General features: G+C 36.7%; 1 pseudogene; it reads left to right on the forward strand.

Annotated features, from left to right (window-relative positions):
• Window positions 1-9,888: 9,888 nt before the first annotated feature.
• LOC124959464 (myotubularin-related protein 13-like) lies at window positions 9,889-69,129 on the forward strand (annotated as a pseudogene).
• The last annotated feature ends 75,050 nt before the right edge of the window (window positions 69,130-144,179 follow it).

Here is a 144,179-nt window from a genome sequence, read left to right on the forward strand (position 1 = left end):
ACAAACAATGCATATGTGCCTTTGAAACAGCTATGCTTTCTCTTGGGTATACTCTGCCCCACATTACTTCCAACTGATCTTTTCCACAGAAAAATCTTACTTGTCTCAGAAAACCAGTTTAAATAACATCTCTCCAGTGGTTCTTATGTCTGCTCTATATCTGAATGCAACTTTTGAGCTTTACTACTGTAATTGTTAGCCCATAAAGATAAATAGATATTTTTCCTCCCCAGGATGCCAAATGTTCTTGAGATCTCTTCACTTTTTTTTGCATAGAATAATACTGGCACAGGGTAGGCATTTATATTTAATTTGGTTAATTTTAAAAGAAAAATTGTACAGATAACACAGTATATTAAAGTTATCTCAAGCATCATTAGATTTATTTTTGTTCTCCTACATATAACTAATTTATATATGCTGATAAACATATGGTAGTTAAATGTAACTAATTCAATGCTTTGGATGTCTTAAAATTAAATACCTAGTTATTTCAACATGTGTGTATGTATCAGTACATAAAAGTTATTATTTTAGCATGGAACTTAAGACATTAAATGTTTATTTTTAAAAACCAAAGGTTATGAATGTATTTTTCTTATTTCAGCCATGATTCTGTATGGTTTATTTACCTTGTGTAGCATGGATACTGAAGAGTATTAACAGCAATAAAGTGAGATTTCCGTATCAGAACATAACTTAAGTGTCTGAAATTGCTTTTTTTCACATACAAGAACTACTTATAACATATTGTCTGTCATTCATAAGCAAGTATCATATCAAGGGAGATATGTTGGTGACATGACCTAGTTATATGTTGGGCTATTTCCTAATGATGAGGATGTTGATCACCAAAGGCCACTGATGTTGAATGTTGTCCTACAGTTTAAAATGGAGTTAATGTAAATTAAGAACCTGTAAGAGAACAACCAGCATATTTAGACTGTATACCTCAGATAGAATTACCTGAATTCAAGATATATACTACTTTCTGTGAAGCAAATAGGGCTTATTTCCTGTCAATTGCTTTAAGAATTCCAGAGAAAATTATTCCACTTGTTATCAGCAGCAAAACTGTAGGATACTAGCTGAAGTGTCCCTGTTCACTCAATAGTCGTTGAGTAGCACTGACCCTGATTCAGCACATTGTCAACTTGAAGGCTACTCAGTGTAGATAACTCCTGCCACTTATTGGTTGATGTAATCACACAGTGTCAATAGGCTGAAGAGAAAAAATTACAGGAAATATTTGGTATTATTCATAGTTGTAGTGACTAATTGAAGAACTGGGTCAAACTAGCAATTCTACTCCACAAAGTCATGATTAGATAGTATTTTCTTCATATTCACTTATTCAAACTCAGAAAAACAAAGGGGCTATCATATCTTCAAAGTGTCCATTCATTTCAGCAACAGCTGTGACATTCTGTCTCTTGTGTTTTCTCATATTTTTTGGAAGACTTCAGATCCAAACAAATTTATCACAGACAGCACCTATTTCTTTAAAGTTTCCATTTTGAATACAATTGTTTTATGTACTGAGTAGGGACTACTCATTACTTTTATGGTACTTTTACTTGGTCCTATTTAGGTTATTTTTACACTCAGAATCATGTGAACATACAGTATATATTTATCCCTATTAACTACTTTATAAGTTCATCTTGTATTGTAGCCATTAGGATTGTGGACACCATAAACAGAATACATCAGTTTTAATTCTGGTTTTATCATTTGTTAACTGCGATTAGGTTAATAGATGCTGAGAAAAATATTTGACCATATTCAAAATTGCTGATAAAAGCTATACATACTATACAAATAAAGTAGGACTTCCTCAACTTGGTAAATAGCATTAAAAATGTCTATAGTGAATATACATTACAGTGTAAGAAAATGGTGTCCTTTAATTTTGGAAAGAAGGAAAGAATGTGTATGGAACATTGCTGAAGTGAACCAAACAACTCCCATTTTGCTTTCTGACCCCATTTTGTGAAACTTATGAAAAACATGTTGTTTGCTGTGATAGATCAAAACAAAACAAAATGTGTGTGTAGCATTAAGATAAGTAAAGTCACGAGCAGTGACGCACATGGTGACTATGCAGTCACTGAGAAAAACATTTGGCAGTTTGTTTACACCAAATTTACATTAGTTTTAATGGTAAAACTGGTAAAAATATTTACTAGATGAATTTGCAGAATTCAGGACTTGAAAAACAAATGAGGTAATGTGTGAACTTGTTTTGATGTGACTATATAAACTGCAGACTGATCAGGAGCGAGCGGGCACTACTCCACCGACAGAGTCTGTCACTATGTCCCGCTGACAAGTGACAAGATAGTGCTCCCCAGCTCGAGGCCCCTGGTCGCTGCATGCTGTTACTCCGATGACTGATTGCCGTTTGCTCTGAACCAAGCATCAATAAAACCCCATCTGAGGACCAACGACCGGCTACGTGAGTGTTATCTTATTCTTACCCGGTTCCCGATCCAGTACAGGCCACAAGTGTTACGACGTGCTCGTGACAGAATGTCTGCTCTATCTAATTCTATTAATACTACAGGATTATAGACCTAATGTAAGAGCTAAACTATGCAGACTTTTGAAAAAAAATCACTGGAGAATGTCTTCATAAGTAAATATTTAAAGAAAACAAAAATACTAAGATAAAATGCTTTGGCAAAGATAAGTAATAATTAAGTTGGACTTTTGAAAAAGTAAAGCATTTTCTCATGAAGGGCTACTACCCAGAAAATAAATAGGCAAGCAAAAGAATGGGAGAAAACATTCACATACATTTTTCTAAGAAAGTGTCTGCCTGTGCTACCCAATAATGATATGGTGAACAAGCCAATAAAATGGGAAACAAATTTGAACGGATACTTTCAAAAGGAATATGTGTGATTGGCAAATCATAGTCAACATCATTAATTATTAGTTAAAAACAAATTAACTATTTGCATGACTAAAACAATAAAAATTTGATGACTACAAATGTTAATGATGATGTAGGGAAGGAGTGACTAAATTTAACCCATTAATTAAATCGGTATGTTCAGTTCTTTTAAATAAGATCTTATTAGGACACAGCAATTCCCATTCATTTATGTATTACAGATGCTTTCACAATACAGCAGCAAAATTAAATAATTGCTACAGAGTCTATGGCCTACAAAGACTAAAATAATACTATCTAGCCCTTTAAAACAATGTTTACGGATCCCTGATGTATTTCTATCATTATTCTAATACATTATAGCTTCACAGGTACAATGGTACTAGAACTTTGAAAAATCATTCAGTAATTTCTTAAAGTTATATCTACACTAAAACTCAGCAATTCTTCTAGTTATGTATTCAAGAAAAATGAAACTACATATCCTTATTAAATCTTACACAAAGATGTTTACTTTATTTTATTGATAGTATAAAAAGTCTATAAATAACCTAGGTGTCCATCATTAGGAGATTGGGTAAGCAACTCTTTAATATTCATAAAAAGGAATATCTACTGCTCAGCAAAGAAAAGAGTAAACAACCAAAATATATGGTAATCTCAAAAACATAATGCTGTATAGAAGGAAGCATAGATACAGGAGGATGCACATTTTTATATATTCTAGAAAAGCAAATTAAATATGGGTATAAAAGTCGTATCACTGATTGTTTTGATATGGGGAAAGACAATGAAGGGTGGAAGGTAGCTTTCTGGGATGATGGAAATAGTCTGTTTTACTAGTGGTGCAGATTACATAAGTTTAAGTATTTGTGAAAACTGAATTGCAAAACTTCAATCCTGATCTTTTTACTTTATATTTTATATCTAAAATAAATATTAGATACTTGACTACTTTAGGTGCACTGGAAATAATGTTTTATCTGGATATCGGAAAGCCTAGTTCAAATTCTATTATCATAAGAAGGAGAGAATTGATTTAGGAAGAGAGATAGCAGTTCATGCTACAATAATACTTATCTGTCAAAAGGAATCCAGATACTGGTATGACAGGGAAACATGAGAAATTCAGATTGTTGATAGACACTGGTTTAAAGAATGGGTAGATAGGAATTTGGCAGAATATAAATGAAAACACAAGATGAATAATTTACAAAAGGGTTAAAAAAGTGTAAATTAAACAGATTGAGGAAATAAATCACATAAATATATCCATAGCATATTAAAATTTTAAATCAATTAAAAATGATGAAATCTAAGTAAAACATAAAGTTGGACAAAGTGCTATTTCTTATCTTTCATATTAATAATTAAGAAGCTGACAATGTTCAGTATTAAGAGCCATGAAGAGATGCATAAGCCGACCCCTTTCATTATGAAACATTAGTCTTGTCTCTTCTCAACAGGGACCTGCTGGAATGGGTCCTGAACCTGTGACTTTCTATATAAGTTGCAAATTACTTCTTTTGCCCTTGGGTTGTGCTTCTCTTTGATTATTTCGAAACCTCTGGTTCATTTTCATCACAATTTACCATCTGGTTTCAACTGTTCTTGTGGGTAATTAAAATAAAGGGCTGTGGCTACACTTGGAACAAAGCAATGAAGTGGAGGACAGTGGTAGCCTGGGGCAAGATGCTGCCAGGAACTTCAGGAGGCAATTGCACTGAGGAGAGCCCGTGCCTGTGGAGGGAGTGGACAGAGGTCATTTGGAACATAGCAGCCCATACCCGGAACAGGTTTGTGATGGTTGGGAGCATCTTCATGTTCAACTAAGATACACTTAGCAGGTGACTATGTAAGCAAAGCAGTAAACAGAAAACAAGACCTCCACAGTAAGGCAGAAAGAAAACACTGAATAGTTCGATATCTATTGTCTTTGAAAGTGCCATTTGGGACATCCAGGTTCAAATTACTAAAGGAATAATTCATTTACAAGTCATATCATTTTGAAATTATCATCCAAATGCCAAAAAAGAGTTGAGAAACAAAAACACAAGCAAAAGAATTAATATTTATCTTTCTAAATTAATTTCCTATTTTGTGAGAAAAGAAATAGCAAAAAAGTTTCTATTAAATGCCAGCAAATGAGCAGTGATTTTTAATGAATAAGATATATTAGTGCATCTAAGTCAATTTGTTTGTTTTTTCACTCTCTTGGTGAGTGGACTTAGGGATCTAATTAAAGTGCCCAGCATTAGTTCTAGAAGAGGGACAAGAACCCACTGATGACTGAATGCTCATCTGAAACTGTTGGGTACACAGAACGTTGAGAGCAATGAGGTGTCACATCCTGAGTGTGTGCTTTAAATAACTATGAACTGGTTTCTTGTCGTTTTTTTTCTGACAAATCAAATGTTTAGATTTGATCTTCTATCAGCAGTTGAGTGAGCTTTTTGAAAATAACTTATAGAAACTCCTTTATATATTCATCAAGATAACTGTTATGAAAACTCTCCTTTACTTGCTCACCAAAGTATTAAGTATTTACTGCACACTTATCTTGAAGATGTCAAAAAAAATTGGTCCTTTTTTTTTTTTTCCAATTTCTTCAGAAGCAGCATAGGTGTCTTTTTAAAATAGCAAGAATGTTGAATGACAGGCACACCTCTACTTCTTGTCCTGACACTCAGAGCAGAAATCTCTAATATAGATAAATACTTCCCTCCTTTCTAGAGCTCTGCCACAGACTGTCACTCTCTGTCTGAGTTTTTGTAAGGGAAGAAGACAACTTCCATGCTCTTCTAATTGATTTTTGTGGCATGACTGAAAAGAATGTCGCAAGCATTACTGTAGTGTTTGTTTGGTTTTTAATAAAGTATTTGAAATATTCTAGAATTCAGAACATACTATTCCAACAAATCTATGAATCTAACTTTGGAGAAGTGAAGCAAGGACTCCTATCTTTCTTTGTTTCAGCTAAAAAGTAGGAAAATGGTATTTGTGTGACTATGTGTGTATTGAACATATACAACTATAAATGTGTACGTGTGTGTGTGTATACATCAGTATTGTAACTTTCCAAGTGCTTTTATGCTTGTAATTGATACTGCCGTTTACAGGTGATAAGTTCTGCTTCCTCAGGTGTTGAAGTACAACATCAGAGAAGCACCATGCCAAGTCAAGCATACTAAGCAGGTTTTATTTAAAGGTAATAATACAGACTTCTCCCGGGAGAGAGAAGGAGGCCATGGCTGATGTTCTAGAGTCCCCAGCAGTTAGTACATCCTATATCTTTTATAGATTAGGGTCTTTTTTGTTCTCCTGTTCTCTCCCCGCTTATCTCTCTCCTTTCTGCCTATGTGACTAGGCCCAGGAGATGCCACGACAATGGCAAAATAGGTGAGAAGCAGATGGCAGGGGTAAGGACACAGGGAGGATTCAGGTAGGTCGGGGTCCAGGGGGCATTAATGAGCAATTCCCTGCCTGCAGCTTCTTGAGAGGGTAGTTAGCAAGTAACTCTGGTGATCAAAAGGGCTCTGGAGACATTGACATTCTAATCTTCCAGGGGCAGTCTCCAACTTCCAGATGCAGATGGCTTTCGTGGCCTCCATTTCCTCGATTTGACCTGATTCCCTATTTCTACACTAACTACCTGTCCTCGATTCCAGCTCCATCATTACTGTAAGCTTGGGGGCACGGTTAGTGGCCAAATAAAATTGGACAGAAAGCCAGAAAGTGGCAGAAGCAAGCTTTATTGGAATTTGGTTTTCGGGCGAAATTCCCAGCCCCCCAGGGTACAGGTCAGGTAGGGAGCCAGAGGAAATTGCACGTGGCCCTGGCTGCCCAGGGTCTTTATAGGCCAGAATGGGCGGGGGTCCTGCTGAGTGAAAGGTGGAGTGAAGGGTCAACAGGTGGAGTTAAGGGTCAGTGGAGTTTTCTTGTCCATTTGATTGATCACCGTTTGGTGCGCTGCCCTTTGTCTCAGTTGCTCTGCTCTCCCTCCTACAGTTGCCCAAATTCCAACCTAACATCCCAATCTTTTTGGTGATATAGGGCGCTGAAGTCCATCTGGCTACTTCCTGCATGTTAGGAGGCATGGTGGGGAGAAAAATGTTCGGGTTCTAGGTTGGTGGGGAGGCGGCTATAAGAGTGTAGGAGCATCTGGTTGTATGTCACCCTGGCAACCTCACCCATGTGGTTCCAGGCAAACCTGAGAAGACAGGGAGCAATCATTAGCAGAAATCCTATCACAAATAGGGGAGTAAGGGTAGGGGTCAGTCAGGTGACAAGAGTGGAGTTCAGTCATCCTGGCCAGGGGTCATTTGATTGATGTTGCTTCAGTTTTTCACTCAGATGTCTAAGAGTTTTGACATTCTTTTCGACCAGTCCAGTTTCCTTGATGTAATAGCAGCATTCTTCCCTTAAGAATAGACATGTTCCCTCTTTGTCTGCTGCCAGAAGATCTAGCACTCAATGGTTCTGTAAAGAGACTTGAGCAATAGATGTTATTTATCTTTGTAAGGATGCCAGGGAGGCAGCAGATGCCTCTAGTGCCTCTTGGAGTTCCTGTTCTAGCTTTTGGGTGGCACTGACTGCATAACCAAGTCCTCCTCCAAGCTCCCAACCCAGAGGCCACAAGTGAGGAGGCTAGGGAGAGTCCAACCACTACCAGTAGAAAAATGTCCTGTTTTACCCTAGGAATGGGATTTTGAGAAAGTCAGATTAATTCAGCTTCACTATATAGAGTCAATTGAGGAACTAAAATAGAGGGCACACAGAAAGCAAAGGGCATATTGGAACCTAATTCTTTCGTCAGAGTGCCATTACACCAGAAAAAGAATCCTGGAGGAATAAATATTGGAGAACAGACTTGTATAGTTCGGTACAAGGCACTGAGTTAGAGGAACCCTAACAGTAAGCAAAGTTTTCTGAGGAATTGTGATAAAGTGGAACTCCCTCCAAAGGTGAAGAGGGAGTTCCTTGAGGATTTGAGGAAGTATTAAGGAGGGTACTCATAGGAATGGCTGTTATGGGGGTCTGCTCCAAACTTGCACAGAGAAAGCAATCTGAAATGTTATTGACTGGAGAAATTGAGAAGTTGAAGACCTTGACGTATCCAAGTAAGCCATGAGAAAGGGTTAGCATGAGGCTGTGTAGCTGCGTTGAGCTGGCATTGGATCTCCTTTTCCTGTTCCTCAATGGTTAGATGAACCTGAGGAATTACCTGAGTATAAGCACTTCGGATTCTAAGTGAAGCCACGGGACCAGTGACTGTTGGCCCTGTGTAAACTTTACCGTCAACCACTGAGGCCCATCTTGGGGCCCAGGGGTCTTTGATGTTGATTCTTATTGCATTCCCCCAGCTGGGCTCTGGGAAATGTCTTTTACAGGCATTGTAGGGGCACTCTCCATATATGGCGGGCTCCATCTTGCAGTATGGCTGGTGTTGGTCAAATAGGAAGCAAACTATGCAGACATAGCAAGAAGAGACAGATATAGTTTTAAAATCCTTGAGCTCGAGGGTGATTTCCCCATCACATCTGTGGGGGAACAGTCCTTTTCCGCCACGATCTTGGAGAAGGAGCCTCCAAACATCTGCCCCATTTCCTGGGCATAGAAATACCACCTGTAGGCTGGGACAGAGGCTTGAGAGAGATTTATGAGTAAAATAATAGTAATAGGGGGCTGGCAAGAGATTTTAAGTTTGGTGGGTCCCAGCGCAGTGGAAGTCTGGAACTGGGTATCCCGGAAGGGCACTCTTTTAAGGAGGGAGACATGGTACCAAGAGGAGTGGCCCAGAAGTTTGCTCACTGTTGGGGTGGTAAGTATAACTGTGTGAGGTCCAGTCAAGCGAGATTGAGGATGTAATTGCAGAGATTGAGGATGTAATTCTTGCAGCAAAACTGTGTTGCCCAGCTGGAGAGGAATGAAGGCCGATTCGGTTTGCGGTCCAGCTGGAGAGGAGGCTGTGGATGGAGCTGGAAGGTAGCAGTCTGCGTGCTCCCTTAGGAGTTTGTGCAAGAGCATGAGCTAGGGTAGATAAGATGCTAAAGGAGGAGGGGTGATTGGGAAGTTCTGGTTAATTAAGAAAGGGTGCCCATAAAGTAACTCAAAGGGGCTGAGGCCTGAGGGGGCTCTAGGGGCTGCCCGGATTCGGGTAAGGGTCAGTGGAAGGAGATTGGGCCAAGAAAGTCTCTAAGTTCAACAGCAAGTTTAGTGAGATGGTCCTTGAGAATGCTGTTAGCCCTTTCCACCTTACCCGAGGATTGGGGTCGGTAGGGAATGTGGAGTCTCCAGGTGATGTTGAGGCTTTTGGAAACTAGTTGAACAACCCAAGAGGTGAAGGCTGGACCATTGTCTGAGTGGAGGGATGCAGGAAGTCCAAATCTGGGAATAATCTGCTCAATGAGGATGGAGGCAACGATGTCTGCAGTTTCCTTGAGCGTGAGGAAGGCTTCTATCCAGCCTGAAAAAGTATCAACCAGGGTAAGTAAATAATGGAGCTTTTTGTGTCTGAGCATGTGGGTGAAGTCAATTTGCCAGTCCTTGCTGGCTGATGACCTCTCAACTGATGTGTTGGGAGTTTGGGTTTGATGCCTCCTTGTGAGGGTACTGTGGAGCAAGTGGAGTGGATCTGCTCCAGAATGGCTCTCATTCCTGGATGGTAAAAAAGGGGCTGGAGAAACCACAGAAGAGACTTGGGGCCAATATGAAGAGAGTTATGAATGTCCACCAATAAGCTGTAAGCTTGTTGCTTGGGAAGGGCAATCTGGTCGCCCAGGAAAATCCAGCCATCATTCCGGAAATGACTGCCCCGGGTCATTAGATCCTCCTGTTCCTGTGGAAAATATTTAGGTTTAATTGTAGTGAAGAGAAATAAAATGGGAACTGTTGAGGATTTTGTTGCTAATTCCCGTGCTACAGAGTCCACCTTGTTATTACCCATGGTTATAGGGTCTGAAGATCTTTGATGTCCTCTGCAGTGTATGATGGCAACTTGTCTGGGCAGCTCAAGTGCCTCCAAGAGTTTAGAAATTAAGGAGTCGTTGACCACTGGTGACCCCTTTGTGGTGAGAAATCCAAGCTCCTTCCAAATAGCCAAATGTGAGTGTGCAATCAAGAAGGTATATTTGGAATCTGTGTAGATGTTGACCTGTTTACCTTTGGATAAAATTAGAGCCCTGATCAGAGCAAAGAGTTCGGCCTTTTGGGAAGTGGTCCCTTCTGGAAGGCAATTGGCTTCTAGAACTGAGGTGTTGGTGACAACTGCGTAAGTGGCTCTACAGTGTCCTTCTGTACCCAGCACAGAACTGCCAACTACAAAAATGTTTAGATCAGGTGAGGGGAGTGGGTAATCAAAGAGGTCTTCATGAGGTGAACGTAGGACTTCCAGTACCTGTGGACAAGAATGACTGATGGTTGAGGGAGGAGGGAACAATGGGAGAAGTGTAGCAGGGTTGAAAGGAGAAGAACAGAAAGTAATGGTGGGGTTTTCTATAAAAAGGAGATGAAATTCTTCAATCCATGATGGGCTCAGGAGTGGAAGGGATTTATGGCTTAAGAAGTCCCACAGTCGATGAGTTGAAAACACAGTTACTGGTTAGAGTAGGGTGAGTTTTAGAGCTTCCTTAGTTAATTCAGCTGCTACCACCAGTGCTCGTAGACATGGTAGCCACCCACAAACTGTGGAATCAAGCTGCTTGGAGAGATATGCCACCAGTCTGTAAGAAGGTCCAGTTGGCTGTGCAAGGAGGCCAGTGTCAACACCCTGTTTTTCATCCATGAAGAGGTGGAAAGGACAGTTACGGTTGGAGAGAGAGAAAGCAGGGGAAGACTTGAAAGCATCCCTGAGCTTGTAAAAAGAGTTAGCTATCTTGGGGGAGGTATGGGGCCCATGTGGAGTCTTCTTTGCTGCCTGATATAGGGGTTTGGCAAGAAGTGCAAAATTAGTGACCCAGTGTCTGAAAAAAAACAGCCAAACCCAGGAAAGAGAGAATGTAATCTGCCGTTTCTGGCAACTGTAAGTCACGCAGGGCTTGGATTCTATCTGTTATGAGACTCTTAGAGGTAGGAGTGAGGAATATGCCCAAATATGAGACTGAAGGGGTGATGAGTTGGGCTTTGGCTAGAGAGACTTGATATCCTCAAGACCCCAGGAAGTTAAGGAGTTGGGCAGTGTGAGTCTGGGAGGCCTTGAGGGATGGGCTGCATAGGAGGAGGTCATCCACATATTGTAGGAGTGTGCTATCTCCCAAGTCACAAGTAGCTAAATCCTGAGCTAAGGCTTACCCAAAAAGGTGAGGACTGTCCTGGAAGCCTTGGGGTAAAACTGTCCATGTCAGCTGTTGAGACCTAAAGGATGTAGGATCCTCCCATGTGAAGGCAAAGAGGTAATAGGAGTCAGGGTGAAGGGGAACTGTAAAGATCCAGGACTTCGAGATCCAGGACTGTGAAGTGGGTGGCAGAAGGGGGGATGTGGGAAAGAAGGGTGTAAGGGTTAGGAACCACGGGGTGGATGGGAATAACTGCCTCATTAATTAAACAGAGATCCTGGACCAAGCGATAGGTTCCTGAGGGTTTATGTATGGGGGTGTTACCAGGGGAGTCAGTAAGGATAAGGAGTCCCTGAGTAAGCAACCAGACTATAATGGGTTTAAGTCCCTCCCTGTGAGTATGGGAAATTGGAAACTGGGGACGTGAAGAAAACTTAGCTTGAGGTTTCAGTGGGATAAGGACTGACTTGTGGTGGGAGACTATGACTGGCTTGGAAGTGTCCCAGACTTGGGGGCCGGCCAGGTCTGGGGGCAACAGTAGGGTAGGTGGTGTGGGGGGTGCTAGAGAATGTATGAAACAGAGGTAGAAGAAGGTGAGCACTAGCAGTGTGCCTAGGAAGAAACTGTAGGGTGGATCCTAGGAGTTGGAGAACATCTCTTCCTAGGAGGGGGATTGGACCAGAGGGAATAACTAGGAACAAGCGTGTAAAAGGATGTCCCTCCAGGGCACAGGCTAATCTAGCTGTTCTGCTTGGGAAGGAGGGTTTTCCATCAATTCCCATAATCGAAATCTGGGAAGGAAATAAAGGCCCAGAGTGGGCAGGCAAGACAGAATAGGTAGCCCCCATGTCCACAAGGAAAGTTATGGACTTACCTGCTACCTGGAGTTTTACCCTGGGCTCGGCGAGGGTGATGAGAGTCCTTGAGTCCAGGCTTCTTCAGTCTTCTGCAAATCCCAAAAGCTCAAGGGAAGGGACCGCCTGACTGGCCACAACCCTGCATAAAGGCACTAGGGAGGGACTGGCCATAGGGCAGACACTCTTCCAGTGTCCTGCTTGTTTGCAGGCAGGACTCGGCCTGATGGGGCCACGGGTTTGGACATTGACAAGCCCAGTGACTTTCACATCTGCACTTGAAGCAAGCCCCTGGCGGAGAGGATTGCTGGTCCCCCTTTGAAGCTCTTGCTGGAGTTGCAGGCCGCAGGGCAGCTACCAAGGCTTGGGATTGGAGTGTCACCTTTTTCTGTAAACAAACTTGCCTGGCCAATTCAGCTGATTCCTCTCGGGCATTATAGACTTTAAAGACCATTTTCACCAGATCTCGGATAGGGGTTTAAGGGCCCTCCTCAACTCGTTTGAGCTTTTTTCTTATATCAGGGGCTGATTGAGAAATGAAGGGGGTTGCTAGCACTGTAGCCCCAGAGGGAGATTCAGGGTCCAGTTTGGTATATCTAGTAAGGGCCTCTGTAAGGTGGTTAAGAAACAGAGCTGGATTCTCATCTGGATTCTGGGTAATTTCCCTCAGTTTATCAAAGTTTACCACCTTATTGGAGACTGCTTGCATGCCTGCTATGAGATATTGGACTATGTGAGCACAATAACGGTGGCCTTGCTAGCCTTCCTGATAGTTCCAATTTAGTTTGGTTATTGGAACTGCTGCTGCTCCTGTGGGTAAAGTTATGTCCATTAAATGGGCTTGGTCAGCGTGGTCCAGTGCTGCCTGTTGGATACGGCTCATTCCTCTGGAGTGAGAGTGGAAGAAAGAATAACATGAACATCATGCCAGGTGAGACTGTAAGTTTGGGAAAGATATTTAAATTCCTTGATATAAGTAGAGGAATCAGCAGAGAAAGACCCTAAACAAATGTTTCTCAATCTGGGAAAGTTCCTGGAGTGAGAATGGAACGTGAACTCTCCAAGGCCTTCTGCACCAGCTGCTTCCCAGAGAGGACAAAGAAGCTTTGGGTTAGGTGGTGAGAGGGTCTGATGAGATCACGTGTCAGCACTAACAGGGGAGGAGGGAATGGAGTGGGTGGAGAAACATTCTGCAGGAGGAGGAAGAGGGGAGGTGGGAGGGCTCTGAGGAATAGGAGGAACTGCTTCCACAGGAGGAAGGGGTGGGCTTTCAGCTGGAGGAGGAAGAGGAGGGGGAGGAAGGAGTTTGGCCAGAGTATGGAGGAGGAAGGCAAGTGGGTGGAGCTGAAAGAATTTCAGGTGGAGACAAAAATGTGGATGCAGAATCAGGAGAACAATGAGGGGGAGACTTAGGACCCTCCCTGGTGAGAAAGACCTGGGTGGTAGAACAGGAGGAAAGAAGATTGGGGTGAGTGCGCAAAGTCCATTAAGCTTGCAAATAAACAAGATCTTGCCATTTTTCTGCCTTACTACAATGGTTGCTCAAGTCAGTGAGAATTTGAAAGTTAAGAGTGCCCTCTGGTGGCCATTTTGAGCCATTATCTACTATATACTGAGGCCAAGCCACGGTGGAATAAAAACTAGCCGCTTGCGGCTTAAGTCTTGGGGAAGTCCCAGTTTAGTTAAATTACGGCAGAGACAGCCCAAAGGAGTTTTAGGGTCCAATGAGTTACTGGTATTTCCCATTAGCCATCCAACTTTACCCAGATAGGTATGCAGAAGCAAAAAAAGCATCCCAATTTCAACTTGGCGGATGGGCCAAAAGCCAAAATGTCTTTTAACATTTTGGGGTCCGAAATGGAATATATGGGGGGCTAACTGGAGGCTGGGATGTCTCCGCAGCGACCAGAGCCCAAATGGAATGGGTGGGGGGGTCTGTGGTGCGTGCACAGACAGAACCCTTTGCATAACAGAGGGTAAAAATTGGAACAGCAAATGGGAAAAACCTTAGGGAACTTATCCCATTTGATGCCAGATAAAGAGAAACCGGATGGAGCAGAATGGAGCAGAGCTGAGCAGAACAGAATGGAATTTCCTGGTTCTTCTGAGGGAGGGGGTGGGCCTCAACCCCTGTCGGGAAGACTGAAAACCCTCCAGGGTTTCAGCACCAAATGTAAGCTCGGGGGCTCGGTTAGCGGCCAAATAAAATCAGACAGAAAGCAGCAGAAGCAAGCTTTATTGGAATTTGGCTCTTGGGCAAAATTCCCAGCACCCCACGGTACAGGTCAGGTAGGGAGCCAGAGAAAATCGCATGTGGCCCTGGCTGCCCAGGGTCTTTATAGGCCGGAATGGGCGGGGGTCCTGCTGAGTGACAGGTGGAGTTAAGGGTCAGCAGGTGGAATTAAGGGTCAGTAGAGTTAAAGGTCAACAGGTGGAGTTAAGGGTCAGTAGAATTAAGAGTCAACAGGTGGAGTTAAGAGTCAGTGGAGTTTTCTTGTCCATTTGATTGATCACCATTTGGCGCGCTGCCCTTTGTCTCAGTTGCTCCACTCTCCCTCCTACAGTTGCCCAAATTCCAACCTAACAACTACATTTGTTATCATTTTGGTACCGTTGAGTATGCCCCCCAGGGCATATGTTTGGAAACTCAGTGCAGGGAGGTGGTATGGACCCTTCAGGACGTGGGGTCTAGCAGGAAGTAACTAGGTCATTGAGGGAACTGCCCTTGGAAGGAGTTGATGTAATTCTCCTGGACCCTGGCTAGGTCTTACAAAATATGTTACTTAGCTGTAAGCTCGAGGACAAGGGTTGGTGGGCAAACAAAAGCAGACAGAAATGGCGGAAGCAAGCTTTATTGGAATTTGGCTCTCAGGTAAAATTCCCAGCCCCCCAGGAATCAGGGTGGAGAGCGGGAGAAAATCACACAAGCCCTGGTTGCACAGGGTCTTTATAGGTCAGAATAGGCTGGGGGCAGTGGGGTGTCCTGCTGAGTGATAGGCCGATGTAAGGGTCTGACGCGTACCTGTCCGTGTTTGATTGGTTGCTCTTTGACGGCGCTGCTGCTGCCTCAGCCGTTCTGCTCTCTCTCACATAGCTGCTTATGTCCCGAGCTAACATTAGCTTTCTGTCAGTTTAAAAAATACTTGAGATAATAAACTTAAAATGAGTAAATATATTTTTTGACTCACAGTTTCAGAGATTTCAGTGTATGGACAGTTGTGTTGTTCCTGTGACAGGGCAGAACATCATGGTAGGAAATAAGTGTGGAAGCAAAGCTGCTCACCTCATGGCAGCCAGGAAGGAAGGAGAAGAGAGGTGTGTGGGTGCTGGGGTTCCAACATCACTTTCAAGGGCATGCTCACTACATCCTATTTATTCCAAAAGACCCAATCCCCTAAGGGATGGCACCACAGGCTATCAACCAAGCCTTCAACACAAGGCTTTTACAGAATGTTTCAGAGGTTGGATAAAAGAGTAAGACTGACCTCTCCCTGCATCCTGGGTTCCTGTCTCACCATGTGAGGCCTCCCTCTTACGTGCATTCCTGCCGTTGTGAGGCCATGCAGAATTTGCCATGCCGTGGGTTCTTTACGGGAGCTGAGCTAATCCTGGAACCAGTCTTTGAACTTTAAGAGTTGTGAGGTAAATAAACTTCTTTATAATGTGCCCAGACACGCACAATTCATTCTAATAACAGAAAACAAACTAATACATCATTCCACTTAACTGTGTTAACAAACTGCTCAGGTGTCACTTGTTCAAAGAGGCCTTTCCTCATCTCCTTAAGTGAAAGGACACTGGGTTCATTGCCCTGCTCTAATTTCTTCATAGTGCATATCCTTGTTTGCATTCATTCATACATTTTATCCTCTGTCTTATCCAATAAAATGGGCTCTTTCTGAGGGTGAATATTTTTCTTTGTGTTTTTCACCATTATATTCCCACTACCTAAGATCACACTTGATGGAGCTTCAACATTCAATGATCATTTGTGAAAATTATCATGGACAGTTTGGCTATTGTAATTTTGCTTGACATGGTTTCTTTCTAATTTGGTCTTGATGTCTCTGTCATGAGTGGCCATTAGCCACTATCTAGGAGGATCCTGATCAGGGAGTAAGTTGGCTTCATTGGAGACAATGAGGAGGTGAAATTGAAATGAAAGAAGCAGAGGAAATAAATTGCTCACAGATCCCAGAGAGCCTGGAGTGCAACCAGAAGTGTGGAGACAGTAGACCTCTATCAGCGTATTGGGGAATACATGGGAGAGAGGGCCTACTCACCATGCCTTAAGAAGGCCTATGGGTTTTGTCCTGTAGACTTCCCCATGGACTCAGGACTGGTTAGTGTAAAGAAAACATGTGAGAAATGATGGATTTATTTATATGGCCCTGATGTTAGTCAATAGATTTCATCATGGTCAACAGCTGTGGGTGGGTTGGGCTTTTCTTCTCCGAGATGAAGAACAAGAAGTCTGTGTTGCAGACAATCACAGAGGGAAGGAAAAATTTAATAAGACCAAAAAAAAAAAAAAAAAAAAAGCAAATTCAAAACTTGACTTGCTTAAGGTACATAGTGTGGAAGTGGGGAAGGAGTATGATTTCTTAACTCTTGCTGCTTCTCTTTTGGCACCTCTCAAGCTTACCACTGTTTCATTGTTGAAGGTTGACTTTACTCATGCAAATAAGATAGGTATAAAATCAAGGTCAAAAGATTTATTAAAATGTATTATTGAGAAATAATGTTAAATATATAATGAAAGTGAAAAACAATTCAGGGGTGTTTCCCTGAAAAGAAGACTAACATTTTAACCATGATCTAGAATATAAGTGATACAGATACCTTAAGGACCTATCCTAGAATCATTCTTTATAAGAAAACTTAATAGCTTAGGATTATAATAGAGCAGAATTTTTTGAAGCTTTCCTCCATGCCTCTCTGCAAAACACCTGTCATGTTCCATTTACAAGTCATTTGAGTTTGTGGTTTAATTGCCCAGCACCTGCCATCATCACAATCCATTTAATTGTCACTGTAATTAATTTGCCCTTAATAGGTATAAGTAAAAAATAGATATCTTCTCTAACTTTTTACCACCTTCTTCTGTCTCTCTGACTTTGGCACATTTCCTCCTTTATAATTGTAGATCCTATTTAAAAGGAAGTTCCCAAATGTCAATATTAGGTCTGCTGCTTTCTGTAATCACAGATTGATAGAGGAATGACAGGAGATATATTTAGGATCTATGTAGAATGACATATTGATATTTATAGTTAAGTAGAATTTATGAGACTGTCATACGTCTTTCTAATTGACTGAAATGTATTTGAAAATATGTGAACAGTGTCCTTGACTGAGTTTTAATTTTCTGTACTATAACTTTCAATGATTTAAGCAGATGAAATTGCTAGTTAATATTTTCTTAGATAGCATTTCAAAGCAGCACAGAGAGATGGTTAACATGCTTTGGTAGAAATGGATATAGATTTGAGTTCGAAAAGGGCAGGCTTCGAGGAAAGCAGAGAATGGAGTCAAGTTACAGGTGTGTAGGTAACGTCTCTATAGGAAGAAGAGAATCAGGGGCTCTTAAAAACGTGGATTGCTAAAACTAAATTTGATTTATCTTTGTGGCGTATGATATTATATTTCTGCTATTGATTCAAACTCTCGACATAGCCTTTTAAAATCTCACAAACTTGGAATATAAAAGAGACAGGTATTTAAGAAGTCAAACACAATTCAATACTCAAAACTTTATCAAAGTTTAAAAATTAATGGAAAATACACACTCCTTCAAAATGTCCATATATACTAGAAACCTTGTTTAGTTTCACATTATTTAAGAGAAGACAAAACTTGAGAATGAACTTAAGATTAAAAAATAAAATAGTGAGCAACTCTAACAGTCAGAAGGAATTGAGGACATGGGAATAAGTGTTTTTGATACTTATAGGATAGAATCTTCTCCTTAACTAATTTCTATTTCTCCTTTTCTCACTCTTTCTAAATGAATGAGTTTCTGTGCATGATTTTCATGTGGCTTCTTTGGTGAATGGTTTGCACTTAATCTAGTAGACAACTGGAAACCAAGGAAGACCTTTGAAACATATAGAATCACTTATAATATTTGCATTCAAGTTACTAGAGTTTACAGGATAAGTGGGAAAAATGCCTTTATGAATATTTGGATAATAGAAAAACATGAATTAACAAGTGAGGTGTTCAAGATTCTACTTCATTTTTCATCACTTTCCAGGAGAGTGGGAAGACATGCCACAATTCTTTCAACAAATGTAAAAACATTATTTTGTATTGAATATGACAACATGATCATAAAGAAAGCCCACCATTTCTTTGGCATAAGGGGAAGTTTTTAGAATTCTTGTCCCCATGCTGGTGAATTTCTACTGGAGTTAGGGCAGTGGTGAGGAGAATTAGCCCTGGTCTTCCTTCTAGACAGTGGGGTAGAAGCCAGTTATTCTTAATCTTTCTTGAGTAATGCTCTGTATAAAAGAGAGCAGGGAGAAGAAATTTGATAAGGGAATTAGTGATTGAGCAATTAGTTGTACTTCTATACATTAATATATTAATTTCCCTCCTTTAATCCTTCATCAATGTACAATTATATAGACTTGATTGACATTTTTTGATATTTGATTTTTAAGGGGAAAAAAAAAACAAAAGAACAAGAAATGCTACTTCACATGTGAGTACAATAACAGGTTTGAAGAAGAACTAAGCCACTCATAGTGGCACACACATGCAGTCCCACCTACTTAAGAGTCTGAGGCAGAAGGACAAGTTGAGTGAAGGACTTTAAGAGCAGCTTGGACAACACAATGTGAACTTGTTTCCAAAAAACAAAACAAAAACAATAAGAATTTACCACTAGATCAGATTATGAGTTGAATTTTTTTCTAGATCAGAGTTTTAGATTAGTGACAAATTTCATAGCGTAAAACCAAGCAAATGACTTCCAAACACATTAGGGATTAAATCATGTTTGAAACATATTTCTTTCATATGGTTATGGCAAACTGCTACTAAGCAGTCTCTTATTACATTTTTCACTTAGTGAAAAATATCACTTCTAATCTATAATCACACAACTCTGCTGTTTGATCTTAGTTTTACCTTCAAAAAAACTAAGTAGTCAAAACTTACTCCATCTCTTTTCCTTTGATAATGCACACCCCCATCCCAATTCCAGATTATCCTGAATATATGTCTTTAAAATACATTTTGCTGAGAAATATTAAAGTTTATTTTGTGTTCAGGATGTAATTTTTTCATGTACATGAATATATATGCCTTCTTAAAAAAACTTTTTTGATATGGCAGTTGAACCCCCAGCTACTTTAAAACTGAACTACATCTCCAGCCATTTTTTATTTTTTATTTTGAGGCAGTATCTTGTTGAGCAGCCCAGATGAGCCTTGAACTTGAAATCCTCTTGCCTCAGCTCACTGTGTTGCTGGGATTACAGGTGTATGTCAATGCATATATTGATACACACACACACACACACACACACACACACATATATATCTTAGTTATTCCACCAGAATAAAATAAAATCTATCAGCTGAAAAATTAGTGAAAATGTGTAATCATCTTAAGGCATTCCCTCTGGTCCCCCTGCCCAAAAAGTATATCCACATTCCTTTTGTTTTAAATTATTCTATCCCGAACATATCCTAACAATATAGCAGATATCCAGATAGATTTTCTGGGGTAATGAAACATCACACACATAAACATGGAGATATAGTTTTAATGATAGAAATTATATGCACCTGTAAGTGATAGGTAGATAATATAATTTCTTATTCCATGCAGTAGTTCTGAAGGAGAGCCATAACATGACAAGGTGACATTATGTGATAGTTGAATACTATGTATCCTTATGAGAATGAACATTTTGTGATGTACTGTAGTTTTCTTTCAGATTCTTAAAAACTCATTCAAAAGTTAGAGTGGTGGAATATTTAAGACAAAGAAGATAAAAAGTAAAAATACAGTCCTATTTAAATATCTAAATTTTTATCTTCAGACTAATAGCTCTACATCATGAAATAGCTCGACCTTTAGAAAACAGTAGGAGTATTATTCAAGGCAGTAATTTCACTTAAAATACCAGCAATATGCAGGATTATTGCCAATTACCACAGCAGTGGTCATGGAAACCTTTCACTTCAAAATTACATCACCACTCTCTGCAGAACCTGTGAGTATAATTTCTTGCTTCACTTGCTCAAGTCCTCTCACTCCTTAAGCCCTTCCTATCTGCCTCCCACCTGACCCCTCTGCACAAGTGCCCATCTTGAATGTTACTGCCAGCCTTGCCAAATTCAGTTGACTTTTCAACAATCTGTTGAGCATGTCACTTACGCTAAGGGCTCTGACTACATAAATCCACGGTGTTAGGTTGGATTTAAGCAGTTGCATGGGAGGGAGGACAACTAGTTACCCACTGCAAGTGCGGAGAGCAGGGCATCAGGCAGCCGGGGGACCCCAAAGAACAACCAATCAGACCCTGGCAGATAAACCTTAGTGGCTTGCAACGGACTATCAATCAACAGAGTCGCCAGCCAACCCCAGCAGGACACTAAATCCTCAAGCCTCCCCCCATCAATTCCAGACTGTAAAGGCCCCGGCTACCTGGGGCCACTGCGATTTTCTCCAGATCTCCACCCTGACCTGTACCCCTGAGAGCTGGGAATTTTGTTCCAGAGCCACATTCCCATAAAGCTTGCTTCAGCGGCTTTTGTCCAACTTCTGTTTGGCCATCTGCCCTTCGAGCTTACACACAGGGCAAAGATTCATATCTTCAAAAGACTGCTATAAAACAGTGATGATGATCAGAACACATAATCATATAGAGCCATGGAAGAATAACCAGAATTACACACCTGATCAAGTTGTGTATGTCCTTGATGAGCAAGATGGGGAGAAAAGTGGAGGAATGAAAAGTAACAACAAATGGCAAATGAAAATAGCAATGTATTTACTTTAATTTTTTATTTGTTCTTTTTAATTATACATGACAGTTGAATATATTTTGACATATTTATACAGACCTGGAGTACATCTTATTCTAATTAGGGTCCAAGTCTTGTGATTGCACGTGATGTGGAAATTTACTGTGATTTATTTATCAACATACATAGGAAAGTAAATCAGATTAATTTCACTGTCTTACCTATCATATTCCCTCTCCCTTCATTCCCCTTTGTCTAAGCTACTGAACTTCTATTTTCCACCCCTTTTGTTTTGTGTTAGCATCCAAATATCAGAGAGAGCATTCACTCTTTGTTTTTGGGGGATGGCTTATTTCACTTAGCATAATAGTCTCCAGATCCATACGTTTTCCAGCGAATATCATAAGTCAGTATTTTTCATATATAATTAATATTCCATTGTGTATATACACACCATTTTCTTTCTCCATTCATCTGTTAAAGGGTACCTAGGTAGGTACCATAGCTTAGCTATTGTGAATTGAGCTACTATGAACATTGATCACTGTAGTGTGCTGTTTTTAAGTCCTTTGGCTATATCCTGAGGAGTGGGATAACAGGGTTGAATGATGGTTCCATTCAAAATTTTCTGAGGAATCTCCATAATGTTTTCAGAGTGGTTGAACCAATTTGCAGTCCTACCAACAATGTATGAATATACCCTTTTCCCCACATCCTCACCAACATTTATTGTTACTTGTATTCTTTATTGTTGCCATTCTGACTGGAATGAAATGAAATCTCAGTTTTCTTTTATCTTACATTTCTCTAATTTGGAAAAATAAGAGGCCCAGAATAGCCAGAGCAATCCTTAGTGAGAAAAATGAAGCAGGAAGCATCAAAATACCAGACCTTAAATTATACTAGAGAGCTATAGTAATAAAAACAGCATATTGGTACCAAAACATAAATGAAGACCAATGGAACAAAATATATCACACAGAGACAAACCCACATAAATACAGTTATCTCATATTAGACAAAGGTGTCATAAACATACATTGGAGAAATATATTCATCAAACCACAAATATCACATAATACAAAAAAATTTAATGCTTCAATGCCTCACATACCTCTATAATATATTTATGTACATTATTCAATTGTGTTTTTGATTACTTCCTTAGTGACAAAATTTATAAAATACTGTTTTCTCCTATATCTTATAGAAAAATAATCCAGCCTTTTCTCACAGGTTTATTGAAATAGAATTGATTTTACCATTGATTGTAAATGTATTAAAGCTTAAATTTGGAAATATTAAGTGTCAGATTGTTTTGAAATTTGTAAATATTTCTTTCTATCAATTCTTTTCATATATGAGCTACAAATTTAAGTCAGTTTTCCAAAGAATACATTCTGATAATCTATGTTTTAAACCTCATCTCTAGAATACTCTTCACTTACTTTCAGTGATTACCCCTATGGAACATGTTAATACTAAAACATGATCTTTGGTCCCACATCTTTCTTGTTGATGTGCCAAGTGAATGACAAGTGAAGAAAAGAGAAAACCTGAGAAGCCATTTCTATACCAAAATGAGAAATAAAAACTCATTGATATGCAGGTATTGCCACAGTCACTGAGTTATATACCCTACAGTGAATATAGGTTATTATCTACCTTTAATGACAAATAACAATAAGACTGAGAAAAATTAAATGCTTTGCTCAAATTCTCAGTGAATAGCAAGTGAAGCTGAGCAGTTATATTCATGATCATCCATCCTGCCATTAATGAATCTTATGTATAGCCAGTGTCTGATAAGAAATTTCTACTAGCACTAAAGATAGATGCCTTCTCATTGTGCCTTTACATGGCCTTTCCTCTGTACTTGAACATGCACACACACACACATACACACACACACAGAAAGAGATCATTCTAGTGTCTCACTTTCTTATTGGGGAGCTTGACCCATCATGAGATGTCCACCACTATGACCTCATCAAAACCTAACAATCTCTTTAATGTCCCATTTCAAATAGCGCCACATTGGTGGCTAAGACTTCTACAAATAAATTATGGAGGGGATACAATTCAGTCCATAACAAACAATTAAATTCATTATGTTCTCAAACCTGTACTAAATATATTTTTTCAAAGGTTGCTAAGGAACAGACTTATAACTGTAATTATTTTTTACTAACAATCTCTTTATTGTTTAAAATTGCATTCTTTTACTTGGAAAGCCACCAATTATTAATGGTGAGGAAGATGAATTCTACAAGAGGACATGTTTATTTTCATTTAAATCTTAAAACCTTTAAATCATAGTCTGAAATAAATAAGACATTTCACTTGGAGAGAATATGTGCAAGGTGAAAACAGAGGACAGAAAATTTAGTAGGGAGAAATGAAGAGAATTGACAACTAATAAAGAGGGACAGTATGGTACTCAGAGTATAGGCAAAAAGGAAAATACAAAAGATGAATGAAAAGTGCTCTATAAAATGTTGGTAACTCTCACATATATTTGAAAAGGAATAACCTAAAACTTACAAGACATACAACATATTGACAAAAAATTATGGATGTACTCAAATATTTTTTTTCTTTCAGACTGAGAATAGTAACTAGAAGGGGGATGAAAAGAAAGAAGCATACATTTCCCAAGAGTAAGTGGATGATGAACATAAAATAAAGATCACACTAGCATTCCTGATCAAAGAGACAGGTGAAGTCAAGGAATGCCAAACTCTGCTTCTATGTGCAGTGTTTGCTGAATTTACACTCACAGAACTTTCACTCTTGGAAGTAAAGGGCCTGGTCCCTAACTAACTGGATCATTATAATATCACTCAAGAAACTGAGGCCCTATATTCTCCCTTTCCATTCATTGTATGTGTAGTATTTTAATTGTATTCAAATGATCTTGCTTTTGGTCTAAAATAACATAAAACTTATAAACACAGACACACAAACTCACACATCCCTTTTAGGAACAATGAGAATACTTTTCTTTGATTAATACTGAACTCATGAGCTAGCTACTATGACACTACAGGCAAAATTCAACAAACGTAAGGAAGGGTAAGATAGGTGCCCCAGGTATTAACTAACATCTTGCATTTCCTCTGTTTGTCTAAGTTCCTATGGAACATGTTAAAGATGACTTCTCAAACTTTCGAAAGAAGCCTGAATGCCCAACATAAATGTACATTGGGATAAACTGAGCCAAGAAAACATTGGATAGGCAATACCCTGTCCTACGTCACAATATTTATTATATGTTGTTCATGTACATTTTATTAAAAGCTGTTATCTATCCTTTTCAGAAAGAGAAATGACATAAATTCTGGTTTAACATACAGAATGATCTGGGAGTCAGAGACTCCTTACCATGGCATTTGCCGTGTGACATTTGGTTACTGCTTCAGGTCTGAGTTCCTATCTAAAATAGAACATAGAACACTGACATTTTGTACATGATATGAAATGTATTTAAAAGGATACATGATGACCTTCTGTAAGTTGACAGCACTTGGAAAGCTTACTGTCCACTGCCTATGCTAGGTATTGCAGGAATCACCTACTCTCTATGGCCAAGCAGAGAAAAACTTAGCACAGACTTTCTTTTACTGCATAAACAGAGTTTATGAGGGAACTCGTGATATTTGTTTGCCTTTGGTTCTTTTTTAATAGCTTTTTTGGGTCAGTGAGTAGATGAATCATGACTGCCTACCTGTTCAAATAGCAATCTGCCTTCTGATGCCAGTATTAAAGGCCTTCAGAGGAATCTTGTTTCTATTTGTTGTGAAGCCATTTAAATACAGGTCCTATCTTCACCCTTGGCATCCTGTCACACACCAGTAAATCGTGTTGTACTTAATCACTAGGAAATAATAGATACGTGCCCAGGGAGCCATGAATAAAATTTATTGTTAGCAAGATTGTAATAGGCTATATAACTGAGCATTTTGTTTCCACAGCAATTCAATCCAATCTATGTTCAGAAAATATCTGAAGGTGAGTCCCCTTATTTTGGTTTCAGGAAATGAAGGCAAATTCTTATCTCTTCTTTTCCCCTAATGTTTCTAACCCCTCACCCCATTATTGAAATCTAATATGTTCAGACATTATGGTAGACCCTAGAAATATAGGAATGAATACGGCAAACTCTTCAAATTACATGGCTAAATGGCAACTGATGATGAAGAGGCAGGAAGGGATACAAGCAGAAGTCCATTGGAAATAATTAAGGACAGAAACAGCATGAGGTGAAACTTAGAAAAGATGAACATTTCTTTGGAAAGACAAGGAGTATCTTCAAAAAGTTCCATAAAGCAAAGAAGATTTTCTTTAGGAACATCAATAGTTCATCAGGAGAGAAAGGTGGAGAGGCATTTCGGTCAGAGACCAAAATCCTAGCAAAGATGTGGAGGCTGGAAAACCTGATGGAAATTTAGGGAATGATGGATATTTAGTCCTATTTAAATGAAGGTTGTACAACTGTGTGGTGGTAAGAAATATAATGAAGTGCACTGGGAGAATCTTACAAAAAGACTCGTATAGCAAAATTAGAAATTAATCAATGATGACCTATACCAGTTTTTTAGGAGTTTTAGAATATAATTGATTTGGCTTACATGCAGCTACAGACCTCAACCCAACCATTCTGCTTCCCCCTGCAACCTATCCCCCATTTATTGTTAATATAGTTTAAATAGAAAAGATAACTCGTAATTTTGCATCCAAGAGTATGCAGGTGGATTATGACAGTCAGCCAGGATACCCAGGAAAAAGTAGCAACTGAGACTGGTTGAAGGGCAGGTAGCAGTGGGTCAGGTGTGTCCAGTGAGCATTTGCTGAAGAAATCTGTGAATAGAACCTCAAACTAGGGAGAGACTGAATAATGACTGAACTCACCATACCAAGATGAAGAAATGAACCCAAAATTTTCATTTTGAGTTGAGTGCTTTGCATACCCACTCCCCAAAATGATCCTGATAAAAACATTATGTGGCTCCTAATATTTTATACACATATTTTATATAGATCACCATCAGTCTGACACCAACAGGATAGATTAAAGAAAGAACAGAAAGAGAGAGAGAGAAAGTTGTCTTAGATAAACATGTTAGTACTAAGAAAGATAAGACCAGGGCCAAAATTAAGTCAGTGTCCCTGGTATTGGAGCATGGAAGCTTTGCTTGTGTTATTTTCTCTTGATTTCCAGCTCCCAGATAAGAACCTAGCAATAGAGAGTGCATGAAATTTACTGGATGAATAGACAGGATATGAAATCAAACTAGAGAAGTTCCTGGGTGTTATGGATAATGGTAATAGGAAACACAAAATTGAGTATGATGCATGTGTTTCTAGAAAGGACAGCCAAGTAAATAGTGTGGCATTGTTTAAACTCGAGGATAACAGAAATGTTTTAGAAAAAAAGTAGCATGAGAGAAATTTGGATGTTAAGGCAGTCCATTTTAAGGTGGTTCTGAATATAGTTTTAAGCAAAATTTTAGTCTTTTTAAAAAAGTGAGGTGGATATAGGTTTGTTTGACTCCTTTCTTAAAAGAATGTTTATTAAACTTTTCATAATTTCGAAACTCTTTAAATGACATTTTAAAACAACATTTGATGAGTGTTTTCAACATGCCTAGGAGTATGCATGATTAGCATTGCACAGATAGAAGTGGCTGTTATTTACTTTCAAGAATGAAGAGAATAAATCTAATAGGGTTAGGTGGAAGTGTTGCAAACAAAGCACACATTGTGTTTTTGGAATTTGGTGGTTTTGTTGTATTTCAATGAATGTTATTATTCTTTTTAGCCATGTACTTACAGATTTAAAACTACAGAATTCCATGTACACTTACTAAAATCTCATACATTTTGTATATATATTACTAGGAAAACTCATCCATGGAATTTTGCCCAATGTTCCAGTCTGAGCTTAATATCTTAATCACAACTCACCTGATATATTTTATAACTATATAGTCTGCATGGTCCTTACATGTTTTTTTACTATAAATCCAAGAGTCTTATCTCCCTGTGCAACTATAGGTCTCCAAGTTCAAATTATCTCTTCCCTTTCAGCTCTCTAAGAATTCCTAGAAACACGCATGGAGATTGAAGATATTCACCAAATACTTGTTTTATTTATTTATTTATTTATTTTTGGTACCAGAAATTGAACCCAGTGTCACTTTACTACTGGCCACCTCCCTAGCCCTTTTCACTTTTTATTTTGGGACAGGGCCTCCCTAAGCTGCTGAAACTGGCTTTGAATTTGTGATACTCCTGCTCAGTCTCCCAAGTCGCTGATTACAGACATGCACCACCATGCCAGGCCAAACACTTGTTTTAAAAATAACGTTTACAGATGTTTGAAGTCAAAAAGATCTTGTTGAATTATAATTTCCAGAAAGGAATTAATAAACAGTATCACTGACTTTTTTAAAAGGTTGAACTGTATCCAGTAACACAAGACTCATTCCTATAATTTATGTTTCCCTAGAATTTCTTTCTCTCACATTCTGTTGTGTTTAGTGAAGCAACTTGTAATATATTATATTTTAGCTTTATATTACTTCTATTGTCTGTGTCTTCCAAATGTATTACATAATTTATGAAGTTGGAATCTTTGTCCATTTTATGCATCAAGGTATTCAGAATAACTAGAACTGAGAGTAGTACATAGTAAATGCTCATATTTGTGGACTAAATGAACCAAGCAGGTTGTTACTTTCTTCCTTAATTGTGGACCTGCACTTTAACTAAAGCTGCCGCATTGTGTAGCTCCAGTCAGCACTATCCATGCTGCAGTCGGTATGAAAAGCATCCTTGGGAGTTGAGCAAGACAAGCTCTCAGGGTGCTCAGGAGACACTCTGCACTGTCAGTGAATTATAAGGTTCACAAGAATAGGAATTTGTATCCTTTGTCCTTCACTACATTCTCAGATCTTACAACAATTTCTGAAACATAATAGATATTTGTTATCATTTAATTAAACACCTGATTAAATAATAAACTCCATCAAAGTGATAGAAGTTTACACGTCTTATTTGAAGTTTCTATGCTTTAAATGTGAGACCAATTGCCACTAGTAGAGTGAAACATGGTAGAAATGTCACCCATTATGGCTTCAGTACAATAAAAATGAAGATCAATAGAGCACAAAGTGAAAGTTTATGTTCACTTTAAAGAGTAAAAATCATGAACACCCAGTCATAAATTTAATGTTCTTTTTTTCCTCATTTACTGAAAATATACAACCCCAAAAGCCATGGGTAAAGTGTAAAGAAAAAGGGAATGTATAATATATAAAATGCCTATTGCTGAATAGACATGTGATTGAAAAAGAGGATTCCACAAGCTACAATCACAGAAAATAAGATGAAATAGATATTCATTGCATGCTGGCTCTTTGGTTTAGTCTGGCACTTGCCAAATAATGTTGTAAGACTGACAGCTGCTTTAACTTCCTCCTTCAACAGTAACAAAGAAAGAGTAAAATCTTACACAGGACAAAGTAAAACTTCAAAAATGAAAAATAACATATTATGCCTTACAAACCATGATACACATGTGCTTGTACACACATGCAAACACACACACACAGTGTACTGAGCGATTTGACCTTAAACAACTGAAATGTGAATAAGATGGAGGCTTTAGGTTTCTTTTATACATATTCATGAGCAAGTTGCACATTCATGAATTGTTTGCACTCAGTGAAGAAGAGTAAATTTCTAATCCTGCAACTAATAAGATGTTAGGAAAAAAATTCTGGCTTTGAACACTTATTCTTCCACTAATGGACCAAAGCTGTTGCTGCATCACATCACACTTTGAAAAATTCTGCACTTATTTAAATTTGCAAAACTATTCAAAGCCTGGATATGCACCAAACATCCAGCCTTTTTTCATGTCACAGCAAATGACACTTTAAATGTCAAGCATCCCATTACAAGAAAAATTCTAACATTCCTATAGTAAACAGAATAGGTCCCTGAAGATGACCATGCCCTAAACTTTGGAACCTGTGAATATGTTATATTACATGGCAAATGGACTTTGCAGATGTAATTAAGGTTATGGGCCTTAAAATGGAGTAATTATCTTGGATTGCACTGATAAGGCTAATGAGTCCTTAAAAGCAGAACTTTCTCCAACTGAATAGAAGAGGTGGCAGAAGGTATAAGTCAGAGAGTTGAGAGGTGTGAGAAGGACTAATTGGACATACTATTGCTATGGGCAACATGACAAGAATGGCAATGGTGTACAGAACGTACTTAGGGAGGCTCCTGGCAGGCAACCAGAAAGCAAAACTGGAACCTCAGTTCTACCATGAAAGGAGATGAATGTTGCCAACAATCTGAATGAATGTGGAAATCATTTCTTTTCCAGGGCCTCCATTTATGAGCCCAGATCTGCCAACACCTAGATTTTGACATTGTGAGAACCAGAACAAAATAACCAGCAGAGAAACGTGAGACTTCTGAGATGTAAAACTGGGACAAGTGAACACATTTGTTTTAAGCTGCTAAGCTTGTGGCAATTCAATGTAAAAGCAATAATAAATGATTACCATTCCCAAACTGAGATAGAACCTCTTAGGTGCTAGTGAACAAACTATGGTCACTGCCTTAGAAAAACTCACTTTCTAGTTGGGAGACAGTATTTAATTTAATTTTAAGTTTTATTTTTTGTTGGTTCTTTTTAGTTATACATGACAGTAGAACCCATTTTGACATAGTTATATAAGCATGGAAAGTATCTTTTTCTAATTTAGATGCCAGTACCTTTATTTCCCCTTCTCACCCCACCCGATATTCCCTTCCCTTAATTGATAGCCTGTTGTCTGGGAGTTGCCCATGTCCATTTCCAATCGATGCCTTGAGTGCTGCAACCTTTGGAGGAGAAAAACACCACTCTTTACATGACAGAGGAGAGCAAACTCATCTCTCCAAGCCCTCTTTATGTTGGCATTAATCCATTAGTGAGGGCGGAGTCCCGATGACCTTAAGAACTTCCATTAGGCCTTATCTCCCAGTATGGAGGTATTTCCAAATAAATTTTAATCTGTGGACTTTGGTTGGAACATAATCATTCAAATCATAGCATAGAGACAGAAAATAGATACTTAGAGTAAATGAGTAAAATATACTGTATGGTAGATGCTTTTCCAGAATCAGCATGAATTGAACTTCTTCTTCTAGGAATATGGAGCAGATACACTCATCTTTATTCCTCTCTGTGAGTAAAGTCACAAGTCCAGGATAGTACGTGTAACCCAAACACAAAAATACTGAAAGGAAGAGAGAAGAGGCAAATTGACTTGGATGTGGGAACACTGTGTGTTGCATTGGTAAAGCCCTGTTCTGTCCAGTCAATGGATGCAACAATGTCTGCTGAGCAAGACAGAAAACTTTTAGCGTTTAAACCCTTTACTGCAGTAAAACACCATGGAAAAGTTGCAGACTAACTTACTGCAAGAGTCACGAAAATTGTGTGGGGAGCCTGGACTTTCACATATACCTGACAGTTAGGAGGTACACCTCCCACCCCCATCCAAATAGGCCATTAGAGTCACAGGACTCACCTCACTACCTAAGGGTAAGGAGGCTCTCCCTTGACCCTGTGTTATCAGTGGAGCCCATACCGTGAGCACACACTCCTCCTCCCAACTCGCAGGCTTTAATGGAGCCCTAGTTCAGAGCCTGAATTCCTATTCCCATCCAAAATTATCAAGAAGGCCCTGCCTCAGGTGTAAACCAAGGTCAAAAGGAAAACCTGACCTTCTTGTCCCTGCCTGACAGCAAGGAGACAATCACCCACTTCCCTGCTGGACTGCTGTCCAAGAAATCTAGCGAAAATAGAATGTCTGATTAATACCCAGAGTCTCATCACATAATACCCAAAATGTCCAGATTTAAGCTGAAATTCAATTGGCAAATAAAGAAGGTAGAAAACTAACAAATGAATGAAAAAAGACATTAGATGCCAATACTGAGAAGAGAGAATTTAGAGTTAGTTGACAAATATATGATTTTTAAATGCATTCTTTATTTTATTGACATTTTCAGAAATCTATTCTGTTCCACACACTAATAGGTAATGTAGCTATCAAATTGTATGAGAATTCTGTTGCTGAGGAACTCACAAGACTAGCAATGGAAGGAAGATATAAAAATAATACTAAGTATTGGTCTCAAATCCAATGGATTCCAGAATTCAGAACCATCAATTTACATTAGAGGACCAAAGAAAGACTTCAGAAAAGAAAATTTTAGCTGGTTTATTAGGAAATAAGGCAGAGAAAAAAAAGGTTGTGTATGCAAAGACAATGAGTGATATCAGACATAGTATATGTGGAACACAGTGAGAGGTTTAATATTGCTGAAGCAAAGAATGTGGAGATGTGTGTAAACACTGCACATGAAAGCTGGAACTGCATTTTAAGGAGCCTTGAATGGAATCCTCTGCATTTATAGTTTATTCTGTAGGTTGGTATTTCCTTGGTTAGCTACACAAAAATTACAGGCTATCTGAAACTTAATATGCACATATGTGTATTTTAAATAAATTTCTAAGCATAGAACAGGGCTTTAGCCAGGTGTAATGGTGTGTATCTATAATCCCAACGGCTCAAGAGGTTGAGCCAAGAGGATCACAAGTTCAAAGTGAGCCTCAAGAATTTAGCAAGAACCTAAGTAACTTATCAAGACACTGTCTCAAAATAAAAGATAAAAAAGGGCAGTAGATGTGGCTCAGTGGTTAATTGCCTCTGGCTTCAATCCCTGGTACAAAAAAAAAAAAAAAAAGAATTGAAGTGAGATGAGTAGATTTCTTTTTAACCATATATTTTGAGTAACAAGTAAAGCAAATAGAAGAGGAAAGAGAGAGGAAGCAGGGGAAATGTATGCCAGAGAATCTTAACAGTTCTGCTGAAAGATGATGTTTAGGGAGTGTTCTATAGTATGGAAACATACTCTGGAAGCACATCTTAAAGCCCTGTCATACATCAGAGCTAAACTCCTGAAAACTAAATATAAGATATTGAAAGCAGTGACAAAGAGATAAAAATTAAACTGGAAAAGACAGAACATTCATGCGTTGGCCAACCTCACAAGAAAATGACAGTGAGTTGGAAAGAAAGAAGTGCAACAGCTTCCAAGTACAAAAACAGAAGAAATGGCAATCCAGAGTCCAGTCTCCAAGAATAATATTTTTCAATAATGAAGGGAAAATCAAGACAGTGTACATAAAAGGAGTAGCAAGACAACTTTTCCTGAACAAATCTTTTCTGAAGAATAGTTAAAGGAAGTTCTCTGAACAGTAAAAGAAGCAACAAAAGAGGAAACAATATCAGGAATGGAGAAAAATAATCAAAGATGAATTGAAAAACACAGTAAGATAATCTGGGTAAATAAAATATACTTTGTCCTCTTGAGATTTCTAAACAATGTCTCAAGTCGAGGCAACAATTGTAACACTGTCTGATCTAAATCTAAGTGTAGATCAAGGAAATATCTATGATCATTATATGGCAAATGTAATAGGGTAAAGGGAAGTAAAAGAAGAGAATTTTTCTAAACCTTAGCCCAACAGTATTAACTATACTGGGATAACTATATATTCATAATGTCATACCTGAGAAACTAATTAAAAAACTATATAAAGGAATATACTAAAAATAACATAGTTAAAAAGTTGAAATGTTCAAACAACTCACAGAAGATGGAGGTTTCTTTCTTCATGTGATCTTTCCATCTTCCAAAGTTGCCATGCCCAACAAGGGAGAAGGGGAAAAACTTGGCAGATTACATTGGCAGAAGGGGATTCTGGGTGCAGATGGTTAGGATCTGAATATTACTTCTATTCCTTATAACCTCATTGGATTTGATCCATGAATTAAGGTTTCTGAATCAATTCTGTCTGTAAAATTGGTGTGATAATACCTAATTCTCAAAGTCTGCAGTTGAAATTAAAAATGCGATTAAAGACAAAAGGGTAAGCTACTCAGCAAGTTTTGGTTCAATTAACTCTAGCATTCTTCCCAGTTTTTAAAAAATAATCTTTTTGCTAGATTGTGTAGATCGCATATATATACATATTATATATGTTTATATACATTGTAAACATATATGTGTGTGTAGATTGCCTATATATGGTAAGCATATTTATACATGTATATATATATGTATATAATGTTCTGTCAATATTATAACTGAGAGTTTTTTAGGATTAAGTAAGAATTTTCCAAAACACTTTCAGCCCCTTAAATCTAAAAAGACTGAGGAAGAAAAAGGTAAAGGGTTCAGAGCAAGAATATTAACTTGAAATGATAAATTGTCATTTAAAAAATTATTGGCAGTTTTACATAGTTTGACATTGTAAATAATGTTATGGATTGGGAAGGTTAAAGGTAAATAAAGAACTTGTAGTAGTTTGTGAGGAATGAACAAGATTTAGATACAGAACAGGCGATAAGGATGTATTTCCTAGGGCCAAAAATACATCCCATTCATAGCAAAAATATTTGAAATAAAATAAGTCATTTTTAGCTTCCTGGTGTTTCCCAGGACAGATATCAAAATTAAACCCTCACTGCTGATCTAATATATTCAAACTTCATAAAAGAAAATGACTTGATACTTATCAGTAGCTGCACTAATTACTTTTATTCATTCTAGTTCACTTGTGAGCAGCTTTCTGGGTGGGTACTTGATAGGACAGTTTAAAGTCAATGAGATCTTGCTCTTCTTGAATAATCTTTTTACTCCCTGGACAGTCATTTTATAAAGGGAGACTCATAACAGTTCAGTGATTCGTTCCAATCAAGTTGTCCGCTCTAATCTTTGGGGTGTAAGGTATACTCAAGCATTGATGGAGGGCTATTCAGTGTGCCTCTTAAGTCTGCAATAGAATTATGCACAGGGAATTACTCAATGCATAATTCAAATCCCATGGTACAAATGATAACAATCTTCAGATCCAGGTCTGATGTTTGCAGCTAATGAGGAAATCTGTCATACAAGGATAATTTCCATGCTAAGAATGTGTTGTGGTACAGTACAACACAGACATTGGACTAAAACCTTCTGTGTTATGAAACATCTTCTCACCCATCAAATTGAACACTTATCTTTAACCCCTTTATGCATTGGTTTTCTCATCTATGTAATAGAAATAAAGTCGTGTGCTGTTCACCTTTTCATTGCTGTGAGAAATACTTAAGGAAAACAACTTAAAGGAGCAAAGATTTATTTTGGCTCATAGTTTCAGAGATTGTAGTTCATGGTTGACTGGATCAATTACTTTGAGCCTAAAGTGAAGCAGAAAATCATGGCAGAAAGGCACTGTGGAGGAAGACTGCTCAACTCAAGGCAGCCTGCAAGCAGAGAAAAAGAGAATGGGGCAGGGGACAATAATATTCTTACAGGACACACCATCAAATTATGAATCCATCAATATATTATACCATCAGTGAGGTCAGAATCCTCATAATCCAAGCACTTTCCAACCACCCTTACCACTTCTGACCATTGATGCACTGGGGACCAAGACTTCAACACATGAGTTTTTGAGGGATACTTCATATCTCAACCTCAACATTTGATTCCTGAGCCCAAATATTCATATCCATCTTACAATGCAAACTCCATTCAGTTTACCTCCAAGAGTCTTCAAAGTTTCAACAGCTCATTATTTTTCAAAAATCTAAAGCCACAATCTCTCTGAGAGCTGAAGCAAACTCTTAGCTGTGAGTCCCCATTAAAATTTTAAAAAGCAAGTTGTATACTTTGAACATACAATTACATAGAGCAAACATTCCCATTCCAAGTGGAAGAAATAGGGGTATATAAACAAGAGATGAAACCAAAGCAAGATCAAACCCAGCAGGGCAAACTTGAAATCCTATGACTGCATATCCAGTATCCAGAGCATGCAGTGGCCTACAAAGGACTTGGGCAGTCCTGCTCCTTTCGATTGCTTACTTCAGCCCACATAACCTCTCTCTTTGCTGGCTCTGCTTGGTGCCTGAAGCTTTTCCAGAAAGATATTCCCCATTCCTGGTTCCTTTTTGGAGGCTCTGGGGATAACTCTATTCCTAAGATCATCCAGGTTATTGATTAAATTCAGTTCCTTCCTCTTTTGAATCATGATCTTGGTTTTCTTGCTGGTTGTCAGCCTTGAGAACAGATTTTGCTTCTACAGGATGTCCATCATTTTCCTCACCCATTTTGCTGATCCCAGGCCCCACTGCCCCCTATTGCAATGGTGTATCGAGTTCCTCCAGGGGTTCACATCTGTTCAGCTTATTCTCCTCAGAGTCAATACATCTATCATCCTCCAACCAGAGAAAATTCTATGCTTAAATGTTATGTGATTAGATTTTGCCCACTTGTATATCTGCAATATCCTGCCTACTTTAATGTCCTTAGGCTTAAGTATATTTGCAAACTCCCTTTTTACTTGTACCATTATATGGTCAAGTTTCAGAAATCAGTGCATAGACCTAGAGGGCTTATTCTATTACATCAAGTGACTCAAGTGAAAGAATTATAGTTGTTGCTTATGAGAGTTATACAGAAGCTAGATCAGAATTTGGTGAGAGACTACCAAAAAGTTGTACATGAGAGTAACAGAACCAAGTCTTCTTTTTAGAAAATAATACATAGTACTGTCAGGTTAAAATGACATGAGATGAGAAACTAAAGTCATAAAGTTCAATTTGAAGGATAATGTGAGCATATAAACTAGGAATCCTGAAAGGGCTTAGCTGTCTAATTCCTGTTCAGGTTCTCTCAAGGCTTGTGGTCAAGGTGCTGAACTTGCTATTCATCAAAATGCTTGATGCTCTTCCAAGATATTTCCTCACCTGCTTTTGTTTGGCTAAATTGGTCTTTCCATTAGGTGGTTTACACAGGGCATAGGATTTACATCTTGGTGGCAAGCCACCACCATTTATGAAGTTGTTGGGCCCTGCAATTGCTTTTGTTTGGCATAAAGTAAATACTCAGAAAATGTCACCTTTATTATTATTTTGACTATAATACTATATGAACGAATTTCTAAGGAAACCCAAAGGAGGGAAATAATTCAGATGACCAAAATAAATGAAGAAATTGATCAGTGACTGATACTTAAGTTTATGCTTGAACTTTAGAAGCAAAGATGAAGAAGAAAATCCCATCTTATGGGAACTAACTAACTAGATAAATTAAAGCATCCATTTTTGTAGAATGATGGACATATACCTATGTACACACACATAATTCTAGAAGTTCACAGTGTATATTTTTGAGAGTGGAGAAAAAGACTTGAAAACAAAATCAACAAGGTAAGTTACAACTGGGTTTAAAGGTTCATGACAAGGTATACACTAAAAATGCCCAGTGTTTTAATCCATTTGGTTGAAGAAATAGATATGACTGAATTTTAGAACATGCATCTGTATATAGAGGATAGTTAAGAACTATATGTAAACAGTGCAAAAGTCTCTAAGTTTGGAATCATAGCATATAATTAGTAGCATTCAAAAAGACTTACTAGAAATAGTTTCATAACAAAGAATATCAATGATATTTAAAAATAATATATGTAAGCTTCTTTTGTGGTAGTTCCTAGAGCTAATATACTGAGAAGATAATTGTGAGAGTAATTTACTGTTATCTCTCTCTCTCTCTCTCTCTCTCTCTCTCTCTCTCTCTCACACACACACTCACTCACACACACACACACACACACACGTGTATTTAAAGTCTCAGATGTGTTTGTTTGTTTAAAGCAGTGTTTAAGTATATTAAATAATCTGCATGGAATCTTTAGTAATGTGGTTCTGTAATGCCCAAGGTGGCAAAAACGTTTGTTTGAAATATCTCTCAAAGTTTATTTTCTAATTAGAAACAATGTGTTGAGCCAGTCTGGGTGGAATGAGGTATGGATCAAATCCCTGAAAAGTCATCAAGCCCTCCAGATACTGCACTTGCTCATATTTTCTATTTTCCTAATAGAGTCAATGTATGTCCCATTACTCTTGTAAACAAAGAGTTGATTCAGTTGGCAAACCTCACAATTCCCTTGGAAATAACATTGCAATATGTCACACAGTCTTTTTAATTACTTTGCTGCTTCTAACATGGAACTGTTGTTCGCTTTATTTGCTTTTTCATTAAAATAGCACCATAAACTCAGATGTGAAAATTGAACCCCACTGGTAGTGCATCTATATTGCACAATTATGGTTATTATGAAGACCTTTGATACAGACTAGTCTCAAAGTTGATCCTAGAACTGAGACCTAAACAAATTAAGTTTCTCACATAATTAGTTAAATGGCCAATTATTTAATTACAGTCCTTTTAAAGGGACTGACACATTTATGGAAAAAAATTCAAGGTAATATTGAAAAAAAATGTTTTATTTTCTTATAAATATGTATTAAACAAAAAATCACATTCACATTTAATTATGATAACAGACATTCACTATTTATTCTAAAATGCCCAATCTGTATGTTCTGATGACAACCAACAAACTTCAGTGAGCTATGGAAACAAATTACATATTACTACAGTTAACATAGGAAAAGTAAATATCATAAGTGGGAGTAGCAACAATTTCATCTAATAATATTGAGAAAAATATCATGTCTAATATTCATTTCTTAAAACATATGCAAAAGTTAATTGTCCAAATCTACAAAAGAGCTGACAAGGACAACTCAGAGGAGTGAAAGTTTATTTTGGCTCATGTTGTCAAAAAGCTAAAATTGTTCTGACAGGTGGTTCATCCATATCTAAAGGGAAAGACTTAGTATCATAGAGAAGAGGACTTCTCTAGGAAAGGTGACAGAGAAAATGAGAAAAATTTCTCAGAACATAGCAATGAATGTGAATAAAGAACAGAAAATATAGTCTACCTGATTTGCAAATGTGACATAAAAATAATAACAGAATGTCTCAGAATGTCGATGATATCTACCATAAACTAGTTACATGGGGCCTAGTGAGATCCGAGGCTGTGTTTGGACTTGTTTTCATCAGATTTTCATTTTCTGGCTCAGTTCAGAGATAGCAGATGAGAAATGCCAGCTCATATTTCTCTCTGGGGAGGAAAAGATTGGACAACCCATCAAATGCCTCAAATTATCTAATGGCTTTAAGTGATTGGCTGTTGCCCATCTTAGCTATCAGAACAGTACACTCTTGTATTCTGTGGACCAGTAAAAATAAAGGTGACAGTTTGAACTAACAGCAGTCATAGCTTTTCCAGGTAAGTATGCAATAACTTTATATAAGATCAGCTTTCAGAAACATGTTGATAAGTGCTGGGATGAAGATCTTGTAAATTATGCCTTTCCACAGAAGATCTTGGTTGGCAAAATAACCCAGTTTTATGTATGCTTCTCACACTATCTTTTTTTGGGGGGAAGGGTACCAGGGATTGAACTCAGAGGCACTCAACCACCAAACCATATCCCCAGCTGTATTTTGTATTTTATTTAGAGACAGGGTCTCACTGAGTTGCCTAGCAATTCAGTGTTCCTGAGGCTGGCTTTGAAATCTCCATCCTCCTGTCTCAGTCTCCCTAGCCACTGGAATTACGGGTGTGAACCACCATGCCTGGCTCCCACACTGTCTTCTTAAATTTAACTTGCTCACTTTTCCCTGTTATACTAAACTCAGATTGTGTTTCTTTAATTTATTGTGTGTGTGTATATATATATATATATATATATATATATATATATAGCATATACTGAATTTGGCATCTTCATCTGTGGACCTTAACAGCCTTTTATAGACCAATTTCTCTAACTCTTTCCTTGAACCTAATATTCTGAGATATGAAGCTTCCACATTGTTGTCTAGGGAAACAAACATACCAGGATGGCAGTGCAGGGTCATTCTTTGCCTTTAACTGAGTTCTCTTTAAGCCTGCTTATAAGGTTAGTTATGGCCTGAAGTGTCTCCTTTATTCCATCCATCCCACCAAGGCTCATTCATGACTGATTCTAAATAAGAATCAGTTATGTATTTGAGTAGCATCAATTAGTCATTTTGTTTACTTACAACCACTCAACCTGATAAAACATATGCAATATATACAATACCTCATTAGCAATGTTTTCAGTTGTTCACACACACAGTCCTGATTCAGTAGAACTGATAGTAAAAATGCAGCCCAAGTCCAAAGATCTGGGAAGCAGGAAATTCAATATTGTAAGGTCTAGTCTGATCCAAAACCAATGTCAAAAGAAGACTGATGATCCAGCTTGAATAGTCCTGCAGAGAAAACTTTTCTTTTTTCTCACTTCTCTTTTATTCTACTCAGGACTTTCATGACTATGTGAAGAATATCCACATTGGGAAGGTCGGACTCCTTTATTCAGTCTACTGATTCAAATGTCAATCTTATCCAGAAACATCCTTAATAGACAAATCCACAAATAGTGTTTAAAATATATCTGAATACCCTGTTGTCCAACTAAGTTGATGAATAAAATTACCTTTTGCAAACGAGATAAATCCTGACTAGAAAATCATTATAAAAGATTTTAACAACACAAAATAATCAGTTAACATATTTCTTTTCTTGGGCCATTTCTGAATTAAAGGTTTTTTTTTACTATATTTAAAAAGGAAATGACCATAGGAGGAACAGTGTGTAGCTTTTCATACTTACAACAGCTTCAGTGCCTCTTACTAATGAACATCAATTATAACATATTAGACATCATTTTATCATCAAAAAGAAATATTTTAAACATTAATTGATAATTTAAACTTGTTATTTTGGCACTTTTAATATGAAATTAGTTTCATTTTTTTTAAACTAAGCCCATATCAGAAGAGCATGACCAGTAGAAAGATAAAAAGGAATAAAAACAAATTGTTTAAGACAACTTCTGCTCTAGTGGATCCATTCACAATCTCTGTCTCATCAATATTATAACAAGTTATTAATAATAAGTTGTAATTTGTGTCCACTAATTGTAGACAGCTTTTCATTACTATACCCAAAAGTGCTGAGAAAGATCACTCAGAGGAGGAAAGTTTACTTGGACTCATGGTGTCAAAGGTTCAGTCCATGTCAGCCAACTCCATTGCTCTGAGTCAAGTGAAGCAGAGCATCCTGGTGGAAGGGTATGGCAGAGGAAAGCAGATGAGGTGTTGGAAAGCAGAAAGCAGAGAGAAAACTTTCTTCACTAGAGACAAAAATATAAATCCCAAAAACACACCCTCAGTGACCGGCTCTTCCAGCCACATGCTGCCTGCCTACAGTTACCACCCAGTTTTTCCATGTCAGTAGATTAATCCTGATATGAATTATATCAAAACTCTCATTTAACTTCTAAAAATTTTTGCATTTCCTTACACATGAGATTTTGAGACACTGCATGTCTAAACCATAAGAATAGTCTATATTGGAGTTATAGCTCACAGCACAAAAGGAGTGGAAAATTCACATTTTATGTTCATAGAAACTGTATCATTTTGTTTTCCCTCAAAACTCTATACATGCTTCTTTTCAGAAGAAAAATATTATCATTTTACAATTGCATGTATTTTTTTCAACATGTGGTCATATTGGTGACATATTTGCAACAGAATATAATTTCGATATAATTTTTGATGTCTGGAGAGAAGTTTTAAAGGTTCACTTTGGAGCTTCCTATGCTTAGGAGCATTTTTGTGAAAACTGCAAAAAAGAAGCTCTTCTTTTGCCTGTCAGATTCATCAAGAAGATTATTCTTAACTATAAGACTGGCCATGAAATATGAGGATATACCAAATGTGATTTAGTTCAAAATATGAACACTGACATTTCATAAGACACTCTAGATGAGAAATATTTGCAGAAATTTAGTAAAATGAGTTGATTAGCTTGAATTTTATTTTATTTCAATTCTGAAATTATCTTTCTAGGGGTATATTAAACCTATAAGATATAGACAGTAAATACTGTCATTCCTTCAGAAATTTAATCTGTAGTTAGATGGTGAATTAATAGTGCAGTGATACCAGAGGACATTAATAAATGTTTTTTTTCTGATAAACAGGTATAAAGAATTATCATTAATACCAATGAAATTCACTTAGTGAGTCAGTTTTAAGAGCTAGAGTTCAAAACAAGGAGCAGCCAAATGTTGCCTTACTATAGATATTTTTCTTCCTGAAATTTTTTTCAATGATCATTTACAAACACATTTGCAGCTTCAATTTAATGGACGGGTACCCAAAGGAATTAACACCCAAATTGGTTTGTATACTGCATCGCTAACAAACGGTAAATAAATTATTTTGGCATATGTATCAGAAAAGTCCAATACAGACATGGTCTCTTCTATTTTCCAAAGGTTTCCCTCAATAGAAATGGAATCATTATTATATTAGTGAGTGAAAACCAGTATAGTCGTTTCATCTACAGTTCTGCACAGTCTCAACCAAGAGGTGATATATTATGTTCCAGCACAAAGAGCTGAAGCTCCAAATGGTAAAATCTGCAAGACTAGAATGATAGAGAAGAAATTGGGCTATTGAGATTCACCAAACCATGATGCCAATTGAAGCACCACTCTGCTGTTAAATCATAAGAAAGGTCCTCTGGTATTTTCATTGTTATTTTCTTTCTTCAAGAGGTAAGAGACCTGCTTTCCCTTAGTTCTAGATTCTCATCCTTACAATCTCATGATTAGAGAAGGAAAAAAGATCCCTTTTATTTTCAACTCAGTTAAAGATAATCCTGGGAAGGATCTCACTGAAATGGGCAAGAAGATGTAGTCCTATTACTTCAAGTATATTAGAAATGTTCTCAGAAAAAAAATTAACCAATTTTAAAGTTCTTCATACAATCCCTGCTACATACTAAGAGCTTAGTACATGTTAGAAAATATAATTGTTTTCAGTTAGGGACCCGGGGATTGTACCCATGCATGGAAGTGACAATCAGAAATGTTAGGTTTTAATTTCAGATCTCTTAGGAATATGAATGTGCTTTACATCTGAGAGCTTAAAATTATCATTCGTAAAATCACCTTGAAAAGAAATCCCCTAATTCACCAGTGTTTTCTTTTTAAACAAGATAAAAATTGCCTTTAATGCATAGTATATGATTTGGCCCCTTCTAGTCAATAAATGCCAGTTTAGTCTGGTTCTCCCTTTATGAATTTTGGGGTGCCAATCTAATCCTGACACTAGTGGTATCACCTTGAGAAGTCACCCAAATCCTCTGTTTCCTTACCATCTAAGGAAATTATTTTCCCTTCCTTACAAGGCTGCTTATATATTAAAATGAAGTGATGCATACAATAGCACTTCATGGAGTTAAAAGCACTTTTAGATGCAAAGGCTTATTAGAGCAGATGGAAATCACTCCAGGTTCACTTTGTGTCACAGCAGATCTTAGTAAAAGCTAACAGTAATTCATTCTGCAACTGGAAACCATAAACTAGAAAAGTACATTCCAGATCCATGTATTTGACACTCTGCTGGTACTACCTGAGATTAGTAATTGATTTCAATATTATTATATAAATTATTAATGCTATATGAGTAGATAGTCACTGTAGATAGTCACTACCAAATAATCCTATTTGGTAGATAAAAAGTGTGAAGAGAAATAAGTATGATCATAGTAGAAACAGGAAGATGCACTTATATGAGAATCTGTGAATGCTTTCCCCAAGAATGTATATATTTGAAAACCAGGAAGACTTATTTTTCACAAACAATACTACCAGACTTTCTCTGTCCCATTTTTAAGAGACTACCTATAACAACAAAGAAGTTTCTTTGGAAATGATTTTTTTAATAGGATCATGGGGGTACATAGACTTAGCAGCAGGATTAAATCATAACCAGAGGGTATATATTTTTAAGGTCTACAGGGAAAAAATAAGAATCTGTTTAAGGTAAATGTTCAAGGCCATATATCAGAATAAACTATTTTCAAGCAAATCTCCCTCACATTTAAAACATTCTCTATAAGAGGGAAAAAAGTACATTAGTTGAAAATGGTAAATGACTTCCTACATAAAAGAAGAGACTCTAGAAGAAAAGTAATGCTTGACACCGGAATTTTATGACCAGACTCAATGAATCATGGTAGAAAAGCATGTTATCTTCTCTTTCTTAGAGTGATTTAAAATTTATAAAATGTTGTTTCAGGCAAGTATCTCTTCCACTGATTCGCCATCCAGTTTCATATGTCACAGGTTGTTTGTCAATATATTTCCCAATTTGGTTATTTTAATTTAATTATATTACCCTTCAGTCTTTATTTTCTGAAACTGACTTATACTCAAGATTGTTTGACAGTTTTCTTAGCCTTTATGCAGCTTCTCGCATTTTAAAAGTTATTTTAAATTATATATAGCATATAAAATTTGTCTCACTGACTCTTTGAGAACTGAGATGGTATTTTTAAGCTTGTGATTGCATTACAACATCTACCTAATCACAAGTGGACATACTACTGGTAAGTTTTCTGGTACTTCATTTTCTGTCACTCTCTGGTACATGCCCATGTGCTTAGAACCATGAGTAGAAATCTGACCTCTGTACATGTTTTAGCTGTGACATACGTATTTCTCCATGTAGACTGAGAAGTACATGATTGTGCCTTCATAACGACAGACACACCACCCAATTCACAGAGAAATAGGGGTAAAAGAAATGGTGAAAAATGGCTACTTGGTTGACCTTCTACATCCTAACCCCTATTTCAGGTCCTTCCGTCTCTCAGCGGTCTTTATGCATTTGGTCCTATGACGTTCTTCCATGTGACATAACTAAATTTGTAACTAAAGGTTCCTGACTAATGCAATGGTCTTTCTACTTAAGTCCATTATTATTTAAGTCGATCATTTTTCTGCAGATATTCACACCATACCAGGCAGCTACAGTGAAAGAGAACATGGCCAACAAGAGAATCACCCGCACTGCTCCCTCTGAGAGGATATTATTCAGAGAAAATTGATCTATATGTATTCTAAATTGATAACCAAGAAGTATGGGATAAAAACTGTGATTACTTCATATTTGTATTTAAACTACTAATTTTTTATTTCACATTTTTAACTACTATAGCTTTAAACACATGCAATGAATATAAAATGTCATTTTTTTTCTTTATACCACCCTATTCAAATCGTTTTTGGTAGTAACTCTGTTTCATCCTTCTCTAGGTATGCTGAAATTCAGCTCTGATGTGGGTCATCTAGAGGTAGTCCAGACCACACCAGGTAAAAATATGTGCAAATGAGAAACCTTGAAAGTAGAGCAGCCACCATAAATGACCTTTTCAAGAGAGAAATTTGTAAAAGAAGTTGAAAGTTGGTATATGGTGGAAAGTAACCAGGAACTGCTGAGATAACTTTGATCTTATGTTTATACTGATAATGAACCATGAATCTGGTTCTTCAGGACAGACATAATTACCTCAGTCTAAGCCCAATAGACATGTCTTTTTAAAAATCATTAAGTATAGTATTTTATTGATTTCTATGAGTCATTATAGTAACTTAGTAAATCCGAAGGGGTGTGTGGGAACCTTCAAGTTTGTAGCCAGTGTGTCAGGGATAACTACAAATGGTGGTCTTAGGAACCACCACTTGTATTTAAAGCCAGGGTAACTTTGGCGGAGCACTGTGTCTTCAACTCTTGAGGTCTGGGCAAACTCTAGGAGATCAACGTCAGAACTGAATTTCAGTTCAGTCAAGAAAGTTTGAAATATAATATTACAAAATAAAGCTCGAACAGGGTAGTATCAATATAAAAATGACATTTCAGCTTTTACATGTGTAAAAGCTACAATTGTTTAACGTGGAAAATGGAAGTCAAAATTGAAGGAAGTTCAAAGAAATTATGAAATGTTCAAGGCTTTTATACTCTCATTCTTATATACAAATTAAAGGATACTATTTTTTCCCCTAAGACTTTTACTCTCTTGTTTTCCTTTGGATTCCTGGGAACTGATAGTGAATTATATAGGAACGCTGAAAGCCAGTTGTTAAATCTCTAATACCATTAAAAAGGCTGTGGTGGCAAAAGGGGGGCAAATTCACTGATGCTATAATGCAGGGTACTCTTCACTTTGTCTCTCTTCCCTTTTTTCCTTTTCTCTTCTTCCTTTCCCTCTTCCTCCTTCTTAAGTTCTCCCTTTCTTTTCTTTCTTCTTTTCCTCTGCCATCTTTTCCCCTCCGTCCCTTCCTCCCTTCCTCTCTCTCTTTCTCTCTCTCTCTTTCAAGTCAGTTTACCAGTTCACCCTAGCTCATGCTTCTTACTGTACATCTTGCTCCTTGGACTCCATGTTGATAAGAAACACAGGAACATATAGGTTCAGTTCTGTGGATGGACAACTTGAGAAAAGAGGGCGACCAATGCTCTTAGGCATGAACATTTTACCAAGAGGAAACAAGCTAGAATTCAGTGGACAAATTCACTCATTTATTTGTATAGACTTCCCTGAATCTCAGTACAAAGATTCCTTGTTTAAAACAGCAGTGTGGTAGAACTTTCACCAAGCATGAATAAGACTTTGTATTTAACACCAGCACTGTGAAATAAAGAGATAAATAAATTCCAAGTTAGTTCTAAAACTAATATCAATGTGTAAAAATATATTAAACAGAAACATTAATTGTAATTTTAAAAGATTACAATATATTCTACTCAATTCACATTAACAGTCTTTTCTATGCACTGTTCACTTCATCAAACTTCAAACTTACTGGAACTTATAGCCTACACTAAGAAATACATATATTATGAGGACAATATTTTATAGCAAAACAAATACTATTACATGTGGAAATAGTGAATGTGGAATCTCATCACCTGATTTCATTATCATGTGTTTGTGAAGAAAAACATTATGGGTTTGTTAAACAGTTTGCAATTCAAATCTGTCTTCTGTTGATATTCTCAGACTAAAAATTGCATTATTAAGTGAATTTGTGAGCATACTATCTGAATCCATAGTGTTAAAACTTAATTCTTAATCATTTATTGGGTTTAATGCAAAGTTGCTAAAAATGGAGAAGTAAAAGTTATTTCGATAGTGTTGATATTCTCTTCAAGAGAAGTCTTGGAAGCAGGACATGGTGGCATGTTCCTGTAAAACTAGTGACTCAGGAGGTGGAGGCAGGGGGATCCAAGTTCAAGGCAATTTAGCAAGATTCTCAGCAACTTAGCAAGATCCTCTCTCAAAATAAAATAATAAAATAGAATTTTAAAATGCACTGGGTTATAGCTCAGTGTTAAAGCACACTTGGATTCATTCTGCAGTTTGAGAGAGAGAGAGAGAGAGAGAGAGAGGGTCATGGGGAATGTTAATTGAAAACTGAATGAACAGTTAACATGTAGTAAATGTGTAGCTTGTTTAACTTCTCTGAAGACAGCCCTGAAAGACTGAGTCATTGCTGGTGTTTGATTCCAGTGCTATGCTGGTCCTTCACATTTTCTTTTCCTCTTTTCCTGCCTCCATTTCCTTTTACCTCACTTCTGCATTCTTGAAATCATACACTGAAATAAAATATTAGCATATAAACTTCAGTCTTGGTCAGTTTTTTGAGAACCAAACAAGAAATCTTGACCTAACAGAATAGAGACAATTTTTTTAATGTTTAATTTTAACTCAGTTAAGTAAAGTATTATTTAAAAGTCAATTTTACAAATAAATATATTAAGGACAATTTTTTAAGAACTAGAAAAGAAAGATAAGGAAAGTTAACACTTTTACAGTATTAAAAGCAAGTGTGCTATCTGTATATCCATGTTGTGAATGTTACTGTCTGAAATTTTAATGTGCACTATATATTTATGTGAGAGAGAGAGAACTAATAACACACACAGGAGAATATTATGCTTAGGATGAAACAAAAATAGTAGTCGTGGTGGGGGCTTACAAAACTGAGAAAGAAATAAAGGCATCCTCTGATAGCTTTCTCTACGAGCTGGCTTAACACTCTAGCTAGACCATGGCGTTCTCTTGTAGAACAAAAACAATCTCACAGTTCCACAACATCAGAAATTGCCCCTCTGTGATTTCAATAGAGAAAGATAAATTCACTCTCCTGAACATGACAACTCTAGGTCAGAGCACAGGAAAAAAAAAAAAAAACCTGACAATACCTAGAGATGCATTATTCACAATTTCTGTTTCCTTTATGACTAGGAAGTGCCTGGCAAAATGCCAGCTTTGTTCCAGTGCCTTTAAAAAACCCTCAACACCATTTGCCAGGCAAGTCAGTGATCTCAGATGGAGCCTTCCTGCAGAGCAGCAAGTAGGACGAAGTTTCTCTTCTGGTTTTCAACTCAGTCTCCATATTTTGAGGTGTGTGTGTGTGTGTGTGTGTGTGTGTGTGTGTGCACGCAAGCGTGTGCGTGAGAGAGAGAGAGAGAGAGAATAATTGCACAAAGATCAATTTGAAAAATGATTAAAATAGAGATATTTTAGGTTCCTGGGTATAATTTAGCCTCAGAAAATATACTCTTTTTCAAAAAGAAATTAGAACATTTTGAAAATTAAATCAAGCTGTGAAATCAAATGCAAAACCAAAAGTGTTATTGGAAACTATTTCCCCCAGACATATGAAGTTCTGTAGCAGTTTGCTCAAACCTTCTTTGTCTCTGACCTTAGCCAAGCAGAGGGAGAGAAAAATAATGCAAATTTTACTTCTTTATTTTCTGTGATAACAGTTTAATCATCTTAACACACAAGTTTTCATCCTCTGTGTTGGATTAAAGTTTCCCAAATGGACTGGACTGGCAGAGAATAAAGCTGATTTACACAGTCTTGGGAAGTCCCAAAAAATGAAATTGCAAGATTTTCTTTAAAAGAAATGAAAAATGGCCTTGAGGAGTCAAGATGGCAGATTAGAGGCAGTTGGCCCCTGCCTGATTCTCCACATGATGTTATGAATACAACTGCAGAGTAACTGTGTATTTAGTGAGTGACTTAGAGTGCTGAAGTTCCATAGTGGACAGTCAGAGACTTGGAGAATTACAGAGACTTTGGATCATGAAACAGAGGGTGAAAAAAGTGTCCCAGCACCTGTTCAACATGGCAGCACTGTGGAGGATGGGGGTAGAGGTGAAAGAGCAGAGTCCCAGTGAGCGCTATCGGTAGGGGAGTCAGCATCTTGCAGAAATATAGTTTAAGGAAACAACAGATCTGGGTTCTTTAGAGCAAATACTCTGGCAAAGTTCTCTGCACTTGCCAGGATATTGTCATGGCATTGCAATAGGGAGACTTCTTGAGAAGACATTGTCTGAGTATACTGCTCTGGGAGTAAAGGTCCTTGAATTTCCCTGTCCCTGGACCCCAGTAGCAATATTACTACACTGAATAAGTGGGTGACTTGAAACTTGAGAGTCAGTTTGGCACTGGAGAAACTCTTCACAAAACCACTGAGAATTATATGCCAAAGGGAACAGGACACTTCTCCCTTAAAATCAGTGATTCTGTAACCCAGATGCAGGAGTCCTGAGGAGCAAACAGTCATGTGTGATTTTTGTGCGGGAGCTGGGTTTCAGAACACCAGAGTAATGGGTGGTAGATTTCTTGGGGTCCCACAATCTCTGTTCCACAGCAGAGACATGACTCCACAGCCCTCCCCACACTTGGAGTGCACAGAACAAAAGGTATTGAATTCTCTGACATGTCATAAAGGCCCATTCTGCCCTGCCCTGGGAGAGTGCAGCCCAAATAACTGAAGACAGTGTTTGCTTGCAGAGATTTCTGTTTCACACTAACTTATTTTGGCATGCAGGGCAGCCCCATGTACTGCAGGTGACCCTGATCACAAATAAGTCCCACTGATTGCTTGCAAAGCACACTAAAGGAAAGAGGAGGATGTTGAGTAACACTTTACTTCCTCTAAGGAGCACATAACCTAAGAAGACTCAGAAAGAAGCTCTGAGCAGCATAGACTCCAATCATCCACATGACCTCAACCATCTCCACATAGAGGAAAACATAATTTTGAGGGGAAATTACTTTCTATAACTACCTTTTGTTATTGCTGTTTATCATTTGCATATTTTTTTCTCTTTTTCTCCATTATTTAAATTTTTCTCCCACTTTTGCCTTTTTTTACCTTTCCACTGCTTCTCTTGACTTTTCAGTTTTTCTCCTCTTAAATTTTAACCTTTCTTTTTCTTTCTTTTTTCCACTTTTCTTCCTTCATAATTTTTAAAATTTTTATATTTTTTAACTTTTGAATTTATTTTATTTTTGCCCCTTTCTGTTCAGTTGTTCTGTTGTAATTTTGGGTTGCTTTTTTTTTTTCCTGTGTGATTGCTAGGGATTGAGCCCCGCACTTCAAGCACATTGGGTGGACACTCCTCCAGGGCGCTACACTCCCAACCAAACTTAAGGCAAAAACACTGCACTTCAGATAAAACTGAGTCCCACTCAAATGGGTCAGATACTTCAACTCAGACAATAGGGGAGATAAAAGAACCCAGGCATCATTGCAGCCCTAAGTACTTATGGCTGGAGGACTGAAATCTTATTCTGGGAATCCACACCAAAAGCAATAGTAGAAATAACATGATAGTTGGAGACATTGCATCTAGGGACCTCAGCATAAGTCAATCCCACACCCTGTCAGCACAATGCTGAAAAGACTGCAGGAGTAACCGCAAACAGCGCACTCCCATATATTCTGCTTTCTATACTACACCTGCCTGATCTACAAGAGTCATCTCACTCTCGTGAGACCTTCAGAAAAGTGGACCCCTCAGGCTGTCACACAACACATATTGTGTCCAAACCCTCTAAGTACAGCCTAAAAGCCACAAGGAAACCACACTATGAAGTCGAATTTGAATTAAGCTCAGCAATACACAACATAAGTGAGAGAGTTTAATCAATATTTTCATGGTCTCAATATGAAAATTAAATAAGCATGTGTATAAAAAATACTTAGTAAATTTGTATTGCTGCCCACTAATATTAATAGTAATTGAATTTTCCTTTACATGTTTTTACAAGCTAGCACTTGATGATTATACCCCCTAGAACTAGAAAATGAAAGATTTTTTTTTTACATTGTTCTTCTATGGAAGAAATCAAGATTTGGTATAAATAATGAATCAGATACCTTGATATTTTTTCCATTATTTTTTAAGTCAGAAGAACTTTTTTGTTAATTTCCCCTAACAGAATAAGTGACTCAATACATGTTGTTCATGTACTATTTTTCATTAAAGATTTCAAAGTGCCCTTATTGCTATTATATCATCTTGATAAAAATTTTATCATCCTTTCTTCACAAATTCTGTCTTGGAAGTTGGCAGATAATTGAAGCCAGATAAATTAAATGACTTCTCCAAGGTCAAGATCAATCTTCCACTGTAGCCTCCTAAGTACTCTGCTTCTCTAATACCAAAGCATGCATAGAACTTCAAGATGTACAGAAAGGTTATGTAATGGTGGGTAGTAAAATCAAACCTAGACATCCCCTGCTAATGTTTTCTCATTGCTGGCCCATCTACAGTCCACAACTTTTCTGGCTCATGCACATGTACATCATGACACCCCTACCTCCATTGTCATCACTGTTTAGGAAACATCCAACATATTCCACGTACTTGGTGCTTCCACTCATTACCAGCATAGCAATACAAGTCTGCCCTATCCTTCCTGCTGTGCATACCACATCCCTTTGGACCATAAGAGCACCTAATCCCCCTTGTGACACCCAAAACAGAAGGGCTTCCCAACCCTGCCTCTTTGTGCAACACACCCAAGGTCACTGATTACAAATAAAGAAGTTTTAGGCTTTTATGGTGGTTATACAACTGGACCAAACCAACATAACCTGCCAAAGAAATCCTAAGACACATCTTCTTGAGAAAGCCATTTGCTATAAAAAGGTGATGGAAACAACTGATTCATCACAGTATAAGCCTCATTTCACAAGTAAAGCTATACACAGGCTGAAAGTGAAATAGAAAAGATAATTTACACAAATGTAAAGCAAAAATGAGCAGGAGTACCTATACTAAATGGACCTACGAGACAGTCACAGTACATTTCATCCAACATATTTTTTCCATCAGCATATGAAACATTCTCTGGAATAGACCAGATATAATGCCACCAATCAAGCTTTAACAAACTCAAGTATGCAAAATCATGATATGTATATTATCTGACCACAGTAGCATAAAACTAGAAATTGACAACCGAAAAAAAAAAAAAAAAAAAAAAAAACTCTGGAGGTTATACAAATACACAGAGTGAGCAACATGCTATTGAGTGAACAATGTGTTATTGAAGAAAGCAAAACAGAAATTTAAAAAATTTCTTGGCAGAAATGAAAGTGAAAAAAATATGCCAGCATCTTTGGGATACAGCAGAATTGATACCAAGAGGTAAATTTATAGTAACGAGCACCTGTATCAATGAAATAGATTTAAAATGAACAGCCTAAAGATACATCCTAAGAACCTAGAAGAAACAAGATTATATCAAACACCAATTTTCAGAAAAAAATAAATAGAAAAAAATCAAATCAGAAATAAGTTAAATAGGAACTAAAAAATTCCAAAGACTACTGAAACAAAGAGCTGGTTTTCTGAAAAGATAAACAAATTGACACACTTAGCTAGACTAACCAAGAAAACAGAAAAGCAGACATAGATAAATAAAATTAGAGAAGAAAACATGGCATAACAATTGATACCACAGAAATGCAAAGGATCATTAGGGAGGACTATGATAAGTCCATGTGAAAAATTTGAAAAACCTAGAAGAAATAAATAAGTTCTTGGGCAAACAGAACTAGTGAAAAGTGAACCAAGATATATAGAAAATCTGAACAGAGTGATAAACCTGTATAAGTAACAGATTAGTAGTTATTAGAACAGAATAGTAATGAAGTTAAAACAGTAATAAAAGTGTCTCAACAAATAAAAAGCACATATGGCTCTACTGATAAATTCTAACAAAATTTTAAAGATTTAACATTAAATTTTTCTTAAACTATTCCAAAAAATTTAAAGGGAGTAGAGGTCCGTTTTTTCAAATCCTCCCTAAGGTCTCCTCAGAGAAGGTCAATAATTAGTACATTTTCCTCATGATAAAGCATTCTTATCGAAATGACCAATATTTCCCCATGATAAGCACCACTTAGATGCAATAGTAATAAACTCAAATTTCTTTAATTAAAGGAGTATTTCTCATGGTCCTTGATTGAAGAGAATTTGCAATCTGCTACAAATTTTTCAAGTACTCCCTGTTCTACACATAGTAAAATTTTCAATGTGTTGGAAACTAATTAACTTACATATCATAAACATAAGCTTTTGAAATCAATTGAAAAAAGAAATGTCACATTTTCCAATAGAACAATGGGAAGTAGCAAGGATTTTAAATATGTAGATATTCTATATTTGTTTGTTTTTTTAAAATATTTTCTACTCAGACCATGCTCAAATCAAGGAACATACAGCTGAAGAAATTCTATATCCCACAAGGCCATGGAATGTTAGACCTCATTAATCCTTTAGTCCTCCATATTACCTAACATATTGCCTACCACATACAAGACTATTAATATTAGTTAAATTAAAAATTGATGCATAGAAATTAGATTACCACATACAGTAAATTGTCAATCTTTCTTGTGTCAGAATTCCAGTAGCATAGTGATCATTCCATATGTCTGTGGGGATGCCATTTTGCCTCCCTGTGCATCTTTTCATTGATTATCATTGTACTGCTCACTCTCTCTGGATACTTCAAAAGTTCCAGTATGCTATACAAGTCCAGTTGTTATTATAACTTAAAATGTGTAATTAGCCTCTTTCAAAGGCACTATTTTAACCTGACTGCTTTTTTTCAGGAATAGCTGAAATCTACCATGAATCCTCATTTTTGTTGAGTGGGAAAGCTGATTTCCACAGACAGCACAGAAGGGTAGTACAATGAATGACCGTTCAAATAGATCATCAAATCAAAAGGAAAATGTGGTCTAACGATTACCTTCTCATTCAGGAACTGAAGTCCTAAAATATCCTTGTGAGTAATCCAATGCACTAATGCATGGAAAGAAAAGAAATCTTGATATTTATAACTGAATTGCAGAGCAAAAGCATAGCACTAATCTTTAGGGCATCACAAACTATAAAAATGAAAGTTTGGGACCTGTTTCAAGTGACTAAAACTAATGTCTGTCAGGTAACAAAGTCACACTTTGTTGCTATTAATGAAACAAACATGAGTCAACTTGGCAACTACCAATAGTTTCAAATTCCATTTAAGCCCCTGAAATAGAGTTAAGTAGAACTTTAAATGTGTCCCCCAAATCTTCAAATTTCATATTTAACAAGCTCTGCTGCAGGCTTGGTTACATTTGAGGTATCTCTGCTAGGTGTGCTAATAGCTATTATTTTGCTGCAAAGGCAGAAGAGAGCCTTGCAAGCGGTCAGTAAGTGGGAAAAGGGTCTGAGAGCATCTTGATCTCAGTTTGTGCAGTCAATCTGCCTGGCACCCAGTGGGATCCCAGAGACAACTTGGGCAGCACTTGCTAGGACCCAACATCAGCCTGGTCCACGACTCCATCCCCAGCACGGCAACCACTGACCACCTGGTACTCCTGGTTTGGCAATCAGAAGGGCCCTCTGACTCCTCAATCCCAGTCTCCTAGCCATCCCCTAGGCACCAACCCAGACCAGTGCTTGCAGGCAGCTACATGGCTGGTCCATAGCTCTCAATGCCTGGTCCTGATTTGCCCAATACAGAACAGTTTTCCATGACAGGAGCACAGATTCCAGCACTCAGCTGTCAGGACCTCTGAGGAGAGAGGTTCCTGACTGAGAAGTCAAAAGGGCAGAAGCAACAGAGATACAATTTAGAGACTAAATTAGAGACCAGGAACTGTGCGGCCCCCAAGTGAGGGAAGAGACTAAGAGGAGGCTCCTATGTCACATGAGTGGGCCCCAAAAGACAGTCCCAGGGTGCAGTCTTCCAGAGGGACTGGCAATTGTTGTAGCCCGCCTCCAGAAGGCCCTCCTCCAAGGCTAATCCTCCCACCTTAGTAACTGTCATCCCGAGGGTGGAGTTACCAGCAAACTCCAGACAAGTATCAGAAGAGGAGGGAAGCAGAGAAGGTATAGAACTCCAACAAAAGCAATTGTTCATTTTCCTTCAAGAGTCTTCCCCCCCCCCTATTTTTCATGTTTTTATTTCCTGTTCTCACATCCCCAACATCTTTGAAAACAAATGCTTTTAATGCATTAAGCAACTGAGGACTGGAAAGTTTGAATAGTATATTAGTTTTGTTGTAGATTATCTTCTTTTTCACTTCTTTTTTTTTTTTTTTTTTGACTCACTGTGTTTTCTTCTTATTTATGTGTTTCCTTGGTCTCTCTTTCTCTCTTTTCTCCTGCTAACCAACTTATTTTGATTCCTCTTTCCACACTTCCTATGATCTAGTACCTCTATATTTTCACCTTTTACCTCGTTAATATCATATCCTACACCCTTCTCCCTTTCTCTCTTTGTCCACCATTAGAAATTATAGACCTTATTGCAAACCTATTTTTATGTTGTAGATAATAATTGAACACATCATCTCTGTTTACTGTGACAAACTGTTAACATCATAATAGGGGTTATTTGGTTGGAGGCTGCATATTGTTTGCATTGGGTGCTGTTAATACTGATCTCCACCTTAAAGGCAAGGTATTGGAAAACTGCAGGGACATTATAAATTTGTAGGGTGGAAACTATAGTACATCAGATCTGCACTGCGAAAGGGGAAGACACACAGAAACATGAAAAAAACATGGGAAGAAAGTGCCCCAAACAAACCAAGATGCCACATTAATAGAATCCATTGACAGCAAGGTAGAAGAAATATCAGAAAAGGAGTTCAGAATGTACATAATTAAAATGATCTGAAAGTAAGGTTGATATAAGAGAGCAAATGTAGGCAATAATTATGACATCAATAAACAGTTAAAAGAGTAAATGTAAGAAGCAAACTTTACTTCAATAAAGAGACAGGTTTTCTAAAAAAAAAAAAAGAAACAGAAATTATTTTTTTTTAATTTATTTTTATTGTAAACAAATGAGATACATGTTGTTTCTGTTTGTACATGGAGTAACGGCATACCATTTGCGGATTCATACATTCACATAGGGTAATGATGTTTGAATCATTCTGTTATTTTTTTCCTTCCACCCATCCCTCCCACCCCTCTTTTCCCTCTATACAGTCCCTCCTTCCTCCATTCTTGCACCCCTCCCACCCCCCCCATTATGTGTCATCATCTGCTTATCAGTGAGATCATTTATCCTTTGGATTTTTGAGATTGGCTTATCTCACTTAGCATAATGTTCTCCAATTTCATCCATTTGCCTGCAAATGCCATAATTTTATTATTCTTTATAGCTGAGTAATATTCCATTGTGTATATATACCACAGTTTCTTTATCCATTCATGAATTGAAGAACATCTAGGTTGGTTCCACAGTCTGGCTATTGTGAATTGAGCAGCTATGAACATTGATGTGGCTGTATCTCTGTAGTATGCTGATTTTAAGTCCTTGGGTATAGACCAAGGAGTGGGATAGCTGGGTCAAATGGTGTTTCCATTCCAAGTTGTCTAAGGAATCTCCACACTGCTTTCCAGAGTGACTGCACTAATTTGTAGCCCCACCAGCAATGTATGAGTGTACCTTTTCCCCACATCCTCTCCAACACCTATTGTTCCTTGTATTCTTGATAATCACCATTCTAATTGGGGTGAGATGGAATCTTAGGGTAGTTTTGATTTGCATTTCTCTCATTACTATAGATGGTGAACATTTTTCATATGTTTGTTGATTGCTTGTAGATCTTCTTCTGTGAAGTGTCTGTTCATATTCTTAGCACATTTGTTAATTGTGTTATTTGTATTCTTCATGTAGAGGTTTTTGAATTCTTTATATATTCTGAAATTAGTGCTCTATCTGAAGTATGATTGGCAAAGATTTTCTCCCACTCTGTAGGCTCTCTTCGCATTGCTGAAACTTTCCTTTGCTGAGAAAAAGCTATTAGTTTGAATCTATCCCAGTTGTTAATTCTTGCTTTTATTTCTTGTGCTATGGGAGTCCTGTTAAGGAAGTCTGAACCTAAGCCAACAAGTTGAAGATTTGCACCTACATTTTCTTCTATAAGATGCAGGGTCTCTGGTCTGATTTCAAGGTCCTTGATCCATTGTGAGTTGATTTTTGTGCAGGGTGAAAGATAGGGGTTTAGTTTCATTCTGTTGCATATGGATTTCCAGTTTTCCCAGCACCATTTGTTGAAGATGCTATCTTTTCTCCATTGCATATTTTTGCACCTTTGTCTAATATGACATATTGTATTTATTTGGGTTTGTGTCTGAGTCCTCTATTCTGTACCATTGATCTACCTGTCAATTTTGGTGCCAATAGAATGCCATTTTTGTTACTATTGCTTTGTAGTATAGTTGAAGTTCTGGTATGTGATACCCCCTGTTTCATTCTTCTTGCTATGAATTACTTTAGCTGTTCTGGGTTTCTTATTCTTCCAGATGAATTTCATGATTGCTTGCTCTATTTCTGTAAGGTACAGCATTGGGATTTTAATTGGAATTGCATTGAATCTGTATAGCACTTTTGGTAGTATGGCCATTTTGACAATATTAATTCTGCCTATCCAAGAACATGGGAGGTCTTTCCATCTTCTAAGGTCTTCCACAATTTGTTTCTTCAAAGTTTTGTAGTTTTCATGGTAGAGATATTCTACCCTTTGGTTACATTGATTCCCAAGTATTTTATTTTTTATTGAGACAATTGCCAATGGAGTTGTTTTCCTCATTTCCCTTTCAGCTGTTTCGTTGCTTGCGTATAAAAATTCTTTAGATTCATGCGTGTTGATTTTATAACCTGCTATTTTGCTGAATTCATTGATGATGTCTAGAAGTTTTCTGGAGGATGTTTTTGGATCCTCTAAATATGGAATAATGTCATCAGCAAATAGTGACAGCTTAAGTTCCTCTTTTCCTATTCATATCCCTTTAATTTATTTAGTCTGCCTAATTGCCCTGGCTAGAGTTTCGAGGACAATGTTGAGTAGAAGTGGTGAAAGAGGACATCCCTGTCTTGTTCCCATTTTTAAAGGGAATGGTTTCAGGTTTTCTCCATTAAGAATGATGTTGGCCATGGGCTTAGCATAAATAGCCTTTACAATATTCAGGTATGTTCCTACTTTCCTTATTTTTTCTAGTGTTTTGAGCATGAAGGGGTGTTGTATTTTGTCAAACACTTTTTCTGCATCAATTGAAATAACCATATGATTCTTATCTTTAAGTCTATTGACATGATGGATTACCTTTATTGATTTACGAATGTTAAACCATCCTTGCATTCCAGAGATGAACCCTACTGGTTCGTGGTGCACAATTTTCTTAATATGTTTTCGGATACGGTTTGCCAATATTGTGTTAAGGATCTTTGTATCTGTATTTATCAAGGATATTGGTCTAAAATTTTCTTTCCTTGATGTGTCTTTTCCTTGTTTGGGTATGAGGGTGATATTAGCTTCATAGAATGAGTTTGATAGGGTACCCTCCATTTCTATTTCCTGGAATACTTTGAGAAGTATTGGAATGAGTTCTCCTTTGAAGGTCTTATAGAACTTGGCTGAGAATCCATCTGGTCCTGGGCTTTTCTTGGAATGTAGGCTTTTGATGTCTTCTTCTATTTCATTGCTTGATATCAATCTGTTTAAATTGTGTATGGCCTCATGGTTCATCTTGGGAGGAGCATATGTCTCTAGAAATTGTCAATGTCTTTGGTAGTTTCTATTTTGTTGGAATACAGATTTTCAAAGTAGCTTCCCATTATGTTCTGTATCTCAGTGGTGTCTGTCGTGATATTTCCTTTTTCATCACGAATTTTAGTAATTTGAGTTTTCCTCTCTCCTTCTCTTTGTTAGTGTTGCTAAGGGTTTGTCTATTTTGTTTACTTTCTCAAAGAACCAACTTTTGTTTTGTCAATTTTTTGAATAGTTTCTTTTGTTTCAATTTCATTGATTTCAGCTCTGATTTAATTATTTCCTGTCTTCTACTACTTTTGCTGTTATTCTGTTCTTCTTTTTCTAGGGCTTTGAGCTATAATGTTAGGTCATTTAGTTGTTGACTTCTCATTCTTTTCTGGAATGTGCTCCATGCAATGAATTTTCGTCTTAGTACCATTTTCATAGTGTCCGAGAGATTTTGATATGTTGTATCATTGTTCTCATTGACCTCTAAGAATTTTTTTATCTCCTCCCTGATGTTTTCTGTGATCCATATTTCATTCAATAATATATTATTTAGTCTCCAGGTGTTGGAGTAATTTCTGTTTTTTATTTTATTCTGTCATTGATTTCTATTCTCAGTCCATTATGATCTGATAGAACACAAGGCAGTATCTCTATTTTTTTGCATTTCCTAAGGGCTGCTTTGTGGCATAGCATATGGTCTATTTTCGAGAAGGTTCCATGTGCTGCTGAGAAGAAAGTGAATTTGCTCGTTGATGGATGGAATATTCTACACATGTCTATTAAGTCTAGGTTACTGATTATGTTATCAAGTTCTATGGTTTCTTTGTTTAGTTTTTGTTTGGAAGATCTATCTAGTGGTGACAGCGGTGTGTTAAAGTCACCCAGAAGTATTGTGTTGTGGTCTATTTGATTCCTGAAATTGAGAAGGATTTGTTGATGTACATGGATGCACCACTGTTTGGGGCATAAATATTTACTATCGTTATGTCTTCCTGATTCATGGTTCCTATAAGAAGTATGGAATGTCCTTCTTTAATCCTTCTGACCTACTTTGGCTCAAAATCCAGTTTATCTGTATGAGGATGGAAACCCGTGCTTTTTTACTGAGTCCATGTGCGTGGTAGGTTTTTTCCCATCCTTTCACATTTAGTCTGTGGATGTCTTTTTCAATGAGATGAGTCTCTTGCAGGCAGCATATTGTTGGGTCTTTCTTTTAAATCCATTCTGCCAGTGTATGTCTTTTGATTGATGAGTTTGGGCCATTAACATTCAGGGTTATTATTCAGATATAATTTGTATTCCCAGGTATTTGACTTATTTTTGGTTTTTAACTTGGCTTGGTTTCTCCTATGAGTGGTTTTTCTCTAAGGTAGTTCCTCCCTTTGCTGACCTCTATTGTTGTTTTTCATTTCCTCCTCATGGAATATTTTGTTGAGAACATTCTGTAGTGCAGGCTTTCTATTTGTAAATTCTTTTAACTTTTGTTTATCATGGAAGGATTTACTTCGTCTTCAAATATGAAGTTAAGTTTTGCTGGGTATAGGATTCTTGGTTGCAACCATGTTCTTTCAGAGCTTGAAATATGTTGTTCCAGGCCCTTCTAGCTTTTAGAGTCTGGGTTGAAAGTCGGCTGCTATCTGTATTGGTCTCCCCTATATGTAATCTGATGCGTTTCTCTCACGGCTTTCAAAATCCTATTTTTATTTGAATGTTAGGCATTTTCATTATAATGTCCCTTGGTGGACTTGTTGTGATTTTGTGCATTTGTGTTCTGTAAGCCTCTTGTATTTGATTTCCATTTCATTCTTCAGGTTTGGGAAATTTTCTGATATTATTTCATTGAATAGGTTGCTCATTCCTTTGGTTGTATCTCTGTGCCTTCCTCAATACCAATAATTCTTAAATTTCGTCTTTTTATGATGTCCCATAGTTCTTTGAGATTCTGTTCATGATTTCTTACCATCTTCTCTGTTTGGGCAACTTTATTTTCAAGATTAAATATTTTGTCTTCATTGTCTGAGGTTCTGTTCCAAGTGGTCTAGTCTTTTGGTGGTGCTTTCCAAGGTAGTTTTTATTTGGTTTATTGTTTCCTTCATTTCAAGGATTCCCATTTGGTTTTTTGAGAATATCTATCTCTTTGTTGAAATGATCTTTTGCTTCCTGTATTTGCTCTTTCAGGTAATTGGTATTATCATTCATTGCCTGCATTTGCTATCTTATCTCATCCTTTTCTTCACGAATCATCTTAATCATGTATAATCTGAAGTCCTTTTCTGACATTTCTTCTAACATACTGTCATTGGATTCTATTAATATAGAATCTAGATTTGTTTGGATCCTTTTCTTCCCTTGTTTTTTCATGTTGTTCATGTATCTTCCCTCTAGCAGTGCAGATCTGGGGTATTGCAGATTTCCCCCTATAGGCTTATAGTGGCCCTACAGGTTTCCAAAACCCTTTCTTTAAGGGGACATCAATATTAGCCATGCCCAATTCAGACACTATGCAATCCTAGACCAAATTGCCCCTATGGGGACACTAACAAAATTGTCATAATAAACAGAATGAGTTCAAATATATCTTCAGTAAAACAAACAGATTTGCAATAAGGTCTGCAGTTTCAAATGGAGGACAAAGAAGATGCAGAGGGATGTAGAATGTGGCTGTGAATGGGATAAGAAAAGAATATACAGAAGTTCTAGATAACAGAAAGGGTAAGAGTATAATCAAAATAAATTGGATGTTAGCATGGAAAAAAAGGGAGAAAGAGACTCTGAGGGAACAGGTAAATAAAAGGAAAAGAAAGCAAGAAAAGTAAAGAAATAAAAACTTAAACTTTTTCAATAAGGAGAAAAATGAAAAATACAGTATAACAATCATATAGTAATGAAACCTCCCAGAGTTCAGTAGCTTGATGCATGAGAGGTACCTGACAATGAGCTTTAAGCCTCCAGCAGGCGTCTCAGGATGGGTTTTGCCCCACCTAAAGATGGGAGCTATGGCTTCCAGGATTATCCAGATGGCTGCTCTGGCTTCGAAATGTGTTGGCAATTGGGGAGCTGCAGCTCAGGGTGTTGCTGTGGGTAGCAGGAGATCCTGGAGGCGGGATGCAGTTGGTCAGGCAGGGGTCCTGGAGGTTGGGTGTGTTTGGTGTGGTCGTGGGATCCTGGAGGCCGGTTGCAATCAGTTGGTCTGGGGTCCACTGATAGGGCGCAGTCAGTTGGCCTGGGGTTCCTGGCGGCAGGGAGCAGTCGGTCGATGTGAGGGCCCCAGAGGCAGGGAGTGAATGGTTGGTCTGAGGGATCCTGGAGATGGGGCTCAGTCAGTTTCGGCAGGGGTCCTATGGGGCCTGGCTGTTGTCTCAAAATGGTGGCAGCCACAGGTAATCAAACCTGCAGGTACTGTAACAGTGAACTTCCAGGCAACAGCAGGCAGCTGGTGCTCCACTGGCAGTTGGCGATCAGTTTGCTGACTGTTGTCAGATGACTGGAGGAGAACCTCGTGAATTGGGTGATGGTTAGGTATAAGGCAGGCGATAGACAGGTGAGAGGCAGGCAAATGGCGGATGATAAGTGCCTGACAATGAGCAATCTGCACTCAAGGAAGGCGCCGACGTGCTGGCAGATTGCAGGTGATCACAGCAGACAAATGGGGTAAACATCAGGGAATCAATAAGCAGCAAAAACTGCCTTACCAAAAGGAGATATCCTCTGCTTGAAACCGGAGTTACGAGCGACAAGGAACGCAGCCTCCTTCTAGCCCACCATCTTGGATCTCTAAAACAGAATTCTTGGATGAAGGAAACAATAAACCAAATTAAAAACTCAATAGCAGGTATGACCAGCAGACTAGATCACTTGGAAGACAGAACCTCAAACAATGCAGACAAAATATTTAATCTTGAAAATAAAGTTGACCACACAGAGAAGATGGTAAGAAATCAAAAAAAGACTTCCAAGAATTATGGGATAACATCGAAAAAGACCAAATTTAAGTATTATCGGGACAGAGGAAGGCACAGAGATACAAACCAAAGGAATGAACAATCTAGTCAATGAAATAATATCAGAAAATTTCCCAAGCATGATGATGAAATTGAAAGTCAAATACAGGAGGATTATTGGACTCCAAATGTACTAAATTATAACAAATCCACACCAAGGCACATTGAGAAACCCTTAGTCACCCTAATGAAGAGAAGGAGAGAGAAAAACTCAAATTACTAAAATTACTGATGAAAAAGGAATTTAACAGTAGACACTATTGAAATACAAAAGATAATTAGAAACTATTTTGAAAATCTATACTCCAACAAAATAGAAAATCTCAAAGACATCCACAAATTTCTAGAGACATACCATCCATCCAAAGTGAATCAGGATGACATACCAAAATTTAAGGTGACCAATTTCAAGCAATGGAAAAGAAGATGCCATCAAAGTCTACCAACCAAGAAAAAGCTGGGACCAGACATATTCTCAGCTGAGTTCTACAAGACCTTTAAAGAAGAACTATACCAATACTCCTAAAAGTATTCCATGAAATAAGAAAGGAAGAAACCCTTCAAAACTCATTCTATGAAGCTAGTATCACCCTAATACAAAAATCAGACCAAAGACACATCAAGGAAAAAAAACTTCAGATCAATATCCTGATGAACATAAATGCAAAAATTCTTTTTTTTAAATTGTTCATTTATTATTTTTTTATTTTTTACAAACTGCATTTTAATTCATTATACACAAATGGAATACATCATTTCATTTCTATGGTTGTACACAATGTAGATCATACCATTCGTGTAATCATGTATGTATGTAGGGTAATAATAATGTCTGTCTCATTTCACCATTTTTCATATCCTGCCTCATTTCCTTCTACATAATCTAAAGTTCCTCCATTCTTCTCTCACTCTACACATCCCCACCCCCATTATATAACATCATCCACTTATCAGGGAAAATATCCCACCTTTGGTTTTTTGGACTGGTTTTTTTTTTTTTTTTTTGGTTTTTTATTTCACTTAGCATGATATTTCCAATTTCAAACCATTTATTTGCAAATGTCATAATATTATTTTTCTTTATGGTTGGATAATATTCCATTGTGTATATATACAACAGTTTATTTATCCAGTCATTGTTAAAGGGCATCTAGATTGGTTCCACAATCTAGCTATTGTGAATTGAACTGCTATAAACATTAATGTGGCTGCATCACTGTAGTATGCTGATTTTAAGTCCTTTGGGTATAGGCCAAGGAGTGGGATAACGGGGTCAAAGATGGTTCCATTCCAAGTTTTCTGAGGATTCTCCACTCTCTTTCCAGAGTGGCTACCAATTTGTAACTCCACCAGTAATCTAAAAGTGTACCTTTTCCCCACGTCAATGTCAACATCTATTATTGTTTATGTTCTTGATAATACCCATTCTAATTGAAGTGAGATGAAATCTTAGAATTGTTTTAATTTGCATTCTCTAATTATGAGAGATGTTGAACATTTTTTTCATATATTTATTAATCTCCTCTATGTCTTCTTCTGTAAAGTGTCTGTCCAGGTCCTGACCCATTTATTGATTGGGTTCTTTGTATTTTTGTGTAAAGTTTTGTAAGTTCTTTATAAATTTAGTAGATAAGTGCTCTATCTGAAGTGCATGTGGAAAAGATTTTCTCCCACTCTGTAAGCTCTCTTTTCACATTATTGATTGTATCCCATGCTGAGAAAATCTTTTTAGTTTGAATCCATCCCATTTATTGATTCTTGCTTTGATTTCTTGTACTTTGGGAGTCTTGTTACAAAATTATGGCAAATCACATACAAAACCATATTAAAAGATAGTGCACCATGATCAAGTGGGGTTATCCCAGGAATGCAAGTTTGGTCCAACATCTGGAAATTAATAAATGTATTTTATCACATCAATAGACTTAAAGATAAGAATCATATGATCATTTCAATTGATTCAGAAAAAGGATATGATAAAATACAACACCTTTTCATGTTCAAAACACTAGAAAAAAAGTAGGGGTACTGGGAACATATCTCAACATTATAAAAGCTATCTATGTTAAACCAAGGCCAACATCATTCTAAGTGGAGAAAAATTAAAAGCATTCCCTCTAAAAACTAGAACAAGACAGGCATGCCTTCTTTCACCACTTCTGTTTAATGTAGTCCCTAAAACTCTAGTCAGAGCAATTAGACAGATGAAAGAAAATAAAGGGATATGAATAGGAAAAGAAGACTCAAAGTCTCACTATTTGTCATGACATGATTCTATATTTAGATGATCTAAAAAATTCCACCAGAAAATTTCTAAAACTAATAAATGAATTCAGCAAAGTAGCAATTAAATAAAATCAACCCTCAAAAATCTAATGCATTTCTATTCATAAGTGATGAATCCTTTAAAAGAGAAATTAGAAAAACTATGTCATTCACAATAGCCTCAAAAACAAAAACAAAAAAACTGGGAATCAATCTAACAAAAGAGGTGAAAGACCTCTACATGAAACTACAGAACACTAAAGAAAGAAATTGAAGAAACCTTAGAAGATGGAAAGATCTCCCATGTTCTTGGATAGGCAGAATTAATATTGTCAAAATGGCCATACTACCAAAAGTGCTATAAAGATTCAATGCAATTCCAATTAAAATCCCAATGATATACCTCACAGAAATAGAGCAAGCAATCATGAAATTCATCTGGAAGAATAAGAAACCAGAATAGCTAAAGCAATCCTTAGCAGGAAGAGTGAAGCAGGAGACATCACAATACCAGACCTTCAACTATACTAAAGAGCAATAGTAACAAAAAAAGAATGGTATTGACACCAAAATAGGTAGACCAGTGGTGCAGAATAGAAGACACAGAGACAAACCCACATAAATACTGTTATCTCATACTAGACAAAGGTGCCAAAAACATACAATCAAGAAAAGATTGCCTCTGCAACAAATGGGCTAGGAAAACTGAAAATTCATATGCAGCAAAATGAAATTAAACTCCTATCTCTCACCTTGTGCAAAACTCAATTACAAATATATCAAGGACCTAGGAATTAGATCAGAGACTCTGCATCCAACAGAGAAAAGTAGGCTTAAAATCTTTATCATGTTAGCTGAGGTCCAGATTTTCTTAACAAGACTCCCAAAATACAAGAAATAAAAGCAGGAAATCAATAAATGGGATAAATTCAAACTAAAAACTTTTTCTCAGCAAAGGAAATAATCAACAATGTAAAGAGAGAGCCTACAGAGTGGGAGAAAATCTTTACCATACACATTTCAGATAGAGCACTAATCTCCAGAATTTATAAAGAACTCAAAAATCTTAACACCAAAATACAAAGAACCCAATCAATAAATGCATAAGAACTGGAGCAGACACTTCACAGAAGAAGAAATATAATCTATCAAACAATACATGAAAAAATGTTCAACATCTCTACTAATTAGAGAAATGAAACACAAAACTACCCTAAGATTTCATCTCACTCTAACTAGAATGGCTATTATGAAGAATACAAGCAACAACAGGTGTTGGCAAAGATGTGGGAGAAAAGGGTATACACACACTTGCTGGTGGTATTGCATATAGGTGCAGCCACTCTGGAAAGCAGTATGGAGATTTCTCAGAAAACTTGGAATGGACCCACCATTTGACCAGCTATCTCATCCCTTGGCCTATACCCAAAGGACTTAAAATCAGCATACTACAGTGATGCAGTTACATCAATGTTTATAGCAGCTCAATTCATAATAGTTAGATTGTGGAACCAACCTAGATGCCTTTCAATAGATGAATGGATAAAGAAACTGTAGTATATAGACACAATGGAATATTACTACCTTAAAGAAGAATGAAATTATGACATTTACAGGTAAATGGATGGAGTTGGAGAATATCATGCTAAGTGAGTTTAGCCAATCCCAATAAACCAAAGGCAGAATGATTTCTCTGATAAGTGGATGCTGATACATAATGGGGCGGTTAAGGGAAGAATGGAGGAACTATGGATAGTGCAGAGGGGAGTGATGGAAGGTCAGGGGGCAGAGGGTGGAAAAGATGGTAGAATGAGACAAACATCATTACCCTATATACATGTATGATTGCATGAAAGGTGTGAGTCTGCCTTGTGCACAACCAGAGAAATGAAAATTTGTACGTCACTCATGTACAATTAATGGAAATGCATTCTTCAGTCATGTATAACTAAATAGAAGAATTTTTTTCAAAACTAGAATAAAATAAAAATAAATACATATGTAGGTATATATTACATATGTATTTATATATTTTGATTATGTATATTAGGTATGCATATATGCCCATATATTTCTTGATCTTATATATATTTCTTTTTCACACATAGTAGATATCTATGCACATTTCATAAGTTATATATGTGAACAGGATGTATTCGCTGTGCCGGAGCTCCTCACCTCCTCTTTAGAATCTTCCAGTAGCATAGAACAAGAAAAGTACTTGCAAGCCTTACTGAATGCAGTTTCTGTCCATCAGAAACTCAGAGGCAACACACCCTTACATTCAGGCCGGCACTTGCCTTGTCTCCAGGTGTATGGGCAAGTCTTCGCTCCAGCACTCGCTTGATCAGCTCTCCAACATCCTTCATTGATGTTGGTGCCCGGCTGGCAGGCAAGGATCATTCAGGCCTCCTTCAGTAACAGCACCTTCCTACAAAACCAGCTCTTGAAACGCCAAGCAGCCCTTTATATATTTGGTGAAAAGTCACAACTAAGGAGCTTCAAGGTAGAATTTGCTTTAAATTGTGAGTTTGTTCCTGTTGAATTTCATGAAATCCGACAAGTGAAAGCCAGTTTTAAAAAGCTGATGAGAGCTTGTATCCCAAGCACCATTCCTACTGACACAGAAGTGACCTTCCTGAAGGCTCTGGGTGACTCTGAGTGTTCCCACAGCTTCACAGAATAATGCAGCTGGCTGTGGTAATATCAGAAGTACTTGAGAATGGTTCCTCAGTTTTGGTCTGTTTGGAAGAAGGCTGGGACAATCACTGCCCAAGTGACATCCCTGGTGCAGTTACTCAGCGATCCCTTTTATAGGACACTTGAAGGCTTCCGGATGCTGGTTGAAAAAGAGTGGCTGTCTTTTGGTCATAAATTCAGTCAGCGGAGCAGCTTGACCCTCAGCAGTCAGGGTAGTGGTTTTGCTCCAGTCTTTTTACAATTCTTAGACTGTGGTACACCAGGTTCACAACCAGTATCCAACTGAGTTTGAATTCAATCTCTATTACTTAAAGTTTCTTGGCCTTCCACTATGTATCTAATCGTTTTAAGACATTTCTCCTGGATTCTGACTATGAACGATTAGAGCACGGAACTTTATTTGATGATAAAGGAGACAAGCATGCCAAAAAAGGAATTTGTATTTGGGAGTGTATTGATAGAATGCACAAGAGGAGTCCCATTTTCTTTAACTATTTATATTCACCAGTGGAAATAGAGGCCTTGAAGCCCAGTGTAACATCTCCAGCCTCAAGAAGTGGGACTACTACACAGAGGAGACCCTGTCCACAGGGCCTTCGTACGACTGGATGATGCTGACCCCCAAGCACTTCCCCTCTGAAGAGTCTGATCTGACTGGAGGAGCTGGGCCCCAGAGCCAAAGGAGAACAGTGTGGCCATGCTATGATGATGTCAGCATTGCTCAGCCCGATGCTCTCACCAGACTTTTTAGTGAAATTGAAAAATTGGAGCATAAATGAATCAAAACCCCTGAGAAATGGCAGCAGCTGTGGGAAAAAGTAACCATGGACCTTAAGGAAGATCCAAGAACAGACCGGCCCCCAAAGATACCCATCAGGGTCCCCAGGAATTGTGTCTACCAACCTACCTTCCTATCAAAAGAGGCCTGTGTTGCACCTCCCAGACAGTAGCATGGGTGAAGAGCAGAACTCCAGCATCTCCCCCTCCAATGGCGTGGAGCGAAGGGCAGCCACACTCTACAGCCATACACCTCCAAGAACGATGAGAACAGGTCCTTTGAGGAACACTGTACAAAAGAGGGGCTTTACTGAAAGGTTGGAAACCACGTTGGTTCGTTTTGGATGTAACAAAACATCAGCTGCGATACTATGACTCGGGTGAGGACACGAGCTGTAAAGGCCACATTGACCTGGCAGAAGTAGAAATGGTCATCCCTGCTGGCCTCAGCATGGGAGCCCCAAAGCACACGAGCGACAAGGCTTTCTTTGATCTCAAGACCAGCAAACGTGTGTATAATTTCTGTGCCCAGGATGGACAGAGTGCCCAGCAATGGATGGACAGGATCCAGAGCTGTATCTCTGATGCCTGATGCCTGTGGTCAACCCAAGGAGAAGAAGTAGAGGGACTCCTGCTGCCAGATAGAAAAAAAAGCATGACTCTGAAGAGCAGACAGCGAGTCATCCCAGGGCGTGGCCTTCTCCTGCTGGTCTTACCCAGGCCCCTCTTGCAGCAGTTGCTACATCCACTTAACCTGAATGGGTGTGTCACACAGCCTGGTCAAGAGCACCAGGTCCTTCCTGTGTCTTGCACTGAATTGTTCTAACAGGGTCTTAGTGGTTAGGGATCAGAAGAATTCTCCTGAACCTGCTCTCATCCATCCTGTAGGCAAAATGGCCACCCCCTACTTGAGTCCTTCATGAAGGTCCTTTTTGTTCTGTAGGTCATAATTTCCTTGGAGAACTCTATAACAAGCAAAAATCAAAACCCTACAAAGATCATCTTACATCCTGTATAGAGTAGGTTTCCCAACCGGGCACCTACTCTTATAGCCTGACCTTGGAGATGCTCAGTTCTCTGGTGCTACCAAAAGGTGCTTCCTTGGTCCCTGCTCTGCCTTTGAGGTTTCCAGTGGGAGACATTATTGATCAGGAAGAGGCAAAGAAGGAGCTCACAGGATTATCCTGATGGAAAGAGCTTGCCCAGGAAATGATGCAGTGATGACCAGGCCAGTGCAGGAAAAGACTGCTTCCAAACATGAATCCTCTAGACCAGAGGCTCCAGCGATGCAGGGCCTGTGTTCTCGTGTGTTCTTCTGCTCCCTGACAGCTTCTTACACAAAATAACATGCAGAAAGCTGCATGCACTAACCCACAGACACTTGCACTAAGCTCCTAATCAAGTGAAGATGTTGGAAAGATGGCAGCCAGCTGCTTGGAGCCACACACCCATGACAAGCACATGCTGTAGCAGGGCTGGACACCCACACAGCACTTCCGCACATGAGAAGTAAGAACTGCCCTTAGATTCTCCTTACTTTGGATAACCTGTGTTTGTTCAGCCTGAGGCCCAAGGATCCTGTTTGCTCTCGGTGAGCAGGAACGCCTCTCCCTGCCTCAGCCACTCCTGCCCTAGGTGGCTCCATCACTGCATTTGTTTTGAAATGTTAATATGTTAAATACCAAACTAATATTTCAAAAATATGTATATATGATTTCTATCTCCTTGTTTTTCAGATAGCCTGCTTATAATTTAATATAAAATTAACTAAACTGATTGATTCATAAGATTTTAGTAAAGAAAGGTTCCCTTTTTAAGAAATAAAGAGCTACTTTGTAGGTTAAAATAAGTCAGATTTTCAAATTTAAAATTGCCTATATAGTAGGACATAGAAATGTGTTAATATATAAGAAATTGGGGAATAAGAAGAATGAAGGACTTTTCTATCATACTCATTTTATAAATTTGCCACCTGTGAAAATGGTTTTGCACATTATTTGTACTTTTCTTTGTATATGAAATAATGTTTTGTACTTTGTAAAATATGGAGCCCATTGTACTTCCAGCAATTTGAGACTGTACACAGTGCTTTCTTTGTAACTGGATTATTTTAACTTTCATGAAGGCATTACATGCCTTATGTTCACTAACCACCTTGAATTAAATTTATTTCTTAAGAAACAGAAAAAAAAAAAAGTTATATATGTGCATGTAAAATATGTGTGTAACAGTAACTCACTATTTTTTACATGCATAAAGTAGTCATTCAGCTGATATTTTGATATTTGGTGATTATTGACTTAATTTTACCTTCAGATTTTTCCTTTCATATCAGTAGCATGTGCAAAGATGAGTGTGAGTGTTTGATCTGAGGAAACATAGCTGTCAAGGTCATTGTGTCCTCTTAGGATTTTGGTCTGAGACTTTACAGTAAATTCCATAACAAATGACCACATGTATGATTTTATTTCTGGATTTTGCAAAAGAAAAACAGAAAACCCTGAGATAATGGTATGAATTTTCCTGGCAATAGAGAAATAAAATTTTATGTATCAATAGTCCCTTTGACGGAAGTTCAGTGATGTAGATTTTCCCATTAGAAGTTTCATTTAAATAAAATCTAAGAAGTGCATTGGAAGTAAAAAAAAAAAAAAAAGACATTGTAACTACTAGTAAGTTACTAAAATGATGTTTCAACATTTTTCACTGTCAAATTTTGGATTGGAACTTTAGAGAAATCCTTGATTGTATATATTGGTTGTTTATAGCAAGTACTTGATATCCAACACTTGGCACTCACTGTGTTTGATAAACATTTATGTCATTAAGGATTGTCAAGAGATTAGTTTCAATCTCCAAATATTTACTTGAGTTAGATGGTGCATTATCTTAAATCATGTATAAAGAATAAGCATAAGATGCCAATTTATTGGGGAAATATGATATGAAAGAAGAAAGAGAATTACAAGGGCTTGAGCAGAAATCAAAAGACATTAAATAAAATCTCCTTTCACTATTGACCTTGACTGAGTGACAGGCTCTCAATTTTCTCATCTACTAGGAAAAAAAAAAAAAGTTGAACTGAGTTTAAGCCCTGTATCTACTAGCTGTATATTCTCAGGCAATCTATGTAGTATATCTGAGTCTCACTTTTAAAAAAATATGTAAAATTGAGATAAGAGATAAAGTTGTGGTGAAAATGAGACTTTTATGTGAAACTATTATGTGATCAATAATAAAAAAATTATTACATGGAACTTTATTGTGTTGCTAGAACATATAATCAGTTTTCTTTTTCCAATAAGTCTTCTTTAACTTCATGGCTGTTTGAAGGCCATGGCACCCTTCTGGGACAGTTAAGGAGCAAACATTTAGGAACTGGTAGAACAGATCTTGAAGATCAAGAGCACGGTATATAATACACATGGGTAGTAAAATCACTAAGTGCCATTTGGAATGGCAGAACTCATGTACCTCAAGTTTTATTTGTTCATCTTTCTACTGCTTTTGTTTCATTTTATGTTTAAGAGGAACAAAAAGGAGCAATATGTCCACATTTGTGTACGGCATGGAGGAGAAGGAGAGGAAGAGAAGAGGCCTGCATTATAAAGATGGGTAGGGACCATTGTCAGTGATCTTTGAACCAATAAAGAGTGCAGTTTATGTGAATTACTCCAGGGCAATAATTGAAGAGAAAATCCACCGTGGAGGAAGGTTGAGGTTACAGACAAGTGATTATGAATGCTTATGCCAGGATTCTGAAGAAAACGGAATTGGGACAGGGAAGTTATATTAAACAGATGAATACCAGACCAAATTTGCAGGTTTTTGTGATATGAGATGAGATGAAGAAAGAGAAATAAGAATGATTCTCAGGTTTATAAACTTGCTGCCTTAAGAGTTCCAGAAAACACAGGGAAAGAATCAACCAGAGGGAGGAAAAATGAATCAATGTGATCTTGTCTGGTTTTTGAAGTGTGGTAAAGAATCCTAGGAATTGTGTATACGTCTGGAAGTTCTCTCATATTGGTAGGGGTCAAAACCATGAACATAGCAGTGAACTCACTTTTAAAAAAATAAATGGCCAAAGATAAACTCCAGGAACATAAAGATTAAAAGGTAAGAGAAGAAAGAAAATCTGGAAAGAAAATTAAAACTGAACTATGAGAGAAATTCCAATGAAATTGTTTTTTTTTTTTTTTAATATCGAAGACTCCCTTTTTTGGAGTGATGCAGATCAACTTTGAATACTAACTTCATTTTATTAGTAAGATGACCTGGCAATTTAATGGACCTCTTTGTGTCTACATTCTCTTCTTGCAGGGAGATGGAAGTGTTCATGACTTCTGCGATGAGCACATAAGAAAATGAATATACATGTGTTAGACCAACATGTAACTGCAAATGAGAATGTTCTTTCCTGGCATAGGCACTCTCCTATTAGAAAATGATTATAAGTCACAATAAAGAATACATATCAAATGACTGATTCTCAAACTGAGCTGAAAAGCTATTGTTAGGCAGCCATTGCAAGGCAATGTAAAGTCATCATGTAATCTTAAAGTAATAGTTCTCCTTTATCCTTGTCAGTTTCTCCTATCAAATTGGCAGGGGGTTCCCCTGAGTCACCTATGCCTGCTTATATTTGCATCACTTGTACTCTTTACCAAGGCTATGATGTCCAGTTTGCATAGGTTCCTCATTAGCTATTTTAGTGCCATGAGTTTCTTTTTTTTTTTTTTTAATTGGTTGCCATGGAGTTTTAAAAACATGGTTCTGCATGGATATTACTATGTCAATTACATTAAAAGCAGGAAATACGAATTGGCAAATGTGTTTTCTTTTCAAAATAAACTTTCCACACAGAAAAGGAGTTTTATCTCTTTTACTCAAGGTACAGATGAGGTGCAGAGAATATTTCTACAGTTTCTCTGTCAATGGCATGTCCCAAAAATGAAGAACTTGGTGTGACCTTTTGGCAAAAGCATCCCTACCAAAAAGCCTTTCTCACCTATGTGTGCCCTTATATCAAACGTAGTATTTTACTGAACTCCAAGTTTGTGCCAAGCACGAATTAGCTGTATCATTCACAAGAGCAGTCTCACCCATGATTCAGAAAAGTCCAGTGCTTCAGTTTTCAGAGGAAAATAAATAAACCCCAGTAATTGATGAGGATATTTCTTTATCTCTGAAACAGGCATCCTAGTAAATCCTATTTCTTTGGACTGCTTTGAAACTGGAGAGTCCAATAAAATATTGAATACGTATATTTGTCATAGTCAATACTTTATTGGGGATATTTTCCAGGAATTGCAGAATCCACATTATTGCAAACATCCAGGGTTGATTATCTCAGTAAGAAGTGTGGATTCTGATTTTTTAAGGTTTCTTTCTACAAAAGATTAATGTGCAGAATAGTTTTGTTATTTCATTTGTATAATTTGTTATTCAAAGTTAAGGTTTTTGCATATGGCATGCACATTAAAGAAAAGTTGAAAGAAAATAATGGCGACTACTCCAATCCAACCACTCCCAGTTAACTAGATATCATCTTAACTAATCCTGCTTCAAGTAGTTTTTTCTTGTGAGTCTCACAAGGTAAAGGACTCCTTCTATGGTGTTAAGTCATTGAGTTCTCTATTCTGATTATGAAAATTCATAATATTTAGAAAATCCAAGGACAAATAAAGACTTTTCCTTCCAATATCATCAGTCTTTTAAATTACTGTTCACATTTTGCAGAATTTCTTTTCAATTAGTCTCCTGGAGGTCTCAACTGAGAAAATGAATTCTGTAAAAATGAACTCTGCCCTTCCGCTCCACCTGCTTCTGATTACTGGTGGATTCAGAGAAAATTCAGAAATCTTCAAACAGTGGAGGCAGCAGACTTCCCTATGGCTCCTTTACAGGTTAAACTTGCAAGGCATTATGGCATCAGAGTCTATTTCTGGGCCTTTCTTGCTTGCTCCTGCTGTCTTTTCACCAATATTAGTGATTATTATGAATTTTCACTAGAAACATATTATTTAAAGATTACCTCTAAAGCCCCATTCTTCAAAGTTAAATCAAGTGAACACCTGTCCTGTGACTCTACAACATCTGATAGTCCTTCCCAGTGAACTTGTCTCCTCTCCTGCCCAGTATGCTCATTCAATTATTGCAAAACTAGATTTCACCATACCCCTAACCCTTCCTTTCACCATCCTCAGGAGAAGTGGGAATAAATGGAGAGAGTCTTGGATTCTACTCATGAGTCATACAGTGACAAAAAGGCAAGGTGAGATATTTCTCTTTCAGTAGATCTATCCACCAGTGGCCAGAAAATCACAACTGGTGACAACAGGTTCAATAAGAGACTGGAAAGAGAGGCCAGGATGGAAGGAAGTCCTGGAGAGGGGAATGCACAGCATGAAATTCATCTAACCTAATGCACTGTATTCTGGCACTCCTGCTGGCGCTGAGCCTAGGAGTATGAGTGACCTGAGCCAAGTTGTGCGACCCTTCATGTTGGTCCCACCACTGCCATAACCAGAAGGGGTCGAAGTACATGAGCAGTTTGCATATCTGGTTTAAATTAATGGTTTTATCTATGATTATGAATCAGAAACACTTGCTGAAGAGTACTTCTCTTTTCTGGTTATCTCATCACTGTGAATAATGTTCTGATCATTCTCAGTGAAAGGACAGATGGCTTTTTCTTCCAAAATGAGTTTCCCTCCAGATAATAAAAGACAATAATGCAAGAGAATCCAGGGGTAAAGAAGAAATTGGCACCAGGCAATGTTCTTACACTAGAGTGGTATCTCTCTCATTGAAAATGGCCCTCAGAGATTTGACAGATGTTATAGTGCAGGAAGCCAGAGAGATGGCTTGAGTCATTGGAAATGTGAAAGCAATTAGTAAAATCTTTTGGAAACCCTTCCCTCCAAAAGGGCCAACTTTAGCACTCTGAGCAGATTGCAATAGACCCCACTTATTTTGGTTTTACTTTCTGCTATTTCATTTTGCCCCTTAAACTACAGTCTAAAACTATTAAACTGAAAATTCCAGAATTTGTAAGTTTTAAATTGTGTACACCATCCTGGGAAGTGTGATGGAGTCTCCCACCATCCCACTAATCTTGCTGGACTTGGCTACAAATCATCCCTTTGTTCAGCATGTCCTCACTGGCATAGCCACCTCTCCATCAGTCACTTAGCAGCCATCTCTCAATCAAAGAGACTGTGCATATGGTAGGGCTTTTCTAGTAACCCTTATTTTACTTAATAATGGTCCCAAAGCTCAAGAACAGTGAAGTTGCCAATTTGGATATGCCAAAGAGAATCCTGTGAAGTGCTTCTTTAAAGTGAAAAGATGAACATTCTTGACTCTATAAGGAAAGAAAACAATAAAAAATATACCAAGATGCTAAAATCTTCAGTAAGAACAAATTCTCTAATTGTTCAGAAGGGAAAATAAATTATTTTTATTGTATACCTCAAGCTGTAAATATTATGGTTGTAAGATGTGTTTAATGAAGATAGAAAAGGCATTAAATTTGTGTGCCTGTGTGAGAGAGAGAGAGTGTGTGTATCTGTGTTTGTACATTTCAGGGATCTATTTGTGGTCTTGGAATACACATCCCTCTTGCATAGGGAAACTACTATAGCTATTGAGGAAAAGTTTTCATTTTCAATGGAGTAAACTGAGAGCTGTGCTAGCTAAAGACAACATAAGACAATTAAAAGAAGGCTTGGAAAACTGACACAGATACCTATAGACATAAAAAATATGTATATTGCTAAACCTGGGATGGGAAAGGAGATTATTTTTGGATTTTAGACAATATTAAAACATTTTTGTCTCTATTAAGTCTTAATTATAGAATGGACCTGTTTACTTCTTGATTTTTTATGACCAGAGTGGCTTTCTTTGAAGTTGATATTCTGTGTTCATGTTCAATGGAAAAACATTGCTGATTATTAGTCTCAAGTCAGCTTCCTCCTGTCAGGGTATACTTTTACACACCTCTCTCCCTCCCCCTCAGTTACATAGTCTTACAAAATTTGGCACCTAGCTTTCTCTCCCTTTTCAGGGGGAACTGGGAATTGAACCCCAGTAGCACATAACCACTGAGCCACATCCACAGCCCTTTTTTATTTTTTATTTTGAGTTAGGGTCTCACTAAGTTTCTTAGAGCCTCGCTGAGTTGCTGAGGCTGGCATTGATCTTGCAATCCTCCCACCTCAACCTCCAGAACCATTAGGATTACAGGCCTGCCCCACCACACTGGCTCTAAACGCTTCTTCTCACACCCTACTTGTTGTCACTGCTATGCTGATCTTATGGTGTATCATCTGATAAGAACACACCACATACATTTCCAATCAACTTCTCAGTATTTGATATAACTTATAAAATGTTCCTCTCCAAGATCAACCTGTAGTTTTTTTTTTTTTCTCATTTTAAATTTCTCAACTTAAATGTAATTTCTTGCAGAGGACCTACCAATCTCTTTCCACTAAAGTCCATTCATCTTATGGTATTCCTCAGTTGTTGAATTTTTCTCAAGTATTAATTTACTTAATGTTGATCCTTTCCAGTTTACAGTGTTTTTTTGTCCTCATCATTGTTGTATTGATGTATAACACTAAGCATATAGTAGGATCTGGTAAATATTTGTTGAATCACTGCTTGGAATTTCCTAGGGTAGATCTTGCAATATTTTGTTCAGAATGAATGTTTGAACATATAATTCAGATATGAGAAAATTTCAAAGTAAAAATGCTATTAAATAACTGATTTAAGTAATTTGTGAAATAAACTTTATGTAGCTTAGGTGATACTAAGTTCTACCTATAGTACTTCAACTCTGGTGTTTTCATTTGTATAATAAAATAACCAAGGGAGGTTACTTTATGAAGAATTATTTTGTCTCACAGTTCTAGAGGAATAAGATTTAAGGGTCTCATTTTGTGATGGCCTTCTTGCTTACAGAGTCCGTAGGAGTCACAGAGCATCATATAGCAAGAGTCACGAAGTACATATGTATGTTTGTCTATCTGGTTGACCTCCCTGTTCTTATAAAGTCACAGGAATTCCATAATGGGGACTGAACACTATTTAATCTTGACCACTTTCCAAAGGTACCACCTATAAACATCATAGATTAAGTTTCCACCCACTTACTACCTCACAGAGGGAGTTAATTTCAACACATGAATTTTAGGGGGACACTCGGACCATAACCAAAGGATAGCAGAATCTTTGCTGACTTTTGTTAGATGTCAATATAATATTGAGAAATACTATAATTATTTTCAGGGCTATATTCCTTCTAATGTTCAAAGGTGACAGAAAATGACTTTGTTTTTACAAACTCTGGAGGAGGTCTCCTGTACATAGTGTAATGCACTCACTTAACAAGTTTAATTATTGGAAAACTAAGACCCACAAAATGAATGGCACAATACTAAGATGCTAAATACCAAGACTGGTTCTCATACACATGGCCTATTATTTTTGTGAACATATTATCTCAATTAAGACAACCCATTTCCCTACATTTCAATGAAAATGGGAAATTTTTTATAGTAATTTAGTAGCCAAGTTACAAAACATTCATAGAAACCATCTTGAAAGTAATTTAGTCAAAACAAAGATAGAATGATTCTTTTTTAAATTATCATGAAAGTTATAAATATGTTCACACTCTCCTGCATTTTCCCTTAAGTATACTAGTTGAAACACTAAACCTAAAATTAAAAAAAATGAACATAACAAAAATTGTTAGTTGGGTATGCTAAATATTGAAGGCAGAGCAAAGATATTCAGTAAAATATAAAATTGGATATTTTACTGTTGTTGGAATAGAAGTTATTAGAGATAATAAAAAACTTTCATTCCATCCTTAAAAAGGGAACTTAAGGCAAAAGTTTTCCCTCAGTGTTTCAAAAGTGTCATAGAAATTTCATAAGGACAAATTCCTAAAGCATGATGAAATTAAAATTGCCACTTTGGTAGGTACAGCTCTATCTTGGGTAATCACAATGAGCAAAGTAGGAGAGTTCTGAATTCAAATGAACATTTTTTTAATCATTTATAAATGTGTAAGGCAATAGATTGGGGAAGCAAATTGAGGTGATCACCCACCCCTATGCTTTACTTGAAATTTGCACAAGAAAATTTGGATAGTCTATATTTTGCATCACTGGGAACACAGGAAGACGGCAAAGGCATGTGAACTGCTTCTTCTGTATGGCTTGTTTTAAAATTGCTCTTAGGAGAGAGACTGCTACAAATAGGAAAATGATGCTGCGCTTGCATCCATGATTGCTCCTGTAGTAAAATCCTCAGCCTTTACCTGAACTGTGTTGCAGTAAACCATTATCACCATTATTTTTATTTTAAAAGGCAACAAAATAACAAGTTTTGCATATCTTATATTCATTTCAAAACTGATTGTTTCTAATGTGGAACATTGAGAAACTGGTTCTCCATGTCTACACATTGAGGTTTCTTAACAAAAGTGACCCAGATGCTGAACAGATGCACAGCCATATATGAGGACTATGTAAGAAAAAGAGGAATATTTCTAGCTAGGTGGATATTTCCTAGTTTTCCTTGTTTGGTATTTGTTAGCATTTTGACTATGAAGAGTTAGATTTCCACTGAGGTGCCTGAGAATTTCCAAAAGGGCTCATTTAGAAGCCAACTTATTAGACTCTCAGCTTTTCAATCCTCTCCAGTCTATCCCTTGGTCTGGAGTTGATTTATGAGGTATTTTGTTTTACTTTTCCCCTTATTTTTCTTCAGTTGGCTTATTTTGAATTTGGAAAGCAAAACCTCTGACCAAGATGGCCTCACCAATTCCCTCAACTTGCCTATATTTCGAATAAGTTCCCTTGATTCTAGGCCTTGACCTCTCTCTATTCTTGGAGCATTTTCTTTAGCAGATTTGTAATTGTAATTTCTTTCTCTGCCCATTTGAGGCATAAATCTTTCTAAAAGCTTCTGTCAAGTTTTGCAACCCAGGAATGACTTTCTCAAAGCCTTGGGGCCCTCCCTTTAAAATGTAATCATCTGGAAAAATAGTGCTTCTCAGTCCCAGTCTGTGGGAGGGTAGGAATATGAATTGCATGAGTGGCAATTAGCAAACACAAATGGCTTAAAAACAGAGAAAGAGTTTGCACTTAGGAATCACTCCATGTTATTATCCCAAATTTTTCACAAATCCCATTGGTCAACTTTCCTAAATGTCTTCCATTACTTTCCATTAGCTCATCCCAGTACTTAACTCCTCATCTCATTGGTAAGAGATATGAAAAAACAGAGCATTTGTCCTTCTCAATACACCCCAGGACACCTATGGTGATTAGGGTGTGTTTTCCCCAAACAACAAGCAGTTCTCTAGTAGATGCCAACTGAGTGCCCTGTAACTCAATTTACCTCTCACACATCTAACTGGAGTTAATCAGATCCCCCAGGTTAAGGACTCAGTCCCACAGCATTCTTCCCTTCATAAATCAATCACAGATTCCAGGTTGTGATCTGTACTTCTGCCCAACCAGTTATATGTCGGGGTTCCCATTAGTCCTCCTTAGGTTCTATCAACTTGCTAGCATTTTCTAATAGTATTGTTCCATTTATTCAGATAAGAAAAAGGAAGTCCAGGAACATACTTCAGTTCCAGGTCCAGCTCTGGAGAAAAGTCTTATTTTCTGTCATGGACCATGATGTCAGTCACCTTGGGATGCTTTTTTCTCTTCCTTTCCCCTGTCCTTTATTTCCTTCTCTGCATTCACCACCCAGTCTGTTTTCTTTTGTTGTCGTTTTTTTTTTTTTCTTTTCTTTTTCTCTGTTGGCAACAAGGAGAAAACAAGGAACTGTGCGGAGACTCTACTTTCAGGTAATTCATAGGCTCATTCTTCATTTAATCACAGTGTATGTAATCTTCACAAAATACTTGGAATAAAGAAAAAAGTGAAAGCTCTAAACTTCTACTTAACATAGAGAGGACTACTTTCCCCATTTCATTATTTTTTTGTTTTAGTAAAAATATTCTCGGATCTTTTTTATAACAACCCTATATATTAGAGCTCTAACAACTCAGCTTATCTATAACCTGATATTCATTTTATCATGATTATTAAATTATTTATTATTAAGATTATTAAGACATATTTTATATTTTAAGCAATGGGTGACAGATTTGATGAGGAGAATATATATTTAAGCAATTTATGCCTGGTGTCCAGTTTAAAAATTCTTTTTTAGAAACTAATGATAGCAGGTAAAATGGAAACTGGAAAAGTTCACAGATGAAAGCAAATCATCCTAATAAACCAAGAAATGTCTTTCCTCTGCCAGTGAATCATAAAGAATTACCTTCTTGAGTAAATCTGAAAGAAATAAGTAAGTGGCATGGATGAAAAAGAAAAAGAATGTGAGAAATTGAATTAATCAAGCAGCTAATTTAGTTATTTGCACAGAGGAATTTTTTGAAGTATTAAATATTAGCATTGTAATGAACTTTCTATTTTGAAGTTCTATTATTTCTTAGAAGTGTAGATGAAAGGAATATAATTATGCAAAAGAATTTTAATTACATACTAAATCAGGAGAAATTAATATCTCTTTTGAGAAAAAGTCTCCTAAAAATAATGAGTAAATAATACATGACTTTAAAAGGGAACTAAGATTTAATGCTTTATGTTCTTATTTCCTCAACTGGATGGAGTTTGCTTAAAAGAGCCTTTTTAAAATGTATCAAATTTGTTATGGTAATTGCTTTTAAGTCATTGTTTATCTGAAAACAATTCAGCTGTCTAAATTAACATCACTGTGGCCTTTTTAGAGCCTTGTAGAAATAAACTAAGCTAACTTATTCATTTATAAATATCTGAATACACTTTGTTTTACCGTCATTTTATTTTCATTAAAACTTTTTATATCCAACTCTAAAGCAATTGTTCCTCTGTCTATTTTGAGGTGAATAGGAATGTCTCTTGGGATATTTTTCAAGGCCATTGCATTTAGAGCAATTTTAATTATAATTTTCATGATACCTAATTGGTTACATTAACAAAGACATGTAAAGAAACAATTACCTCTAGCTTAAAATCAAGTCAAGTATTTGATTTCTCATATTTTCCTTCAAATAAAACACACCAAAAAAAAAAAAAAAAAGGGGAGAGAGAAGAAAATCTTATGTCTCAAAAAATCTCTAACTGTGATAATTATAATGCATTTAGTACAAATCCTTTGCCAACCCTTATATGGGACACTTCACATATACCTTTTCATATAATCCTCCAATCACACTTAAGATGATTACTCCTTTTAAACCTTTAAGTTATGAATGCATAAGAGGAATATTCAGAAGAAATTGTTCAGATTGAATGTAGTATCTAACCATGGTGACATAATTAGCATATCAGTTAGTTATATTTAACTGCAAATAACAAATCTGGGACTAAGTGGTTTAATATAAACATGGATTTTATTATTTTTTTACATAAAAAAAAGAGAAAGTGCTCTCTCTTTCTCTTTCTCTCTCTCCCTGACCATATCCTGAGCCACTTTCCTCCACCGCACTCTTCCATCAAGATGTTCTGCCATTCTGCTGTACCTTAAACTCCAAAGAATGAAGCCAGCTGTCAATGAATGCAGACCTCTGAAACCATGAGTACCCCCCAATAATTTTTTCTCCTCTATAATTGCTTTTATCTGATTGTTTAGTCACAGTAGAAAAAAGCTGACTAAAATAAGAACATTGCTAACACCAAAACAAAAAGATAGTAAGGAAGATAATAAGGAAAGAATAGAGTAAAGAAACAGGAGAGTAAAGAAGAAAGGAAGGAGAATTCTTTTTTCTTTTTAGGAAACTAGAAATATTAGCCCTAGGAATTGAAAAGACATGTTAGGACTTGAAGCCAACTTTGTCTAATTCTAAACACAAGATTAGTATTTGCTAAATTATAGCATATCCTTTGGATTTCCTGATATATAAGCATCATCCAAAAACTTTAATATAATATGGTAGGGCTCAATTAGCACTGAATGTCCCATTATGTGCATTTTACAAAACCATATAGTGGGATATAACAAATTAATTTGTGTGTATATATATGTATTTTTTTTAACTGAAAATTGCAAATTTCTAAATGTTTATAATTTGGTACACCTAACTCTACTGAAAAACTATCTTGGAACTTCTAGGATATAAGAAGTACTCTTTGTAGGTTTTTTTTTTTTTTTTTTTAATTGTAAACAAATGGGATACATGTTGTTTCTCTGTACATGGAGTAAAGGCATACCATTTGTGTAATCATAAATTTACATAGGGTAATGTTGTTTGATTCATTCTGTTATTTTTTCCCTTCCCCCCACCTCTCCCACCCCTCTTTTCCCTCTATACAGTCCTTCCTTCCTCCATTCTTGCCCCCCTCCCTAACCCTAACTCTAACCCTGACACTAAACCCTCCCACCCCCCATTATGTGTCACCATCCACTTATTAGCGATATCATTCGTCCTTTGGTTTTTTTGAGATTGGCTTATCTCACTTAGCATGATATTCTCCAGTTTCATCCATTTGCCTGCAAATGCCATAATTTTATTGTTCTTTATGGCTGAGTAATATTCCATTGTGTATATATACCACAGTTTCTTTATCCATTCATCAATTGAAGGACATCTAGGTTGGTTCCACAATCTGGCTATTGTGAATTGAGTAGCTATGAACATTGATGTGGCTCTGTAGTATGCTGATTTTAAGTCCTTTGGGTATAGGCCAAGGAGTGGGATAGCTGGGTCAAATGGTGGTTCCATTCCAAGCTGTCTGAGGAATCTCCATCCTACTTTCCAGAGTGGCTGCACTAATTTGCAACCCCACCAGAAATGTATGAGAAGTACTCTTTGTAGGTTTAAGAGAAAATTACTTTCATGTGCTAGATAGAAGTTCAAAACCACTATCCATATATGAATTCTATGACCTTTATTCTCTCATTTTTGTGGAAATGCAGCCTTTCTCTGCAGAATTTGAATGAGTAAAGTAATTGTAAAATAATCAAGTTTATTCTAATTTATTTTTGTTTGCTTTGACTTACAAACTCATAAACCTGACTTTAATGCTGAATTATCACACACTTTAGATTATTAAAAAGCATTAAAGTTGTTGGTTTTTTTCTTAACTTGTACATCAATGCATTCAGAAAAATATGTTGACAAGAATACTGAGCAGTCATCAGAAGTCATATGAATGTATATTTAGCAATTATTCTCCAAAATACAGCAGGTAAATATAGAAAAAAGAACATTGATTTTAAAAAGAAATGGGCAGTTTAGAATATTTTATCTTCTGAAAAAATAAAAGAAATGACAGTTGGTAAATATGAGGACTATAAAACATACTTATTTTTTAGAAAACTTAATATCAAGCACAACTTTATGGTTCATGTCTAGAATGTTCCTCAAACTCTCGTGTGTTGAAAGCTTGGTCTTCAGTGAAACAGCGTTCAGAGTTGGGACTTTAGGTAATGATTGGATCATGAGGTCTCTGACCTCATCATTGAATGAATCCTTTGATAGCAATGGACTGCTGGGAGGTGGTGGAAATTGTTGGCAGTAGGTCATGGCTGGAGAAAGGAGGTCACTGAGGGGGTGCCCCAGAGGTATTTCTTATCACAGTCTCTCTCTGTTTTCTCTGCTTTTTCTTGGCTATCCTCTTCTGCCATGATGTTCTGCCTAACCCTGAGGTTAGGACTGAAACCACTGAAACCTTGAGCCAAAATAAATCTTTTCCTTTTTAAAATGTTCTTATCAGATATTTTGGTCACAGCTACAAAAAAGCTGACTAGCATGCATATATTAACACTAATAATCCATTCTTTTTTTTTTTTTTTTTTTAATTTATACCACAAATAATGATGTGGTTTATGTTCTGGTCTAGGCAAAAAACACTACATCCTGATTGACACAGATTCTAAGTTATAGTTGGAGTTTCTTAACCTGCTATAACCATTTCAGTTTTCAGTGATGAGATCTGCTTCCTCAAATGTTGAAGTTTGAACATTAGAGAAGCACACTGAGGCAAGCATACAGAGCAGGTTTTATTTAAAGGTAGTAACACAGACTTCTTCCAAGAGGGAGAAGGGGGCCATGACTGGTATTCTGGTATTCCAAGAAGTGAGAGAGCCCTGCCCATTTTATAAAGTTTCCTTTGTTCTCCTGCTCTCTCCCAGCTTTTCTCTCTTCTTCCTGCCTCCATGACTAGGCCCAGGAGATGCTGGTGGGATAGCCAAAAGATGGGAAGCAGGTGGGCAGGAGGAAGGGTCAAATGGAGTGATCCAGGCAGGTAACAGCCCATGGGGCATTAATTAGAAATTCTCTGCCTACAGCCTTTTGGGAAGGGTAGTATAGGCAGATAATCTTGGTGATCATGAAGCCAGAATTAAGAACAGGTAGTGTAGGAATAGAGGATCGGGTCAAATCGAGGAAATGGAGGCCATAAAGCCAATCTGCCTCTGGAAGTTGGAGACTGCCCCTGGAAGAATGGAATGTCAAGAATCTCCAGAGCCCGTTGATTACCAAATTTACCTGCCTTTATCAAGGACTGCAAACAAGGGGCTGCTAATTGGTGCCCCTGGACCCTTATCTGCCTGAATCACCCTGGCCCTCCCCCTGCCCATGGTTTCTCACTTAATGCAAAACCAGGCCTAGTCAGGTAGGCAGGAAGGAGAGATAAGGGGGGAGAGAACTGGAGAACAAAAGAGACTTTAACCTATAAAAGATGTAGGGTGAGCACACTTCTTGGGACTTTAGAACATCAGCCATGGCCCCCTTCTTCCTGCTGGAAGAAGTCTATATTATTACCTTTAAATAAAACCTGCTTAATATGCTTGCCTTGGCGCGCTTCTCTAGTGTTCAATCTTCAACATTAGAAGGAGCAGAATTCGTCACCGTAAACAGTGATATCAATCAGAGGGCTCTGGAGACACAACATTCCAATCTTCCAGGGGCAGTTTCCAACTTCCAAGATGCAAATGGGCTCCATCTTTTAAATTTGAACTGCTCTCCTATCTATCCTAACTGCCTGTCTTTAATCCCAATTCAAGATTTTGTGTACAAAATAGACTACAAGTGACTTGGTGCAAGAGGTTTATTTTCTTCCTTAGTTATTTTCAGTGTTTAAGCACAGTTGCTGGTATATAATAAGAATCCAAGAAATGAATGAGAGATTAAATTAGTAATTTAAATTTGAAAGGAAATGGTGAGAGATTATTTTAAAAGCCAGATTGTATAATTTTAACAGAATAACAGGATAACCTAATTGATGTAATATAATATTTGCTTAGTAAAATTTAAGCTTTGGTGAATCTCTTATTGTTAATTTTAATATTACCTATATGTATGTATGCATGTATTTTACTAATTCTTTTTTTCCTTCATTTATGAGAAACAAGTTCACTTATTAAAAATGAATTTACCTTATATTATATTATATATTGGTACAGCTTAATGATAACATTTAAAAAATATTTTCTGTTTGTTTCGAATTTCTGGATTAGGATTTTAGAAATAAGTTATCTATCCTTTGCTTATAATATTGTTATCAAAATGCTGAGTTTTGACAAATGTATGTAATTTTTAAATTACATTTCAATGTGATTTTGTTCAATAGAACAAAACAGTTCTAGTATGTTCTTGATGTCAGGATGAGTCCTTGTATACAATGTCAGATTTGGTAAACTTCCTCAATTCCCAAGGAAATTCCCAGATAGTCACCACAGAACTGCAGTGGAGGAGTGACTGAAAACCTCTGTGAGGTTGTGTGGGATTCTTCAGATGTGACTAGTGGGAAAGGAAAATAGTGGCATGAAGAGAAAGGCTAATTTTGCTGTCATGGAATTTTCTGCACCTAACTCTTGGCCATCCTACTTCCTGGAATATTGGCCTTCCTTTGTGGCTAACTTAAGATGAAACTTTGAGGAATTATCTGTGCCTAGATTATTCATGTGAGTTCAGACTTATTACTAACATGTTTCACAGGTTTAAAAGAATCAGATGAAAATATGATTTCTTAGTGAACTGTCAAGAATAGTCTTACTCTTTTTCTTAATTTTTCACTACTCACAGGCTTCATTCTAACACTGTTACAGAAAGTTGATTTTAAGAGAGGCAGGACAGTGTGTTACTTAAGAGCCCAAACCCTTAAATGGAATTTCTAGGTGCAAATCTTTACTCTGACTTCTCTTGGATTACATTTGGATTACATTTGTCAAATTATTCCAACTATTCATGCCATGATTTGCTCATCTCTCTCAAGTAGGGATGGTGACAATTATGTATCTTACACTATAAATAACATAAAATATTTTGCATTCATAAGGGTGCATTGCTCATATTAATTTCCATATTTATCTCTGCTCTTCTTGTTAAAAGGTCTTTGTCACAGGAGACCTGCTGATCATCCTTAAACTTCATTCCTATTGCTGGTGCATCAGACCTTGTTGTTTAGCCTGGTAGGTGAACCAGGGTCCCTTCGGATTCCACTTAGGTGAGATAATGAGGGATCTGGAAAAAAATCATAATAATTTAAAGTGAGTTTTTGAACTGTAGGGTATTAAGTCATATGTTTTTCTCTACTTCATAGGAGCAAATCAAACCTGATTTAGAGAGAATTCCAAAGACAGTACAAATTTTGTGTGTGTATATGTGTGTGTGTGTGTGTGTGTGTTAAAAATTTCCCAAACACCATTAGTCTCAACCACATGAATGGAAAGAAAGCAGGGTACAGAGAGGTTATACTGTTAAGTCATTAGGCCAAAGTAACTCCATTTTGAAAATCAGCACCTGCCTACTGAGGCATGACCTTCCCAGCATGCCCAGCCTGAAAGAGTCCCTAACTACCAAAACTACAGCAAAGAGGCCAAATAACAATCAGAGGGCCAGACATATTATTTTTTAACTACTATACATGACTATATAGAAGTTTTTTCCAGCAGGCTGCTGCGCCTCGCAGAAGGGCAGCCTGGTAGACTTTCTCTGTCAATAAACCTTTGCTTGAATTCAGAGATGTGTCTCCTGTGGATATTTGTGCCAGCTATTCTAATATATATGAGGAAGTATTTTGAAGCAAGACAGTCACACTTTGTCTTAAGATATCTCATTTTACCTTTTAATATTCCAAATAACCAAGATAGTAAATATTGAACACCCTATACCAAACCTTTCTAAATTACAAATTTGAGGAAAAGGAATTCATGCTCTATCTCTGAACTTCAGCTTTGTTCAAAAGAACCTAACACAGCATCTTGATGAAGTGACCTGAAAAGGAGTCACAGAGAAATATCCTCCTATGCAGATTTTTCAGTGTTAAATATGGAGATTTCTAAAATACCAATTACAAAATTCATAAAAATATTGGACTTTATTAAAATTAAGTTTATTCTCTACAAAAGATACTTTTGAAAGAATAATAAGATAAACCACAACTCGAAAGAAAATAATTATAAAACATATGCAATAGGTGACTTGTATCTACAATAGCCAAGTAACTATTAATAATGAACAGAAGAAATAAGACAGTCAATTAAAGTGCAAAAGATATGCACAGACACTGCATAGAGTTTTCACAAGGAAGATTTATAAATGGCAAATCAGCATTTAAAATGTTTTTAAACAGGGCTGGGGAGATAGCTCAGTCGGTAAAGTGCTTGCCTTGCAAGCAGAAGGCCGTGGTTTCGATTCCCAGCACCACACACAAAAAAAAAAAAGAAAAGTTTTTAAACATAATTTGTCTTTAGGAATTGCAAATTTAAAAAATGCAAAATCACTGCACAACTAATAATAACAACTAAACCGAAAAACAAACAAACAAAAAAACAACCTGAAAATACCAATTCTTAGTGAGAATCCATATCAAGAGGAACTTTGTTGAAGCTTTTTTGATAAATATGGTCTATATTTGTATAAGCTTTATGGACACTTTAAAAAAATCATATTTTACAGATATTTGGAGGAATGTTTCTTGTATGTCAAATGATCCTCTTGTTGATTTTATTTTTCTACATGACTGGGGAATGATTGTTGAAACCCTGGATTGAGGATCATTTGTGTCTTTGTTCCAGATCTTAGAGAGAAACTTAACAGCTTTTCCCCATTCAGTAAAATTCTACTTGGGCTGGGGTGTATGAGTCAAAGGCAGAACATTTATGTAGTATGCACAAGTCCTGGGTTTGATCCCCAGCAGGACACACACACACACCCCTCCCCACACTTAACTGTTTGCTTATTATGCTTACTATAAATAGTCTTTTTGTGTTAAGGCCTGCTCCTTCTATACTTAACCAGGGTTATTATCATAAGTGGGTATTGAATTTTATCAAATGATTTTTCTTTCTTTTTTTTTTTTAACAGAAGAAATTACTTCTCAGTTTATTTTACGAGGTCACTATAAACCTAATACCAAAATCTGACAGAAAATATAAAATTACAGACTAATATCTCTCATGAACAAAGACATAAAATGCTTAACAAAATATTAGAGAACAGAACCCAAATAATACATCATGATCAAGTTGGAGTGTGTCTCAAGAATGCCAAGGTTGGAGCATAAGTTCCAGCTACTCCTGAGGCTAAAGAAGGAGGATCAAAAGTTCAAGGCCAGCCTAGGCAACTCAGTAAGACTTGTTTCAAAACAAAATCCCAGTACTGCCCCCGGAGCTCCGCAAAAGCAAGGATGAATTTAATTTTGTAAAATTAGTTAATGTAAATAATTGTTACAAGAGAATAATAAGGAAAAGCCTTATGGTCATCAAATGCTTTTTCTTGGTCTATAAATGTCTTTTCCTTCACTCTGTTAATGCGGTGTATCATGTTTATTGATTTGCATATTTTTCTTGCCAAAACCTCGATCCTCGTCCCCAATGCCAATTAATGCCAATTTAATAATAAGGACACGATTTTGAGAAAAAAAAGTTGTTTTATTGCTTAGCAAAGGAGAAACACAGGAGACTCCAGTCCCTGAGGTTGTGATTCTGCCCATCAGAAGGAACAGGGGGCTTTTAAAGGAGCGATTGAAAGAAAGGCTGCATTCCAGTGTGCCCTTGACAGGGGTCCCAGGGTACTTTGATGGTGTGTTAGGATTCACTTGTTAATTTGTCACTTCCTAGATCCTTTGGCAGACATCTTCTTCCTGCAGGTGAAGCACAAATAACTCAAGGGAATCTTGTTCTCCCCGACCCCTGTTAGGGAGGGAGAGGAAGAAAAGGAAAACTTGTTCCTTTTAAAAATAAAACTCAGGGCTATATTCAAAAGGTGAAGTGAACCACTGTTACATTTTGAACAATCTTGCAACCCCAAATTAATGATTTCCCTACAAATATAGCTATGTATCAAATCTGATGCATATATGTTTATAGCAACTCAATTCACAATAGGTAAACCATGGAACCAACCTAACTTGCTTTTCAACTGATGGATAAAGAAATTGTGATATATATACACAATGGAATAGTACTTAGTCTTAAAGAAGAATGAAATTATGGTATTTGCTGGTAAATGGATGGAACTCAAGAATATCAGGCTAAGTGAAATAAGCCAATCCCAAAAAGGCTGAATGTCTTCTCTGATATGTTGATGCTAATTCACAATAAGCAGGGTGGGGTGCTAGGGAAGAATAGAGGTACTTTGTATTAGTAAGAGGAGAGCGAATGGAGGGTAATGGGTATGGGGTTAGGAATGGTAGTGAAGCCAGAATTAAGGACAGGCATTTAGTGTAGAAATAGGGTATTGGGTCAAATAAATAAAGGCCATGAAAGTCATCTGCCCCTGGAAGTTGGAGACTGCCCTTGGGAGAATGGAATGCTAAGGATCTCCAGAGCTAATTGATTACCAAATTTACCTGCCTTTATCAAGGACTGCAAGCATGGAGCTGCTAATTAATGCCCCCTGGGCCCTTACCTGCCTGAATCACCTTGGCCCTCCCCCTGCTCATGGCTTCTCACTTCATGCAAAACCAGGCCTAGTCACATAGGCAGGAAGGAGAGATAAGGGGGGAGAGATCTGGAGAACAAAAGAAACCTTAACCTGTAAAAGATGTCAGGTGCACTTACTTCTGGGGATTTTAAAACATCAGTCATGGCCCCCTTCTCCCTCCCAGGAGGAGTCTGTATTATTACTTTTAAATAAAACCTGCTTAATATGCTTGCCTTGGCGTGCTTCTCTAGTGTTCAAACTTGAACATTAGAGGGAGCAGAACTCATCACCGGTAAATGGCAGTATCAGTAGTAGAATGAATGGAACATCATTAGCTATGCACACATATGATTATATGACCTGTATAACTCTACATCATGTACAACCAGAAAAATGAGAAGTTTTACTCCATTTATGTAGGTTGTGTCAAAATGCATTCTACTGTATGTATAACTAACTAGAACAAATTAAAAAATTACAAAAAATGCATTAAGTTATATAATTAAATTTTGTGTGCATCTTTTAAATTCAGAACCTTGTTTTCATTAATGTAAGATTTGTTAGGGGTCGCTGGCTCAGTTGTGGCTCACCAGTAGTTCCCAGAAAAAAAAAAACACTCCACAGATACGAGATCTCACGCAAAAGACTTTATTTATGGGGACGGATAAGGTCCACGCGGGGTGGAAAAAGAAAAGAAAGAGAAAAGATGGCGTATGGCTTCTCCCAGATATTGGAATTTCACGGGCTGGGAGGAACCAATCGTGGAGGAGAATTCTTGCAGACTGACTGATGGACCAATAACATGTTAGGACATAACGTGGGAGGCAGGAAGACAACGGCAGCGTAAGCTGTAAGAGGTGGGCAGAACGCAGACTGACAGGTGATGGGGAGGCTGGAAATTCCTGTAATGGAAGAGACACGGGCAGATTGCAGATTGACAAGTGGTTGGGAGGCGGGAAATTCCTGTAACGGGAGAGAAGGGCTTTATACCTTACAAGATTAAAATAGGAGAGTGAATTATGAATAAGATGTACATTAACAATACAAATACCTTCTAAAATCAATCAGGTGAAAAAATTTTCTCAAGAATGTATTAGATTCTCCATTACTGTTTCAACATGGACTAAAGATATAAAGAATTATGAAAGTCCTTTTGAATTTAAGAACAAATCTGAAATATGTGAAATACTAAGAGTTACTATTAATTGAACACATACGTGTCCAAGAAAATAACATCATTTTTATTTTAAATATCCATCAGCTTCTCAGCACATGTAATCTTTCATCTATTTTCAAATGGGGAGACAGGTGGATTAGAACCAAGTGTCTGATCAAGAATTTACACTTATTGAGAAGCAGAGTCATTAGCTCAAATTAATAGCTCATGTTCATTTTATTTCTGTACACTATTGCCTTCCTGGTTGGTGGTTATAAACTGATAGTTTTGATACTGCTGGTTATCAGTGTTGAGTTCTGCTTCCTCAAATGCTGAAATTTGAATATTAGAGAAGCTGTAAAAGCAAGCAGAAAACAAGTTTTATTTAAAAAAATAGTAACAGAGTTCTCCGGGAAGGGAGAAGGGGGTCACTGCTGGTATACTGGTATCCTGAGAAGTGGGAACATCCTCTCCCTTTTATACATTTTAGACTTTCTTGATTCTCCTGCCCTCTTGCCCCTTATCTCTCTCCTTCCTGCCTAGATGACTTGACTAGGCACAGGAGATGCCAGGTGGGTGGCCAAAAGAGGAGATGCAGGTAAGCCAGGCTGGAAGGGTCAAGGTGGAGTGATGGGGACAGGAAGGGACTGGCAGTCTAGGGGGCATTCATTAGAAGCTGCCTATATGCTCAGAGGGTATTTCATTAGCAACTTTTGGGGAGGGACATTACCCCAGGTAATCTTGGTAATAAAAGGGCCCTGGAGGCATTAACATTCCAATCTCCCAGGGGTGGTCTCCAGCTTCCAGGACCCAAACCATCCTCCATTTTCACTATCCGACCCATTTACCTATCTACACTGACTGCCTGTCTTTAATTCTTGCTTCAGTTTGGGGTATAAGATTTTTTTTTCTACTTTTTTCAATATATGTAATCTAGAGATTCAAGAAACAGCTACTGTGATTATGCAGTCTTCCTGAAAAATAAAGGCATATACTGTGGTAAGTAGTGAGAAAACCCTCAAAATGCAGTGGGAAGAGTTTTATGATTTACCTTAGTTCAGATTTCAACTTTGCCTTTAATTTGCTTCTTGATCACATATAAGACTTGAGAACTCAGAGCCCTAAAGTTTCTCATACACCCACATGGCAAAGGAACCTGCAAAATTGAGGTTGTTATATGTGATAAAATCCATACTGTAATGTATAAAGCTGCTCCCCCGCCCATCAGGTGCAGCCATTTTCCCTGCCTCCCACCCACTTGTCAATCTGTGAACATCCTAGCTAGCTATTGGTTCATCAGTCAGCTTGCAAGTATCCTTCTCTGATAGTGGTCCCCTGTTAGCCCGGCGGAATTCAACTGTTTACTATAGCTTCCCCACCATCTTTTCTCATTCTTCTGTCTGTCCTCCTCACTTTCTCTATCCTCCTGGCTTTCACACTCTCTAGCATGCGCCCTTTCTCTTTCCTTTCTCTTTTCCTCTCATTTTCTCTCTTATCCTGCAGGGAGACACTCTGTTTGCTTAATAAACTCCCTTATGTGATTTCCTGTGTCCGGTGTGGTTCTGTGGGATTTCCTTACACATACTCTTCTCTGATCTTTTTTAAATATATAGGTAACTTAATAGGTCCAGGAAAGAACTGCAATTTTGGTTGCTTTGTGATGTCATGAAAGCCACAAACTGTATTTCTGCTTTGCTTTCTGAAAACCAGAATAATAGTTGACAACTACACACCATGTAGTGAAGACAAATGCAGCAAATGCAGTGATATCCACAAAGCAGGCAGCACTCAGGGGAAGACAAGTCTCCTGCAACAATAAAACAACAAGAGCTTTTAAAAATTTTATTTCCAAAGTATTCATTGAAGAGACTCAGATGCTTGTTATCCAGGACATATTGTGCTTTAATGAAAAATAACACCTGTCTTTATTTATTAAAATCCAAATCAGAAAAAGATGATTTTACTTAACATACCTGTTACATCTGTACAGTTTAACAAGGAGCACTTGATAAAATGAACTGTGTGATAATTGTGCTGGTGTGGAGGTGAAAAAAGCAAAACAAAACTGAGGTTGTGATATGTGATAAAAGCCATTCTCTTCTCCCCAAAACAAAACAGAAAACCAAAACCCACCAAGGCATTCTACACAGTTATACTTCAGATGACAACAAAATTGTATTGTGAATTTTATTAACTTTATACTAAGTAAACATTAACCTCCTCAATAGGGTTTGGCTCCATGCTCTTCAGATGTCACTCATCTGAAGACAAATGTCTGCAATATACTGTGTCACAAGACTCTTGGTGTTGTAATTAATCTGCTTCTTTCATGGTAATCAGAGATTGTTCACCATTTCACACTTGATTTGAGATTTATATTTTTCAAAATTCCTCTAGAGAAGAATAAATGAAACTGTTTATTTTAACACTGTACACAAAAGCATGAGGTATATGGATTAAGGACAGTGGGTTTTATGAGGTTGTGTTATTTCTCAGAATGCCTCAGCTCTCTTTGCTCAATGGATCTAGGTTATAAATGTCTTGGGAAACCTTTCTCCTTGCCTCAGGTAGTGTCCCTGATGGGTTCTTCTGAATGCAAATCTGTTACAGGACACACTTTGAAGCACAGCTTGCAAAATGAAACAGAAGCAATGGGTGTGTCCTGGGAGAAGACCTTTGTCTGCTGTCTTGTCTTGATTGAAAGACAGCATAATAGAAATGACCTTCTAAATATGTTGGTGTGAAAGGATTACCTCCTACGAAGAGAAGAAGCAAAATTGTCCTTTAAAAAGTAGGAGCTGCATAATAACAGAAGGAGGAAAAAGAGACTAAAATTAGAGAAAGATGAGACTAGTCTTTCAGAAGAATGCTTTGCTCCTTTCAGTAGAGGACCTTTTACAAACATATGTGTTGCCCACCACAATTGAACCACAATTGAACCAATTGAACAATGAACAATGAACCACAATTGAACAATGCTTATATTTCAACTTCTTATAGTCTCAATAGACTTCTATTTGTTTTCCCCTGTGGGATTTGACATTGATTTCAAATGTCAAATGGATTTCATTGATATTGTTATTTTGTCCCTAGAGTCTGGTTTTTGCATAGAGAAATTAATGGAAATTCACAATGAACACTAATAGTCAAATAGTAGGATCCTATTCCTGAGTCTTCGCATGTTCAGGGTTGTAACGGATATCACATTCTCAGCCCTGGAAGGACAGAGGCTCTGACAGTAAGCCTCTTGATTTCTCTCGTGCTCCTCATCCAGCCTTCAGAAGACTGTGAAGATGGTCTTCCTAAAATATGTTCAACTTCCAATTATTTTCTGGAAAAGTGTATTTGAGGCCTTCCTTGGTTCAGTCCACCAAACACTTCATGACTTCATCTCAAGTCTCCCTGAAGTTTTTCTAATTTTCTTTCCCAAATAATGGACTCTTTGCCTGTTGGAAAGTCTGTACATTTTACTTGTAGTTATTTGCCTTTGATATCCCATCTCTGTGTACCTAAACCTCATTGGTGGTGTAACTACCCCATTTCTGCTCTTTAAACTGGAATCAGATGTTCACTACTCAGAACTCCCACAGAAATGAAGTTAGATGCCTTACCCATCATGTCATCAAGTTCTGTACTTTATATTCTAATCATATGTGTAGACACTTTTACTTTCTACAGGCCTCATACTTTGTGTCACGTATTTCTCTGAAGTCCAGATTTAATTTGTGTTTAAGTCAACTTTGTACATGTACTTCCCAAAATATGTTGCATTGAGAGTTACTAAACAACTCTTTAATGCATATAAAAAGGAATTTTTATTCTGATTTACTTATTCTGATTTCATTAATTCTTCAATAATTTGTACTTCTACCCTTCATTTTATTAATAAATTTCTGTATTTATTGTTTGGCTAAAAGTGACAAAGTTGTAGCTTGACCTAGAGACAGAGGGCAAGAGAGAAAAATCTCCTATAGAAAGTTTAGGTTTTCTTGTAGTAAAATGGATTTCTGAAACTAAAGAACTAATTCAGCCTCAGTTAACTAATTTTGTTTAAGGGGATGATTAATGTTTTACATTGGTATAAGCAAACACCATTTCCTCTGCTGTCAATGGATGGGATTTTTTTTTTTTTGAAACAGAATATTTCTCTATGTTTTCAAAATGATGAGGATGCACATTGGTATTCCTGAGATTTTGAGGCAGTCAGGGAAAGAAAAATTGTTAACACACAGATTCCAAAGGAATCCTAAAGTTTAAAAGGCAAATTGATTTACCACTGGTAAAAATTCATCAGTAGGGATCAGCTCTGAAGGATCATCTCTCCAGCTCTCAACTTTTGAGTGAATTCCCTCTGTTCCACCATTTCCAGGTGGTAATCTTAACTCATTTGACAGTTTATCCCCCTTAAATGTGGAAGCCTGTTGGGACTAATGACACGTTAACTAACTCAGGCTGACTCCTTACTCCCTGGCGAGTGAGCAAGATCAAGGCTCAAAGGTGGTTTCAAAGGTTAATGACGATAAATCAGACCACCGTCAGGGATTGGTTAACAACAGTTCTGCCAACGTGATCAGCTCGTGCTTGCCATATAGTCCTATGGGACTCTCACCTGTGTTGAATCCTCTGTGCCTTGCTAACCTTTAAGCTAAGTGGTTCTTGCCTAGCCCCCACCCTACATAAAAGCTGTGTGACTTCCTCAATAAACGAGTTCCTGCTGTGACTGGTCTCCCTGATGTGTCTGATTGTCCTCTGCACAGAGGGTTGGGAGCGGGCGGTCAGTCGCCCCTACCTATCCAGTCTGACCTTGTTGGGGAGTGTCCCCTTCCCTTGCCGCTGGTCGAGATAAGACTCTGACAGAAGCCCATCTCATTTCTGGCCACTTTGATAGGAAACCCTTCCTTATTTTGCCTGCAATTATCATCTGTTAAGCTCACCTTTGAAAGTCTCACTTGGTTCTTCATTTTGCCTTTCTTCCTTTCCAGTACTCAAAAACATTTAGAAGGACTCATTAATCTTTTATTATCCAGACTAAATTGCAACTAGTTCCTCAAACTGCTTCTCACACACCAATTTATTCATAAACTTCATGTCATCAGTTAGAATATTTTTCATTTTTTTATTTTCTTCTAAATTGCCAACTGTAAAGGTCTTATTATAGGTGAAGATGCTCAGGAATACTTGTTAAGAGTTTTATTGATATTTTATCAAGTTTAGTCAGTATAAGAAGTAATGAGGGAAAAAAGATGTCTTTCATTTGGTTTGGTCTCATGCAGTTGAATCTACTATTACCCTAATGCCTTTTCCACTCTGAAAATTTTGTTCCCATATTTTGCTAATGGAGGAGATAAGTATCAATATACTCTTTCTTTCTTGAGTTTTTTAGGGTACACAAACTGGAAATCACTTCCCTGAAGTTTGGGAGTTAAAAAAACAGAGCACTCCATCCTCATAAAGTCCTAAATTTTTACCAGTTTTGTTAGTTACTATGAGGTTATCATCAAATGTGTCCTTTCTGATTCTCTAGCTGGCATCTGTTAAGTGAAGTGAATATCTCACTTCTTGGTGTTATGAGAATTAAATAAGATCATGTGTGTTAAATGTACAGAATAGTACCTTATCTATATAAAATGCTCTAAGAATATTAGCAATAAAGGGAAGAGATACATACTGATACTCTTAGATTGCAACTTTTAAAATGAATAGGCTTCTATGTTTCATAAGAAATGAGGTCTTGAAATATAAAATTCTGTCTATCTTCCATTCAACCTTAGAGAATAATTTAAAATAAGAACGGAATAAAAACTATTATTTGTTTTCATGGGTTTCTTTCTACACTACTAACCTCCTTACCAGAGTCAATTCATGTTAGGCATGTTCCAATCAGATATATTTCTTAGAAAGTAAGTGTTAGTACAATAATTCATTACTTTATATTTATATTTATATTTCTTCATTTGTGTCAAATTCCTTTGGTCAATAAAAATATTAAAAATAACACAATTATAAATTATGAATAGTATTTTAAAGTTCAGTAGGCACTGAGGGAGCTACATATACTTTCAGGAATAACCCAAAGTAAATACAGAGCAGTTAGAAGGTTTTAAATTACCTACCTGTGTTCTAGCCACGTTAGCTAGAACTATATATTGAAGCTATGTGTCATATCATCCTGTTCTTTAAAATCCTTCCAAGGCTTTCAACCCCTGGTTATATATGACTTAACCCTTCTCTGTCCAATATGGCTCTACCTGACATGACTTCTCCCCATGTCTCCCATTTCATCTCCTGTCACACTATATTCAGTCCCATTTCACTTCAGGCACTGTGACCTTCTTTCTGGTTCTCATACATCATGCTTCTTCCTAGTTTTCATCTCTGCTCTGTCATAGCTCTTGCCTGAAAAAAACAATTCTTTCCTTGACTTTTCCTTTCACTGGTTTCATTTGTTTCCAAGAGGATTTTTCCAAATACTGTTCTCAGCTCTCTTTGCTTCTTTCTCATGACTGCTAATCAAATCATTATGCAATTTTATTTTATTTATTTTCAGACTGAGAAGGAACTTGCATTTTTCTTTAATATGTGATTCTTGAAATGGTATGTAAGCTCTAAGAGACAAAGCTTAGCTGCACTTACACCATAAGCAAACAAAACAATGCACAGCGCCTGATTAATCTTCAATAAGTATTTGCTGAGTGAGTAAATGAATGAAAAAATAATAAAGGACTTTGTCCTCTTCTGGCTTAAGGAAACAAAATAGCAGCTCAACATTAAGATCTTGAAAAAGATCATCTCTGAATCACATTTAAGTCATGACTTGTTATGCAAACTTCCATTCTGTAAGGTATCAACTCCTGGGATGAAACCTTCTGATCACTTAAGAAAAAATTGTCTTTATTCTCCTTTAACTCTTGTGTTTTTTACTTCTTTAGTTTGTATTTTTTCATATTTTAATCACTTAGTAACTTGAAAAAAAAATTAATATATGGGCCACGTTTCCTGTACAAGATTATCCCAAATCAGAAAACTGGGCTTGCTCAGAGCACCTGGTTAAGTGTCTTGCATATAAAAGTTTTCACAAATAAATGAGGTATTTTTGCTTGCTTACATTTCACAATATTTTGTTAAATGTTGGAATACCTCGGAACTTACAATAAAAAAAATCAAAACATTATATAAAAGAGATGAGTCTATTAGTAACTATAACAAAGACGAGGAGTGGAGTTTCAAGCAATCTTGGTTAAATGTGATCATTGCTTTCTTCACTATTATCATTGGTATTCTAATTCTTATTAACTTGAAAGCATGCCATGTCCTCTGTCTACCCCAATTTTTTTTGTAAATTCTAATTTAGGTTTTAACTAAATTTAGGTTTTAAAGAACCACATTTCCATTAGTGAGTATAAAACTAAGATTTAATCTTCTACAATTCCATAATATAATAGGCCACAGAAAAAAAGGTTTTAGGATAAAAAATTAGTTTCATCATTTAAATGTTTATAGGATTTCGGAGGCAATAATGTCTATTATTGAAATATCTCTAAAAATTCTGCTTTATTTCATCAGCAATTTTTATTTCAATAGTGACACATGTTTGAAGGTTGTCAAAGTACTTTTTATAGCACCAGATCTCAGCTTCCTTATTTTTTAAGAATAGATTATGATAATAAATTTTCTTTGCTTTATTCCTGGTGATATTGCAGCTAGTGAAAGTTGACTTGCAGAACACTTTTAAAAAAATCTATGATTTCCTCTTTCATATACTTCACCGTGTTATTCTGAGGACTAATATTAAGAAAGTGCTTTAAAACTGGAAAACTCCTTCACCAATAATTTCATTGTATTTTACACTACTAATACCATCTTTGTTGGTGCCAGAATCACCAACATCTTGATTAGTAAATTCCATATGGTTTCTTTCAACTTTTGATCCAATTGCTGACAGTAGGAGCACAATAATTGTCCCAGAGCATTTATTGCACATGAGCACATCCATGCACATATTCACTTACCAGTACAGGAGAAGGGGTGTTAACCTACTACAAAGTGAGCCTCTCACGGTTTGAATATGAGGTGTCTGCTCCCAAAAAGTTCATGTGGAAATGCAGGAATATTCAGTGTTGAAATGATGCAACTATTACCTAATCAGTGGATTAATCCATTTGATAGGTTAATAATCTGAATGGCAACAGTAGGCAGGTGAGGAAAGGCTAGAGAAAGTAGGTCACTGGGGGCCATGCCCTTGGGGATTACATTTTGTCCCTAGATTATCGCTCTCTCTCTACTTCCCAGATTCCATGAGCAGGATTCCTCCACCATGCCCTTCTGTCATGTTTTTCTGCCTCACCTCTGACACAAAGCAATGGAGCTGACCGGCCATGAATGGTCAGTTTCTGAAAATGTGAGCTCAAAATAAATGTTTGGTATTTTGGTCACAGTGACAAAAAGCTGACTAACACAAAACTCAACATAAAATAATCAATCTAAACAGTGACTTTATTTTATTGGTAATTTAACCTAATCCAGAGTTAAGGTTCATTGATACATGAGACATAGACAGGTCAGTTATTACATATTATATGTTTCCATTTGAGGTAAAAATAGCCACCTCTCCAACTCCCTCCCTGACCTACACCCTCCTCCCCAGGACTCTGCTTTATTACCAACACAACAACTGCTCTGATTGGTTGGTGTCTTGAAAAATATTTTTATTCTTAACTTTTCCAAAGTCTATAATTTGAAAAAGGATGAAAATGAATGAGATGTGATTTGCCCCAATCCTGATTAATCTTTACAAGGAAGTAATAGTAAAGGGGTAAACCTCTTAGTCATGCCTTTACTACTCTCTTTAACCTCAATATTTGTTATATTTCAGCTCTCTTGGCTAAAGGTAGGCAATATCAGACTATTGCCTATACAGACAGTCTATTTCTCTAGTCTGCATTACTTTCCTGACTTCTTAATAGGATATGTTACTATGATACACTGCCTTTTTAGATGCATTTATTTGAACACAAAGCAGGGCAGAGTGTTGCTCCTTTATGTTCCCTATGTGCACTGTATTCTTATTCCATTAAGGAATGTACCATTGTACACAAAAGTGCATTGCTTAGTTAACTTTTTTTTTCATACCTTAAGATGGGATCTATGTACTCAGGGCTTAGGATGTGGATCACAAATGAAATGAATAAGCTTCAGATGTTAACATTTAGCACATAACAGGTTATATACAGAATACTTTATAAATCTGATCTTGGTTAATTCCTCCTTCAGACAAAAGAACATTGAGATTTAGAGAAAGGCACCAGCCTGTTCATGATTATACAGAAAAACTGTCTGAATTTTCCTGGAGTTGGTCTAAATCCAAAATCCTTATCCTTGTTGCAAGGATAGGGATTTGTAGTGAAGAATAAATCTGCTCCTTTTCATTGAGCCTCAGTAGCCCATGAGCATTTATGGTTGACTGAGCAGGCCCACTTCTCTCTTGTTTGGTTCTTCACTGATCTTTGAGAATTTAAAAATCATTTCTAAACAAACTTATCCCATAGGAATCATTGCAACTCAGATTGGTCCTATACACAGCAATTTAATTCAAAATCCTCTGAGTTTTGGAATTTCCCATATCATTAGTTAAATAGATTCTGACTCTTGTATGCTTTATGCTCCAGTATTCTCTTTCTTTAGCTCTTTTCTAGGTCTGTGACATTTTAAAAATGTTTTACTTCTTGCAAACATTTCACAAGTCTCATTATGTGCACAGACATATTACAAAATAAAGTAGTGCAGTATCTATTTTCCTACATCTTCTTAGTTGGGTTTAATCTTCCCTAAATCATCCTACAGAAAGCTATCCAAAAATAAATAAATACATAAATAAAATAACTTGAGCTGGTGTGGCATACGATTTCTTTGTTTAAATTGGTATTTCTCTTGTCTTTCTAGCTTTCTAAGTAGGTGAGCTTTTTTTGTCAATGTCTATAGAAACCCCTATACACACATCTAAACATGTGGGCAGCTGGAGCTGGTACCAAGGGCTGGTTTTGTTTGTTTGTTTGTTTGTTTGTTTTTCAGATTCTAACCCACTGTTTATCAGTGGCATATCTTGGGAAGTTACTTAAATGTTATGAGCATCAATTTATTCATGTTAAAAAGCTAATAATAGCTATCTTAATTGACTTGTGATAAATTGCATATACTTATTTGATCTAACCCTGAGTATTTCTGTGAATTCTATGAATATCTGCAGTGTGTCATTTAGTGGCAATACCCAGAACAAACTGAAACCTTTGATCTCACTTTGATATTTTGTTATATAACATGAAAGTCATTTAAGAAACAACAAAGGAAAGTTAAGAAGCCATTAAAAGGGTTCATTTCACATGTGATTTGTTTAAATGCTATAAATACATAAGCAACTTTCTATTAAATTAAAGATCTGAATGTGAATCTAACCACAATAAACCATGTCATTTTAAATGTATTGGTAGACATATTATTCTTTAGTGTTAGAGAGATCTTTGCTGATGAGGCAACAACATGCAATACAAAGGCTTTGGAGTGCCATATGCAAACATGATTTCTCTTCCTACTACATCAAATAGCCAACTGGAGATTGCCGAATGCAGGAAATTCATATTTGCAACTAAATGGCACTGGGTGGCTTTCTTTACTTCTCTGAGACTCAGTTTACAATACACCAAAGTTCTACCTGCAATGCATGGCAAATAGTTTCTAAAGAATGGTAAATTATTTTAGTGATTGCTCATAGTACTAATGTTGACTCCTATTGTTATTACTAGACTATCACTGGAAAGTGAGAATCTAAAGAAACTAAAGGTCTACAAAATCAAGATAAGGTAAATATTAAAGAGGTACTGAACAAGAGTAAAGAGGAAGAAGGGTATAATGATGACTGATTATGTTGGAAGTGAGATGACAGATTTTAAAGTTTCATTTGTGAAGCATTTGGAAGTGATAACAAAGTCCTGGTGCCTCCCTAGTATGATTTGCAGAAGTGGAAAGGACATTGGAGAAGTCATTAAAAATGTTATGATCAGGACATAAAATAGTTTCTTAGCATGGATATTGAAAATGATCCAAGCCCGAGGTTGAAATTCGAGTGTGGGTGAAGAGGTACTGATAGAATAGCAAATTATATCAATGAAGAACTCTACAGATCAGCAAAATTGTAGGAGATTCATATTTGCCCCTAAAGATAGAAGGAAAAGAAGTAGTAACAATGAATTTCAGTGTTCCCTCTCTGCTGGCCTGTGGGAATATAGGGAGTGGAAACTTCAGTAGTAAGAAAATTGGGGGTTCCGCTGGGGGTGTAACCCAGGGGTAGAGTGTACGCATAGCATGTGTGAGGCACTGAGTTTAATTTATAGCATAAAAAAAAAAAAAAAAGGAAAAACAGGCAGGGTCCTACAAGTCAGTTGCTGCTCCATTCTGATTTTGAAACCTTGAACAAATTGCTTAAGTTCTTGAGTCTCAAGTTCAACTACAAAATGGCGATAGTATTGCCAACTTCAGAGGGCTATTATCTTGTTACTTGAGCTAATGTCTATTAAAGACTGAGTAGAAGACTATAAACATGCAGCAATTTTCATTATTCTCCACAGGGGGAAGCTGGAAATACATATGGTCCTGGGGAGGGTCAGATTTCCATTTAGATAATGAATATCTGGAAAGAACCTCTATGCTTTCAATTGTACCATCAGATCACCTGGGAAGAAATTCAGGTTCTGTCATTGCATCTTCCTCCAGCAATCAGCTGGCTTTAAAACACTGGCTTACAAGCAGGAGAAAACAAATGGAACTAGCTCTCAACTGTGAAGTATAAAACCGATTACCAATTAGACTTTCACAGTGAATTGCAATTGCATTTTTCACCTTTGGACATTTCATCAATATATTCTATTGCCTTGCCACTGAGAAGACTTTCGTCAATGAGAAGACAACCTTTCAGCTAGTTACAAGAGTGAGCTGGGAGACCAGCAATCAATGCATCACACAAGTTTGTAAATGACACCGCCGGTTTCATGATCCCTGACCTTTTGTGCACTAGAGATATTTGTTATGGAAAACAAATAAAAGTAATAAAACCATTGTGAAATTACCTTACTGTCTAACAGCAATGAAGGATAGGTAATATCATGGTAATTACTAAAGTTTCTAGGAAAAAAAAGACAGGTTTTGTTACCTCTGATATACATTATGTTAATTAATTAATGGTTAATTTTATTTATTGTGGCTTAATATTCAAATCTTTATTGATCCTAGATTGTGAGCAGACATTCCACAGGTATTTTTGGTCACATATCCCCATGAGTATTTGATGTATTCAATGTGGATTTAGTCATTGTAATACATATGTATTTGAGTAGATATGAATGATATATCCACTCTTGTTTTAATTTGCATTTCCAAGATGACATGTGATATTGAGGATCTTTTAATTTGCTTATTTCCACCTGCATATTTTCTTTGATGTAGTATTTATTCAAATATTTTGCCTATTCTTTTAAATGGGGAAAATTACATTTTCAAATTAACATTTAATGTCTCAAGGAAGATGGACAAAGGTAAGTCTGACGGAAAACATATAGCATGATTTAACCATAAGTAGATGTAAAAATTTTGGAAGTTGGAATCAATGAAAAGAAGTTTATTTTATTTTCCCCCAAACACAGAATGATATAAATTAAAAGTGAGTTGCACAACCCATTCAAGGCCTGGTGGGCACCGGAAGGCACGCTCTGAAGTATACGATCTCTCTTGCTGAGATTCAATGATCCATCCATTTGATCTTGATACAAAAGAATTTTTTCAATTGTTTAACAAACACTAAGTGCCTATGTGTTACGTTTTGTTTAGGTTCAGAAAAAATGATCAGACAAATGTCTGGAGAAATGCAAGGAACTTACATTAAATTTGAAAGAGTCAGATAATAAGCTAGTGTGTGTATAAATAAGGCAGCTTCAAAGGAAGAAAGTTTAAAAAGAAAATAACTAAAATAAAATAGGGTTAATGAGGCAGAGGACTATTGAAGAGGCTTCTGACAAGAGACGGTGTCCACAAGGAGGGCAAAGTTTGAACGAGACCTAGAGGAAGAATCAGGCTTGGGAAGATAGCATGATAGCAGGAGGTCTTGGCTCACAGAGATTTCTAAAACATAAGGATGAACAAGCATAAAAACCATTAGGTAGGGATATGGTTGGCATATTTGAGAAAAATAAGGACAGCTGGTATAGCTAGAGTAAAATGAGTGAACTGAGTGATGGGGGACCGTCTCTATAGTGCCACCATTACCCAACTGCTGTTTCTTTTTCAAGAAAAACAAACGAAACCACATAAAACTTTTCAGTTGCAAAATAAAATCTCCTCTTATCAGTGCTACATTAAAGCTTCAGCAGAACTAAGCTATGAAAAGTTTGTAGTGCCAAGTTCCCATAGGCAATTCAATATTAAAACAATAAATACTAAACCATAAAATGAGTCTGTGGAAGTCTAACCGAATTTTAATATTTCCCTTGATAACTATTATGGTAGACACTAAAATACCACCCAACATCTATTTCCCACCTTCTTTCCTGTTCATATAACCTTTAATTTGTCGATGACAACAAGGTACCAGTTTGCTATTTTAGTATGTATTACAACTGGGAATAATCATATAACTCAGACCATACCAGTAGGTGAGCAGCTATCTTCTAAGGGGAAGTTGTAGGAAATTCTATTGATTTCCTGATGAAGGGCAAGAAGCAGAAGCAATTTGCCCCTGTTCTTGCATCCTGCTTGTCCCCTCACCATTTCTGTGATGGACCCATCCACAGCCCCTATCTTGAACCACTGCAGTTCAAGTTAAGTTCTCTGTGCAGCTAAACTCAGGCCAATGATAGCATATCTCCTGAATTATGGTTAAGAGAGCAAAATCAATTAATTATGAGACTTCAAGATGAGTTGGACTTTCTGTTACTCAGGAAAACATTTCAAATTGCTATACTTACTTAGATTTTTGAAAATTAAATATAAACTAGCCTCTTCTATTTTCTTTTGTATATATACTGTGCTTGATCTTAGTAGTTTCTCTGAGTTCAATGAACATAAACAAGAAGAGGCATCATTCTTAGTGTTCTTTCTAGGATCCAGGCAAAGCCGTTTAAGTTGGGCTTATTTAATCACTTTAGCAACTCTATGATTCAGGTGCTGTTAGCATTCACAATTTTTATATGGGATTCTGATATTCAGAAGAATAAGTCACCAGTCAATGGACACACAAATCTTTTATTTTTAATTTTTAAATTTTATTTGTACTAATTAGTTGTACTTGACAATAGAATTCATTTATACATTCTGATAGATCATGAAGAGTATAATCTCTCATTCTTCTGATTATGCATATTGCAGTATCATATTAGTCATGCAGTCATACATGTACATGAGGTAATAATGTCTACTTCACTCTATCATTTCTTCCCCATACCCCTTCCTGTCCCTTCACTCCCCTCTACCAAATATAAAATAACTCTATTCTTCCCTATCCCCTGCCCTTGTTGTGAATTAGCTTCCACATATCAGAAAAAAAAATTTGGTCTTTGGTTTTTTTGGGTTTGGCTTATTTCACTTAGCATGATATTCCACAAATCTTGAGTGACAGTAGTAGGATATGACCCAGATTACAGGAACTCTAGCTCTAATCAATACTGGAATCAATGATTCATTTGACTATGCAAGATTGAGTCAAACAGATGAAACTTTACATACTAACTTTGATTCCCTCATAATGAATAGGAACATTGACTAATGTAAAAGGACTCTTTTCCAAGGCTGTATATACACAGAGACACACAACACACACAGATATATATATACACACATTATATATATATATATATATATATATATATATATATATATATATATATATTCAAACTCAGAATTTATGGATACATTTCAAACATTGTCTATGTAATGATTAGTCAACGTCTATCAATAGTTTCTCAGGGGAAAATAAAATAGTAGTCTTAACTGGAATTTCATGTTAGCCTCACTAGAATTGGAAATAGCCAAGTAATACAATTTTTATTCTTTTAGAAAACTATTTTAAGGAAAACAGTCACTGACAGATTGTTAAGAGACCAAATTATAGGACAACCTGCTAATTAAACTTATTGAACACAGTGTGTTTCTGTTTGTTTTAGAAACTGAAATTTGTGAAAACATTTGCACACAGCCACTGCAGCTGTCAAATGCATTCTTGAATTGGAAATTTCCCCATCTTTGTGTCGTTATGTATAATTTCAGTGCCCTGTGCACCCAAGGACCTCCTGAGAATCCAGAGTTTCAAAATAACTTGTTACTGAAGTTGTCAATTCAAGCCCATATAACACAGAAAGAGTAAATTTGATAGTAAAAGGCCTTTGAACAAATAAGAATGATTGAGTTACACTCATTTAAGAAAATTCTGCTATTTTATGTTATTCTGTAGCATGGATTTTTAAATGCTGGCATCTTTTTAACCACTAATACTCTTTATGCAACTTCCCATGAGTTTGTGAAAATAGTTAATAATAGCATTAAAATGAACTAGTGTCCTTTAAATTTCCTATTTCTTATATATAATCCATAGTAATGTAAATACTTTGTTTCTTACAATTTTTGGAGAGTATTCTAACAATTTAGGAAAATTTCAAATACATAAAAATGCTCTCTTCATCTACCTAAAACTCTTATTTAGATAATCTGTACAGATTTCATACAGTCTGATTATTCAAGCCAAGTCCTCCAGTATGTGATATACAGCCTGTTTCATTTAGCACTCTGCTTAACTTCCTCTCTCAGGGTGACTTACATTGAACTCCATATGAAATAACATCTTCTCTGAAATAGCTACATCTCCTTATTTCTCATCTCATTTATTTTCAGAGAACCTGCTATGGTTTGGAGGTGAGGTGGCCCCCAAAAGCTCACTTGTGAGACAATGCAAGAAGGCTCAGAGGTGAAATGATTGGGTTGTAAGAGTCTTAACCAAATAAATAATTTAATCCCCTGATAGGGATTAACTGAAGTGGTGGGGTGTGCCTGGAGGAGGTGGGAATTGGGCTCGACTTTGGGTGCATATTTTTATCTGTCAAGTGGAGATCTCTATTTCTGCTTTTTGATCATCATGTAAGCTGGTTCCCTCTGCCACACTCTTCCACCATGATGTCCTGCCTCATCTGGAACCCCGAGGAATGGAGTCTGCTGTCTATGGATTGAGACCTTTGAAACCATGAACCCTCTAATAAAACTTTCCCGCTTTATAGTTGTTCTGTTCATGTTCTTTAGTCATAGCAGCAAAATAGCTGACTAAAACAGAAATGGTACTGAGAAGTGGGGTCATTGCTGTGACTAACCTGACCATGTGGTTCATAAGTTTTTGGAGCGTTTTGAAATTGGTGGGAGAAATTTTGAGATGTTTAGCAGTGCAAGCTATAAATACTTTAGATTGTTGTGAGCAGAGATTAATGTTCCATTCTGCTGGGAGCTCAGAATACCAGAATGGCAATAGGACCATGGTCAGTGAAGAGAGGGCTCAAGAGGGTTCAAAGGAAAAGGAAGACAATATTGGTAATTGGACTAGAGGTCATTCCTATTATGTTCTGGCTGAGAAGTTGTCTGTGTTTTGCCCATGTCCTAAGACTTTCTGTGAGGTTGATTTTAAAAGCAATGGACTTCTGAATTTGGCAGAAGAAATTTCTAGGCAGCCTAGCATTCAGGAGGTGGCGTGGATATTGCTGGCAACTTTTAGCCAAATTTATTGTGATGATTGGGAGCAGAAAGCAGAGTAAAAGGATTTGGAAAAAGTGGACTTGAAAGGCCAGAGTAAAAGGAGGGCTAAGGAAGTTGTAGTTGTTAAAGACATTACTGTCATTAAAGAAATGCTACAGACTTTGCCTAGAAATAATAAGAAAGATGGCTGGAGGGCAGCTCAGGAGCTGGCTACACCACACCCATTTCAAACTCAGGGGAGTAAAGGTGAAAATTCTCTTGAGAAGAGACCAATGGGGCACACTTCTTTCATATGAGGCCTGCTGACAGCCATCTTTGAACCATGTGTGTGAATTGAGCAATGTTGGAGTCATTAAGGAGGGAATCCTGGTCTTATAAACTCCCAGTCTGAGTCCACTGGTTCAAGAACACCTGATACAAGTGGCACCCTGTCTTAGTTCACTGCTTAAGTTCAAGCACAGCCTTCTTGAGATAGGTATAGCTTGCCAAACACCAATCAACCTAATTACTGGAAGACCCCAGCCACACTGGGAAACAAGCACCAAAACAAAAGCCTCCCACTAAAATCTTATCCCTGCCTTTATTGTAATCCCCTTAAATAAAGAATTGGAACCTTTATCAGTTGTTCAGTTCCAGTTCCTATCAGGACTGGAAGACCCATCAGGTGTTCACTTTTTAAATCTAACTTTTGGCTTTGTCTCTAATCTTTTACTGATTATTTCAGACTCAGGCACCTCATACTTTCTGAGCAGGAACCCATTCTGTTGGGGGGCTGGCACTCCATTAGGGGCCTAGAAAGATTTTTTTCAACATGCTGAGTCACCCAGACTCTCAAAGACTACTGTAGCAATGGTCTCTGAAGACTTGGCTATTGCTAAAGATGGAGGCAGACCTTGGCATCTACCACATAGTACTGATTCTCCAGGAAAGCAGGGATCTGGAGTCAGGGGGTCATGGAGGCTTCCACCAAGATTTCAAAGAAAGACATGGTAGACCAGGCAAACTGCAGCAAAGTTGGAGTCCTTGCGGGCACCATTTGAGAAGCCAAAGTGAGGAGATATGGGGAGGAAGCTGAAGCTGCAGTGGAGAACCTGGAGATTAAGAAATACCAGTAACATGGGACATGGTCCTAAGAAAGCTACAGGAGATGAGCAGAGACAAGTCAATAAAAAAGTCACTTAGGCTGCAACAAATAAGGTCACAAGGTAGAGCTAAACCATTGGGAGAGAACATCGAGATGCCATGCACCCCAGATGCTGGAAATGGAGTCACAGGATTTGTTTCCCAGCTGGATTTCAGTATTGCTTTGGTCCTATCCCTTCTTTCTATGTCCCTAATTTTGTGAATAGAAATATTTATTCTGTATCATTATAAAAATTGTAAACTGCTTTTAGTTTTATATGATCTCACAATTTGAGATTGCCTTGAGCCTCAGAGAAGATTTTGGACTAGAATTTTGAACAATCTCAGAACTATTGACAATGGGGACTCTTGGAAATGGAAAAAAAAATGAATTTTTCATTATGAAATGATTGTGAGCTTTTGGGCACTAGGGGCACAATGTTATGGTTTGGATGTGAGATGTCCCCCAAAAGCTCATGTGTGAGATAATGCAAGAAGGTTCAGAGGAGAAACGATTGGGTTGTTAAGAGTCTTAACCCAATCAGTGATTTAAATGCCTGTTAGGGATTAACTGAGTGGTAACTGAAGTGAAAGGGTATGGCTGGTGGAGGTGAAAATTGAGGTCTGACTTTGGGTAATATTTTTATCTGTCAAATGGACTCTCTCTCTGTCTCCAGATCATGATGTAAGCTGCTTCCCTTCACCACTCTCCAGTCATTATGTTCACCCTTGAGGAATTAAGCTGAACTTCTATGGACTAAGACCTATGAAACTGTGAGCCCTCAAACAAACCTTTCCTTCTCTACAGTTGTGCTGGTCAGGTTATTTAATCATAGCAATGAAAAAGCTAAAACAGAACCTAAAATTGTATATGTATTTGTTTCCATATATATGTCTACAACACCTGTAGAATATAAGTCTTCACCTTATTCTCTGTTACATACTTAAGATGTTGACTAAGGTTAATATTTTAGTAGGTACTCATTAAGTACTCAGCAAAATAAATATTAGAGGCACGGTCCCAATTTCTTTTTGGAAATAATTTATTTGACATCAGTGCTAACTACATGATTTGTCATCATGTTTATAATGACTAACTAATTTTACATTCATGTAAAATGTCAGCATCCCAGGGTTTGATAAGCATTCTTTTCTTCTCACCTGAGATATCACAGCTTAATTTGGACAATGCTATAAATACCTTTAACAGTAAGATTAAATGCCTTTCACAGTTATTTTGATAATACCAAAAGAAACAGGCATTATACTCATTATGTTTTCTCCTGATATAATGTGACTTAGCAAGAACCATATAATTATTACATAGGATTTTATGCTAAATTAGCTTGAGGACTGGGGTAATATTTACTGGTAAGATAGTTAAACACAGATGGAAAATAATAATTTCCGTTCTTTCTAATCCTTTTGTAACTACAGTCCAACAAATGAATTTTCCTGTGCATATCAAGGGAAAATAGGAAAAGTGTTGAACAAGATGGCCTTCTGGTGAAGCCTACACTCTAATTCCTGAGGTTGAAAATTGCTGTGTGATGCCAATCACAAGAATTTCTCCATAGAGGGGGATGGAAACCACATGTAGTGTTGAACATTCAGCAGGGGAGTTAAGAAAAGAACAGAAGAAAAATCAAAACTCATTCATTAAAAGGAGGATTAACCACAACTGAGCTCCTCCTCCCATCAGCTGAGCCCTAACCCAGGAGAACAGGCCTTCCTTTTAGGGAGAAAGGGGAATACACTTTTAGTCAAGTCTGACCATGTGATGCCTGTACTTCATGGACCTCTGTGACTTGTTTTGATCTTTACAGTTTATGAAAAACAATGCTTTTTAAGGAATCAGAAACATGAATAAAACCACTATCATGAGTAGCAATATTGAAAAGTGTTTATCTAATATCCCTTAAATATCAGTTTGTAAATGTTGCTTGCACTATTAGATCAAGTGTAAAAACATTCAACTATTGAACTTCAAAGGAAAAGTAAAATTGTTATTTTATTTAAAGATCAATAGAAATATCAATGTACACACATCTCAAATAGCTTTAATACATGAACAGATACTAGACAATACACATTAAAGTCCACTCATGCCTCATAGTTTCATATTCTATTACTTAGCATTACCAACACAAATACCTGAAGGGACCAAGAAGGTAGGTAAAGAAATAAATTTGATTTGGGCAAATATTAAATTATTTAACTCATTGAATTTATCTTCCATTCATTTCCTATTTGTGGGATTCTAAATACAAGGGAAATATTTTTACTATAGAAAAGCAACAGTGCTTGAACCAGGTCCAGCAGCTCATGAGGCTGAGGCAGGAGGATCTCTAGTTCAGAGACAGTCTCAGCAAAAACAAGGCACTAAGCAACTTAGTGAGACCCTGTCTCTAAATAAAATACAATATAGTGCTGGGGATGTGAAAGTGGTGGAGTGCCCCTGAGTTCAATCTCCAGTAACCTCCCGCCACAAAAAAAAAAAAAAAAAAAAAAAAAAAAAAAAAAATCAAAAAACAGTGCATGAACCATGAAATATAAAATTCCTTGAATTTAGTATCAGGAAAATAATAGGGAATAGTGAGAATTATCAGAAACTAGAAAACAAATGGGATGTTCAAAGAAGAAATTCTTACTCAGTTCCATGTGGTAATGATGGATATTGTCCCTATGATTCTAAATTTTTAGCTAAAAATTCTCAATTTCCTCTGAAATCACTTAATATTGTAGTTGATGGAAAAAGTCACTAAATTATGTGTGCTAGCACTGTACCAAACAAAACACATTTGCTCTGAGACAAATAAACATAACACTCTAGAAATCCAATTCCAAGCACTTATCTATACACTTTTTGTCACAGATCTTTGAAGAAGTTACTTAGTTAATTGGGAATTATGCATATAACTAGCTACCAAAAAATAAATAAATAAAACCAGCATAGATATAAAGTTTACAAATGGAAGAGCAATTTCAAGTGAGAAGAAATAAAAAGGTAACTTTATAGGTAAGTCTTGGTGTTTTTGTAAGTTTTCTGCACATAAAGGGAAGGAGAAAACTAAGCAAAAGAGAAAAACTGAGAATTGCAGATAATACTAAAAGAACTGTGAATGTGGCAAAATCAAAGTAAATTAAGAGAACATACTCCAGAAAAAAATAAATACAGAGAATTCATGATATCTAGTATTCTAGGTGAGTAGTAATTTGTATCTAAATTGACAGTGTTTGCAATAAAAGTGCCTTCAATTAATTAGTATTCTTGGGTTAATACTCATAGGTGAAGTTAATAATTGAATATATGTATTACACATAAAAATATTTATCTAAAAGGCACTGTAAGGGACTGGGTTATAGCTCAGTGGTAGAGCACTTGCCAAGCATGTGTGGGTCACTGAGTTCGATCCTCAGCACCACATAAAAATAAAATTTAAAAAGGTATTGTGTCCATCTACAACTAAATTTTTTTTAATTAAAAATTTTAAAAAGGCATTTTATTTGATGCTGGATGCAGTTATCTTCCTGCCAGCTTTCTTGGTAAGTAGCAAATAATCTCATCAGGTAACACAAGTTGTTTAAACCACTTGATATTCAAAGAGAAAAAAATATTAAAACTTTTCTATAATTTTTTTAAATTTTTAAACTAATAAATGTATATTTATTGTGAAAATTTACAATTTGATCTAAAGATAAAATTGAGAAGTAAATCACATTTGTAGAAGTACGGAGAAAATTAGGTGGTGATTTATAGAAAAAGAATTCAGTTTAAACTTCAACCTAAGGAACTGAAGGGTTTTAATACAGATTAGAGATGCTATGCTTGAAATTCCAGAGAAATCATCCTGGCTGCTGAGAACTGAATCAGGAGAAAAAATGCAGGAAATGTAAAGAAAGAATCCTGGAGATAGACTATGAAGTTACAACAATATTGTAGGCATGAAGATTTGATATCAGTGTGGAGTAGGATGTAGCAGTGCAAATAGATGTTGTGATTCTACACAAACTTTAAAAGTGGCTCTCACAATGGTAACTTCAAGTTGAAAGCTCAGTGTGGGAAACAATTCAAATGTAACTCAGACTATGTTTCCATGTAAAGTGGGAAAGAAAAGGCAGATCACTGGAGCAGGACATGGGCATCATTTTGTGTGTGACCTTGATATGACTATGACATACAACTGTAGAAGTCAAATAAGAATTTTATGGATCAGAATTTGGGGGAAGTGTTTCCAAATGTGTTAATCAGCTTCCTCAGGAGATATAAGTTATTTAAAGCCATAAACATATTTAGAGCACTGACCAAAAAGATAACTGCTGCCTGGTTGTTGAAAACAGTATGTGACTAGTATGTGAGTACAAAGCAAACTGGATTTCAAAGACAATATTAAAACAAGAATGTAAAATATATATTAATAATTTCATATTGATTGTATGTTGAGTGGTTTTTAAACATTGTGTTAAATAAAAAGCATTGCCAAAATAAAATCAGCTGTTCTTCTTGTTTTTACAGCCATTTAAAAATATATGTGACCCACAGTTGTGAATAGCTAGGTATTTTTGTTGAATAATACTAGTTAAGTGTAAATTTAGAGAAGAGAAAAGCTCCTGCTTTGAAAAATATCCCTTTGTTTAGATTAGGATATTAATTTTTTTAAAAAAGTGAATAAGGTATTTTAAGAAGGAGAGAACAATAAGGTATATAATGAATTAAACTAAGACTGAAAATGAGAATAACCATTGGTTTTAGTGATTTAAAGACCACTGCTGATTTTTACAAGAATTGGGTCAGAAAACCCATGAGTGAGTGCAGGAGAGGTAGTAGGAGGAAAAGAACTGAAGTACAGGCACTCTTAAACTGGGTCAGAGAAATCTGACTGTAGCTAAATAACCCTGTGGAATCAAGATGCATTAAATTTTGTCTGTATATTAATAAGAAAAATTGATAAGGAAAGCAGAGAGTTCCTGTAGTGATGCTATTTAAAGATCAAGAAATTGAGCCTGCAGGGATTTATCAATGAATTTTTCATATATTTATGTTTCTACTTGAATAAATACTAAGGAGAAAAATCTCTTAATAGTTATAGCAAGTTCTTTGTTAATATTTGCAGTCATAGAAATTAAAATGGGTTTTGGAGTCCAAAAAAGTCTACTGTACTCTTAGGTGTGCAGCTCGTTCATTGTGTGTTATTTGGGCAAAATGTGGGTATGAAATTGAAGAACTGACTGGGTGCAGTGGCACACGCTTGTAATCCCAGCAGATTGGGAGGCGGAGGCAGGAGGACAGCATGTTCAAAGTCAGCCTAAGCAACTTACTGAAGCTCTGAAAAGTTTAGCAGGAACCTGTCTCAAAATAAAAATTAAAATAAAAGGGCTGGGGATGTGCCTTAGTGGTTGAGGAAAGAAAGAGAGAGAGAGAGAGAGAGAGAGAGAAAGGGAGGGAGGGAAGGAGGGAGGGAGGAAGGAAGGAAGGAAGGAAGGAAGGGAGGAAGGAAGGAAGGAAGGAAGGAAGGAAGGAAGGAAGGAAGGAAGGAAGGAAGGAAGGAAGGAAGGAGGGAGGGATGGAGGGAGGGAGAGAAAGGAAAAAAGTAAGAAAGAAAAATAACTGAATGGGAGAGAAAAGTAGACCTAATATTAAACAGTTCACCCACAGAAATTCAAAGAAGATATAACATAACATAAGAGAAGCAAATTGTTTCCTAAATCTTGTGGCAAAATATTCAACATTCTCTTATTTCAGTGAATGCTTATTATTCCATTCTGTTCCTGATTTTTAAAACCAATTTTCCACGTTTTACTTATAAAAGATTGCTGTGTTCAATAACCTTCTAACTCTTTACCTGCATTTTTGATCATTTTGTTATGATAAACTAATAATTATGGGACTCATAAATGACATATGTTTATACAAATTGTTTTTCATTTATATAGCTTTTAATATAATGTCAGAATTCTAGAGAAAATTGTACCAGAATTCATTCTCACTAATAAGGTTTGAAAGTGTCTTTCCATTGCCCCATACAACCCTGGGTATCATGACTAAAGAGCTACTTCTACAAAACTTTAACTAGGAAGGTAAAAAAAACTGGTCTTTGCAAATATATACAGGTATTTTGCACATATATACATTGTAATTATATCTGATTTAATTTACATCAAGCACTTGAATGAGCAGAAAAGGAACTTGAGAAACAGCTCAACAGCTATCTGTGCAACTACTGAACTACTGACATGGTAATATCAATATTATACGGTTTTTTGTTGTTGTTTTGAAGTTCTCTAAAGATTAGAAGCACAAAGGCTATTTTGGATTATTACCTGGGGAGTGAAGTGGGAGTAAAGAATTGCTAAGCGGTGTTGAGTGATTGGGGCCTAGTAATCATAATCTCTTTGGATCAGGATACTTAAGATGGTATTACAAAAGGTCATAGCATGAAGTAGGGAAAGTTGAAGCTAAAATATTGCACTTTCAAAGACACAAATCGTGAGAAAAGGTGTGCCAAGTAAGGTGATACATTGCTGAGTCTGGACGTCATGTGGAGAATTGCAAGAGGAAACATTTGCATATTCTGAAATGCTAGAGGATATAAATTCATGTTTTAGGATGTAGTGCCTGGCATCTGTCAACTGGTGTTGGCTGCTTCTAAAAATTGTTTCTCTTATGGCATTTTAAAGACATTGTGTGTTTTCTTACAAATCTTTGAGTCAAGGGTAGGAAAATTGCATCCAAAAATGTCTCCTTATTACTGGGCACCCTTTTGGTTTACCTTTGTGCATGGTATCACCTATAATTTTTAAAACATTTCCTCTGGTTGGAATTGGTTTGTATGTTGCAAGTGAGTACACTGAAATTCTGGATGATTAAATAATTTTCCCACTGGATACAATAGATCGTCAGGACTGACATTTGAATACAAATTTGTCAAAACTCCTTTGCAAACTCACATGTTCATGTTTTAAGGCAATGAAGGTGCACACCTAGGAATTTTAATGTTCTACTTAGCTTTCACATTATAATACATAATTTCCATTTAAACATAATATTCATAAAATATTTGAAGCTTTGTAGGGCAGAGATATTCAAATCACCAATTAAGTACTTACAGACATCAAACTTAGTTTGCTACTGTTGTTTAAATAAACTCCCAGCATCATTGTTGCCTTGCTTTCTTCTTTAGTCTCATCTTTCTGAAGTTGCACCTACAGACCTGCTGAAGTACATTATCTGCAAAACATGTCAAGAGCTCACCAACATATTCTATTCCCACATCCTGAAAAACCCCTCCTGCTAACCTCAAAACACATCCCACTACCAACTGTGAACCACTCTTCCTTCTTAGTAACTATTTACCCAAAATATTCCATGCCACTTTTATTTTATTTTATTTTTTTTGCGGTGCTGGGGATCAAACCCAGGGCCTTGTGCTTGCAAGGCAAGCACTCTACTCACTGAGCTATCTCCCCAGCCCTCCATGACACTTTTAAATTGAGATAGTTGTCTCTCCTATTGCTCTTGTAACATTCAAGATTAATCTTTAGGTATCATTTAATATTCTATATTTTAATTCTGTTTTTCTCATCAGATATATACATATATTCATAATATATGAATAGAACAAACATATTTAATTGACAAAAGTAAAAGAAAGGAAAACCCTCTTTATTAATGATTCTACCAAATTAAGCTCCAGACCATCAGATATAATAACTAGAAATCATCTTTGATTTATTTATCAACAGTCAGTTCATTGTTGAAAGCATTTACATCAAAATATGTACATTCTTCATTGTTGCACCCAATTTCTCTTTGTTAGCTTTTTTCAGAATGTGCCTATATTATTTGTATTAATTTTATGTCTGGTTTTCTCCCCTCATCCCAGCTTTTCTTTGTCCCAATCAAAACCAAATTTTTCAGTCAAAGTAATTTTCTCCTGGTATTGATAGCCAATAGAAGAGATAGCAGAAAAGTTAAAGGACTGAAATATGTTTTGTTATCCACATGGGGCCTAATCAAGAGCACCTGAAATTTGAGTCCATCAGGAAGGGAAGACCATGGTGGAACCTTACATTCTTCACATTAGGCCCCCAAGATTTCACTCTAGTGCCCAATAGAAACCATGGGAAGAACAACCCTATCAGGGCCTTTAAATAAACATAGTGTTCAAATTCTGAGGCTGAATAAGGGTAATCTTAGATTTCTAGTGTTCACAGAAGCAAATGTAAATGTTATCAAGTTACAGATATAACGGCATGCTGTTACAAATTTTTAAAGCAACATCTGTCATCAACTCAAATATAACAGAAAAAGCAGAGAAGACTACCTGAATAAAAACTAATTTTAAAAATAAGCAATCAAGATTGACCTAAAGAGGCTCCAGAATTTTCACATGCAGATTTGTGCATTGTAACCATTTGCCTTCTAAGAGATCATATATTCTGAATCTAAATTCCATTTTATAAGGATCATTGTTGTAAATTTAAAACTAGATTAATGGCCTTCTATTTGAGATACAGTGGATGGTTTCTGAAAGTAAAATGAAGTCAATATGAAAACATATATCTAGAAAAACATTTTAGATTGATGAATCTAGGTAGAGATACATTTAAGTGCAAGGATCTTGGGACAGTAAAGACTGAAATATTTTAAGACTCAAGAGAAGGCCAAAGTAGTTGGAACAAAGGTAGTAAAGAAATGAACTCATAGAGCTACACAAGATCAGATTAAGTTAGGCCTTTTAGGGAATCCTGAGAAACATTGGAATTTCTTTTAAATGTAAGTATTTTATGCAGGAGTAGAACTTGTTTTCATGTACCTGTGTTTAAAAGGTAACTGTGACCATGAGTTAGAGAATGACTACTGAGAGACTTACAGGAAGAGGGCCAGTCCGGCTGTTTTAGCAGCATAGGTGGTTTCATTGAGAGTAACAATAGTGCAGGATTCAAGAACTATACATATACATACACAGAACAAGCTGAATGTTGAGTTTGAGAGAAACAGGAATCAAGGTGACTGCAATGTTTTATGAATAGCTAAAAAGAATGAGAACTCCTTAGGGCCAGGATTCATGATCTTTATTTTGTGATAAGGAAAAACCTTTTCAATATGAATCCTACAAACCCTTCTCAGAATATTTCTGGATTAATGAAAGAAGTAAAAAATCTAATTTTATGAATTTAACTAAATAGTTTTAAAATAAAATTTTGATGCTATAACATTTGCATATTTTAATATGTTAAATAAGAAGATCTCATAGTATGTGTGGTGACTGCTATGCTTGTGAAGTATGCTTGTAAAGTATGGTAAGTCCCAGAGATTTTTTAAAATGTCTGCAGTAACCAAAGGTGATATAAAAATTGCTACGATTTTGTTTGGCAGTATAACAGTCAATTCTAATTCCATTGTGATTTTCAGATATATTCTTAAGGAAATATTAAATTTGTCTTAAAATTTAGACAAAAGCAAGAAAATGCCATCTAAATTCATAGACTCTGTGACTCTGAACTTTAGGTTAAGAAGCACTGATATAGAACATTAAGTTTAAGTAAAATACACAGAAAATCTTTTAAGAGGAAATTTGTACAGACCATCTAAATTAGGCAAAGAAATCTGTTCATAGTAATCTTCAGTAATGCTGAAACAGTCCACTGAGTGGGGAAGCTTTTTCAATTGGTTGGATGCAACCAGAGGAATGGTGGAGAAATTGATAAATATTTCTAAAGTGAATTATTTTAGAGTTACTACCTCCAAATCATAATTGAACAAAGTTTGATAAAAGCTGTGAAATTGTACTACTCGGCTAAAAATACAAGTCTGAAATGCACAAGGTCAGGAAAGAAAAATAATTATTTTAGAAATTTAGATATATTCTCATGTAATTTCTACAAAATTTTACACTTCAAATAAACTCATTGTTGTCTTAAATATTACTTTAAGTCATTGTGACACTACTTTCAGAAGGAAAATCTTAGAGGAAAACTTTAAAACTTTTATCTTATTAACTCCACTCTGGTTTCAAATGTCACTTTCCCAGTCTAAACTAGCAGCTTGCTAAATCAGTTTTTGATTTTCTAAATGACCCTCACCAAACAGAATTGAGTTCCAGGACACATGTTCATTCAATAAGGAAATGATCAAAATGTGCAAATCTGCATGAAAAATCCAACAGCTGGAGCTTCTGTGGGCCAGTGCCTAATAATATTCTCCTGTCGATTTTTGCTCAGGTGATGTTCTCTTCCTGCCTGCCTGTTTATATTAGAGTGGTGAAGGACATTACTTTTGTAAAATCATTTCTTTAATTTGCTTATATAATTTTGAGTTCATCCTTTAGATTTCAATTACCAAATCATGTTTATGGTACATTTTATCATCCCATAAGTTTTTGACATAATTTATTTCACACTTCTTGGTGACAGGCTCAGAAGAACATTATGCAGTGATGTTATCATAGTTAGTACTCTTCAAACTTTTTTCCTCAGCATGCTCATTCATTTGCAGGCAATATTGCAATGCTGTATGGATCCTGTGAGAATTGTAGTATGAACTTCCTCACATTGTCACCAAGTAAGCACTAATGTGGCAGTAAACACTACCAATACTGGCATATGACTTTATATGAAACTTGATGAGAACTCGACTGACTTGAAATCATACTCAATACCATTCCTTTTTGAAATGATTTGATTCTTTATTGGGATTCTGAGGGTCCTATGCAATGGGCAGAAAAGAGATGCTTGGATCAGATGTCACTTAGCACAGATGTGGCAACAGAGTCACCAGGTACCATTCAATTCTTTCTTTTCTCCTTGCTGGCACAGCTGTTTTGTTTTGCTTTGGCTTCCATTTTTGTTTTTTGTTTTTGGTACACTAGACTGGAGGCTTTGAACCATTGTGTTAACTTTTCCTTTGCACGGAAGGTTTATCTCATTTTATGTTGACAGGTCATCAGCTTCTATTCTAGAACTGATAAGACTGGTGCAAATTTCTCTAGATCTGCATACTTAAGGAATCATCATAAATGAACTAATTTAAAACTGATGCTCTCACAAATGGGGCAAAATGCTAAATATTTATGATCTAGATGAAGGGTACACATGAGGTCATTTTAATTTAATTTCAAAATCATTGTTGGTTTCAACATTTTAAAAATAAAAGAGAAAGCTAAGAGTTAGTAGCTAATCTTTAAGTTTATACTCTTATACCATGAAAGTGCTGTCCTTTTAATATATACATTTTTATGAATTAAAAAAGAGTTCAAAAGATAAATAGTCATGTTAAATATATTGTAACTTGTACAGTATTTAGAGCAAAATCATCCCTAGAAAATTTAGAGGTATTTAGTCATCTTCATCTTTAATACTTGTTGATGTTCAAAGTAATGGTCTCTCAGTTAGGACCACCAATGTGCAGATTGCACTTCAGAGAGGGGTGTCCAGAAGATGGACAAGCGGGACCAAGTTCCTGCTCACGTTTTTGGTCAAACCTCAGACCCTGACATGGGGTTGTGTCTGCCCAAAGGAAGAAGTATGGGAAGGTTCACGTTATGTATCAACAAGACTAGCTAAGGGATACCCAAAGAATTGGCAAAACATTATTTCTGGCTGTATTTGTGAGGGTGTTTATCTGAATTGGCAGAATGCATAATCACCTTTGCCTCGTTGGTTAGCATCACCCAATCTGTTGAGAGACTGAATAGAATAAGGTGGACGAAGAGTAAATTCACTCTCTCTGGAGTGGAGACATCGGTGTCCTTCTGCCCTCTGACATTCTGGTTCTTGGGCCTTGAGATTCAGACGGGGACTTAGATTATCAACCTCAACTTCTCAGGTGTTTGTCTAGTGTGGAATAGCTTCACCAGTTCTCCTTATTCTCCAGTTTTCAACGTACAGACTGTGGGATTTCTCAACCCATAATTCCATAATTGTGTGAGCAAATTCCTGTTACACACACACACAAACACACACGTACACACACATACACATTATTTATATATTTATATAATTTGCTTTGTTACTCCAGAGATCCCTAAGATAGGGTGCTATTCTCCAGTCTGCACAAAGTCACAAGTCAACTTTAGCATCATGCAACTCAATTTTGAAAATTAGAATACAAATTAATTCTTTCAAAATACTTACACACGTCGTGTTTGCATGTTTAAACTAATGTTTTATTCATTTGTTATTATAATCGAATCCTAAAATCCTAGGCCTTGTTGCAATAAAATAAATGAGACCAGTATTAGCCCAATAAACACAATATTGCAATTTCAAATAATTCTCAAAACTCAAAGGATGCTCAATTTAATGTTTATCTAACTACTTTAAAAAGCGTATTTCACAGAAACATGAAGGGAATAGAGACATGCCTTAAAGACACATCTATCCAAAAGAAAGATGCTTATGCTAGAGTGAAACTAAATTAATTTTCTTCTTCCAACCCACCAGCAGCAATCTTGGCAACTTCCCCATAATAACAAAAAACAGTTTATGATAAGCAGAAATGATAAGAGAGGCAACTGCAACTAAAAATAAGAGGATATAGAGAGGCAATAATCACATGAAATTTGTCAGAAGCACTACAGATAAGACCAAAATCAGTGAACAAAACATTGAATATCCATGTTCATAAGTCATACATGGATCTTTAAAGTGCATTCAACTAATAGATTTAGGCCTTTTGCACCTAAGAGTTAACCAAGTTGTGAAGGATCAACAATCAAACAAATTCTTGAAGGAAACTAAAAAGTGCTACTCTAGCAAACACAGGGGAGATAAGGAAGTGAAATGACCTGTTGCTAACATAGAGAAAATTCAAGAGGACTGCTTAAAAGATCAAACCAGGCACAATGTTCCCTGAAGACAAAGCTTAATCCAGAGCAAGACCCTGATTTTTTCAAGTCTATGAAGGCTGAGAAAGGTCAGGAAGTCACAGGAGAGAAGTTTGAAGCTAACAAAAGTTGATGTGTAAGATTTAAGGAGAAAAGCAACCTCTATAATATAGAAGTGCAAGGTGAAAGCAGCAAGTGCTGATATAGAAGCTGCAATAATGTAGTCAGAAGATCCAGCTACAGTAATTCACAAAGATGGCTGCCTATATGACATATTTTCATTGTAGGCAAAATAACTTCATACTCAAAAAAGATTTCAAGTAAGAAAGTTTTTCATAAACAAAGATGAGAAGTCTATGCCTGGTCACAAAGCTTTAAAGGATTGGATGACACTTTTCTTGGGGTTTAATGCAGCTGATGATTTTGAGTTGAAGTCAGTGCTCACTTACATGCTCAAAATACAAAGACATTAATATTATACCAAGTCTACTCTGCCTGGTCTCTATAAATGAAACAGTAAAATTTATATTATGGCACATCTGTTTACAGACTGGTTTACTGAATATTTATGCCCATTGTTGAAAACCATTACTCTGAAAAAAGGTCAGGTTTTCAACATATTATTGCTTATTGACAATCCACCTGTTCACTGAAGAGATCTGATGGAAATGTGCAAGGAGATGAATATTGTTTTCTTACTTGCTCATACAACATTTGCTGTGAAACACATGAACCAAGGTGTAATTTTTTAAAATTTCATCTCTTACTACTTAAGAAATGCATTTTGTAAGGCTACAGCTGTCCTTGATAGTTTCGTCTGATGGATCTGGGTGAAGAAAATTGAAATTTTTTGTAGAAGTTTGACCATGTTAGTGATTTATAAAAGGAGATCAAAATAACTACATTAATGGCAGTTTTCAAGTAGAATGTCTCTCCAAAGATCATGTATTGAAGTATTAGCTCCTAATGCAACAGTATTCAGAGGTGGGATTTTTGGAAAGTCTTTGAGTCATGGGACTTTAATCCCATCTGTAAATTAAACTTTTTTTTTAAACCCTTTTGACTAATAATCTGAATGTATTACTGGGAGGAATGGAAACTCTAGGCAGATGGGGCATGGTTGGAGAAAGTTTTAGACTCTGGAGGATGCACTTAGGGACAACAAGGCAAAGAGCACCTGAGTTGATTCTTACAATGCTTTGTCTCCACTCCTCACTTGCTCTAAGTCTCCACACAAGACATTGAATAGAGGTCACAAAAATAAATTTCCCCACTTAAAGTCAACTATTTTGCATTCAAGATGGCAGGAAAACAATGGAATAAAGACAATCTCTACAATAAATAGTGCTGGGGGGCGGCAAATTGGACATTCACATGCAGAAGAAGGAATTCAGACCCTATTTCTTACCATATACAAAATAAACTCAAAGTGTACTACAAACTTAAATGGAAGAAACTGCCACAAGAAAACATAGAAGAAGCTTTTTAGTTTGATGTCATCCCATTTATTAATTCTTGATTTTACTTCTTGAACTTTTAGAGTTTTATTGAGGAAGTCTGTTCCTGGGCCAAAATGATGGAGAGTTGGGCCTATTTTCTTTCTAGTAGGCACAGGGTCTCTGGTCTAATGCCAAGGTCCTTGATCTACTTTGAGCTGCTTTGTGCAGGGTGAGATATAGAAGATCAATTTCAATCTACTACATGTGGATTTTCAATTTTCCCAGCACCATTTGCTGAAGAAGCTACTTTTTCTCCAATGTATCTTTATAGCACCTTTGTCAAGTATGTGATAACTGTATTTATGTGTGTATGTCTCTGTGTCATCTGTTCTGTTCCATTGGTCTTCAATTCTATTTCTGTGCCAATACCATGCCAAATTTTGTTACTACAGCTCTGTAGTATAATTTAAGGTCTGGTATTGTGATGCCTCCTGCATTACTTTTCTTGCTAAGGATTGCTTTGTGTACTCTGTGCCTCTTATTGTTCCAAATGAATTTCATGACTGCTTTTTTTATTTCTATGAAAAAGATCATTGGAATTTTAATGGGAGAGAGAGTCCACAGAGAAAAACTACCACTTGCACCTCGAATAGAGCATTAATCTCCAGGATATACGATGAACACCAAAAACCTAACACACACACACACACACACACACACACACAAAAAAAAAAAAAAAAAAAATCCAAAAAATCCAATCAATAAATGGGCAAAGGAACTGAATAAGTGCTTCACAGAAAAAATATGAATGTTCAAAATTTTTTTAATATCTCTAGCAAATAGAAAAATGCAAATTAAAATACTGAGATTCCCTCTCAGTCCAGTCAGAATGGCAGTTATCAAGAATACAAGCAATGATAAATGGTGATGAGAATGTGGGGAAAAAGGCACACTCACACATTGCTGGTAGAACTGCAAATTGATGCAACCACTGTGGAAGGCAGTATGAAGATTCCTCGGAAAACATGGAATGGACCCATCATTTGACCCAGTTTTCCCACTCCTTGGCATATATCAAAGAACTTAAAATCAGTGTACTACTGTGATGCAGCCACAGCAATGTTTATAGCAGCTCAATTCACAACAGTCAAGCTATGGAACCAACCTGGTGCCCTTCAACAGATGAATGGATCAAGAAAATGTGGTATATATACACAATAGAATATTATAAAGAAGAATGAAATTATGGCATTTGCTGTTATATGAATGGAACTGGAGAATATCATGCTAAGTGAAATAAACCAGTCCAAAAAAACCAAAGGTTGAATGTTCTTTCTGATATGTGGATGCTAACCCATAAAAAGGAGAGTAGGGAGGGAAAGTATAGAATGAATTGGATGAGACAAAGGGGAATGAAGGGAAAGGAGGGGGATGTGAATAGAAAAGACAGTAGAATGAATCAGACAGAACTTTCCTATGCTCATATATGAATACAAGACCAGTGTAATTTCACATCATGTTCAACCAACCACAAGAATGGGTTCAAAATTGTAACAGGTTGTACCTCATGTATGTATAATATGTCAAATACACCCTACTGTCATGTATATCTAAAAACAACAAAGAAACAACAAAGAAAACTGCAGAGACATGTTTAAGCAGCTCTAAGATGGTGGCTGGCATTGGACCAAGAGGTGGCGCATAATTAGTGTTAATGCCTGATTAGTTAATGTCTCCTCTGCGCTAGTGGTCAACAGATGTTCCTCATTCTTAATTGGTAAGATTAAGCGCATGCTCCAACCGTGCTACTTAATCCTAAGCTGATTGGCTGCCTTAGTGTATATAAGACATTCTCTTTACCTGGGAGGAGATCACAGAACGCGGGACTAAGCACCCACCTCTAGGTCATGGGTTGCAGGTTGCGTGCCACACAACGCACCCCACACCTACAAGAAGCAACCCACCTCTAAGAAGCAGTAGACCTCTGAAAGCAGTAGCCTCTCTGAAAGCGTAGTACCTCTAAAATTAAGCAAAGCCTCTCTTCCTCTCAAAACCTCTCTTCCTCTAAGCAAAGTCTCTTTTCCTCTAAGCAAAGCCTCTCTTCCTCTATAAACTAGCGAACAAGGAAGCAAGCAAGGAAGTAACCCAAATAAAGATAATAGAAGTAGTTCATTCCCAGTCCACCTCTGATAAATTCCCGCGGGATTGTTGCTGCGGGCGGCAACAGAAAACGTAAGAGAAATGTCATGAAATTGACCTGGGAATGAATATTTTGGAGAAGACCCCAAAAGCATGTGGTGGGGGGAGACAAAGTTACATCAAACTAAAAAGTTTTAGTATTACAAAGGAAACAATCGACAGAGTGTAAAGAAAACCTACATAATGGGAAAAAATATTTGAAAACTACACATCTGATAAGAAATTAATATGAAGAATATATTAAAAAAACTCAAAAGAATATCAAACACAAATGAATGACCACCATAAAACTCACAAAACCTGATTTAAAAATGGGCAACAAACCTCAACAGATATTTCTCAAATATCCTCAATAGGCATTTCATACAAATTTCCAACAGGTACATGTAAAATGTGATATGTAAATCAAAGCCACAACTAGGTAGCACCTCACCCCAATTAGAATGAGTGTTATCAAAAAAGACAAACATTATCAAAATCCGGTGAGAATGTGGAGAGGAAAAAACACTTGCATTCTGTTGTTGGGAAAGTAAATGAGTGTTGCCATGGGAAACAATGTAGAAGTTCCTCAAAAAATTAAAAAAAGAACCACCAGAAGATCAAGGAATCCCACTACTGGGTATCTACCCAAAGAAAATGAAATGAATCTGCCGAGGAGTCATCTGCTCTCCTGTGTTTGTTGCAGCACTGTTTAATACCATATTACTCAGGCATAATAAATAATGAAGTCCCACCACTTATGGTAACAAGGATGAACCCAGAGAACACTAAGTGCATCAAGCCAGGTATAGAAAGACAAGTACTACAGATCTCACTCATATGTGGAATAGAAAGAAGTCAATTTCACAGAAATATTGAATAGGACAGATGTTGCCAGAGACTGGAGAGGGCAGGGTAGAAAGGAGAATAAGCTAGTCAACAAAGGTAGAAAATTAAAGTTAGATGGGAGGAATATGTACAGATGTTCTATTGCACAGTAGGGTGGCAATGATTAATAATATCATGTTGAAATTTTAAAATAACTAGTAGAGGGGATTTTAAATATTCTGACCACAAAGAAAATGAGAAATGTACGAGGTGATGAATGTGCTAAATATCCTGATTTGATTATTATACAACATATGTACATATGTCTCAAACATCACACTGTATGCCATAAACATGTACAAGTATTTTTTATTCATTTTTAAAAACTGAAAAAATTATTCAGTGCAGCACAGGAGCAACCTAACATTTATGAACATTTGAAAATGAGCAATGTCATTGGAAATTATCCCAATTAAATTAGCAGAATGTAATTGAATTGTCAGCAACAATTCATGCCTCCTGACTGCTTCCAGTTGTTTTTGAACAATAAATGCTTCTGTGAAAGACTGAGAAGAGCTATGTGGGAAAGAAAGAAAAAATATTGATATAAAGGGCAACTGCAAGAGATATATTAGAGGTAGGGACTGTCTCTCCCAAATTAGGTGCATAATGTCAGAGTATATAAAAGGAGATGTACTATGCCGGAAAACATAACATAATACCAATGGATAAAAAAAATCGGGGAGTTACTATACTATGTTCTCAGGAGTCTGAATGGAAAACAAATCCTCCTCTAATAAAACTGGTAGTGCAGGATTGATTTCTATGGTGATGATGATGACTGATGATGATGATGATGATGATGTCATCATCCTGGTAATTGAACTCCTTTGCATTTTTTTATTTTGAGGCATGATCTCACTAAGTTGCAGAGGCTGGCCTTTAACTTTCAATTCTCCTGCCTCAAACTCCCAAGTCACTGGGATTACAGGGATGAACCACAGAGTCCAGCTTGATTACATTATTACAAAATGACCAGTGATTCTCTTGCCTCTGATAGACTGGTTGCAGCTTTCCTAATTTGGCAGGAACCTTTCAGCTGAAACAAATGCACCCAAGTTAAACCACCTTGTGTGAAAAAAAAAAAAAAAAATGGAAATATCTTGACTTTCATTATTTAAAAGATCATATATGGACTTGAAGCATGAAAATTTTTAATCATAGTTGGATGCAGGATATCAAATAAGTATTCAGCAGACTCAGTAGATGTCTCTTTATCCTTTTTTTTTTTTTTTTGTCTCTTTATCCAAAATTTAGTCCCAATATTCTGAGATTCATTCTGATGAATTCTGCAACTAATTCTTTTGGGAATGATGGAAATTCATTTACCCATCACTAAGAAAATCACTGTCATGAACAATAAGGATGAATGTGTGTATTTAGATTTTCTCTTTGACCAAAATCTAGACTTCTGAGCTTTCTTCCTTAATAGATCTTGATCTTGATTTCTGTGTCTGTCCTTACTAAATCCAATCATAGAAAAAATCCCTAGGAAGTCAATTTAGGAAGAATTGCCCCTAAATCTGCTCACCATGGCATCCGATCAAGTTTTTCCTCCCTGAACTTTGATGTAAAAGTACTTCATGCACAAGTGCCTTTGTCAAGAAACTTGGTCAAGTCAATTTAGCAAGAACTCTCTACCCTTAATGTTGCCTCTTAGTAATTTTCCATCACTCATTGGCTGCAAATCTCCAGATATCTTTACTGTATTGGGAATTGATCTCAATTTACAATATTCTCCCTGATTGCAAAATTCTTATTGCAGAATCTTGAATAAAGTCTTCCTTGTCTTTTAAGTAAATATGAGGATAATTTTAAATTAACAGTACATATGTATATATATATATAAATTAATAGTACATATGTATATATATACATATATGTATATGTATATATGTGTGTATATATATATATAACAGTACATATATATATATATAACACTACATATATATATATGTACATATATATATACACATATATACATATATGTATATATATTTTTTTTTTTAATTTTGAGACACGATCTTGCAACATTGTGTAGAGCCTTGCTAAGTTGTCGAGGCTGGCTTTGAACTTGTGATCCCCCTGCCTCAGTCTCCAGAAGCACTGGGATTAGAGACATGCATCACCACAACAAACTGCTTGCCTTTTTAAGTAGTGAAGATTCTTTTGATGAAGGACCTGATCACTGAGAAGCCTTCATTTAAAGAAAGAAGGAAAAAACAAATCAATGAATTACTTACTAGTCAGTTCTACTTAAATAGCATTGACCCTCTATTGCCGCTCACTTTAAATACCTTTATCTAATAGCAGCATGCCAGGCATAGAGACAGTAATTATGTTTCCAATGAATAACTTTAAGTCCAAATTAGGTTATAATTTTAAATTTGAAGAATGGAACACATTTAGCTAATATTCCATAGAAAAACTCAATTTATATATTACTGATTTTTTTATTGGGTGGTTTGTTTGATGTATATTGTCTTTTTATTGTTTGGGCTTGGAGTGGAAAACCAGATGCAGACTCTAGCTCTGTACCTAACAGCACTATAACCTGTGCTATAGTGAGCCATCATTTCCTGCTCTAAGCCTTAACTACCTCCTTTGTAAAAAGACTCCCTCCGGGTTGGGTCACTTTTTAGTTTCCTTCACAATTTAAATTATTATTTTTTGTTTGATTATACAGGGACATGACTTACATTGGCACAAGAAAAGAGCTACGAACCATTCAGATTGAAGAGTCAGACTAGAGGAGAAACTGGATAGATGTCCTGTGATTTCTACCCAAAGATTGCTGAGTCATTTTTTCAATGATTTGCTAATGACTTCTTGCTCAGAAGATTATCAAAAGTAAAATTAATAGGTAAAAGCAAAATAGTGTATATATGTGAAAATTATTTGCAACTGACTTTGAAGAAAATCAAACTCCCTTACTAAGTACATTTTCAGGCATAATTTAAGTCTTATTATTTATTTAGTTTCAATGCAGGAAATGAAATTTATTATTAGGCTCTGACTATTGAAAGCATTGTTTGTTCACCTAAAGATAAATCTTGCCTTATTTTTATCCCCAAAGATATTGTTTTATTTTTAATGACACATTTGGTACTTCACTTGGTCTAACATTAATCTGAGCAAACATTTGATGCTAGGATTCTTAAGCCTCTTATCCTGTTTAGATCACTTTGTCTGTCAAATGTTTCTTTTATAAACAGAAGTAATTGTCATTTCTCCTGTCTTTTCAATACTGATTCACAGAACTGCATACCTGAAAATTAAATGTACTGCCATGCTTACTTTTGCATATTCTATTAAAGTAGATTTCAAATTTGAGAATTTTCACCCTTAATAAGAACAAGTTGTTTTCATTTTCAAACTGGATTTTGTCTTCATGTGTACTCACTCTCCTCTCTCTCTCTCTCTCCTTCCTTCCCTCTCTCTCTCTCACATTTGACTTTTCTTATTTGGGGAGAATAGGTAAAAGCAGGAGGAGGGATAATTAAAAAACAAAGAGTGAGCTCTGGATGTAGGGAAGGGACTGTTTTAGAAGCAAATGGTTTCTGAGGTGACCAGCAGGGCTGAGGGGGCCTAGGAAGCAGCAGACTGTTGAGCTTTGGGTGAGGGCTTCTGCCTGTGCTTCTTCTGCTGAGGCCCTCATAGTTGGGTAAAGGGCATTAACACCTTAGAGAAAAATGAGGTTCTACTGACTTCCTAATAATTAGGCATAATAGCTGGAACAAATTATTAAGGATTCTTTGTGCTAAAATAGAGTGGTCATTTCTCTGTTAGATCATGAGGTATCTCCAGAATATGTGTTCAATTCCTTTGTGTACCAGAAATAAATTAGTGCACAATTTAAGCAAAATATGTTGTAAGGCACTCAGTATTAAGTACACAGTAAAGTTCTTCTCTCTCTCTTTTACAATTTCTCTCTCTCTCTTGACAGTACTAGTGACTGAACCCAGGGCATTTTGCATACTAGGCAAGTGCTCCACCACTAAGCCACATTCCTAAGCTCCAATAAAATACTATAAATGTGAAAATGATATTAGAACATAGATCATGAAATGCAGAAGGCTAAGTAAAAAATCACAATCAAAAGCAGTAACCCAATTTTCTTTCAGTTTTCCTTGAAAATACTCTTGAAATTTTTCTCAATTTTTCTGTCCCAAGTGACTACACATTGGTAAATACTTCAAAGTTTTTATCCTTAATGGAAAACCTCAATAGACTGTAAGACAGAATGAACTCACAAATATGTAACCACAGTGTTTAAACATACTAACACATTATGGATGCATTCCACTATAATTGCTAATTGTTATGGCTTCACTTGATGTAATGGAGGTGTAATTAACCTGAGATAAGAGTTGTCTTTAAGCTTTGATTCTCACTAAGAACAAATTATGACCTAATTCTTTCATTCTTATTACACATGAAAAACAAATACATGTTTCTGAGACATAATGTCTGTTTCTTAATATCTGTTTGGAATATTCACTTATTAATGGGGTTAAATACATGTTGTAATACTAAACAACAGTTGCAAAACACTAATCCTTTCAAATACAATGAGAAAATTTTGAGGGCATAAAATATTTGAATATTCAAAGGCAATTTGATAGAAATTGTACTTTTATCTTTTTAAAACAGAACATGATAACAATCTTGACAATTTTTTCGTTATACTTTTAAATACTGTTGATTATTAAGTATATTTTATACTAAAGGGCAGTGATATAACAAGAAGAAATAATCTGTCAGTGAATAAGCACTTCATCACTATGGTCATAAATATATGACATATTATTTATGACACATGAAGAAATGATCGGCAAAACAATCTTGGCAATAAAAAGACACTGGGTGGAAGTTGACATAAATATGCATTTTTGGAGGAAAGTCTACAGCTCTGCCAACATGTACAATTATTGTCTATGTCCTGTACTTCTTGTGGTAACAGCCAAATCAACAAAAGTGCACACTGCTAGAACAATAACTGTGACAAAATGTTCTTGATCATTAACAATGTTTTCAAAGTTAAAGTTAGCCTTAAAAATTGGGTTGGCCAATACAAAGGATATGACACTTCTCACGTTACAATTTCTGTATTAAATGTTTTGACTTAGAAAATTGGCAGATGATATAGTTTGGAATATTGAATGTCACTCAATGGCCCCTGTGTTAAAAATACCTGTTTCCCAATGTATTGCCATTGGGAAATGGGCCCTGTGAGAGATCTGAGGTCATCAGGTGTATGATCTTAAAGGAATTGTGGAATCCCAGAACCTTTTCCTTCTTCTATTTTACTTTCTGGTCAAGAAGTAAGCAGTTTTTCTCTGCCATACACTACCATCAAGATATGTTACCTTACCACAGGATCAAAGTAACAGGGCCAAGTGATCATGGGTTGGGATTACAAAGCTGTGATTCAAACACAAAAATTTTATCTTTACAAGTTGATTACTTGTATTTTGTGATAGTGATGGAAAGCTTACTAACAAAGTAAAGATGTCTGATCACTGGCTCTATTTCTTTTTGACTTCTCGAACAGGCAGTGTCTAACATACTACATAGTTTTTATGTTTTGTCATCTTTATCTATGTTTCAATATCTGTAGACCCAACAATTTCCCTGTCACCATGCTTGTTGCTAAATGCAGTACAAATAAATACACTGATAAGTAAGGGATCCATTGTTCAGGTGTTTGTGATTCTATGGTAGTCATTGAATGGGTGAATTTAGTACTAAGTTTGGTTTGATTTGACTCATACTTTCATTCAAAAATCAACTCCTTAAGAAAACAGTAGAAATTACTTCACACAGATTACTTGTGTTCCCAGCATTATTTGCTCATCTTTCTGTTGTTATTTTATTTAAATAATTCACTAGTTAGTCCTTATTATTAGAAATGAAGTAATTGGAATTAAATCTCAGAACCTCTTATCACTGTGATACAAATCCCTAACCTTAAAAAATGACAGAGATTAAGTGAGTAGTTTCTTTAATGTCTTAAATGTCATTTTCCAAGTTAGTCTCCTTATTAACAAAAATGTTCTTTAATTGCTGCTTCTTCAAGTGTTTTGAGATGGAGTCTTCCTGTTCTGATATATTCATCTTTTTTACCCCATAACATACCTACTCCCCTATACATATAAAAGGATATTTAGCTTTCATATCTGTCAGTCCATTTCCCACCCTTCTCAAGGACATGCATCTGTGATGTTCACAATCGTATAATAAAGACAGCTGGTACTGAGTACAATTTAATCTCTTTAATTTTAGTCTTGAGATTCTTATGTCAATTAGCAGTCCCCTAAAAAGAATGCTTGTCAAATGTCAAGTTCTTTCTTTATTGGTTAGCAAATAGAAGTTTGAGTCTGACCAGAGAACCTGATGTTGCTAGCCTTGCCAGAGCCCTTATTTATCCTAGGGAGTGTATGAGAACAGCATGCTACAGAAAGCTTGGTCCTTGCACTAAATGCCAATCCAATAACAAGGTCATGGTTTTGAGAATAAGGAAAAAGAAGTTTTATTGCTTTGCTAGCAAAGAGAAACACAGAGGACTCCTCTCCCAGAGACTGTGATTCTGCCCATCAGGGAGAACAGAGGGCTTTTAAAGAAGCTATACAAAGACCACATTCCAAATGTTCCCTGTGGGGGTATTGTGATCCATTTGTTAATTTGAGAGAAGGAGAAGAGAAAAAAAAAATATGTTCATGTTAAGATAAGCCTTGTGGCAGAACAGCAAGGACTGTATTTAAAGTACTGTGTGGACCATTGTACAAGAGCATCCTTACAGTCAGATTCAGCAGAGAGCAAATGATAGTAGATAGTTGCATCCCCATGACCTTCAGGTGTAGAGATAAAAATTCTCATCCAATAAGGTGCAGTTTTTGAGAGTGTTTTAAAACAATAGTAGGTGGTAAGGGTGCATGGAATTATGTTTATCTTTCAACTGATTATAATGCTTTCCTTTAGTGTACATATTCAACTCATGGAATGAGCAGAAACTAACAACTTTGATGAAGTTCAAACTTTCAGTGTCTTTGAGCCATCAAAATGTAGGAGATCACCTTGTCAATAAAATGAAATAATAAAAATGTTATGGATATGAACCTATATTAGTTTGGAAACATTTTATTATATCCCAGAATTTAAAATTATGACTATGTTTGTGTGTTGGGACTCAAACCCAGGGCCTCTGGGGTGCATGGCAAGCACTGTACCACTGAGCCACATTCCCAGTCCTTCAGTGATGTTTTGAGATAATTTGGCAAAGGCCATTTTCTCATTGTTGTTATTGAAGATTTGGGGTATGAAGTTAAATACTATTGAAATTAACCCAGAAAACAAAGTTTAATTAGTTATTTGAATTTCCAGCTCTGTTTACCCTCTAGAGTACTCCTATATTCCAGATAAAAAGTCTACATATATTGTTTCTGATTCATTATTTGGTGACCACACAAATACACACCTACCACCACACACATACCCTGTCACTAAAGTGATTTATGTCTGTGTATGTGTGTCTGTGAGATACTGGGGATCGAACCCTTAAGTGATCTACAACTAAGCAATATCCTCTGTCCCTTGTATTTTTATTCATTTTTTTTATTTAGAGACAGGGTCTCCTTAAACTGTTGAAGGTCTTGCTTAGTTGCTGAAGTTGAACTCCAGTTTGAGATCTTCCTTCCTCAGGTTCCTGAGTTGCTGGGATTACAGATGTGTGCCACCAGGCCCAGCTCTTTAAAGTGATCTTTTAAAAAATTATCTTTCTTTTATCCTGAATCGCTTATATTTTGCTTTCTCATTTTTTACTTTCTTTTATAAGATCAGTGATATAATATTACCTTTGTACCTAAGAATATTACCAATTATACATCAACTTGTTGAGATCTATAATATAGAGAAGAGAAAGTAATGTGAATTTAAATAACTGTAACAATATCTAAAAGTATTGAATTTCTTTACTTCTTACAAAGAAGTTTATAAACTTTATCTCATCTAATTCTTGTGACAACTTTGTGAGGTAGAATTTATTGCTTGCATTTTACCCATCAGGAAAATACAGCTTGGAGAATTTATGATTAATCACAGATCCCACTTCTGTCTAGTGGTAATAACCAGAAACCAGTGCTTTAGAAACTAAAGTCTGAGCAATTTTCAGGGTTTCTGCTTCCTGCTCCTTCAATATCTTGATGTGTTTGAACTTCTCTTCAAAAATAGTTCTTTTGTGTAATTTGTATTTACATGCTTGAATTTAGTCAGTAAAACATGGAAAATCCAGAACACCATACTGAGTTGAAGTAAAATAAATCTTTCACAAGCCTCTTCCCTAAGTCATTTCACTATTAACTACCACATACCTTTTATTCTCTGATCTCCCACGATCTGGTTTCTATAGACAGCACTGACATGCTGACATAGTATAACCTTTCTGTTAACTGAGAACAGTTAATGGTCCAAAATATTTAACACATTGATGTGCTGGTGGCTTAGAGACCCATTTCTTCAATAATGCCTTGTACTGTTTCAGACATTGAAACAAAATATATTGTATTTCCTCTTATGTACCGTGACTTTGTCTTCTGATTGCAAATTTTAGTATTGGAAAGAGCCCAAATCCATTTGGGTTTCAACCTGGTAAGAGAAAGTGATTACCAAACAGAATCATATGTTCTGTGAGCAAACTATCACTGGTACTAGAAAGATTTTAAGAAAATACCAAACTTGAAGCAAGTTATTTTCTTCCAAAGTCACCTGTGTTTGTCTTTTCAAATAACCTGAAACAAATTCACCACCTTAGTGATGTTTTCCACCATGCACAGCAATGGGTCCTTTTGTTATGGCATTATCACTTATCTGTTTACTTTCTAATATTGTTTTTTTTAAATTGAAATGGAATGCTTATAAAATGTCACATCAGGTACTATTATAGATTGTGGAATAAAAATTGTGTTCATGAGGGAGTGACAGAAACAGAGATAAAGAAGAAAGGGAGACCTAGGTTAATCATTTCTGGACTTGTAATCAGAGTATTGCTTAATTCTGAAAGATTTGATTTGCTTGTGATAAAAGTTGACTTAATTTCAGAGAATGAAGGATGATTTAAGAACTATGCCTTTCTACAACAGCTCTGTAATGATGTACTTTTCATGCATATCAGACTGATGTTAATTACCAATTCCATGTCATCTTCTCCCATACTGTGGATTACAGACCCCAAGGCTCCTCCATACAGTGAAAACCTGTCTATTCATAGCTTATTTTCCTTCTGACATCTGGTATCTTAATTATGCCAAATTTATTAATTTCAAATTGCAACTTAAAAATAATCTTTTTAAAGCTCATTCCATAAAATTAAAAAAAAATTGCTTAGGAACTCTGTTAACCAACTCAACTTAAATATCTGCTAACAAGTCACCAATGATGGCCTTTCAAGGACATAACTATTAAATTGCAGTTTTTTTCCAGGCATGGTGGGATATGTCTGTAATTGTATTTGTCCTCCATTTAAATTTTAAATAATATCATTTGGGAAGACAAAAACTTGACTCTGGCCTGAAATTAAGTCAAAAACAATGGAAGGAAAATATCTGAAAATAGAACAATTTTATCCAAAATAAGTATTTTTGTTTTATAAAGAAATTTTTTCTTGGTACTGATAACCACTGAAACACAAGTGTGCTTCAAATAATTTTGGTTTATAGTTAGATTCTATCTTTGAAGCCAGAGTATAATGACTTTGTAGGATTTTCAAACAATCCTTTTGACTAAAGGGTAGATTCAGGAGTTCTTTTAGTTGCCATCCATTACTGAAGGTAAATATAAAAGCAGAACAAGAGCATATTTCTTCTTTGAAAGCTGTGCTAACAGACTCTGGGAGTATGAGCATACCTACCCTGCCCCTATTGGATGCTGCCTTCCCTGTCTCCAATAGGACACATGACATGAAGGAGTTTCCCAGGGGAAGAGTGAAGACAGGAGAAATAAGTTCTCTGAAAGGATATTTTAATGTGTTAAGACTGGTCAAAACTGTAACAGGAATGCAGAGAGTACATGTAGAATAGATAACACTTGTATGGACTGAAGGAAATTTCCTGCTCTATGTATTCATGTCTCGGTATCTTTAAGAGAAACATTTTCACCAAAGGATGGAAGCATCTCCCATTGTGAAGAAGAAAATTATTTCATCATAGAGGCACTATGAGTCATAGTTACCATCTCCATCTCCAATCCCTGCCATGATTGACACCTACCAGATGTGTGTTATAATTCACATACTGTTCTGAGTCCTTTACCTGCACATATTCATTCAACTGTCACAGCATTCCTATGAGATACAAAAGAATGTTTAGCATCTTATTACTAAAGAAGAACATCAGAGACAAAGAAGGGAATTAACATTCAAAAGCTTTCATGGATACTAATTATTGTGTTCAGAATTCAAGACTGTGCCATCTGACTTAAAAGTTTTAATAACCAAACTCTATTGCTTCCCTGTATATACTATAAAATCAGCTAGAAACATGTTAAAATATCAGATTAATTTAGGGACAGATAAAGGACACACTAAGTTCCCTCATTCACAAAATTGAGTTCATAATAATATGACTAGGATGTATGACTATAATCCCAGCTACTGGGATGGCTAAAGCAGGAAGATCACAAGATTGAGGCCAAACTCAGCACTATAGTAAAACCTTGAGGCAAAACATAGAAAATGACTGTGGATATATCTCAGTAGTAGAACACCACTGGCTTCAATCTCCAGTACTGCAAAAATATTTAAAAGAATGAAATGTGTGCTATAAACATGTGATTGTAAATAAAATTATTTTACAAAATGCTTCCCAAAATATCTGAGAGAATTAACTTTAAGGAATCAAATCAATTAGTTTAATAATAGTGTGTGCAAGTGTGTGTATCTGTGGTGTGTTTGTGAGAGAGAAAGAAAGAGAGGATAGGCCCAGGGACAGAATTAATCAAATTTGATATTACCTTAGAGATTAATTTAGGTACTCTGAAAATCTCATTGATTGATCAACACTTGAGAAGATTTTTAATTGAAGTGCTTAATTAAATTGAGCTAGTGGGATAAACAATGCCAGAAGACATCAAGAATAAGGTGATCAGGAGTCCAGATACGTAGTTCTTAATCTTCCTTCAGACTCCCCCCACCTGCCTCTTTTTCATCTTACTTTCCATTTCTTATTCTCCTCCTAACTTTATTCTCATTTGTTGGGAAGTAGAATACTTAGCAGGTACAGAACCTGGGAAGCAGTGAGCAGCTCAGTTTCTTCCCCAGCTGTCCACAAACACACTTGAGTCCAGAAGCTGAGTAGTGCTGAGAGATGCTCTGCATGCAGACACGGGGGCAATGTCTGTGGGATATTGCTGTAAAGGAGCTTTGCAGTATCCCTGCCAATGAAACCTAGGGGAAAACCATTGTTGATGGCATTACATTGTATCATTCACAATGTTTGTCGTACACTGTTAGTCTGACAAAGATTACAAAGCCAATCACATCTGTGACATTGTGTGACCATCAAAAACTGCTGAGTGGTTCAATCTTAGAACAAGTTCAGACAGGGGTTATTGAATTTACTAAATCAGCACAAATGGTAAAGGAGTGAGCATTTAGTCTACCTTCTTGTTTTCCTTTATACTCATCACTGACTCTGAGAAAATTAACATGTAGGGTTTTTTTTTTTTTTCCATTTACTATATTTTTATATATTGGAGAAATCCTTTATCTTGACAGGAACTATAGAGTGTTCAAAATTTTTGTGCCACTTTACTTTTGAAAGGTATAAAAATCATATAATTTGTTCAAAGAATTGAATATTATCAAAATGTAAGAAAATGAATTGGTATTTCCAATTTCCATCAGAAAATTTCTATATTCAGCCTTGCTTTGCCACAAATTTCTTCCCCTGTTCCTTCGGTAAAGTGGTACCTTGTCAGTAGCATTTACTATTTGTTCAGCATATATTGCTATTGTAATTTTACTTTCAAACCCTTTACCTAAAGACAATAATCTGTTCTATATATATTCACTCTCCAAATTGATATAATCTGTAATTAACAGGCTCAATTGAGATACCTAAGTTCTTTGTTACTTGATCTACCTGTGTTCTAGATCATGAATAAATTAGTTGGCTAGTTTTTTTCCCCCAATCTGATGCTTAATTGCAAGTTCTCTGAAGAGTATTTCCTTTATAAATCTATTTCTCTCTAGAATTTTACATAACAGAAGAAAATATTGACCTATGGAATCGATGTAAAACTAATCAAGTAAAAGACATACTTGTCAGAGACTTTTTAGAAATATGTTACCCTAATAACAGCAAATGAATGAAAAAATTATCTCTGCTTTGGGAGTAGAGCTGTCTGCCTCCAGACACCTCATGTTCTATGCTTTCCAATTTCATGGAGAGAGGTAAAAGCATATTTTATTCAGAGCTTCCAGATGGGGTGGGTATGTTTATTTATAATAATAGTTACAAGTTGCTATTGTTGTTGTTTAAATTATGATCTAGAAACTGTGTTGTGGACTGAACTGTGTTTCCCCAAACCTTTGGAATGAATCCTGTATTAGTTAGCTTTCAATTGTTGGAACAAAATACCTGAGACAGACAACTTAGTGGGGGAAAGATTAATTTTGGCCCATGGCTTCAAAAATTTCAGTCCAAGGTTGACTGATCCATTACTTTGGGCCTGGCTTAAGGCAGACTATCATGGCAGAAAGGCACAGGAAGAGAAGGCTGACAGCTCATGGTAGCCAGGAAGCAGAGAGAGAGAGAGAAAGAGAGAGAGAGAGACAGAGAGAGAGAGAGAGAGAGGAAGGGGCAAGGGACAAAATACACTCTCCTAGGCCATAAGCCCAGTGATTTACTTCCTTCAAATAGTCCCCATGGCCTACAGTTTCCACTACCTCCCAATAACACCATTGAATATGAATCCTTCAAAGGATTAATCCATTGATAAGTGAAAACATTAATGATCTAATCACTTCTCAGAATTCCCACTCTGAACACTGCTGCATTGGGGACAAAGCCTTCAACACATGAGTCCTCCAGGGATAATTCCTGTTCAAACTATAACCAATCCTAACCCTCAATATGACTATATTTGGAAAAGGAGTTTTTAAGGAAGTGACTGAGGTAAAATGAGATCATAAGTTGAGTCTGTAATCCAATAGAACTCGAGGAAAATGCAGAGTTACCAGGAATGCTACCCACAGTAAATAGGCTATGTGAGAAAATAATTAAAAAGTAAATATCTGTTAGTAAGGAAGAGAACTCTGCTAACACCTTGATCTGGGACTCTCAGTCACTAGAACTGGAAGAATATAAATTAGCCCATTTAGACTATTTCTTAGGCCTCCCTGTCTGTAGTATTTTGTTATGACATCCCTACCAGACTAATACAATACATCAAGAAGTATAAACATGAGCCAGTGCAGCGCAGCGTACTCCGGCACGCAAGCAGCTTCAGGGACCAGGATAGGGCAGCCAGAGACTTCCCCAAGTAGCCTGGACCCCTGCGGTGGGAGGTGCCTTTCAAGGCTAGCTTCTCAGACCAGACCGCCCAGTGAGAGGTTTTCTACATAAAACCAGCCACAAGCCCCCGAACCAACAGAGAGCTTCGATCCGCAAGCAGCCTCTGGGATCAGGGCAGAGCAGCCAGAGACCTCTTCAGGCGGCTCTGCCCACTCTGGTTGCAGGCTCTCTTCACGGGGCGATCCAAGATGGCGGCCTAGAGGGAGACTGCACCCCCAGTCGCTCCAGAACCCAGGAGTTAAGAAGGGGAGGCATTGAGAGACTCAGACTGAAATATAGCCACGGGTGAGTCTACCCACTGGGTAAAGCTCGGCCCAGGTAGCAGGCCCAGATAGAGGTGGCTTATCGGAGCCAGGCAGGGCAGCTAGAGTCTTCCACAAGCAGTCCTGCGCACTCTGGCGGTGGGCCCCGCCCACACAGCCAGCTTCTCCAGGTTCCCGGAGCGGACCCGCTAGTGAGAGCCTTTCTGACCAGAACAAGTTCCAAGTCCTGGAGCCAGTGCAACACAGCGTATTCTGGCACACAAGCAGCTTCAGGGACCAGGATAGGGCAGCCGGAGACCTCCCCAAGTAGCCTGGATCCCTGCGGTGGGAGGTGCCTTTCAAGGCTAGCTTCTCAGACCAGACCGCCCAGTGAGAGGTTTTCTATATAGAACCAGCCACAAGCCCCCGAACCAGCGGAGAGCTTCGATCCGCAAGCAGCCTCTGGGATCAGGGCAGAGCAGCCAGAGACCTCTTCAGGCGGCTCTGCCCACTCTGGCTGCAGGCTCTCTTCACGGGGCGATCCAAGATGGTGGCCTAGAGGGAGACTGCACCCCCAGTCGCTCCAGAACCCAGGAGTTAAGAAGGGGAGGCATTGAGAGACTCGGACTGAAATAGAGCCACAGGTGAGTCTGCCCAATGGGTGAAGCTAGGCCCGGGTGGCAGGCCCAGATAGAGGTGGCTTATTGGAGCCGGGCAGGGCACCTAGAGTCTTCCCAAGGTAGCCTTCCACACTCCGGCTGTGGGCTCCTCCCACACGGCCAGTTGCACGGTGCAGGACCACAGTGAGAGCCTTTCCGCACAGAGCCAGTTCCAAACCGTGGAACCAGTAGGGGGATAGGGGCAGTTTTCTTCGGATGCGCTGCATTATCAGATTCCTCCAAGACATCAGGCTACTGAAGGCTGGGAGGTGATACACTGGAAATCTACCGGGACACTATAAGCCAATAGCGGAAAACTGCAATATCTCAGGGTCCCACTGACAGCTGACCAATATGAGAAAACAAGGGAAGAAAATGTCCCAAACAAACCTAGATACTACATAATAAAACCCAATGACAGCACAGCAGAAGAAATGTCAGAAAGAGAGTTTAGAATGTACGTAATTAAAACGATCAGGGAAGCTAATGAAGAGATGAAAGAGCAAATGCAGGCATTGAAGGAGGAGATGAAAGAGCAAATGCAGGCATTAAATGATCGCACCAATCAACAGTTAAAAGACCAAATACGGGAAGCAAGAGATCATTTCAATAAAGAGTTAGAGATACTGAAAAAAAAAAACAACTGAAATACTTGAAATGAAGGAAACAATAAACCAAGTTAAAAACTCCATAGAAAGCATAACCAATAGGATAGAACACCTGGAAGACAGAACCTCAGACATTGAAGACAAATTATTTAATCTTGAAAGCAAAGTTGGCCAAACAGAAAAGATGGTAAGAAATCATGAACAGAATCTACAAGAATTATGGGATATCATAAAAAGGCCAAATTTAAGAATTATTGGGATTGAGGAAGGCTTAGAGAAACAAACCAAAGGAATGAACAATCTATTCAATGAAATAATAACAGAAATTTTCCCAAATCTGAAGAATGAAATGGAAAACCAAGTACAAGAGGCTTATAGAACTCCAAACATACAAAATTACAACAGACCCACACCAAGGCACATTATTATGAAAATACCTAACATACAAAATAAAGACAGAATTTTAAAGGCCGTGAGAGAAAGGAATCAAATTACATTCAGAGGGAAACCAATAAGAATATCAGCAGATTTTTCAATCCAGACCCTAAAAGCTAGAAGGGCCTGGAGCAACATATACCAAGCCCTGAAAGAAAACGGATGCCAACCAAGAATCTTATACCCAGCAAAACTTACCTTCAAATTTGACGATGAAATAAGATCCTTCCATGATAAACAAAAGCTAAAGGAATTTACAAAAAGAAAGCCAGCATTACAGAACATTCTCAGCAAAATATTCCATGAGGAAGAGATGAAAAACAACGATGCAAATCAGCAACAGGAGGCGCTAGCCTAAAGGAATAGCCAAATAAAGGAGAAACCAAATCATGTCAAAAACAAATATGAGTCAATTGACTGGGAATACAAATCATATCACAATAATAACCCTGAATGTTAATGGCCTGAATTCATCAATCAAAAGACACAGACTGGCAGATTGGATTAAAAAGAAAAATCCAACAATATGCCTCCTGCAAGAGACTCATCTCATAGAAAGAGACACCTATAGACTAAAGGTGAAAGGATGGGGAAAAACATACCATGCACACAGGCACAGCAAAAAAGCTGGAGTATCCATCCTCATTTCAGATAATGTGGACTTCAAACCAAAACTAGTCAGAAGGGATAAAGAAGGACATTACATGCTGCTTAAGGGAAGCATACATCAGCAAGACATAACAATCATAAATATCTATGCCCCGAACATTGGCTCATCCACGTACGTCAAACAAATCCTTCTCAATTACAGAATTCAAATAGACCACAACACAATAATACTAGGCGATTTTAACACACCTCTCTCACCACTGGATAGATCGTCCAAACAAAAATTGAATAAAGAAACTATAGATCTCAACAACACAATCAACAATTTAGACTTAACCAACATATATAGAATATACCATCCAACAAAGAACGAATACACTTTCTTCTCAGCAGCACATGGATCCTTCTCTAAAATAGACCATATTTTATGCCACAAAGCTACTGTTAGCAAATACAAGAAGATAGAGATACTACCTTGCACTCTATCAGATCATAATGGATTGAAATTAGAAATAAATGACAGAATAAAAAACAGAAACTTCTCCAATACCTGGAGATTAAATAATACACTATTATATGATGAATGGATAACAGAAGACATCAGGAGGGAAATAAAAAAATTCTTAGAAGTAAATGAGAACAAAGACACATCATATCAAAATCTCTGGGACACTATGAAAGCAGTACTTAGAGGAAGATTTATTTCATGGGGTGCATTCAAAAAAAGAAGTAGAAATCAACAAATAAACGACTTAACACTACAGCTCAAAGCGCTAGAAAAACAAGAGCAGACCAATACCAAAAGTAGTAGAAGACAGAAAATAGTTAAAATCAGAGCCGAAATCAACGAAATCGAAACAAAAGAAACAATTGGAAAAATTAACAAAATAAATAGTTGGTTCTTTGAAAAAATAAATAAAATTGATAAACCCTTAGCCACACTAACAAAGAGAAAGAGGGAGAAAACTCAAATTACTAAAATTCGGAATGAACAAGGAAACATCACAACAGACACGAGTGAAATACAAAACATAATTAGAAGCTATTTCGAAAATCTATACTCCAACAAAACAGAAAACCTCGAAGACATCAACAAATTTCTAGAGACATATGAATTACCTAAACTGAACGAGGAGGACATACACAACTTAAATAAACCAATTTCAAGCAATGAAATAGAAGAGGTCATCAACAGCCTACCAACAAAGAAAAGTCCAGGACCAGATGGGTTCTCAGCCGAGTTCTACAAAACCTTTAAAGAAGAGCTCATTCCAATACTCCTCAAACTATTCCATGAAATAGGAACACTCCCAAACTCGTTCTATGAAGCCAATATCACCCTGATACCTAAACCAGACAGAGACACATCGAGGAAGAAAATTTCAGACCAACATCTTTAATGAACATCGACGCAAAAATTCTCAACAAATTTTTAGCAAATCGCATACAAATATATATTAAAAAGATAGTGCACCACGATCAAGTGGGTTTTATCCCAGGGATGCAAGGTTGGTTCAACATTCGGAAATCAATAAATGTCATTCACCATATCAACAGACTTAAAGTTAAGAATCACATGATTATTTCAATAGATGCAGAAAAAGCATTCAATAAAATACAGCATCCCTTCATGCTCAAAACACTAGAAAAAATTGGGGTAGTGGTAACATTCCTTAGCATTATAATGGCAATCTATGCTAAACCCATGGCTAATATCATTCTAAATGGTGAAAAACTGAAAGCGTTCCCCCTAAAAACTGGAACAAGGCAGGGATGCCCTCTTTCACCACTTCTATTCAACATCGTCCTTGAGACTCTAGCCAGAGCAATCAGACAAACCAAAGAAATTAAAGGGATACGAATAGGAAAAGAAGAACTCAAACTATCCCTGTTCGCTGACGACATGATTATATATTTAGAGGAACCTGGAAATTCCACCAGAAAACTTTTAGAACTCATAAGTGAATTCAGTAAAGTAGCAGGTTACAAGATCAATGCTCATAAATCCAATGCATTTTTATACATAAGTGATGAATCTTCAGAAAGAGAAATTAGGAAAACTACCCCATTCACAATAGCATAGAAAAAAATAAAATACTTGGGAATCAATCTCACAAAAGAGGTGAAAGACCTCTACAATGAGAACTACAGAACACTAAAGAAAGAAATT

Source organism: Sciurus carolinensis, chromosome 11 (genome assembly GCF_902686445.1).
Source record: "Sciurus carolinensis chromosome 11, mSciCar1.2, whole genome shotgun sequence".
In the NCBI taxonomy this organism is placed as follows: domain Eukaryota; kingdom Metazoa; phylum Chordata; class Mammalia; order Rodentia; family Sciuridae; genus Sciurus; species Sciurus carolinensis.